This window comes from Talpa occidentalis, unplaced genomic scaffold (assembly GCF_014898055.3).
Source record: "Talpa occidentalis isolate TD23 unplaced genomic scaffold, MPIMG_talOcc4v2.1 talOcc4.2, whole genome shotgun sequence".
NCBI lineage: Eukaryota > Metazoa > Chordata > Mammalia > Eulipotyphla > Talpidae > Talpa > Talpa occidentalis.
Window position 1 is genome coordinate 63,280,782 of NW_023602073.1, and position 121,896 is coordinate 63,402,677.

A 121,896-nucleotide genomic window follows, 5' to 3' on the forward strand; every position below is an offset into this window, starting at 1 on the left:
TGCTGTCCCTCTTTCCTGTTTTATTTTTCTCCATAACAATTATCATCTTCCTTCATGCTTTTCTTGACGCATTTTAATTATTTGTATCCTGATTGCCTTTCTCCCTCCACCAGAATGTGAGGTCCATGATGCTGGGTTATCTATTACTGTATCCCCAGTGATCAGTTACTAGTACAGAGAAGGCAATCTAATATCTGCTGAATGGAGAAATGTGGGTAGAAAATGTAGAAAGTTCTAAAGTTCTGAATTAGAATATTAGAGTTAGGACTCCACAGAATATCTTTAAATCCTATTACAGAAGTTCAGTGGGTGATAGAATCCCAGCTGAAAGAAGGAACCGGGGGTTATGTTCCATCTTACTGTCCCTCTTTTTCCTCATTTACTAGGCCACTTCCTGGGACAGGTGGGTCAAGTAAATCTCAGAAATGCACACATTAAGTGTTCTGCCCTGGGGAGCCTCCCTGATGGCACAAGGGGTTAAGAAGACCAATAGAAAAAATGGACAAATGGGGGGCCTCACTGGTGGTGCAGGGGTTAAAGACAGTGCTATCAAGCTATCGCCAGCCACTGCAGCACAAGTTCAATCCCTGGCTGGCCAGGGAGCAACCCACATGGCGCAGCAGACCTCTCCTGCCTCACCCACTGCTCCCCTCAGCAGTGTATTTCCACAGATCTGCCTGTTCTGCCCCCATTCTCTGGTGAATCCTCTCACACCCCCACCTCTGCTTACACCCCAGTTCTTGTATGCAAAAATAAATAAATATTTTTTAAAAATGGACAAATGGCTTGACTAAGCATTTCATGAGTGCCCAAATAGCTAATAAATATAATAAAAGGGGATTTAATATTATCGATTATCAGAGAAATGGGAAAAAACTCCATAATACAATACCATGCATCCTGCAAAGTGGTTGAAATAAAAAAGAGAATACCAAGTGTTGATGAAGATGAAGAGCAACTGGAACTCTGATGCTGGTGGGACTATACATTAGTTCAACAATTACTGAGAACCTGTTGGCATTATTTAATAAAACTGAACATGTGCATGCTCTATGACCCAGCAATTCTACTCATCAGTAAATGTTCATGACACTGTTATTTTTAATAGCAAAATTCTGTACAAATAACTCAGCAGTAGAATGCAGAAATAAATGGAGTTATAGTCATTACTATACCTTACTTACTCATTATTACAAAGTAATGAGTAAGAATGTTGTTACAGGCAACAATGTAAACAAACCTTACAAGCATACTATTAAGTGAAAGGAGCCAAACACAAAAAGCTTACGTACTGGAAGAGTCCATTTACATGAAGTTCAAAAGCAGGTAAAACAAATCTACAGTATTAGAAGCTAGTACAGTGATCGCTTTTTTTTGTGGGGGGAGGGCGTGGGCAGTAACTGGCAAAGGGCACCATGCAATATTTCAAGGTGCTAGCTAGGGAATGCCTTGTTTCTTCATCTGAGTGTTGGTTACACAGCTGTATTCAGTTTGCAAAAATTCATCAAGCTGTACACTTATGATTTACATACTTGTCTATGTGCATATTACACATCAATAAGAATATTATTTTAATAGAAGTGTTGGCCTGGGGAAACCTGGAGCGAGGAAGGCATGCAACCAAGAAGGGGAGGATGACTCAGGTAGAGGGATGAGATGGGATGGAGTTCTGAACTTGCCTCTTCTATAAAACCTGGTCTTTTGTCCTCTGGCACTGAGGTTCCTGAGGGTCCTACATCTGAGACACCGTGCGTGTGCCATGTCCCAGCGCTGCCGTTACTGCAATGCACATCACCTCTCCCAGCCTCCTGCCATTACTACAATACACATCACCTCTCCCAGCCTCCTTAAGACAACGGAAAGGCTGTGCTGGCTGTTAGCAAGGAGCACTCCCACCACACAGGGAATGACCCAGACCACCAAAGAGGCTGCACCAGGTGGAATGGCAGACAAGTGACAGCACAGGAGCATTTACTCAAAAATATCCAAACAGCAAGAAAAAGAGAAAGACACAATTTAGGCCTGGTGGTGAGCGTGCGCCCCAAGTGAGCTAGGATGAAGGACATCATCTGATGTCCACCTGCCCTTCCTTCCTGTCAGCCCAAAAAATCTCTCAGGGCTGAGCATCCTCACAGTATCATTGGGGACTCTCATGTTTGAAAGAGACGTTATTTCAATAATTGAGACCCCTAAAGGGAAGCCAGCTGCTTCTTCTGGCCTTAATGGCAGGTGTGGCCATCTATTCTGGGATGGAGCAGCAGAGAGAGTTTTCTAGCAGCTCTAGAAAACCTCAGAGTGCATGCAGCTTGTCCTCCCACAGTTGTGACTTCAACACCTTCCCAGCCTCCTTGTGCCCCTCAGCCCCACCAGCTTCACCCTATGTGCACAACCCAGCTGCGCCCCTGCCCTTCAGCTGGAATGTTCTCCTTCACCTCTTTCTGGTATTCTGGTAAGCCTGAGCACCAGGTTCTTCTCAGACTCATTCCCCTCCATCTGCAGTTGGGAATCCCCTCTGCAGGCATTGACCACTGTCCTGGCCCTTCTCACTGCAGGGATCTCACTCCTCTCCAGAAGTGAGACTCTTAGAGCAGGTTCTGCTTCTTATTCACCTTAGTGTCTTTGGCACCAGCACAGAGAGGTGCTGAGCAAATGTTTCCTGAAGAAGGTAAGGGAGGAACTGGCCCACAATCAAATGGTGAGGGCTCAGCTAGCTTATTCGCATGGAGAAGAGAAGCTATTGAAGTCCAGGGATGGTTAAATGGAGAAAAATATCTCCGCCAAGGGATTGATAGTGGCATTGGTCATAGGCTGATGAGGGGAAGTATATTTTAGCCAGCATCTCTCATAGTGATGCTCAGATGTCACTGGATGGGGAACAGTCTCTGTGGGAGGCCGGTCTACACATTCATCATCGGATCATCACCACCCTTGTTACACCAGACTCAGGGCCAGGCAATGACCCCAGGAGGTGACTACTGTCCCCAGTCCCATTTTACAGATAAGGAAGCAGAAGCACAAAAAGATTAAGCAGTTTGTGCAGAGACACAGAAGTGCTAAGTAACAGAGTGAGGACTTGAATCAAGCCTGGCCTACTGGCGAGCCAAGTGCTAATCACCCAGCTCAGTGCCTTTCCGGGACCCATCAGAAATCCTCCTTGTAGGGGCCTCTGGCACTGGGGCTCGTTGAGGGTCCTACATCTGAGACACCATGCGTGTGCCATGTCCCCGGTGCCACAGGGGTTAAAGACACAGCACTATCAAGCTATAACCAGCCACTGCAGCAGGAGTTCGATCCCCAGACAGGGAGGTGACTCATATGGTACAGCAGACCTCTCCTGTCTTGCCTGCTGCTCCCCTCAGCAGTGTATTTCAGTAGTTCTGCCTGTTCTGCTCCACTCTCTGTCTCTGGTGAATCCTCTCACCACCTCTAGTCTATACCCCAGTTCTTGTATGCATAAATAAATAAATCTTTTTTAAAAAAAGAAAAAATATCCTCCTCATAGACGGCCTCGGCAGGGTCACTTAGGTGATCAGGGTCCCCAGCCTCTTGGAGTCTTAGAATTCAAGTTGAACTCACTAATTTAAGGGTAACGCATACATGAAGTTTGATGAAGGTGGGAGAGGGCGGGCAGCAGCTGTGAGTTTGTGTGTGGGTGTATTTTTGAGTGTGTGCGTGTGTATTTATCCCTGAGTGTTTGTCTGTGTGTGTATTTTTGAGTGTGTGAGTGTGTGTGCATTTGTCCCTGTGCTCACATTTGCGCGCAAGTGCATGTGCGTGAGAGTTTATATGAGCATATGTGCTTCTGTGCCCGCCTCACATTTATTGCAAGCATGTGCTCATGGGTGCGTGCATGTATGTGTGGATTTGTGTGTGGGTGCTTGTGTGCTTCCAAGCCAAGGGAAGGGATTCCCAATTAGGAGAAAGTAATGGATTGAAGTTTCCTCACATGGTCAGCACATAGTAAATATTTGCAGAATTGAATTGAAATGCTAAAGAGGGTGCTCTACAAATGTGAAGTGTTATCATTACTATTATCTCCAAATTGCAGGTCTTAGTAAAAGAAGCAGGTAGAGAGCCCGTGAAGGGCTAGTTACCCCCTTTCACCTCCTGACCACACTGCAGTGACTTGCTCATGTGTCCTCATTCTGTGAGGTTTCCCTCCCAAGCTGGTTGAAGCCGGGACCTTGCCACCTGTCAGGGTGACAGTGACAATGACAGTGGTAACTAACATGCGGGAGCCCTCTGCTAAGGACTGACCCTGGGCTAAGAGCTCTGCTCTCCATCACTCCTCCTAAAGCAGCCAATGAGCTAGGGCCCACTTTATCATTAGTGTTCCTGTGTGCAGAAGAGAAAACTGAGGCTCAGAGGTGTTGATCAAGAGAATGGGGGTGGAGGTGGTGAGGGGTGCTTATTGAGAACAATTATGGACCTAAGGCTGAACTTGTTCTGCCATTTCTCTCTCTCGAGTTCTCCTGCAGGATGTCAGCACATAACCTGTTAACAGGAGGTCATGGCCACACAGCGGACAGCCTCTGTCTGTGGCAGGCTCTAGAACCCATCAGCCCTGACCTAGGCACTACACCTCCCACTGGCAAAGGGTATGTGTAAAGGCCTAGTCCACAGCAAGCACTCAAATATGCTAGTTATTATTATCACTGTGCTGAGTTTTCACTTTTATCCAATATTCACTCCCCCTCTCACAAATTAGACTCAGAGAACTGGCATAAGTTTAGAAATTAACAAGTCCAGCCCTCTCAGGTAATGGGTAAGAAAAGTGAGGCCTCAAGAATAGGTCAAGGGGGCCTCCCTGGTGGTGCAAGGGATTAAGCACAGCACTATGAAGCTATCTGTAGCCACTGCAGCGTGAGTTCGATCCCTGGCCAGGGAGACACCCACATGGCGCAGTAGACCTCTCCTGTCACACCCACTGCTCCCCTCAACAGTGCATCAGTCTGTCTGCCTGTTCTGTTCCCCACTCTGTCTCTGGTGAGTCTTCTCACCTCCCCCCACCCCACACACACACCTCTGGCCTATCCCCAGTTCTTGCATGCATAAATAAATAAATCTTCAAAAATAAAATTAAAAAAAGAATAGGACAAGGTCACTCAGGTGGTAGGTACAGGGTCTGGATCCAAACATGGACTTTCTGCTCTGGCTGCTCTCAGGAGATGACCTGAGGATGCATCGGGGTCCAGAAGAGATAGGGAGGGTGCCAAGGCCCCAGTTTCTAGGAGAGAGAACAAAGCCTGGGGGGACATTGCTGCCACATAGAAGATGCCTGGCAAGGAGGCTAGAGAGGGGGCCATCCTGAGGGACCACAAGTTCGCCCAACAGCTTATGGGAGATGGCATGTCATTCACTAAGGCCCCAAGCTCCTTGGCTCTTCTAGACTTATGGAAACAGCCCCTTTCTCCTCCCTGCTCAGCCAATCTCACTAGTCTGTGGTCTTCAATAGTCTGAAAGCCACTGATCAGCACTGGGAGAAAGAGATCTTGGGCCCTGGGCTGGCCCCCAACCCTCTCCCATGCCTCTGACCAGCACTTCCTAAGGCCTTCGCCCTCATCATCAGCCTAGTCAATCTCCCTCCTAACTGCCACATAAACCCAGAGCCCACAAAACACTTGTGTCAACGTGCCTCCTCCCCGGAGGTCCAAGGCCTTAAAACTTAATAGTCTCTCAAATGCTGTAACGCTAGAGGGGGCTTTTATGGACTCAACAGGGATAATATTATGAAGGGGCCTTAGCCGGCTGAAGTAGGCTGTTCACAGTGGGCCACCCGCCCTGAGCCCCTCACACACACTTCAGGGGCCTCCTAGGGCCCCCCATCCATGAGAGAGCCACTAGCTCCCCACACCAAGATCCCTGGCCAGCCGGCTCCTCTGTGTTCTCACAAGGTTGTTACAGAACAGTTCGTGGCAAACAGGGACCTAGTGGGAGGTTGGGACCCTGCGGCCCTGGCTCGATTGAAGCTAGACAAGTGGGGGGGTTGGTCCAGGGGAAATATCTTGGTGACTAATGAGCAGGCAATTGAAAGCTCCATCGTGTCAATGGGGAGCAGATGGGGAAGGAGGGGAATTCCTGAGGCCTGGCCTCAGAGGTGTGGGTGGCTGGGAGGAAGGGAGGATAGGGGGAGCCTTGTGGATCAGCAGGTGGGGGAGGGGAGGGGCAGAGGAGAAGAGGCCAGCAGGAGGCCTGGCCACTGCTGTCACCCACAAAGGAACACACTCTGAGGCCCAGATCCAGGTCACAGCAAGAGCAGGGAGCACGCACGCTGTGGGCTAGGGCCAAGGCCACCATGTTTCCAGGACCACTTGGCTTTTTTTCGTCTCCTCTTTCAAGAGCTGTGTTTTTCTCCTTTTCCTCTCTTGCTCTGTCATTCCCTTTCTTGCCCATTTGGTACCTCCTTGCCCATCCTAGTCCTGTCCCTTCTCCCCTCTACCTCCCTGCACCCCCTTCCCAGCGACCTTTTCCCTTTATTCCTCAAAGAGTGTAGACCTGGGAGACCAGACAGGGGGATCCTGCTCAGTGGTCAGTAGGAGAGGGCAACCCCCCAAATAAATAAGATACTAACACTAAAAATGTCCCAGCCGACTTGCCAGAGCGCGTACGCGCACGCGCGCGCACACACACACACACACACACACACACACACTTATCCCAGACACACATGTGCACACACACACACAGGCACACGCACACATATTTTCTTCATTACCTCCTCTAATACTGTCTTTCTTCCATCTTGAGTTCAATGTTGTTTTTTGTCTTTTTGAGACCCTCCCCCTCCACTTCCCCTCAATTTATTCCAGCTGTGAAAACCTTTTTCCCATCTCCTCTGTCACCCCGGCAGATAGGTGAGTGGCAGGCAGAGGAGTCCACTCCGCAGCCACCGTTGGTAATGGATGCCAGATGTCGAGCTGGCCCCCAGCCCAGCCCCAGGCAGGCTCCCCCGGCTCCTGCAGCTGGGTGTGAAAGGGGAGCTGCGGCCCAGGCCCGGGTCTGGGTGGGATCAGAAGCCCAGACTCAGGGGATGTTGTGGGGAGGGCTGGGTCCTGGGCTGCAGGAGGGAGAGGTGGGAGAGGACTAAGGCAGTGAGGGCACAGGGAGTCAGGGTGTAGGATTTCCTCAGAGGAAGGTGGTTGCCCAACAGGTTGGCTGGGATGAGAGAAGCCAGGTCAGCCCAGAGGCAAGACTAAGAGCAGGGCCTTCCCTTGGCCTCCTGTCAGCTATTTTATTTCCTGGGGGTAAAAGGTTTACCACTGCTATTGTTTATAAATACATGGGTTTGGTAAAATACAAAAAGTCAATTAAAACACTGGCATTCTCATAACTACTCTACTGCTGATGAAATCAGCAAACATGCCTGACTTTCTGAATCACTGTACATGAATTAACCCATTCTCTCTTTTAATTTTCTTTTTTTTTTTTGAAGATTTATTTTATTTATGCATGAGAGAACTGGGTTACAGGCCAAAGGTGTGGGAAGTGAGAGGATTCACCAGAGACAGAGTGGGGAACAGAACAGGCAGACTGACTGAAATACACTGCTGAGCGGAGCAGCAGGCAAGACAGGTCTGCTGCGCCATGTGGGTCACCTCCCTGGGTGGGGATCAAACAGCTGCAGAGGCTGCAGATAGCTTTTTAGTGCTGAGACTTAACCTCTTGTGCCACCAGGGAGGCCCTCTTCTAATTTTTATAACACTCCTATGAGGTAGGGACCATGATGTCCCCATTTTACAGATGTTCCAAAAGAGGCCTTGCACCTAGCACATCTAATTGGCTCATCTAGAAGGTGTGGTACAGACTTGAACCCAGTCAGATTCCAGAGACCATGCTAGGGTCTCCGTAAAGACTTTACCACCTCCAAAGATCAGAGTTAGAAGGAGCCTAGTGTAAACCTTTTTCTAAAGGAGCAGAAGTGCAGAGAGAAGTGGCATGAACCAGCACACACAGTGAGCGGGACTCAGCAGGGCCTGGGCCTGCTCAGAACCTTCCTACAGCACCACAGTTCTCACCCTGGTACACACACCCTTGGCCAGGTGCCAGGCTTCCTGGAAGAGGTGTCTTTTGTAGACCTGACAATAAGATGAGGATCATGGACTGGCAGAAGGCAGAGGGAAGCTCTTTCAATGGAGAGCCTGCTGTTCAAAGCCCCATGTGTGTGGAGGGTCCCACCAGGGTGGGGCTCACTGATAGTACTGACTGGGTCTCTACTGCCTGGCACTGGGGTCACAAAGGAGCCACTGTTCCAGAGAACAAACAGAAAAATGGGGCAGGCGGGATAGGGCACGCCATGGGGGACAAGGTATGTGTTTCAGGTACAGAGGCAAGGTGAAGTTTGAGCCAACCCCAAAAGAGATGAGGACAGCTGGTGCAAGAATGTTGCAGGCATTGGGAGCAGCCAGTGCAAAGGTCCTGAGGCAGAAGCATGATTAGCCTGTGAAAGTATCCAGAGTACAGGGAGCAAGGGAGAAAATAATAGGAAGCCATTCAGAGAACTGGAGGGCAGCTAACACAGGTCTCAAGGCTACTCTAAGTGCCTGGCTCTTACTCCCAGTGCAATAGGCACCACGGGGGATTCTGAGCAGAGAGAGGACATGGGTCCAGAAAGGCAGTCCCGGCAGGGAACAGGGAGAAGTGGTCAGATGTTGGATGTATGGAATTAGTACCAATCCGGTTTTCTAGAATTTGGTATAGGGTATGAGAGAAAGAGAATAACCAAGTGTGAATCCATTTTTTTGGACTAAGCAAAGGGAAAGATGGAGTTTCATTTCCTAGGATGGGGAGACTGCAGAAGACGCAGGTTAGGGGGCAGATCAGGAATTCACTTTGGAACCCACTGAATTTGAGGTGGTCCTTTTGGAGACTGAGGCACCCCAAGCCATGAGTAAGACTGATCCTATCTTCATTTAAAGTTGTGTATTTTTTGGCCAATATGTTTATTTTTTAAAATATGATTTATTTTGATTACTGAGATTTGGAGGGCCCTGCTTAAATTGTGTATCCTAGCCTCAGCCCTGCCTGTTCCAGATATCCACAAAGAACGTGGGACCTGGGCTGGCCTCTTGATTCCCACACATTTTGCCCACAATAAGCCAGTGGCTTCCAAGTAGGATCCGTGGCAGGAACATGACATCCAGGGTAGCCACATGCAGCCAGGAGGTGGTCCTGGAAACTATGGCCAGAGTGGGCACAGAGCGGGCTGTTCAGCCATGTGGCTGACTGACCTAGAAGCAGCCAGAAGGGTGTGAGTCCATCAGCCCATCAGCTCGCTGGCCCCACCCGGGGCCTTGATGGATGGCATCTGTCTTCTGCTTTATTAAACTCACGCCTGCTCAGTTCAGCCCTGGATTTGCAAACGGCTTAATAAGCATTTGGAAGGGATCCGGGGAGGGAGGCCGGGATTTCAGGGGGTTACCAAGACCCAGACAGGAAACGGCTTGCGCGCCCTGAGTGGGCCCCAGGGGGGAGTCAGGTGTCCGGGTGGGCGATTGGGGGAGTATTTGGTTTCAGAAAAGGCACTTGGGGGCCCCAGAGGAATGGGGGCACAGCCTTTGGAGTCTCTCCACCACCAGCAGTACTGCAGTGATCACACAGTAGGAGTTCATAGCACTTAGAAGGAAGTTCTGGGCACTTGGTAGGGTAAGGGGGTGCAGGGACTGACCAAGGACAGGGATGGCGAAGAGGCAGTTCCTGTCCTCTGGGGGTTCCCAGCTGCAGAAGACCAGAGGGATACACAAAACAGATGCCACCCCCACTCCCTTCCCACTTGTGAACTGTGCAAATTCCACAGCATGTGCCACTGGTTTGGACCTTTCTGTGCAGCACCTGGCACTGGTGCTGAGTGTAGGGGCCAGGTATCCCTGCTCTCCTGAGTGAGGCTGGAAGATCCCGGGGAGGCGGGGGGGGAATGGGGCCCACTGAGGTCATCTCTGCACAGTTAACTAAGGCCAGACATGCTCCATGACGTATGGGAGCCGTTTCACATGGACTTGCCAGTCCTGCCCCGTGGGAGCTTGGCATCACCACACTGGGAGTATTTACACCATGGAAATGGGCCAATGCTTGTTTTCTCCTAGAGAGCCAGCTGCTGACCATTCCCCAGCAGACCTCTGCCTCACTGCTCCTCCCCTGCTAGACCACAAGCTCCTTCGGATATATAAAAGTTAGTGTTTCCTCCTGAAAAAGCTGTGGGGCCAGTCAGGATGGGACCATGTGTCTCACTAATAAGAGCACCCAGTGCGAAAGGCAGTGATGATTCCATCTCAACTGTCCAGGCTCAAAGCACTGCCCTCGCTGAACCAACTGTGAATTACAGTGTTCTCCAATTAGATCTTGGGGAGGTTGTTCTAGGATTTAAGTGAGGTGATATTTGAAAGAGGTGTTGGAGCAAGACCTGTAAACAGTAAGCGGCCAATAGATGTTGGTCTTTACAACGCAGCTCTGGGGATGGATGCTAAAATGCCTTGTCCTAATTTGAGCCTCACACCACCCTGGAAGGATGGTGTGTTGCTTTTCCCATCCTGTAGACGGGGAAAGTGAGGCCACGATGTATGCATCCTTTGCCTGAAGTCAGGTGGTGCCAGAGCAGGGATTTGAACTCTGGACTGTAGTGGCCTAAATTGGGACTCTGACCCCAGAGTGGGGCTGGGATCTGAATAATGGTTGAAATGGGCTTGGGTTTTCCATCTTGGCACATGCAGAAGTATTGGATCCTCTTCCCATATGACCCCCCAAAATAAGTCAGAGCCCTGGCCCTCTGCCCATCAACTCCATATCTGCTCAGCTGGGCCACACTGTCCCTCCAGTGGCCGAGAACTAGCTTGTCAAGGAAATGCACGTTTTGCTCTGGCGCTGTCTGTCCACCTTTTCTGCACCTCCCCTACTGGTGTCTCTGCACTGGTGTCCCAGTCTGTTTCTCTTTCCCTCTTTCCCTCCTGCCTCCCCACCCCCACCGGCCTCCATCTCCACCCCTAGTCCTCCAAGCTGGGAGAACACCAGCTCCAGAGCTGCCTGACTCCCAGCAGGCCCACGCCAGGGTCAGCGGATGCCAGCCCCAGAAGGTCACGAGCCCAGCAGCCTTCCTGCAGTTTTCCTTCTTTTTTTTCTGTCTCTTGCCAATTTCACCTTCTCATATCCCTTTTTCTCCCTCTATCTCCTCTCCCTCCTTATTTGTCTCTTTGGAGTCTTGCCTTTATGCCTTCTGTCCTCCCCACCCCCCAATCTCTCTTTCGCTTTTGTCTCCCTGGGTCAGTCTGTCTGGTGATGTGTGTGTTTCTGTTTCTTTGTTCTTTGTGGATGTCTGTGTGTCTGTCTGTCTCTCCCTTTTCCCCCACATCCTGGTGTGTGCTTGTGTGTGTGTGCGTGTGTGTGCGTGTGTGTGCGTGTGTGTGTGTGTGTGTGCGTGTGTGTCTGAGTGTCTGTGTCTCAGTCTGTCTCTACCTCAATACCTTTCCTGCCCTGTGTCTGTGTGCCTGTGTGCATGTCTGTCTGTCTGCCGCTGACTCCTTGTGTCTGTCTTCCGAGCTGTCTCTCAGGGGGGGTCTCTCTCTAGCAGTATTGGTTAGGGCTGCACTTTGGAGGCTCCCGGAGGAGACCCCCACTCACCCCTCCCAAAGTTCACTGCCTTGTCAAACGGAGCTAATCTCTTGCTGGAGGAAAAAGCCTCATTCAAACTGAGGGGGGGTGGGGTGGGGGGAGTGGAGGCAGAGGGGGAAGGGGAGGTCTCCTTGGCTGCAGCCTGAAAACACCCCGGCCCATAATACCCCTTTTGTTCTAGACTGGTGGGAGGGGGTGGGCGGTGGAATGAAAGAGGGGGGATATTAAAGGAGCAGGTGAAAGACATGTGTCTTCAGCAGCCAGAGATAAGCGCTTACCCCCTTCTAATCTGACTGAGGCCTATTATCTTCCCGCCACAGTCATTACTATTAATATTAAACACCCCCCAATCCAGCTAGAAAACAACCTGCAGGGCTGACTCTCAGCCCCAGCCAGTTTCAAGGGGGAGACCCTGCCCTGACACCTCCTCCTACAGGACTTGACCACCCCCTCCACCTCCCCACACCTCAAATCCCCTTGAATTTCCCCCACGACCTCCAGCTCCCAGGCAGCCCCCCGCCCCTCCCCCTCCCACCGCCCCACCCAGCATCCTCTCTGATCACCAACCTTTCTCTCACTAATGGACCCCCATTTTCAGCTTGATTTGTAGGAGTTTCTCTTCGCCACAGCCCTATTCTCCGCATACCTGAGTGTAACCCGGGGTGGAAAACAGAAGCAGTACTTAGAGGTTTAGTCCCAACTTTGACATCTGACAGAATTGGATTTACATTCCAGAGCCACCATGGACAGACGGGGTGACGCGGGCAAGTTCCTTAACCTTCCGAACTTCCATTTCTCATCTCTAAAATGGAGGCATATTATAGTCCCTATGACATAAGGTTGTTTTAAGGATTATATTAAAGAACGAATGAGATTCACCTGATATATTTTAATGGCTCAATCGGCAGGGTGGGAACTGTTGTTACTTGAACAAAAAACAGCCCAAGGTAGCAGTTCTATCCATTCATTAAGCCCTTGAGCCATCACCCAGCCCCCCACTCCATGCCAAAGCTCGTGGTAAGATAGAGGACGGAGAAAACAACCCCTGCCTCTAAGAGTTCACAAGCTGATGGCAGCCAGAGACACGTAAGCAGTCGATGCGTCCCAGCAGCCCTGGTAACATGAGTCATAAGAGAAGTTAGTACAAAGGGCTTTGGGAAAATGGGACAATCCATTCCCCGTCGGTGGGTGATACTGTGTCTACACTAGCAAAGGATTAATTGTCTCTTCAGTATCTACAAGGTGGCAAAGCCACTTATCACCAAGCTCATGTCTATGGTTATAGCTCCCGAGAGGGGAGTGTCTTAAGGTGTCAGCCAGGAGCAGCAGCGGTTCAGCTGGTGGCGGCCCCTCTTCCTGCTCCCAGGCCCTGGACGGCCAGGGCTGAGGAGTTTGCAGGCACAGGAGGGAGGGACATGACGGTGACATATATCATATGTTCTTCCTTCCATTTAGGCACTGACTGGATGTTTCAGGATTGAGTCTCTCCTCATCACCACCCCTCACCCAGGCAGATACCATTTGTACCCATTTCACAGGGCAGCAAACAGGTTCAGAGAGAGCAGGTGCTCTCCTGAGAGCACACTGCTAGACAACAGCAGAATAAGACTTGAAGCCACATATCTCTGGCTTCCAAATCCATGTTATTCCCAGTGCCTCTTAAACTTCCCAACCCCACCTCCATTCCTGCCTAAGTATACTTAAGATCATAGGAGCCTGAAGCATAATGATTCAAGGGACAGGGAGGGTTTTGGATAAGGAAACAACTGGCTACAAACCCCAAAATTTTCATCTTAAAAGTCTATAAGAACTGTGAATTTTATTCCATAATATAGTGGTGGTATTATAAATAAAAATAAGGGGCCTCCCTGGTAGCGCAAGGGGTTAAGACACAACCTATAAGGCTGTCCACAGCCACTGCAGCATCCCTGACCAGGGAGCTACCCACATGGCGCAACAGACCTCTCCTGTCTCGCCCGCTGCTCCCCTCAGCAGTGTATTTCCGTTGATCTGCCTGTTTTGTTCCCCACTCTGTCTCTGGTGAACCCTCTCACCCACCTCTGGTCTGTACCCCACTTCTTGCATGTATGCATAAATAAATAAATCTTAATAAAAAATTAAAAATCATAAAATTATATTAAAAATAATAAACAAACAAACAAATAAATAAATAAATGTTTTCAAATGGCATTAAAAACTTCCCCCAAAAAATCTTGTACTAAAATTTGAAGCTCCACGTTTATTCTGTTGCTTCCTCTCTCCCCTGGGAGTGGGTGGGAATATTTGTTGTTCGAGTGTGGCAGGCAGCCTTGTCCACTTTGGGTGACTGCCCCCCTTTTCCCTCACTGCTGCTCCTCCATTCCATCCCACTGTGTGGAGCTACCAATGAGAATTCCCTGATCCTCTGGCCTCAGGGCAGGCCCACAGGCCAGCCCTAGCCAATTGCCATTGCACTCCATGCTCCCAGCCACCTAGCAAGTGACCCAAGCTAGGCCAATAGGAATCCTCCTGTGGGGTTTTATAGACAGAAGGTGTTGGAAGTGGCAGAGGCTCTCTTTCCTCTTCTACATCAACACAAAACTGCTGCCATGCTGTTCCACCGACCTCTTCATGCCCTCTCAGGAGGGGAGCCCTGTCCTCTCTCCCTTCCCGTATCCCACTGCAGTTGAGAAGATTCTCCCCCGGCAGTTGGGGGAAAATTATATGAGGCTGTCACCCACCCAAAAAACATAGCCCAGAAATGGATGACCCCAAGAAAGGATACAAGAAAGTGGATGCTGCCTTCTTTTGAATCAAGGCACTCTCATTTGAATCCCCATTCTCATCCCCCACCCTAACACCTCCCTGTTATTTTAGTCAATAACTCACCTTCCAGGGGGCTCCCTGATTGTGCAAGGGGTTAAGTCTCAGCACTATGATGCTCCAGCAGCCACTGCAGCAAGAGTTCTATCCCCAGCTAGTGAGCTACCCACGTGGTGCAGCAGATTCTCCTCTGTCTTGCCCGCTGCTCTCCTCAGCAGTGTACTTCAATAGTTCCACCTGTTCTACTCCCCACTCTGTCTCTGGTGAACCTTCTCATCCCCCACACCTCTGGCTTATACCCCAGTTCATGTATGCATAAATAAATCTTTTTGAAAAAATAACTCAACTTCCTTTGGGGTAAACTACTCAGAGGTGGGTTTCTATCACCTGACCCCTGGCAATACCTCCTGGAACATTCAGTCCTATTCATTCCTTCCAATTCACCTGCAAGCAAGAGAAGGAGTAAGGGCCCAAGAGCTTTGCAGTTGGGGAAGTTCCATTTAAATGTGGCATAAGTGTGGCAATGTGGCAACAACTTCCTGAGGATCCTCCACAGAATTTCAAGCTAGAAAGGACCCCAGGCACAGGGGTGACAGGGAATCTATTGCAATTGAAGAGCTCTGCTGTCTTCAAGGAAGACTGACTCAGCCTCCTGCTGTGGAAACACAATCCAGAATCCTCTCAGAGACACTGTAAGTCTTTCCAGCTGCAACTCAAGCCCATTTCACCTTGTCCTGCACCAGTAGAAGCTGGACAAAAACAAACCCTTATCTGCTTTTCTCTTTTCTCAGATACTCAACCCAATCTTCTCTTCACTATTTTCTGCTCTTGTTGATATAGGTTCACATATGTTGCACATACTATGCACTGGGTAAGAACTCAAGCTCTAAACAAACTGTCCAGATCAAATCCTGGCTCTGTTACTTACTAGCTGTGTGACTCTGGGCAAGTTGCTTACCTTCTCTGGCTTTTGTTTCCTTATCTTCAAGGTGGGAATGACTATATGAACAAATAACGTGCTTAAACAATTCTTGGCACATAGTAAATGCTCAATAAATAGTAACTATTATATAAGCTAGTTGTTATTATAGCTAATTATAATGTTAATTATATGCCAATTGTGTGTGCAGCACTCCCCTGAGGGCAGTCAACACACCTTGAAATGGACACATCTTTGAAGGCCTATGGATTCAAAGTGCTTGGCATAAAGAGGAAATGTAAAAATAGTTCAAATGAGTGGTGAATAAATGCAGGTTTATTGGCTGAATGGTCTTGAGAATTTTAATCCTGGCTCCTGTCCTTTCTCTCTCAATAGAGTACTCACCAATTTTGCCTACTCCTGCCCTCAAGAAGGGGGTTTTGCCTGGCAGAAAGGGTCTTACACAGAGTTACAACAGAAGCAGGACCAACCCATTCGGCCTGTATACAGCCCTTGACCCTGTCCGAGGCTCCATTATAGCAAGGGTCAGCCGTAGCCCACTTGGCAGTTGAGTAAACTGAGGGTTATGTGACTTTCCAAAAGATGGGCACAGTTAGCTAGTAGCCCACTTGAGGCCAGACTTAGATCTCTGTCAGTCACATCCCAGTGACCATCACATCCCTCCATGTTTTCTGCTGCCTGGGGAATTAATATAAGGCCTGGACCAAGCAGTGCCTGCCATACTGTCTTGGTCTTACTTGGTCATACTGTCTTGTTCTAGCCATGAGTACAGGGGCCCAAAGCAGATGTCAATGGCTGCATCTTCCATGTATCATGGTATTCGCGCAGCCCAGCATGAGGGTGATGGTGCTGCTAGGGAAGCCCAGAGTCCAGACGTGACAGTGACTCCAACACACACAATGGCCCATTGTGCCCCTTCCATGCGCCCCCCTCCCCCTCCACCACACCCTGCACACAGCATCCTGTTTACCGGCCTCTGGGACCTGGCTCCATCTCAGGTGCCACTCCAGCTGGGCCCATGCGCTGGCACTGCCTAGCCCTCTGCCCATGAGCCGGGGCTTGGTGGTGTCACACTTCCCTGGGGACTCTCCCCCAGCCTTTGTCCTATCCCTTTCCTCTGCCCCAGCATAGAAACCTCCTCTTGGCTCCTAGCACAGTCTCTGGCACACAGTGGGCTCTCTGGAAATGGTCTCTGACAATAAGTGGTTCCTTGGTGACAATAATAACCTCCAGGCACATGAGCCTCTGAGAAGGAAGGGCTTCTCCAGCTTCAGCGGTGAGAGGCAGCATTGTGAAGGAGGTGGGCAGGGGGCTGTGTGTCAGCTTGACTTAGAAAAAACTTCCTTTCCTGCCCCTTCCCTGGGCCTGGGATTGTGAGCAAGAGGGGAGGGCAGCGTGGGAATTCAGAGACCGCCAGTCCCTGGGGACAGAAGACCCATATTAGGCGCTCTCTTGGTCCGGTTGGGATGCCATTCTCCCACTGTCTCAGAAGTCAGAGGTCAAGGGCCAGGGCACCACCAACGCCTTCAGGGACAGACTCCCAGCCAAAAGGACAGATGGAGAAGTCTGGGTCCTCAGGCCCAAGTTCTGTTTGGAGTTCAAGAAGTCTGGTGGGGGGGGGAGTGGGCAGCTGCCTAGGAAAGGAGTCAAGCAGCAGTCCATCCCCACACCTGGGGGCAGTGACAGAGAAGGGGAGAGTACGGGGAGCAAGAAGGGAGGAAGAGGGGGAGACCACAGAGAAAAGCCAAGAGGCAGGTAAGAAATGAGAAAGCAGACAACCGCACCCCAAGATGAGCAGGCTCCAGAAAGGAAGATGAGGCTCCCCCAGCTCATGAGAGAAACAGACAAAAACCACAAAGGCTGCGACAGAACTTGGAGACCATCAAGTCCAACCTACTCATTTGCTCTGTGAGGAACCCAAAGCCCAGAAAGGGGGCATGTCTTGCCCCATGACACACAGCAAATCAAAACTCAGTCCAAATGAGAGGCACAGAATAGTGGCCACTGGCCAGCAAAACCTTTCTTGACTTTCTGTTAAGCCAGGAAAGAGGACTTCAGTGAGTCCTGCTCTGCTTGACTTCTGGAAATGTGAGGGCAAAAAGAACAGCCACCCTGGCTCACCTGCAGCCAGGTGTCAGAGGGAGCAGAAGCACACTCAGGCCCCCACCCACCATGCACAGCAGTGTCTGTGTCACTAGGCAGGAGTTTGACAGGTTTCCTCTACTTGCCCCACCCCCATGTATTCCACCACTTGCTCTATGTGCCCAGCACTGAGCCAGATCCTCCTGTGAGGTGTTCTGTCCATATCATTTGGAAGACAATGAAGGTGGGCATTGATTCAAAACATGCCATCTGCCAGCTGCTTGCCCTGTGTATCATCCCATGGGTCCTCACAAAGCAGTTACAAGTTCAGTCCTGCCTTTCAGATAAGGAAACTGAGGCTCAAAGAGGCTCAGAAGCCCTGGCCCCGAGGGCTGATGTGGCACACCATCTCACTCCAGAGCCCTTGCTCTTAACCACTAGGTATGTTATCCCCCGGTTGGACTACAAGAGCTGGAACATTGAGCGGCCTCCATCACCCTCGCATCCATTGCACCCCTTCTTCTATCCCAGCCAGTGTGAGTTAGCCCCTCCTGAAGTTTTTGTTTGTTTGTTTGTTTGTTTGTTTTTGGTTTTGTGTGGGGGTGGGGGTGGGGGGGGCCCTCGCCGGTGGCCAGGGATCGAACCAGCGCTGCAGAGGCTGCGGGCAGCCTCGCAACCCAACGCTCAACCACTGTGCCACCAGGGAGGCCCCCTCCTGAAGTTTTTATACAGATCTCACTTGGGCCTGTATTTTCTGTTTTGTCTTAGAATCAATTGTTGCCATGTCTATTTTCCTGGCAAATTGAAGGACAGAAATGCCCTTTCATCATCACTGAACTCCCTGGTGCCTAAAACAGTGCCTAGTCCTCAATAATGGGTTTTAAAGAAGTGCAGCTGGGTAATAGGACACCTCTATAGGGACAGACAGGCCCAGCAGAGGCTTAAGGCCCCAAGTCAGGGAGTGCCATTATCTCCATATCATGAGTCTAGCACACTGCCTGATGCTCATAAATGGCTGTGGAAGGAGAAAGTCCTTATGGAGGATGCTCCAGACTTGAAGCTTCCGGGGTCCCTGGAGAGCGGGGTTGCTTGGTTTGGGACTGGACCCAAATTGGTACCTGAACTCAGGTTCTTTCCCTAAAGCACAGTGAGGCCACCAGGAAAGCCTGCAGAAGACTTCAAGGTGCTAGGGGCTTCTTCTAGGAGGATGTGTTATTCCTGAGGACTCCGCCAGGATTCAGAGCTAAGGACCTGGAGCAAGAAGGAAATCAGTGAAGCTGGGTGGACAGGCTGGAGCTGAGGCACCCGTGTCTCTAGCTCCTTCTGTTTGCAGGTGTCTGTGAAGAGTACCCTGAGCCTGCAGCCTTCACTGCACACTTGTACAATTGTCCCCGGCCACAGGAGGGGAACGATGAAAGGCTGTTCTGTGAGCTCTGAAGTCTAGGTAAGGAGCCACAGACTAAAAGAGTGACAGAGAGGTGAAGAGAGAGAGCCCTGTGAGCCTCTGGGGAGGGGAAAGGAAGAGAAGTTTACTGAGGAAGTCTGCTCTCCCGGCCAGCCAGGCCTCTGGCACCAGCCCCACTGGGCCAGGGTCCCAGGGATTTATTGACTAATCCTCAAATGATACACTCCTCCTGATTTATTCTCTCTCGGGCTTGCGCCCTCACAAGATCCCATTGTCTCCAGACACTGCTGGCCCAGGGCCTCCACCTCAGGCCTTCTGCCTTCCATTCACTTGTATGTGTGTGTGTGGGGGGGGGGGGGTTGGAGGGGGGGCAGGAATGATGGCCCTCTGCTGCATTCTCCCTGCCTGAGGGTGAAGCTACTAAGCCGCCAGGCAGTGCCAAGCACGAGGCTGGCAGCACCTAGTCAACCTGAGGAGCAGCGGCTGAGCCCCGTGTCGCCTGTAGCTGCTGGCATTTGTGAGGGCTGATACCATTGCTAGGGCGTCTGAGGGGAGACTGGGAAAGGGTGGCCAGTCACCAAGAAAGTGGGTGTCAGGGTGCTGGGTGAGGGACAGAGGAAGGTCAGAGTGGAGGTTTTCACTGACCAGAGTGGGCAGGGGAGAGGGAATTCATAAAAAGTTTCTTTCTTCTTTAATGGTCTTTTTTCCCTATTGGAGGGCCCTGGCTAGGAGCTAAGTGGGGCGGGGGCAGGGCCAGCCCTCCACAAGTGACACTTAATTCCCGGTCTGGACTGGGCCGGCGCTTGAAAGCAGCTAAATTAGCAAAACAGAAGTCAACTGTCGATTGCTTCATTGGAGGATTAAGTGTGATAAATGGGGGGTTTGTTCGCTCCCAGGTCCAGATGTTGTGTCTAAGTGAGGGTTTTTTTTTTTTTTTTCAAGATTCTTTTTTTTTTACATTCTTGGCCCTGGGCCCATATATATTTTGGATACTGCTGGGAGTATATAATATCATTGGAAAATGATGCGGTCTGCTAACCTTTTAAATAACATTTCCTCCCTCCTCTATTTTCTAATAGTTTGTTTTTCTTTCCATGTTTGCCTTTTATTGGGGGAAATTTTTTTTGGAAATTAATGAGGCTCAAGTTTGGAGACCAAAATAAAAAAAGAGAGGGAAGTGTGAGAGGTGGAGGGGTGTGGAATGAGGCTGCGATGGTGGTGAGGGCTGCTCTTTGTGTCTTTTAAAACTTTCGTGGTTTGATTTTTTTTTTTTTTTTCCCCTCAGCGGAGCTCGCCGGTAGCCCTGCGGCGGGGCTGCGCGGTGGTGCGCGCGGGCAGGGAGCCCGGGACTCTCCGCCGCGCCCAGCGCCCGCCTGCCCAGCCTGGGGCCGCGGGGCTGTGCGCGCCCAGGCCTCCGGGAACAACCTGCCATTCCCCCTGCAGCCGGGCCCGACGTGAGAGGGGGTGGGGTGGGGGTGCCTCCTTCCTGAGTGAAACCTACGGAATCCGGCAGGAATTCGGGCCTCCCAGATTTAAGAAAACAAACAAAGGAAAGATTGTCAGAGAGGGGCCGCCAAGAGCCGCCGGGCCGCCGCGCTGCCCTCGGAGATCACCCCCGGGGCGCCCGGGCCTCCCGGCGGGGGCGGAACCAGAGGCTGGGGGAGCTCCTCCGGGTGGTCCCCGGTGGGCTCCCCTGCACTGGACCTAGATCCCCCATCCGTGGGATGGAGGAGGCCGCGGCCGCGGAGCGCAAGGGAAAGGAAGGTGCAGCTCGAGGGGCTCCCTGGTGGAGGAGGGGCTCTGCTGGAGTCTCGGGGGGCGGGGGGGGGGCTTCCCCGGCCTCTCCACAGCCCCTCTGACCCCCAGTCCGCACCCATCCGTAGCGTGCAAATCTCCAAGCCAGGTTTGACGGTGAGCTCTCGAGGGCTCGGCTTCCTTTGGGGGAAAGCGCTGGTCCTCACCGAGGCTTCTCACCCCAGGATGGGGTCGCCTTGTGGGCTTTATAAATTATTAAAGTGAGAATTATAAAAAGTGAGAATGTGAGAAAAGAGTTTCCGAAAAATTAGAGGGGTGGACCCTGCAACCCAGTAGTGACCGGTCCGTCAACGTGTGGTCCCGCGGGCCGGCGGCCGCCCGGGCGCGCTGGGCTGCTCTGCGCCTGGGCTCGGCGCTTCTCGGCTCTCCTCCCGGGTGGGTCAGCCTGCCTCGCCTTCTCTTTCCCTCCTCCTTGTTTTCTGGCTCTCTTTACATATCTGAATACAACTCAGTTTTTCTGATTCTCCCTTTGTCTCTGCAGCTCGGTCTCTATTTCAGGTGGTCTCTGTCCCTTCGTCAGCCTCTCTAGGTCTCTCCTCGCTCGCCCGCCCGCTTTCCCCTCCTCCCCCCCCCCTCCGTCTCCCCACCTCGCCCCCGCCTTAGGTGGTTCAGCGGACGGGCGCTGGGCCAAGGCCGCCCGAGGCAGGGCCCTGCCGGTGCTGACAGAGCCTCGCGCCCGCGGCCCAATTAGCGCGCGGCGCGAGGGACGCGGCATCTGGAATTGCGCTACGCTCACGGCCAAGGCCGATTGTTTAGTCTGCGCGGCGGGGCGGGCGGCCCGCGCGGTGGCCCCACATCTGGAGCCGCGGCCAGACGGCCCTGCTGGCGGCTGGCCGGGGTGCGTGTGCATTTTTAACTCTGGGATTTGCTGACAAGTTAAGAAGTCAGAAAGTCAGTGGCGGCGGGAACTGGCGAGGCGCACCAGGGAGGGAGGGGCAGACCCAAAGCCTGGGCGTCCTCGCCACGGAGGATACCGGCTCCCGGGGCGCGCACAGGAACTAGGCGCTTTGGCCCAGAGAGTGACTTTCCCCAAAGCTGTCAGTTGCCTCTGCTTCTAGCTGACTTTTCTTCCAGAATTGCTTCCCTCCCTTCCCCCCTCCACACCCTCTCCACTTCTCCTTCCTCTTCATTAATTAAGTGGTTGAATGACCCCACACTCCCCTCCCTGTCAGAGCTCCTTGGAGGCCAGCCTCTGAGGAGAAAGCTTTGGTAACTCAGGGCTCCCAGATTTGGAGAAAGCACGCAGAGACCCAGAGAGGGACAGCAACTTGATGGAGGTGGCTCAGCAGTTAGGCGGTGGAACTAGGAGCAGAGATCAACTCTCTTGACCCCTGATCGGGCTTTTGGCACAACTACAGGTCCCTGCTGGGGCTGGTCCAGACTGAGTGCTCTCACACTGTCAGAGCTCCCTCCCTCCCTTCCTTTAAACTGAGCCTAGCTGTTGCACACTGTGTACCAGATTTGGGAAATACAGCTCGAAACAAGACTGGTAAGTCCTTAGAAAGCAGAGGTTACATTTGCCTGGAGAAGGCAGAGATGTGGGGGTGACAGAATTCATAGCAGATAAAATTTATCCATAGTTACCCACTGTCAAGCAACAGCAAGAAAACTAGCTAATGTTTATTGAGTGCTTATTAGGTGCTAGTCTCTGGTTCAGGGCTTTTATTTCCATGAAATGAAAACACATCAAATCCTCATAATGTACCCATTAGGTAGGTGTGGCCTCCACTATACAGATAGACAGTCAGACCCAGAGAGGTTAAGTGATTTGTCCAAGGTCACACACATTCACAGGTAGTGGAACTGAGGCCAAATTCAGACTTGACTATAAAGCCAGGCCTCTTCACTCTGACAACGGGATGCAAGCACCCGCAGGAGAATTTCATGGTCGTCCAGAATTGGGAAATTGGCATCAGGTGGTACATACTTTCCTACCAGCAGCAAAACAAGCCTTCGTCAGGCCTCTGTAATAATCAGTACTAACATTTGTGTACTGCTTTCCTTTCATAAGCCATTTCCACTCACTTGGTCTCCTTTAATATTTTTTTTAAGATTTATTTATTTATGCATACAAGAGCTAGGGTGTAGGCCAGAAGTGTGGGGAATGAGAAGATTCACCAGAGACAGAGTGGGGAGCAGAATAGGCAGATCTACTGAAATACACTGCTGAGGGGAGCAGCGGGCGAGGCAGGAGAGGTCTGCTGTGCCATGTGGGTCAGCTCCCTGTGGGTCAGCTCCTTGTCTGGTGAGTATGGCTTGATAGGGCTGACTAACCCCTGCACTACCTGGGAGGCCCAGTCTCCTTTAATCCTGACCACAACTTAGGGATGTAAACATTTTCATCATTTCCACCTCCACATCTGGAAACTGAGACCCACTAATAGACCCAAACTTCCCCAAAACAGGGACAGTCTTCAGTTCCAGCTCTGCTATTCTCCTGTTCTTTTTCCCATGGAAACAGACCGCCGCACCCACCTTGGTCCCCAGGGAATAGTGACTCCTTCATGCCTTGAAAGTGTTCTCTGCCAGCAAGAAGAGGTGCTCTGCACTGGAGCGCACACCCCCCCAGGGCTGCCAAGCCTGCTTTACTGGTTGTGCAGACCCAACTGACCACGTAACCAACTAACCATGCAGGGTTGCAGGTTAGGGCCTTAGGTTTCATCTAGCTCCTAAGATTTGCCCCAGTAGTTCACATCTCCTCTCTTGGCCTCAGTATTTCCCCTTTGAGTTGGGAAATTTGGGGTAGAGCAAATCAATTGGGGGTGGGGGGCGCCTGGTTACAGACCCTTTTGAGAATTTACTGGAAGCTCCTGGTCACAAACTTAGAGCAGTTCACATACATACACCTTGCATATACTACACACTCAGTTTTGCATTTATATTCAAGATATAGAGACTCCCAAAGCTCATGTATGGGCATCCTAGGGAACCCAAAATCCCCAAGTTAAGAATTTCTGCACTAACCATTTCTACAATCACCCATCATTGCAAACTCCACTGCTGACCTAGAAAGAAAGAATCCTTTTTTGGAATCCTTTGATTCCCTCTAGGATTCTTTCTACTAAAGTGTCCGCAATACAAATGCATTTGGCCTTTTCTTTCTTGATCAGACCTCTGAAGTTGTCACATGATAGGAAAAGGCAGGAGGCATCCCAGCGGGGCCTGGAGAACACGCCTTTGTGCTTTGACCACAAAGCATGTATGAATCATGTGTCACTGGCACCTCAAGCTTGGATATACCTGGATAGGGAACCACCCCGCCCCCCCCCCACCCTACCCCGCCACCTGGGGCCCAACATCATTTCAAGCCGTATCTTCCATGTTCTGAGCACCCCATCCCCAAAGACCATTCCAACTTATGATAGGACGATGGGATAAGCAGAGAAGGTGCAATGTCCTGATTTTCCAACAGCAGATAAAGCCCAGAGTGGCTCTATGTCTTGCTCCGCATCACAATAAATTAAACTGAGCAGTGGAAGAAGCTAGTTTCTCCCAGCAATTAACCCAAATCTCTTCTTGGTTAACAATTAATTATGATATGCCTACTGTGTGCATGATTCTGTGCTGGAAACTGTAGGGATAGAAAATGAAGGATTCTGGGCCTCCCTGGTGGCGCAAGGGGTTAAACGTCAGCACTATGTTTTGTTTTGTTTTGTTTTTAAATAAATTTTATTTTTATATTCCCCATACAATTGCAACCCCCTTATTTTGACCCCAGTACCTCCCCTCCCCGACCCTACCCCCCATAGAGTGTCTCTGGTTCATAGTTGTTTATTGATTTTGATTTTCACTTTCTTATAGTTATTCATTTTCCTGGTCCCTTATTTATTTAGGTTTTCTAGATTCCTGCTATGAGTGAGACCATCCGGTATTTTTCTTTTTCTTTCTGGCTTATTTCGCTGAGCATGATCCCTTCCAGCGCCATCCATGTTGCTGCAAATTGCATGTGTTTGTCTTTTTTGAATGCTGAGTAATATTCCATGGTGTATATGTACCACATCTTCTTGATCCAGTCATCTATTTTTGGGCATTTGGGTACTATGAAGCTGTCCGCAACTACTGCAGCATGAGTTCAATCCCAGCAGGCCAGCCATGGAGCTGACCCACATGGCGCAGCAGACCTCTCCTGACTCTCCCACTGCTCCCCTCAGCAGTGTGTTTCAGTCACTCCACCTGTTCTGTTCCCCACTCTGTCCCTGGTGAATCCTCTCACCCTACCTGCACCTCTAGCCTGTACCCCAGCTCTTGTATTCATAAATGAATAAATCTAAAAAAAAATAAAATTAAGGATTCCATAGAGGATGCTATTGATGCCTCACCCCAAAGCCCCAGGCCTCCCTCTTAGTTCATGTGCAGGTGTTATGGCAAGGGGGCAAGGGGTTGGGAATGGGAATTGTCCACTCCACATGACATTTCTACTTCTCAACCTGCAGTTTCTTCAGTGCTAGGCCCATGGGAGCTTGACCCAGTCCACAGGGCAGCTGGGAAGTGCCAGGGACAGATGGCCCCAGGGGCACACCTCAACTAATGAGGGACAGGAGTGGGTGCATTAATACCCTGGCTGTCTGTATTTCCTGGGGCAACTCTCTGATGTGTTCTTACAGTGCTTCTGCCAACCCCCACTGCCCACAGTTTAACTCTGTCACCCCTCCTAGGCTTTCCTCCCTTCCTATCCTGTCATCCTTTCTCCAAACCCTCCCTCCACTTCCAGGACCATCTCCCAAATGAACTTCTTGCACCAAAGTTCTTTTCTTAGAGTCTGTTTTCAGGGGAACCCAAACATGCATGATGCACACACAGATATGCACGCCCACCAGGGGTTTCATTTAGGGCCCAGGGAAGCAGGCTGCCCAGTCACGACTAATAGGAAGTGCAGACATGGATGGAGCTCTTAGACTCTGCCTTCATTTTACTCAATGCATTCTACACTTGTCACTTAACTCTTCCCAACTGCCCCATGAGGCAGGTACCGCAACTATGCCCATTTTACAGAGGAGAAAGCAGGTGGACAGATGCACCTGCCCTAGGTCCCTCAGCTTAGTGATAAAGCCCAGCTGTGCACCCAGACGTGTCCCCTCCACCCCCCACCCCAAGCCCAGGAGCACATTGGGCTCCCCAGTGGCTGTGAGGTAGGAATGGAGCCCAGAGAGGTTATGAGGACTCTGGTTGAGGAGACTTTCTGGAGGAGGTGGGGTTTCATTTAGGCTTAAAGGACTAGGTAGGCTTCCACTGGCCTAGGTAGAAAAGAAGGAAAGTTCTGGAGTGGGGGTGAGGAACCCTGGGAATGGGAGCAGGTTGAAAACCAGCTATCAAGGTCTGAATATCAGAGAGGAAAGTGGCCTCTTCCTGTCCTCTCCCCCCTCCTGACCTGTCTCATCCTGAGCTGTGTTCCCCCAAGAGCAGGAACAGAGGAGACTTCTCCCCACCTGGCCTACCTCCTGTTTCATGGCCAAGCACCCCTGGACTCAGCCATCCCCATTTCCAAGTAGGTGCATAAAGCAGCCATTTCCATTTAAAGCTCTTCAGCCCATAGGGAGGAGGGCCTGCAGGCCATCTGGGCCCTTGTTTGGCAATGTTTGTGCTCACAACAAACCTGATAGACAGAGATTTATCACCGTTTTCATTAGCTGGGGTTGGTTTGGTTTGCTGCTTTTCCACCACAGCCCCCTCCCCCTAACATACACACTCCAGAGTTACAGATTTATGGTGAGTGGGAGGTCCAGGGGCTCAGGGAGAGGGGAAAGGGGAGGCTGAGAGCAAGGTGTGGGTTTGGGGCAGGAGGGGGAAGGAAATGGGGGGGTCGACTCTGGAGAGTGAGGATGGTCAGGAGTGCACCAGCACCAGAGAAAGGGAGGGCCGTGTGTGTGTGTGTATATGTGTGTGTATTTGTGTGTGTGTGTGTGTGTGTGTGTGTAGGCAGCAGCACACAAGTCGCTATCACCATAATTGTTGAGCATAGAAGCAGTGAAATGGCAAGCCATTGCTACCATGCAAGGCCAAAGGCCAGGAAGGGCCCAGAGCTTTGGCCACCCTAGGGTCTACTCTGGCCTGAACATTCTTCACAAAGGCTTACACAGCATTCCTCATGTGCCAGACATGGTTCTGAGGCTGTAGCTCTGTTCACTGAACAACCCCTGAGAGTGGGTGCTGTTGCTGTTACTCTTTCCTCGATGCTGGTTCTTTCCCTCTCCCAACAGCAGGGTCTAACCCACCCTTCTTCTGTAAGACAGGACAGTGGCGGGCTCCTAGGAGTAGCAAGAATCATCTTTGCACCTTGCTGCTGCCATGAAGTTTCTGTAGAAATCCCCTGGGTACCCTTTTCTTGGGTTCTTTCCACATTGTCTCCTACAAGACTCCTCCATCTCAGCTGTGCCAGCTCTGTGCCTGCATGGACCTCAACCACTCCTGTGTCTGCATCTCTTCTCACTATCCCCAACCTGCCTGATGGACTCTCTCCACACCTGCACACGTCAAAATCCTCTGAGCTTTCAAGTCCATCCTGACTTCCTCCAGGAGGCCATTCTGAGCTTTCTTGATGTGGTTCAGGCCTTACAATGAGACTTATTTTTAGATGTATTTATTTATGCATACAAGAACTGGGGTATAACCCAGAGGTCCAGGGGTGGGGGTTAGTGAGAGGATTCACCAGAGACAGAGTGTGGAGCAGAACAGGCAGATTGACTGAAATATACCGCTGAGGGGAACAGCAGGCGAGACAGGAGAGGTCTGCTTTGCCATGTGGGTTGCTCCCTGGCCATCTGGGGATCCAACTTGTGTTGCAGTGGCTGGCAATAGCTTGATAGCGCTGTCTTTAACCCCGTGCCACCAGGGAGGCCAATGAGACTCATTTAGAGCTGCCCTTAGAAATTATCTATGGGATCCCCCACCCCCCGAAGCAGAGTGGCTCTATTTTTTGTGGCAGAGTCCTTGTTGGGTTTCCTTAGAATGGCAGGTCCCATTGTTAAGAGGAAAAACAAGATTTAACTCAGTGATCAATCCTAACTTCATTTTATGGATGAGAAGCCAGTATCAGAGAGGGCACACAGCTTGCCCCAGGTCACACAGGGCGTCAGGTCTGGGTCAGAGGGTAGGCCAGGAAGAACACCACCCCCTCTGAAGCCTGCTATGTGCTTTGCATGTGCTCTTTCCACACGAGGCTCTCCCACGGTGCGTGTTCATCTTCCTGTGAGAATGTAAGCTCCCGAGGGCGAGAACCACAGGGGCAAGAACCACAGGTTTCTGTCTTCACTCAGAAAACCAGCATTAGCTGAACGTCATTTCACAAGACTTTGCTCCCCAGGACAGGCAACCTTCCAAGGAGCCTGTGTCACCCACTTGCCGCCATGGCCCCCCTAGAGACATGCTGTGGGGCCCAGGTATGTGTCTGGGAACTGGAGCAGGTTGAGAACATGCTATGAAGGCCTGAATATCAGTCCAAGGGGCAACATCTTGCTGTCCCCTCCCCTAGGTGAGAGCAGCCTCTTGTGCCTCAGAATCCCCTGCCCTGAGTGAAAACTTCAGCAGCACAAATATGAATATTGGAAAGAGACAAAGATTAACATGGCCCCAACACAAGAAAGACACACAACATCGCAAAGAATTCCATACTTCTGTACCATTGCAATTTCCTGTAAATTTGATATCATTCAAAATAAAGGTTTTGAGCTGGACAACAACCAAAGAATCCCCTGCTCTGAAACCTCCACTGCCAGAGAGGATTCTCTCAGAATTTCCAACACACAAAGCACCTTCCTTTCCAGTTCCACCCATAGCCCCTGTCCCTTGAAAAGAGGTTGGGCCTCCCTGGTGGCGCAGGGGTTAAAGACAGTGCTATCAAGCTATCTGCAGCCACTGCAGCATGAGTTTGATCCCTGGCCAGGGAGCTACCCACATGGTGTAGCAGATCTCTCCTGTCTCACCTGCTGCTCCCCTCAGCAGTGTATTTCAGTAGATCTGCCTGTTCAATAGATCTGTCTACTCTGTCTCTGGTGAATTCTCTCACCACCCAAACCTCTGACCTGTGCCCTAATTCTTGTATGCATAAATAAATAAAATAAATTTAAAAAAAAAAAAAAGAAAGAAAGAAAGAAAAGGGAAGGTTGTCTTCTTTGTTGGTTTATTTGTTGCCTGGAGGTCTTCAGCTATAATCTGAAGGAAACCAAAAGAACTTCCTCTTGCTGACAAACAGGAATATCACCCACCATCAGTCTGCTAAATGCCTGCCACCCCCACCCAGGCACCTTTGCTACAGGTCTTGTCTCCTGCAGGTCTAAAGGGTGAGGCAGAAGTGTCACACATGGGACTGAACCAGGCTGAATTCCTCAGGGCAGGTGGAGCACAGCCCTGCAGCTGCAAGCTGCTCCAGTCCTGGATCTAAAACTTACCTGCTGGGCAAATCACTTAACCTGTCTCTGCTCTCCTCTCCCCATGCACAAACAAGGATGACAGCATCTGGAATGGTGCTCAGAGGACCATTAAAAGGCCTGGATGGGAAGGATGTATAAGGCACTCAGCACAGGGCTCCCCACTATCTCCAGCAAGTTCTCCCCACTCCTATCTCCTGGTGAAAAGGGACCTCAGGAATGTGCAAGTGGGTGCATCCCAAGGCTTCCAGGGAATGAGAGGATGTCAGCCAGGTTGCTCCAAGAGACAGGAAACAGGGGAGTGCCCCAAACAACAGACAGCCCTGGGTGAAGAGGGCCCCTGGAGGGGATCAGGAGGAGGGACAGCCTGATCCCTGAGTAACCTCCACCTCCCCACAGAGAACCCTGAAAGCAGGAGGAGAAAGATCTAGTATCAAAACCAACTTCAACTCCTTCCTTGATTTGCCAGGAGCTGCCCCTTAGCTTGGTTTAAAAGTTGCCTCAAAGGGGTCATTTTATGTGATCGTAATAACAAATGTTTTATAGCCCCTAACTAAATGCCAGACACTCTGCATCCTCCCCCTATACCCTAGGAGTGGGGGGTAATTAGGCACTGTGACCAAAGCACTGAGGGACTAAGCCACCTGGCAGGCCATGCCATCTTAAAGACAGAGCTGACTTTGAACATTGCATTCTCTGCTTGGGGTCTCTGCTTCTAACCCCTGGATCCTGGGCCTGCTTTTTCTGTTGCCCCTGCCAGGTCACTTTATCCGAAAGCCTCTGCAGTCCAGCAGCCTTGTAACAGGGTGGTCCCCAGGGGAGGGGAGGTTCCAGGTTCCCTGCCCCACCCAAGGGAGGGTGGAGCTGAGCAGGGAGAAGAAGAAGCTGGAGAGGGGACTTAGAGAAAGGAGGGAGAAGGATGGGGAGCCACAGGAGAGCTGGAGGAGCACATGGAGCAGAGAGACACGTGAAGAAGCTGCACTTGCTTTTTGGTCTTGGACTGATTGAAACAGATGTGGGTGAGAAGCCCGTGGGGAGGTTAACAGTGGCAGCTTTCATCTTGATTTTGATTTTGCTCTTTTGTTTTTTTAAAGATGTATTTATTTATGCATATAAGAACTGGGGTCCAGGCCAGAGGTGGGGCTTGGGGTGAAAGGATTCACCAGAGAGAGTGGGGAACTGAACAGGCAGACTGACTGAAATACACTGCTGAGGGGAGCAGCGGGAGAGTCAGGAGAGGTCTGCTGCACCACGTGGGTTAGCTCTCTGGCCAGCTAGGGATCAAATGCATGCTGCAGTGGCTGGCCCACAGTATGATAGCTCTGTCTTTAATCCCTGTACCACCAAAGGAGGCCCCAATTTTGCTCTTTTATTTGCAGACATGCTGGTCCCCTTTTGCCCCTTTCCTATGGGTCCCCACTAGAAGGAGCTTTAGACTTATGGCAGGCTTTCGGGCCTTGCTTTGGGCCAACCTATTTGGCTAGGTATTTACCCACGAGGGTATGGGTAACTTCAGGTGCTTGATTTGGAAACTTTATTCTTCCCCATTCTCCCCCTTTTTCTGTATTGCACACTATTTGTATTAAAGTTCCTTTCCATTGAAGGTCTTATGCACTAGAGTAATTTGTCTTAATGCAGCAGATGGCAGAACCTATTTAGAGTGGGCCAATTTGGGAGTCCTGGGGTGCCCCTCTCTCTGCCCTGTAGCATTCTAGCCAAGCTGTCCCCCTGGGTCCACATCAAGTGCACATTTCCCACTCTCAGGCTGGGATCGGATTCTTTTTCCAGGGATGGAAATTACCAAGGCCCAGAGATTCAGGGTGGGGAGCCAGGGCACGGGTGGGGGTGGGAGGTGAACTAGCAAAGAAGACATGACATGACCCTGGAGAGTTTTGGGTCTGGCAAAAGTACAAATGGAGGCCCACATACCATATGTCTAAATATTTAAAAGTTATAAATCAAGCTAACAAACTGTTAAATAAAAAATGCTCTATTCTCCTATGCTGACACATATACCTTCTAAAGATTGGGAAGACCAGGTTCAACTTCAGAGTTCTCGGGCTTCTTGGAGTTTTGCACAGGGCAGTGCAGGGAAAAGCTGCCTCTGTGCTTCCCCGAGCTCAGCTTCCAGCCTGCTTCCCTCTCCCTCCAAACCCTAACTTCACTTTCATTGTGAGGGGTCAAGATCAGCTGTCAAATAACATCCCAATCTATAGGCCACATATTGCTTATGTGCCCTTGCACTCAGCTTGAAGCACAGAAAGGCTTCACCCTGGAGCCTGAAGCCAGCACCAGGCAGCAGGCAGGTTGTAGGTTCTTACAGCAAAAATTTCAGGGCTCTGGGTGTCTGCACAGTAATCTGGAAGAACAGCACCTCGGGGTGAGCTATGCAAGCTCCTTATCCTATGAGGAAGCCCTGACCTGCCCTTGTCCTCAGGCTAAGGGCACTGGAGCGGAACAGGTCAGTCTTTATTCCTGTTTTCTAATCTCTCTTCTCCAACTACCAACTATACATCCCAGTGACTTTCCTTCTTTTTTTTTTTTTTTAAAGATTTATTTATTTATGCATATAAGAACTGGGGTACAAACCAGAGGTGTGGTGTGTAAGAGGATTCACCAGAGACAGAGTGGGGAGCAGAACAGGCAGACTGACTGAAATACACTGCTGAGGGGAGCAGTGGGCAAGTCAGGAGAGGTCTGCTGCACCTGTGGTTCACCTCTCTGGCTGGGGATCAAGCTCATGCTGCAGTGGCTGCGGATAGCTTCATAGTGCGGATGCTTAACCCTTTGCGCCACCAGGGAGGGCCCCCCAAGTGACTTTCCTTTCTTTTTTTTTTTTTTTTAAATTTTATTTCCATTTAATTACTTTCTGCTTTATCTTTTTTTTTTTTTTAAGATTTATTTATTTATTTATACAATCACTGGGTACAGTCAGAAGCGTAGGAGGGTGAGAGAATTCACCAGAGCCAGAGCAGGGGGCAGAGCAGGCAGAAGGACCGAAGTACACTGCTGAGGGGAGCAGCGGGCGGCAGGAGAGGTCTGCGCGCCATGTGGGACCCTCCTCTGGTGGCCGGGGAGCAGCCGGGGATCGAACCAGCGCTGCCAAGGCTGCGGGCAGCTTCACAACCCAGCGCTCAACCGCTGCACCACCGGGGAGGCCCTGACTTTCCTTTCTAAACAGTTTTTCAAGCCCTATCACAGCTCCTGTGGCCCAGGCCATGCTCCTCTGTCCTCCTCCTTCCCCCTTCACCACCCCCCACTTCATGCTGCTTCCCCTTTTCTATAGCCAGAGTGCTGTATCTCCAGCACGAATTGAATTGAATCTCCATCAGACCTGCAGCCCTCTGCCCACAGAACAAAACCCAAACCCTTCAACTTCATAGCTTCCCACCGTTGGCATCAGCCCCGACATCCTTTCCAGTCCCAAATCTACACTACCCCTGCCACCAGGTGATGCGCTGGCTTGGCTACACTGCTCCCAGCCCCGTGACCTGTGAAGTATGCACCTCAGGCTTGCCATCCTCTCCCATCTCCCATTTCCCATCTGGACCAATTCCCCCTCTTAAGATTCAGCTCTGTCATCAAACCTCCAGCAACCCTTTCCTGCCAACAGTCCAGCTCCGTCAGGGGGTCCCTGACTTGTGCTCTCATAATAAAGTATCTAAACTCTATTAAAAGTATCTCTAATCTGACCCCTTCCCAAAATCCCAGCCACGACCTACGAGATCTCACCATCTCTCTTTTAGTGAGTGTTGTCTCCTAATTAGGCTTCCTGCTTCCACTCTTTCCCCCACTCCAGGCTACCCTCCTCCAGTAGCCAGAGTAAGCCTTTCAAAGCATATATTTGCTCGTGTCAATCTTTGCTCCATATCTATGTGGTTTCCATCTCACTCCAGAATCCAAAGACCTAGCCAACTCTACAGCCCATCATGATCTGGCTGCTTGTCCCCTCTGACAGCTCATCTCTTCCCTCATTCGTTCTGCTTTAGTCAAGTCACACGGACCTCTTGCTCCTCCCTGAACACACAGGTATCCCTGCCCCCAGGACCTTTGCACAAACTGCACAGAGACTCAGGTCTCCGTTCAAACATCTTCACCTCCAAGATCCTTCTCGCCCCACTCCCCTTCACTAACCTCCACCTGGCAAATTATGTATTTCTTTACTTACGTGTTGCCAGCAGTTTCTCCTTCCACCATACAAGTTCCATGAGTATGGACTTCACCCGTCTGCTTACCTCAATGTTCCTAGGGCCTAGAACAGTGTTGAGCATGTAGCAGGTGCTCAAGAAATATTTGGCAAAGAAATTAATCTGTTTATATTTCTGCGTTCCACCTAGAACATGTCACTGTGAAAGCAGGACCCATGGCCTTTTCTTCCCAGTGTCCCCACTGCTTAGCCTGCTAGTGCATATGTGGCTGCCTTTGTTCAGATGGCGGAGGATAGAGGCAGGAGCACAGCATACAGACAGGCACGGAGGTGGGCTGGAGGTGGGGGTGAGGCAAATCATGGAAGAGTTCAAAGGCTATGGGGAAGACTTGACCTTGTCTGATATGGAGACTTGCAAAGTCTTGGGCCAGAGGAAAAAAAAAATTATATAGAAACCAGAACTCAGAGAGAAGAAGAATCAGGAGAGGGAGGGGAACTGGCTTCCAGATTGCTGAAACTCCTCGTGCCCCACTGCAGAAGCTAGTGGTGGAACAGATGCCCCAAGGCTTGCCTTCTGACACTTCTGGACCTGTGGGTTGACCTGCCCCTCCCACTCCCCCACCCCACCAGGATGCTGGGATTTGCATGAGAAGGTGTGTGAGACAAGGGTTAGACAGGAGAGCTCCCTAGGGGCAAAGGCTGGGGAAGGCATGGGGAGATTATGGTGGCTCTGCCAACTGGGGACAATCAAAGGCTCCTTTTTGGCATCACCTCTGGCCCAGGCCTTGGTCACCAAAAAAGGCCTGAGAAACTAGGCGACAGACTGTCTCGGGTCTCCCCTCCCTCCCCACCCCCCAGGCTTTACTCTGGGTCAGTTGGAGCCTGAAGTGGCTTTTAAGCAATTAGACTGAGCACTGGGCACTTGCAAATCTAATTGTTTCAAAAGCCCTTGAAGGATTTGAGTCTGAGCTCTTAAAATGCCAGAGAAGAGGGAAATCAGTGATGGTGGGAGGTATAGAGGCGTTGGCTACTCTTTCTCTACCTCACTCTCTGCTTCATCTTAGGGTTGGGGGAGGGGCTGGTTGAGGACTGAAAGGTCCCTCCCCCCAGGCACTAAAGGCTGTGTCCCCTCCCCTACTTCAGGTCTCCAAGTAACTGTCCAATCAAACCCAGTGCCTTCCCCAGCTGATTTGATGAGAACTAAGGTTGTCCCATAGGTAGACCCCCCCCCGCCCCGCCCCCTTGGGCAAAACATCTCATCTTCATCTTGGGAAGCCTGTCACTTGCTTCACTGTGACCACAACTACTCCTGGGCTGGACACTTGAGATGAAAAGGGTCCAGTGAGGGAGAAAAGACCTGCTCGGGGTGAGCAGAAATGCAAGTGAAGTTGAATCTAGTAGAGGGGCAAAGGCAACAAGCCTTGGGAACCCTGAAGGGAATGGACATGGGCCAGAACCAGATGAGGGAACTGGGGGATGCCCCAGAGGACTGGCATGTGAGATGAGCCTGAAGGCTGGAGAGATTTTGCAGGTCAAGCTGGAAAGGAAGACACATCACGAGTCCAAGGATGAATATGAACCCAAAGCAAACTACAGGTGGGCAGGAGGTCCTGAGGACCACCATCCTCCCCAGCATGTTCTGACTCAGTTTCCTTGTCTGTAAAATGAATCATTGAACTAGCTCAGTGGATTCTACTATGGCCTTAGAGCTTTGGCATCCCCAAGGGGAGATGTAGACCATTTCAGAGGTAAATAAGTTTAATATAAATTAAGTTTATTAAAAGATTGTACTACTTTTAGCCATTCTACCCTGTCAACTACTGGACTCGATGATTGCTTGTGTCCCTTCCAACTCTGAACTAAGTCTTCTCCTACTAGCACACAATCAGCTTCTCTTTACAGAGAAGGACGCAAAGAAAAACAACAAACCCAGAACCCAATGGCCAGTGGTCCCCTTTGGAAATTCCACCCAAGGTCTGATGTTCTGGATTTCCTCTTGCCCATTGACCCTGAGTAGCTAAGCCCGTGGCCTACTAAAAGAAGCTGATCAATTGATACCTGAAAAACCACTATTAGACCACAACCCTTCCTTTTCATTTGGCAAAGCCCCCCAAACTTTTTTGCCATGAAGATGAATTACCTTTCCTTCCACTAAACTGTGGGGAAAAAAAGAAAGCCAGTTTATGGGCCTCCCTGGTGGTGCAAGGGATTAAGATGTAACCTATGAAGCTATCCACAGCCACTGCAGCACAATTTCAATCCCAGGGCAGTCAGGGAGCTACCCACATGGCGCAGCAGACCTCTTCTGACTCAACTGCTGCTCCCCTAAGCAATGTATTTCAGTAGATCTGCCTGTTCTGCTCCCCACTCTGTCTCTGGTGAATCTTCTCACCGCCCCCACCCCCCCAACACCTCTGGCCTATACCCTAGTTCTTGTATGCATAGATAAATAAATCTTTAAAAAAAAAAAAAAAAGCAGCTTGGAGTGCTGCCAAGATACCTAATGTTGTGCAAGAGGGTGGGGGTGTCATCACCAGCAAAGTCCAAAGTTGGAGAGCAGCCCACCAAACAGCTTAAAGATGTCCTAGGTAAGGCTTTCAGATGGCACAGAGGGCCTCCAGGAAAGCCAAAGGAAACTGTTGAGTAAATCAAAGAATGAATGGACAATGAGGTCACTGCCAAAATGCACTCCTCTCTTGAAAGGGTCACTTTAGAAATTGTTATCAGTCATGTTTACTTTGGTGTGAATGAAGTATCTAGGAGCAAGAGCTGCTAGGGGTGAGGAAAGGTTTTGGAAACTGGGTGTAACTTTGTAAAAAAAAGTAAAAGAAAAGTGATTAGCACAAGTCAATTATGTAATTGCCCCAGACTGGACTAAAGCTCCCTCCTTGCTTCACCCTCCACCCCCAAACTCCTCCTCACACTCTCCCCCTTTCTTCCCTGGAAGCCCCGCCCAGCTCTGGGTCCAGGTGCTGAAAGGTGCTTTCAGGGTGAGGGGAGGGGTATTTGGCCTGGAGCTGGGGGACTAGGGAGGGCTTGTCAGTCTGTGCCACCGTGAGGGGTGCGGCTGGCTGACTGAGTGTAAACACTGAGGAGGGGCAGTGGCTTCCGGCCTGAGCTGTGGGCAGGAAGGAGCAGGAATTCCTACCTGCCTCCACTCCCTTTCCCACCTGCCGCCACAGCCCCTTCACAAACAAAGCACAGAAGGAAGTCAGTGGCATCTTCCTGATGATCTGTCCCTGCCCAGTCCACGGGAGGTTCCCCCCCACCCCCCCATATTCCCCCCCCTTCTCCCTCCACTGGCCTTGGCTCCAATCTTCAGCTGGGGGTGGGGACATTGGGGCGGGGCCAGGACAGCCCCCAACTCTCCAAGGCTTCTGCCCTGGCCTACTTCCCAGGCCCCATCTCTCCTTAGCAGCATCCAGCTACAAAACCCCAGGTGGGTGTGAAATAAACAAAAACACTAAAACCACCCACAGGTCTCCTCCATTCGCGGGTTGAATTGTCAGGTGTGTAACTTAGAACAGGTCACTGAAACTTTCTGGACTTCAGTGTTTTCCTCAAAGGACAAAATCAGTGTGAAGACAACTTGGAATGACAAAGCACCCTTCAAGGGTTGGGAATAAATATTAGGCCATTTGATCGTGGGTTCAAACCCCACTTCCACCTCCCACTAGCTAGGTGGGCTTGGGCAAGTTACTAAATTCTTGGTCCTTCAATTTTCTCATCAGAGGTGCCACATGACATGACCTACCTCAGTGCTGCAGGAGGTTAGTTTTCTATTATCTATTTCCTGGAATTCAGAATCATAAGACGCACCATTATTTTATGTTTCTCTAAGAAAGAAGCACCACTGTGAGCTAGATCTTGGGTTTCACAGAGGTGTGCACCTTGGAACTGATGAAATATGGTGTTATTGGGAGGATGTGAGGGCTGGAAAGGACACAAGAACATTAATCTCTACAGCAATAATTCTCTACTTGAGAAGCTTTTTAGAATATGAGGCAGACCGCACCCCAGTTCAACCAGATCTCTGGGGTGTGGTATGGTAATCTCTCTGGGCCATGGTTTCCTCATCTGCAAACTGGGATAATTATAGAATCTACTTCTGGGACTGTTGTATTAAATGAATTAATTTATGTAAAGTGATAGAACAGGGCCTGGACCCACAGGAATGCTAAAGTAAATGTTAAGGATTACTCAACTCTGTACTCCAGGTCCTGGCACACACTAAATGCTTCCTAAATGTTGGTCGAATAAATAAAGGAATAAATATTGTCATATGACACTGTCCTGCCCCACCACCCCCACCCCATCTTCTAGGAGAGACCTGCTTTGGACTCTTTCTGGGGGTAGGAGCTCAAGAAGAGGCTCACCTGTCTAAGGGCTTTCTGTCCAAAGTTCAAGGGAACCCCACCCTTCCCAGGTGCTGCACCTGCCCCTTTGGGCTGCCATGTGGTGGGTCTTGTCATACCTGGGCCTGCCAGGGTTCCAAGGAATCATGAAAAAGCCAAACCTCTCCCCCAGCCTCCCCTCCTCCCTTTCCTGCCATTCTTATTTTCTTTTCCATAGAGATTAGTCCAAGTTGCTTTTCTATCAAGGCCTGAAGGATAAACATGTGGTCCGAAGGCAGAGAAACCCCAGGCTTGAAGGCCCCACTGCCCCCACTCCGCCAGCATAAACCCAGGGCTTTTAAGCAAGGAATGGTTTTCAGTAAATCTCTCCTATCAGCAGAAACCTTTGAAAGAGTTTGTTTAAAGGCCAGGGAGATAAACAGCAAGGAGAAGTGTTTGTTTAAGATGTATGTTCTGTGTGGCCACTCTGGGGCCCGGATTTACATCTAAGGGGAGAGGAGCCACTCAGAGCCCAAGGTGGGGGCCTCCCAGGGGCACCAGGCCCTTTGGGTGTGGACTCCAGTGCAGGGGAGGGAGGTGAGCTGGACTGTACCTATGGGCCCCTCCCAAGCTGGGAACAGGAAGGGGGGCTGAAAGGAGGTGCATGAAGGCAAGGAACTCTCCTTGCCCTCTTATGGGGGGGAGGGGTGTCCAGATAACCTGCTGGTTGGCTTATAGGCAGAAATCCCCCAGGGAGCCCCACTGTACCCCCCAAAACCAAGTTCAGAACAGGCCCAGCTCAGGGTCCACCCGCATGGCCTTCATATTCAGCGGCCCCAAATAAATGAAGGCTTGAGTCCAGGTATTGCCAGCTCTGTGGCCTTGGCCATCATTCCTATCCCTTCACTACAGCCCTAGTTCCTCTCTGCTGTGAAAAGAACACGCCTGCTTTAAGGGGTTTTAAGAACTCTTCTTTCCATTTGACAAATACGCATTGAGCACCTGCTGTATACAAGTCACTGTTCAACATGTTTGGGAGACAGCAGTAAATAAAATAAAGTCTGCCCTTGTGGAGCCTAAAGTAGAGAGAAATAGACAATAAGCATAAAGAGCAAATTTGTGCAGCTGCTTTTGAATAACATGGATTTGAACTCTGTGTGTCCACTTTTATGCATTGCAAAAAATATGTTGGCCCTCCGAGTGCATGGGCTTCCATCCACAGTTTCAGCCGACCCTGGATGTGGAGCCCGAGAATACAGAGGCTGGGCTGAGTGCCAGCATGGGACTTGAGCACCTTCAGATCTGAGTATCCACAGATGGGGATTGGGGGGCAACCAGAAGAGACCTGAAATTAGTCTCCCTCAGATACCAAAGGACAACTATAGTTAAGTTTCGGGGGAGTCAAAAGCGAAACAGGGATTTTCAGCAGCACAGGGCCAGGGCCTCGCCCCCCGCTCCCCACCTTGTTCAAGTGTCAACTGCACTGTGCTGGTAGGTGAGCAGAGATGCAGGAACAATCAGAGCAGGTACAAGGACTAGGTCAAGGTGGTTAGGTTTGACCTCACTGAGAAGGGGACTTTGAAGCAAATACACATCTCTGAGGAGTAAGGGGTCCAGATAGAACCCTCCAGCAGGGCAAATGCCTAGAGAAGGGCATGGAATTTGGTAGGTCCTGAGGCCAGTAAAGAAGAGCTGATGTTGGGCCTCCCCTGTGGCGCAGCAGTTGAGCGCTGGGTTGCGAGGCTACGCACAGCCGCTGCAGCGCTGGTTAGATTCCTGGCTGCCCTGGCAAGGGTCCCGCATGGCGCTCAGACCTCTCCTGCCGCCCGCTGCTCCCCTCAGCAGTGTACTTCGTCAGTCTGCCTGTTCTGCTCTCCCCTCTGGCTCTGGTGAATTCTCTCGCCCTCCCACACTTCTGACTGTGCCCAGTGCTTGTATAAATAAATAAATCTTAAAAAAAAAAAAAAAGTAAAAAAAAAAAAAATATTAAAAAAAAATTGGGGGAAAAAAAAAAAGAAGAGCTGATGTTGGGGCTGCCCTGGTGGCACAGGGGTTAAAGACACAGCGTTATCAATCTATCCCCAGCCACTGCAGCAGGAGTTTGATTCCCAGCCAGGGAGCTGACCCACATGGCACAGCAGACTTCTCCTCTCTGGCCTGATGCTCCCCTCAGTAGTATACTTCAGTCAGTCCACCTGTTCTGTTCCCCACTCTGTCTCTGGTGAATGTTCTCGCCCCTCTCCCCCCACCTTTGTGTCCTACACCCCAGTTCTTGTATGCATAGATAAATAAAAATAAAATCTTAAAAAAAAAAAAAGAATCGCTGATGTTGTCTTCATAGAGTCACAGAGGGCAGAAGCTCCTTGGGAGAGGAACCAGGACTTGAGCTGGGTTTCCCCTGGAATTCCTTCTGCCCGACAAGTGGAGAGGAGAGAAGGCATCCAGGAGGTGAGACTCTGGCAGGCCAATGACAGGGGTCGTTAAGCCTGATGGTTCCTGAGAAGTCTGAGGGCAAAGGCAGCTGGGACTCAATAGACTCCGATCCCAGCTCTCGCCCTCACCCGCTGGGGCAGCTGAAACAAGTGACTAACAGTTCCTGGTTCTTTCTTTCCTCTACAGTAAAATGGGACTAAGAAGGCCTCCCCTCACTGGACGGTCAGAAAGGAAGTATGGGGTGTTTGTGTGTGGAACGTAGTAGATGCTCAGTAAATGCAGATTGTGTTTCAGGCACTTCCTTTTCAGCTCTTCCACAGGAGGGTGAGCTGGACAGTGAGGGCCCATCAGGTCCCAGAACTGGAGACATTAGACCCAGGACCGTTGTGTTTGTGGATAGCTGGAATGCCATCCCATTGGAAAACATTTAGATTTTGCCTTCAAAGCAGAAGGTGAAATTTCAGGGAAACAGATTTTCACTCCAGCTCAGGAAGCATTTTCCAGTGGTCAGTGCTGTTAGCAGCAGGGTGGGTATCTTTACAGGCAGCGTGGTCCTGCTGGTGGGAATTATATGAGCAGAGGTTGGGATGGAGGTTGAGTAGGGGGAACCCCTGAGGAACCCCTGCTCTGGGAAGAGTCTGGACCTGCTGGCTTGGGGTCCCTCCCAGCTGCAAGATTTGGGGATTTACTTCTCAGCTGCCGGAGTCCATCCAGATCTGCCCCCACACCAGACTTTCTTGATTATCTTGTGAAAACTTGCCTGACCTGTGTCCTTAGGGCTCTGCCATGTGACAGACCAGCACGTCTAACAGATAAGACCTTGCTAAACTTGGAGTGGTCACAGATTATGTGAGTGCTGCCAGGTAACCCAGGTATAGTTTAACAGGGTCTAGAATGTGCTAAAACAGAGATATGAGGAATGGTGGAATCTCAGGCACTGTGGGAGAAACCAAGGAGGCAGACAGGTTGGGGGTAATGTGCCTGAGTATTTATCCAATAGTTCCTAGTGCCCTCCAAAGCCTGCTACAACGAGATTAACTTTAGCTAAGATCCCATACTGGATTCAGAGGTTTAAAGGGCCAGAGGACCTGCCCTTGCCCTGGACCCTTCTCAGGAATCAGCCAAAGTACCAGGGTGGCATCTCTGGGCACCGTCTCCCTGTCCCACAGACGTCTTGCCAAGGGGAGCCTGCTCGCCTGGCAGCTGGAAGCCAGCACTTTTCTTTTCAAAGCCTCTGCATCTCCTTCCCCTCCTCCTCCTTCCTTCCCGCCTCCCCCCCCCCCCAAAAGGAGGATGCCCCTTCTGTTGAGTACACAGCCTGTAATTTTGCTGTCAGATCTCAGCCAGGAGGTCAGTGTTGTGACTGACTGTGTAAGGATCGCTCCCTTAAGGGTAATTACACTAAATTCCCCTCTGAAGGACAGCTCTCTCTGGATAGAATACAAGAAAACCCCACATCCCCCATTCACTGAAATTCATGATTTCTGTGCCTGTCACTGGCACCCGGGCAGCTAGACACTTCGAGGCGGCGCTCCTACTACCAGGCAGGAGGTGAGTCTGCAGGGTGGCAGGTCCCAGACGGGGGAGGGGTGTGGTGGACGGCCAAGCCACAAGGAGAGGGGGAGCCAGAGGGTTCACTCTGGGGGCTGGGGGCCCAGTGGCCTGGCGGGAACTGGGGAACTGGTGAGACAAGAGTATCTCCATGCAAATCCAGGCGCTCCCTGAATGGGGAAAGCCAGAGGGTCCTCCATGGATATCCACCCCAGGAGAGGAAAGGAGACCCCTCAACATCCACTCATTCCTTTGTTTAGCAGGTTGGCTTTGAGTGCCCATCACCTGCTCTGCGCTGTACCAGGCACAGAAGAGGACCCCAGGTGAGCAGCAGCTGCATCTGGAAAGAGCTGGAGGCTTCTTGGGCAAAACAAAAGCCCTCACAAGGGAAAGGTAAATTCACATCCAACCCCCAACACCACAACCCCACACCCCTTCAGAGGGGCAACACCTTGACCCTTGTCCCCATCGGCCCTCAGGGAAGATGGCAGAAATGGGGAAGACCTTCCAGATCCAGCTTCCCAACTTGAGCAGCCCCTGCACTCACTCCTCTCCCCACCCCAGGGAGAACCCTCGAGAGTGGAGTCGGGAGTCACTCACCCACGACAAACAGTTAAAAGGAAGAAAGCAGGTCTGGCGATATCAATGCACTTTGATAACAATAAACTCTGCTTTTAATTTATGCTAATGTGTAGGGCTGTGGTGACAGTAAGAACTAAATTACAGAGTGGCTTTCGAGCTGGTAATTATCCCTCCATTTTTCGCTGCTCTGGAAGATGGACACACAATTATGCTCTCTTGCTGTATATTAATACAGATTCTTGACATCTTCAGCAGACCTGGAGCTGTCATCGAGCTTTTTGTCTCCTTTAATTGAAAATTAATGGTTACTGGGTTGCCACGGAAACAGAGGCCACGGACGCCAATGGCGCTCATGTCTCACCGAGGGACTGGCGGCATCAGGAGTCCGGAATGACCTTGAAAGTTAAAAGAAAAAAAAAAACTTAAAAAAGAAGGGGAGAGGAGGGGAACTAAGGACAGGAGGGCGGGAGAGTGTGTCGGAGCTGAGAGAAGAGAGAAGGAGAAAGAGAAAGGAGAGAAGGAGAGGAGAGAAAGGCGAGAAGAAGCAAAGGAGAGGGGAAAAAAAAAAGAGAAAAATTAAAAAGAGAAAATGGCAGAAGATCGGAGTATGGATGCTTGAGAGGGGACTTTAACTTAGTAAGTTTTACATATCAGTTTTTGTCTCTTACCTCTTACTGTTTTAAAAGACCCACTGAGAAATTAGAAGCTACATCTCAGCTCAGAAATCCTTGATTCTACAAATCTGGGTTAGAAGGAATGACAGTATCTGCATAGGGGGAGGGACTGCAGAGACAAAGGCTCCTTGGTGCTACAGGAGGTGGCAGGTTGAGGTGTGCAGTGTGGGGACACCCCCGGGGGCAGGCGTCCATGCTGTCAGAACTGGGAGCCTCAGTGGGGACTGCTTCCAAGGGAGCCCAGAGCTGCCACAACATTGCTCAGAGGTAACCTGCAGGTGAAAGGGCTCTATGGGCTGAGACTTCAGCTTGAGACACAACCAAAGAGCTCCATGAGTCAGAGGTGGGGGGGTGGGGAGGGTGCCCAAGGACAGGGCCTGGCAGGGGGAGGCAATGTTTGCTTTGCCCAGGAAGGTAAGAGATAAAGGGAGGCAGTGCAAGGAGACTTCAGGACCGGTCAGTGGCTCTAGGCTTGGGAATGTTCTTTTCCTGAAGAATCTGCAGCCCAACATACACGTACCAGGAACTCCTGAGTGTTCTAGCAGGGAAGGTGGCTCCTTCCTGACCAGCCGACCATTCTGTTCCTCAGTCAAGAGCACAGACTGATGTCACAGGGTACCAGGAGCCAAGGTTGTCCTGCCAGACATAGAAACAAACAACTGCAAAGTTAGTTGCCCATTTCTGTACAAAGATGTTCATCCTGGTATTATTTATAATAGCAAAAATCTAGAAACAATTTGGATGACCAACCATTGAGGGCTGATAGTATGTGCTTTGTGATATACCCCAAAGATGGAAACTTACAGTCATTTTAAATTATGTTGAAGATGAATATTTAATGACCTGGGGGGGAAGGTTCTCCATATGTTGTTTAATGAAAAAGTGTAATGTGTTTATGATGCTATGACCCTGTTTCTAAATTTTTTGAGATAGAGGTACATTAAGTATGTCATTCGGTAATAAAGTTATACGTGTGTGTGTGTAAGAGAGAGAGAGAGAGAGAGAGAGAGAGAGTTGTACTTTAAAAAGAACTAGAAGATACAGTAAAACTTTAGCATGAATTATCTCTGAGAAGTGGCATTATAATTGAACTTTTATTTCCTTTTTTTGTGTTTTTCTGTTTTCCATATTTTTTTTTCTTTGTATTTTTTTTAGCAGAAGCAAAAGCAAAGTTCATGTAGAGATAGAATAAAATTTTGAACACCCAGGGAGAGGTCCCAGGGTGGTCGGTGTCCTTTGGAAGAGCAAGTGCGAAGGAAGACAAAAACTTTTATTGACAGGTTTTTAAAGGGTGCTTTTGCTGTTAGCTTCTCCAGAAACCAGCCCCTACAGATAAAATCCATAGCCATGGAATCCCCATACACATCGCTTTTGCCCACAAATCAGACTCAGCTGACTTTTCCCCATCCCAGACTCTCACTCCCACCCAGACCTTATCCACTCTCAGCCAGGGTGACCAGTGTTGGGAGGAGGAGCTCAGTAACCCCAAGAGGGTCTGTTGAGTGGGCCAGTTTGGACAGATCCCGAATTATGTAGCCCTGGAGACCAAGAAACCCCCTCACTGGTTCCTGTTTGACTCTTGATCCCATTTCACAGACCAGGCAACTAACGCCCAGAGAGAATAATTGATTTGTACCAAGTCACACATCTGGTAGGTCCCCAAACCAAGGGACCATTTGTCTCCAGGTTTATAGCCTCTGCACCCTTTTCTACTGCCTCGTCCTTCACCAGGACCAGAAAACCCAGTTGCAACTGGAATCCTGTCTGAATCACTTGAGTTTCTGGAGTAGAGCAGCATTGTCCTTGGTCTTTGGTCTTTGGCTTGCCCTTCACAGGACTTGGAGATAGTAGTCATGTTACCCCTAGTTAGAAAGACAGATTAAGAGTGGGGTGCCCAGGAAATGAATCCTTTCCACCTCTCACCAGACACATCTTTACATACCTGCCCCTCTCACACCCCACACTCACCCAGCAATGGGAGCCCTGTCCCTCATTCCCAGTTCATTTCTTTTTTAAAAAATATTTATTTTATTTATTTATGCATACAAGAACTGGGGTCCAGGCCAAAGCTGCAGGGTGGTGGGGTGTGGTGGTGGTAAGAGGATTCACCAGAGAAACAGTTTTTGGAGACAGAGTGAGGAGCAGAACAGATGGATCTACTGAAATACACTGCTGAGGGGAGTAGCAGGCGAGACAGGAGAGGTCTCCTGTGCCATGTGGGTAGCTCCCTGGCCAGGGATAGAATTCACACCACAGAGGCTGCAAATAGCTTCATAGTGCTGATGCTTAAGCCCTTGTGCCACCAGGGAGGCCTTCACTCGACTTTTAAACCAGAAAACATATTTCTCCCTGGCCAGAGATCGAACTCCTTCCCCCAAGCATAAATAAAACTACCCTCATGGTTCACATCCTGTGCTAGCAGGCCCCACTCCCAGCACCTTTCATGTGTTCACATCCTTCATCTTTTCAACAACCTTTTAAGGCTATTTTATCCCATTAGGCACAGAGAAGTTAGCCAGCTAGCCCAAAATCACACAGCACATCCGTGGCATGGCAAGAATTCCAACTCACAAAGTCTTAGATCAGAAACCACGCTCTTAACCACCCTATCAGTGACAGTGTAAGGGTTTGGGGTTTCACTAGACTTTCCTTGCACTGGATGACCTGGAACTCAATGACCCATTTGGCTGGGCTCTTGTGACATTTCAGTGCCGAGGCAGGTTGGGGTCATGGCCTTTCCCCAGAACAGGGATCTTGCATTTGTCGACAGGTGGAAACAGGTTCATCTCCCTCATCCCCTTTTTGGCGGGTGCGTGGCGTCTGCCACGTTGGCCTGCAAGCCTCTATCTCAAGGTGAGGTCAAGTTTGTACTCAGTGCTTCTGCCACCAACACTCAGGACAGAAAACACACGGGGGAGGACTCAAGGGGGTGGGGAGGTAGGGCTGGCTGGCTGGCCTCTGGCTGAGGGGAGATAATCGTTCTCACTAAGCCCTGAGAACCAGAGTCCTGGCATCCCCTCCTCTCCTCCTCTCCATGGCCCTCTACCCCAGCCTGCCCTTCTCTACCTCTCCCTGTCTCTCCGCCCCCACCACCACCTCCCAGACTCTCTCCTGCCAATTTCACTCCCCACCCACTTTCCCAGAGCGAGAACAAACAAGAAGACAAACCCAGCAGTGGCGGCAGCAGGCAGCAGTGGCAGCGCGGGGAGCAGGGAACTTGCCTTCATTTCCCCGGCTTCCCTGATCCCGACCTTAATCCCCGCTCAGCATCCTGTCAGCCCGGTTGTTCTCAAGCTGACATTGCTGCAGGCGCCTTCTCGGCAGCCTTTCCTCAGATCTGCCTCCTCCGGGGACTTCTAAAGAGGAGCCAGAGGTTTCTCTGTTACAGCCGGCTTCACTTGCTGCCCTCAAGCAAAGCCTGGGCTCCCCAGGGGGCCTCTGGGAGAGGGGGCTGTAAGGGGGGGGGCAGTGCCAAGCCTGACGTTTCAGAGGAAGAGGAGAGAATGGAGGTGGCTGGACCCCAGAGGCTTCCAGAGTGAGGGTCAGACCTGGGGCAGGGGCCTAGCCAGTGCTGCCAGGCTCCTCAAAACGGGCAGTCTCGCTCAGGTGTGTGGCCTGAACCTCGGGGGATACTGAGGCCAGAGTCCAGGGGATTGAGGCTGGACTCGTGCTGGCTGTGGAGGAAGCAGAGTTGTCTGCAATTTCTTCATCTTCTGGGAGATCACAACTCAGGGTGATCTGGGAAAAGAGGCACCTGGGGCCAGGGCTGGGTTTATATAAAAGAAAATCCACATGTGCACATTAGTCAATTGACTCCTGAACACCTACTGGGTACTGGGAGAGAAACAGGGAATGTGGTCAGGTGAAAGGATGAAGTATGAGGGTGACAGGGACAGGTCCAGATTCCGACCCAGCTCTGCCTCTGGTAGTTCTGTGCCTTCACTCCAGTCACTTGGCTATTTTGAGCCCCACTTTTCTCATCTACATGGCAGTGGGAGTGTTCCAAGAAAAGCTTCCTTGCAGGACCAATGGGACATTTAGAGACAAGTGACAGAGCACCTAAGGTTTGGGTGATTTTCACTTTTCATGTCCCTGTCCATGGGGATATTATTGTCCAGAATTATGTCTGTGTCTTCATGAAAGGGGCTCTGCACCTGGGGAGTTCTGTGTGAGCATGTGTGTGCACAGGTGAGTGTCCATGGGGGTTCTGGCAGTGCCCTGCGAAGGGGCTGAGTCCCTAAGTTTGAAATTAAGCTCAGTCTGCAACCTGAACAAATGTCCAGGGCAGTGGCTCTAGCCAGCCCTCCCCCCAACACGTGCCCATCCTCCACCTTGTGACATGCCCATCCTGCCAAGGGGACAGGGATGCAGAGGGCTCTTGGAGACTCAGGAAGGGGTGTTCCTTGAACCCCTATGACATGGTTTCCCTCTCACCCCTTCAGAGTCACACATGTTCTGGGGACTAAATTAGAAGGTAGGACCAAATTCCCTAGGTGATTGGCTTCCTGACTTGGGCATTTGCTGTCAGGCCAAGAGCTCTGAGATCAGAATGCAAGCAGGGTGGGCCTTATGAGGTCCATGGGGTCCCAATAGTAAGGGGCTCAGTGAGTGGCAGAGAAGCTACCCCCCCCCCGCAATTCCACAAGTGGGAGGCAGCGTGTCTGGAGAGAGGGCTGCAAGTCAGGTCTGGATCTATTTCTTCTCTCCCCGATATGGTTCCTCCCTGGATTGGAAGGAGGGAGGAGCACTGGCTCTTCCCGTTACCAGGATTTACATAGCTGAGTGGTCTAAGACAAGTTATTAAACCTCTCTGAGCCTCAGTGTCCCCATCAGTAAAATGGGAATCTTACAGCATGTCGATGTTGTGGTGTGGTCAGAATTAATACATATTCCGTCTAAAGCGCTTATACCAGCACCTGGCACACAGTAAGTGCTCCAAGGTGTGCAAATGCTCCAGCTGACACAAAGAGCTATGACTCAGGGTGAGGTGGACATGATGGACATCAAAATGTTATTAAACTAGGGCCTCCCCGGTGGTGCAGCGGTTGAGCGCTGGGTTGCGAAGCTGCCTGCGGCCTCTGCGGCGCCGGTTCGATCCCCGGCTGCTCCCGGAGGAGGATCCCACATGGCGCGCAGACCTCTCCTGCCGCCCGCTGCTCCCCTCAGCAGTGTACTTCGGTCCTTCTGCCTGCTCTGCTCCCTGCTCTGGCTCTGGTGAATTCTCTCACCCTCCCGCGCTTCTGACTGTACCCAGTGCATGTATAAACAAAACAAACAAATATAATAAATAAATAAATAAATAAATAAATAAATAAATAAATAAATAAATAAATAAAAACATGCCTCTATAAAAAAAAATGTTATTAAACTATGCTGGGCACCTAATGGGTGTTGGCAAATTCTCTTTTCTTTCCCTCCTTCCTCCCTCTTTCCTTCCTTCCAACAAAACAATTCTTTTTTTTTTTTTTGACTGGTTCATTTCTGCTCTTTGGGGAGAGTCTAATGCCCTCCTGATCTAACTGTAATGCTTCTGTCTCATCTTTGGGGGAATGGGGTATCTCCAGGGCCCACTTAGGACACTACTATTTCCAAGTCCTTGGGAAGCCACCAGTCTCAGCTCTGGAATCGTGAGCTATGCCCATTCCTGGACACTCTTCACCTGCTGAACTAGCACCCAGGGGGCTAAGCTGGGATCAGCATTTAGTAAGTTCTGTCACCTCTACATTTGAAAAGCACCTCCGTGGCACGCCTTCTTTTGCACCGGATCCAGTGCGTTCTTACGCTTGACAGACACGTCTAAAGCCCTTATTGTGGGTCCCTTCTCCCAGCACTCAGGAGATCTGCATGGACAGTCCCCGTGAGAGCCCCTGAAACCACTGGGCAGGCTGATCCACGGTCCCTGTGCTGCCTGACTGTACCTGCCCACAACCTGCGGGATTGTGGGCTTCCAGGCCCCTCCTCCACAGTGGGCTCTGCATTCCAGTGGGTTCCTCCAGCAGGTGGCCTGGAACCCCACTGGAGCTCCGTGTCAAAGGAAGTCACAGGCTTCCTGCCCGAGGTTCAAGAAGACAGGATCAGTGTGGGGGTTGTCTCAAATGACCCAAGAACCTCCCTGCACTGGGTGTGAGCAGGGCAGCTTTCTACTGGGTTTTCCTACCCTCACACGCCCACCAAAGGAAACCTATCTTAGTGTCTAGGGAAGGGCAGGGAGGACAGGGCCTGACTGCTCATTCCCCCACATTCCAGCCCCCACCTGCTCTCCTGTACCTTGAGTTGACCAGAGCTCCGCCAAGGCAGGTGTCCCTGGGAGAAAGAGGCAGTGGCTGTGTGACTTTGAAGTCCTGGCTCATCACAGCCAGTTGAGCAACCCTTGTGGCAGGTCCCTCCCGGTCCCTGCTCCTTAATGGCCCCAACTGGGAGGCAGCAGCTAAAGGCTGGGAGGCCTCAGGGAGACCATGGACATAAACGTGTCAGGTGAACACAAAGTATGGATCTTTTTATTCATATTTCATAGAATGAATCCTTTTGTGCCCTCCCCCCTAACAGGTGCAGGCTACCTAGGAAGCCCCTTGTCCAACTGCCTCCTCTTAGGGAGTCCTAGCCTCAAGCTGTCTGGCTCTTAAAACAAGCCCATCTGTTTGGGGGGTTTCAGAGGCAGCTGGGAGGGGCCCCCAACTCCTTCCAAATTGCCGGAGTGGGAGAGCCCCTTTCAAAAGCAGCCTTGAGCCATGATGTCTGCCCCCGGGTGGGGAGGGAGGCAGGGAGGAGTGGCACTGGGGGAGGAGGACTCTGGGAGGCAAATCCCGAAACTCCCATGGGCGTGAGACCAGAAACCCGAACCCTGGCCCCCCACCCCACCCCACCTCCCCAAGCCACCGTCCGGAAAAAATAAACTATTTCCTGCAACCAGCTCCGAAACAAAGTCTGTGAGTGAGCTGTGACACATGTTACATAAATAGAAGCCGCAGAGGGGAAAAGCCTGTTTTCTCTTTCATTATTTATCACTCTCTAACCATCTCCAGCTGGGTGAGTAAACAGGCGCATTGGCCCATAATGAGGAACAGACTGCTGCCGTGGGGCTGCCGGAGGGGCGCGGTGTGAGTGTGAGAGCCTGTGCGTGTGTCTGTCGGTCTGTCTGCTCCTGAGTGGGAAGACTGGGAGCTGAGGAGGAGATGGCTCGTGGACGGCACCGCCTTCCAGGCAGTCTCCAGGGGCTCTCCACCTGGTGCCCACCCCAAGGGGTGGTTGGGGATGGGGTGCTGGATGGAGAAGTCAGAAGGGGAGAGACTGTGTGGGTGGGAGAGGATGTGAGAGGTGGGAGGCTGTGTGAGCTGTCAAGGCGCCAGGTCTGGAGCATGACACCCCTGGGTGGCCGTGGGAGTGGGTCGGGGACACTAGGGCTTGTGAAGGTGTTTGTCGCTATGTGTAGGGCAGTGAGTACCGTGAGGAGGGAGAGTGTTAGATGGGCAGTTTTGTGACTATGGGGATGTGTGGCTGTGTGGTGTGTGTCTGTGGGACTTGACCGTGTGGTGTGTGTCTGTGCAACTTCAGCAGCATACACACCACTAGACGAGGATGGTAGGTGTGTGGGAAATTTTATGGCCATCAGATGTTGAACTGTGCTCCTGCTCCCAGAAATGTTGAAGTCCTAGCCCTCAGCACCTCGGAATAGGCTCATATTTGGAACCAGGGTGGTTCCAGATGTCATGAGTTAAGATGGGGTTGTACTGGAGTAGGGTGGCCCCCCTAACCCATGTGACGGTGTCCTAATAAAAAGATGTCCATGTGAAGATGGAGGCAGGGATGGGAGAGAGGCACCCATATGCCAGCCACCCCTGGGGCTTGCAGGAACAAGTGCACAAGAAGCCAGCAGGAGGCAAGGCAGGATCCTCCCCCACGGGTCTCAGAAAGAAGCTTGAATTTGGACTTTGAGCCTTCAAAACTGTGAAACAATAAAATTCTGTTGTTTTCAGCCACCTGGCGTGTGTGACTTTGTTACAGCAGCCCTAGGAAACTAACACTGGTGTGGATGCATGTGTCATGTGAGCTTGGGAGCGATGAGTGTGATAAACCATGGACGCTGCACACAAGTGTGAGACCTGGCATTGGGATGAATGTGACTGTCTAGAGAGTGTGTAAATATATGTGTGAGGCTAGGGAACATGTGATTGCCATACCAGCACACACACTCAGGATGGACACACATCCCGTCATCCTGGAAAGAAACCCAGCTGCCATCCTTCACCTCCAGCTGCCTCTACATGCCTCAAAACCCTGCCCGGACCTTGGGCGCCCCTGCCTGCAGCCAGGTCAGCCCTGGACAAGAGCTGAGACAGTTCGGCTGAGGGTTGCTCACAGCCAGCCCCAGCCCTGGGTCATCCCAGCATCAAGATTTAAACTCTACCCTGTCCTGCAACACCCAGTGTTCATCAGAGACCCAGATGAGGCCAGGCCCTGAGGCGGGAGGCATAAGGTGAGGGGTCATGCTGCTTGTTTGTGGTCCTGTGCACTCACTCTTGCCCCAGGTCTGATTTCTCTCTAGCTGAGGGCTACTGAACCGGTACCACCTGTCCCACCTGGGAAGTCACAGGGGAGAGAGACCTAGCCCCAGAGATTTGAAGCAGAACTGGGACCCTGAGCAGCTGTGTTGACCGGGCTCATTCCCATCAACCATTGGATGTCACAGGCCTGGCTTCCAGGGCCACATCCAGAGCAGCCTATCTTCTGTCTGACTTAGCCTCTGCTGCTTCTCAGGGGACACCACAACTGTTCAACTACTCAACACAACACACATCTTAGAATCCTTCAAAGAGTCCCCACTGTGAAACCTCAGGTAAATCACATCTCTCTAAGCCTCAGTTTCCCTGCTGTGAAAAAGGCACAAACACTCTTGCCCTGGCTGCTTTAGCACAAATTAGGATTAAGGGGTCTAGTGGACATGAACTTGACCAGCTCTGTGAATGACACATCATAGAGGTAGCCCCACATACAAAGACTATTGTATTGATATCTCTGCCCCCAGAGTAGTTTGCTATCTCTGTTTTCAGCTTCCCACACTTTCTTCTCTTAGCTCTATAATGGCTTGATTTAATTCCTGGGTGCATAAACTGTGGCCCCAAAATCCTGCCTGTTTTTATGCAGCCTATGAGCTAAGAATGATATGTATAATGAATATTTGCCATCGAGTTTATGATAGGGAGCATTCGCTTTGAACCCCAATTGAGCAAAATGTTTCCTCCTCCACCCCCCCAACCCCATTCTTCTCATTAGTGGACCTATGGTACAAAAAAACTGCACCATACTTATTATTGTCATAGTAATTCTGCCAATAATTATTTATGGAAATTGGTTTTTCTCTGGTAAATAGGCACCTACTCATTTCGCTTTATCCTTGATTTTGTCTCTTGGCCACAAAGCCAAAAATATTTACTCTCTGTCCCTTCACAGTAAAAGTTTGCTGGTCTCTTCCTCCACTATTAAATTCTGCCATTACGGAAACAGGTGGGCCATAAGTGGTCAAGCCCTGAAGTAGAATATGCTGACCATTTTGATTGTTTTGGAGATGGGCAAGTCAGTCTGTAGTCCATTCCCAACAAGCCAGTGTTTGCCTGAATAGTTCACTCTACTGAATCAGCAAATGTGAGTCTGAAGCCGATGGGACTCCAAGGACTCTGGGAATAAAGCCCACCCAGGAAAAGGCAGAGCTAAGCAATGTAAAGAACCCACCTGTATGGGTTTTTTTTTTTTGGGGGGGGTAGAAGAACTGGGGTGTAGATCAGAGGTGTAAGAAGCTTCACCAGAGAGTGGGGAGCAGAACAGGCAGATCTACTGAAATACATTGCTGAGGGGAGCAGCGGGAGAGACAGGAGAGGTCTGCTGCGCCATGTGGGTTGCTCCCTGGCCAGGGATCAAACTCAGGCTATAGTGGTGATGGCGCTAAAATTTAACCCCTAGGCCACCAGGGAGGCCCCCCAACTGTATGGTCTTAAGTCCCCAGATCACACTTCAACTGCAGCAAGACGAATTCCTTGACTTTTCAGCTATAGGAGCCAATCAATTTCCATTATTATTTAAACCCGTTTGAAGTGAGTTCTCTGACACCTGCACAGATACAAGAAGTATCTAGTGAAGTATCAAATGCAGAGTATTTAATCTAGCTTAGGTCATTTAAGAAAAACTTCCAAGAGGAGGTGTCATCATAGCTGGGTCTCAGAGTCAGCCCTGAAAGCGAGAGGAAGAAATAGCACTCCAAGCAGAGGGAACAGCCTCGGAAGAAAGAGCACAGCACACACCATGAGTCCCAAGGGGCAAGCTGGGCGTGGCCAGGGAAGGTGTCAGAGGCTCAAGAAAGGACACCTGCACCCTGGTGCACCAGGCCACAGATCTCGAGGAAGGCATGTGACAAGTTTGGGTTAGCATTTTAGATAGAACTTTTTGACCATATAGAGGATGGACCGGAACAAGATGCAGGGAGAGGGTATGATTGGAAGCTACCAGAATACCCCACAGAGGAGGATGAAGGCCTTAACAGCAGTGGGAGACAAAGTGGAGGGAATGACTGAGAAATATTTGGAAGCCACATCCACAGGAGTTGGTGACTGATTGGGCGTGAAAAGAAAGAGGTCAGGAGAATCACGGACTGATTCCTAGTTCCTAGAATGCGGGTGGATCACGAGGCCACCATGGGGGAGAAAATGCAGGGAGAGGGAATGTTTGGGGATGCAGGTGATAATACGGATCTGGGAAAGGTTGACTACACCGTCACTGAGGCTCCCAGACATGGCAGTGGGAGAGGGCCAAGATCATCACAGTACTGGGAGCCACCAACGCAGAGGTGGATAAACCAGGAGCATAGGTGGGATTATCCAAGAGGACATGTGGCTTAAGGGGACAAGGGATCACAGTTGAAGCCTTGAGAACACCCAGCATTCAAGAGGGGACACTGGGAGAGAAACATGAACATGGAAAGGAAATGTCAAGGAGAAGACTAGGAGGGCAGAGTGTGGCAGGCACTGGCGCCCTGCCCATATCTCTTGGCACTTACCTCAAAATGGAGAAGGCTGCTTACTGCCAACACCTGCTCTTCGCCTGAGGGCTTTTTCCTGGCCATGGAAACACCCTTGGCTCCAGTTCAGGGCAAGCCGGAAGTCCTGGGGAGTGAATGGGCCAGCCTTCAACCAATGGCAAAGAAGGAAGGGGTGGATAAATACCCCAGCTTTCTTGCCCAGTGGAATGGACAGCTAGAGGCCTGTCTCACACCTTTTCTGGAGTTCCCCAGCAGGACTGTACTGCTCTTGCTCATAGGAGTAGCATGACTTACTTGATAACACCCCCCCTGTATTGGCTTCCCATCCCCAAGCCTGTCTCAATTTTCTACTCCCTTTCTGGTATTTCCTGGGATCACTTCTCCAAAAACTACTTGTGCTTGAGTCATTTTCTCAGAGTCTTCTTGTGGGAAAACCTAAACTAAGACAATGGTGTCATGAAACCAGACAAGTGAAAACTTGCAAGATGTTCTCTCTAGGTAACTTTCATTTTGGGGGAATCAGGTCTTGCCTGCTCCGTGTATGGTGTCCACATGCATAAAAAAGGCAGGCCAATTTCTCCCCTGGTCCTGAGCTGCTCTGCAGGGGACTTTCCACATTCACAGGCTGAGCAAACTTCACTATCAAGAAATCCTTTCCTGTCTCTCACCTCGGTTCCCCTGCTTTTATGGGGGTTACTAAGTCCAAAGAAGTCTGGTAACAGCTCTTTATATAATGCAAAAGCTTAGAGGGATTCCTAAGCCCCCAAATCCACCCTCTCCTTGTACCCCTCACTCAGTGCTCTCATTTCTATCACTCTGAGTGGATTTCACCTTTTCCGTTTGTCCTATGCCCTATAGCCGTTCATCACTTCTCTTTTTGTCTGAGATCCAGAGACTGGTTCCCATAGCCAGTGGCCTTCAGGGAAGCAGGGAGGGCTTCATGGCCTGGAAACACCTCCCACTTCTAGCCAATGACCCCTGATCAGCCCTGCTCCTCACCTCTTATTTCTCAAGGCAAGAAACCAAGGAGAATAACTTGGAATCAGATCTCTGGGATGGCAGCGGGCAGGGAAAGTCTTCAGATGCCACAGAGTAGAGCAATGAAGTGAACACTGATGTGCAACAAGCAGGAGTGTGAACAGAAGCACTTTGCTGATATAAGAATGGAAGCTTGCACAAGTTTCAGCCTCTCTGAGCTTCAATGTTGCCATTTACAAAATGAGGATAGCAGGTAGGGGACCCCTAATTCGGGTCCCCCCAGGGGCAGGTCCTGAGACAAAGATTCTAGCACACATGGTTGTTTAGGGGGTAAAGGAAGAATCTGTAGAGAGGCGGGGAAGTAAGTCAAGGGAAGGAAGAGGCAATGAAGGGTGGGACCAAGCTGATACCAGTGTGGGTTCATGCCAGCTGGGAAACCAGGATGTACACTGAAGCACCATTATCCCCCTAGAGTGGCAGGGGTGGGGGCATTTATACACTGACCCCCATCTCATGGGTGGAGGGCTCTCCTAGCAGGGGCCTGTTCCCAGGCACTTCTGGCCTCTCGCACAGTGCCAGCATGGTTCCCACACCCAGAGGCGGGACTCAGGAAGGACAGGCAGGCGCTGGTGATTGGAAACCTTAGGGATATAAGTGGTCAGCGTGAGGGCAAGCAGACGGGGCACCAACAGCATCTGTTAATCCCACTTCAGTGGGCTGTTGGGAGGGGAAATGCGGAATCATAGTTTGCATGGAAACACAGCCTGATCCACAGTTGCTTCTTCTCTAGTCAAGATCCAACTTCCAGCCTTTAGAAGCCTGGCTTCAGGGACTTCTTACTGTACAACAACTGTGAGGGGCCAGAGGGCCGAGGGTCAAGAGCACAAAGGACTGAAGGGCACAAAGAAAAAGGGGGTGCAGGAGAAATGGAGGTGGACCCTGGCATTTGAGCCAGGATGAAATGGGACTCAGACCATGGTGTGGAAGTCGCAGAAAAACACATGCTCCCCACTCCATGGGGCCAGCCGATGACACAGGTAATGGGGACTCACATAGACTCTCCTCTGTCTTTATAGCCGTTCCCATACATCGCCTCTGCCATTTAGAGCTCTGCCTTCTCTAATAAAAACAAAACAAAATATTAGGACCATGTGGGTATCAGAGAGAGATATGAAAAGTGCCTAGCAGACAGTAGACACTTACTAGGTGGCAGATATTTTAGTTGTGAGGCTACCTTGTCTTTGATTTTCCTCTTTCACATCCACCTTACCCTCCAGTGCAAGTGACTGAGACCCCAACCCCCAGGACTTCCAGGTTCCACAGAGGAAAGAATTCGCCCTGCTAAGCACAGAGTTCCAAAGGCACCCCTAGCAAACAAGCAGAAAGGGAGCAGGGAGGAATGATAGGAACAGTGCAGAGCACAGCCTACTGGAGGACACCACGGCCAGCTGCCGCTTTGTCTCACTTTCTGTCTAAGACCTCCCTTGATCCCCAACTCTTTCCCTCTAATCACTGAAGACACAAGTTACTGCATATGTTCTCCAGCCCCAGCTGATATCTGCAGGGGACCCTGGGGGCTGGTGACTGACTATCAAACCATAATCAAATTGAACCAAGGCACATTTATCGTGCATCTACTGTACAAAGCACATTAAGCTGGGTGCACCGGGAAATCACAAAATGAATGAAATCATGGCGCCTGACCTTAGGAATTCACCATCTAGTTGGAGGAGAGAGGAGGCATAAATGGCTAGACTGTTCACAAACAAGATACTGTGTTTAAAGTTACTGGGCGCTTATTAAGTAAGTTGCCACCAATACACTGTAACATCAACATGAGCCTAAAGAAGAGAAAGGTGGAAGTGGGCGGGGCTTGTCAAGAGTGATGATAGTCACCCCAATCTACGCAGGGCTGCACTGGGAACACCACCACGGCACCACTCCTCACCATCTCTCTGCCAGACCCTCATCTTTCTCCCCATTCTGCAGCCCAAGCAACAGAGATTAAGTCCCTTGTTTTAGGAGTTCAGGCTAAAAAGTCACGGAGAATTAGGATTTAAATCCCAGTGTCTTTATAAGGGAGGACGGTATGGGAGTAGCCCTTGAAGGGAGAGAAAATTAAAGGAAAGGAGAGGGTTCTTTTCTCTGACCATTGCTGGGCCTTTCCTTGGTCCTTTGCCCACCCCAGGGGGAATGGCTGGATGCAAAGCATAAGAGAGGGCTCTGGGTCTGCTCTCCTGGCCCATGCCTGTGTGTCCTGCTCTCTCCCTGCATGCAAACCCCACCACAGAGGGGGTTTTGAGCCCAAAGACACTTATTCTAATTGATGGAAAATTGTCCACTGCTTGTCAGGTTATTTTTCACTTCCTGATCCTTAATGACTGATTTTCCACCAATCAGCCTGGAGTCCCGGGCCCACCAGCCCGTGAACAAGGCCTGGGTCTCCAAAAGTGCCTGCAGAGGGCTCTGCAAACTTCTCCCAGGGTTCAGGCACCCAGCCAGCCTGGCACCAAGAGGGCAGCCTTGCCCCACCCTCAGTCCTGGGTGCCCTTCCCTTCACAGCACCCAGGACAGCTTCCCACATGGCATGGTCGTCTACTCAGGACAATATGGTAAGCTGATAAGCCTCCCCAGGGTTAGGAGCCCCCCTTAAAAAGGAGGGTGTCTGGAGAGTGCCTTGAAGGTTCCTGGCACAGTTCATTAAGATATCAACCCTTAATGAAATATTTCTTTGTTTAAGTCGTCATTTATCTTGGGGAACAGGGGCCTTCATGGCAAAGGAAAAGGCCCCCTTCCAGCTCTCCTCTACTTCCACCCCACACAGCCCCTGGGTCTTTCTGAGTTAGAAAGATCCGGATGCAGGGTGGGGAGAAACAGTTGTGATATGGGGGATGGGGGGACAGATTCCAGAATGGAAGATCCACAGGGGGAAAGAGCTACAACTTGACTGAGCAGGAGGCAAAGTAGGAGAGAGAAAGAGAAGGCCCAAGGTGGGGGGGGGGGGTAGAAGGGCAGGCAGGGACGGGAGCCCACCACAGCGTGAGCACAATGGCCCACTGCAGCCAGAAGTGACCTGATTGTCCATGGAGGGGAGGCTGTGACCAGATACCCAGTACACTGACCATAGGATGCTGGATCTCAGGTGGCCTTTTCATTTAATGACCAGGAGAGATACATGGAGCAAATCCAAAGTAACCTCAGCAACCTGAAGTTGAGTAAAAAACACCACCAACAAAAAGTAAAAGCAAGTAGCAGGATGCCTTTTATTTAAAATTTCAGGATATTGAGCAATCCCAACTGATTAAGAGTATAAAATTTACTTGGGAAGGGCCTCCCTGGTGGCACAAGGGGTTAAGATGCAACCTATGAAGCTATCTGCAGCCACTGCAATACAAGTTCAATCCCTGGCCAGGGAGATACCCACATGGCACAGCAGACTTCTCCTGCCTCGCCCGCTGCTCCCCTCAGCAGTGTGTTTCAGTCCATCTGCCTGTTCTGTTCCCCACTCTGTCTCTGGTGAATCCTCTCACCCCCCTCCCCCACACCTCTGGCCTATACACCAGTTCTTGTATGCATAAATAAATCTTTAAAAAAAAAACTTACTTGGGGAAGGCCTCCCTGGTGGCGCAGGTGTTAAAGACACAGTGCTATCAAGCTATCACCAGTCATTGCAGCATGAATTTAATCCCAGCCAGGAGGGTGACCCACATGGCAAAGCAGGACCTTTCCTCTCTCAGGGCTGCTCCCCTCAGCAGTGTATTTCAGTAGATCCGCCTGTTCTGTTCCCCACTCTGTCTCTGGTGAATCCTCTCACCCCCCACACCTCTGGCCTACACCCCAGTTCTTGTATGTAAAATAAATAAATCTTAAAAAAAAAAAAAAACTTACTTGGGGAGGCTGTTTCCTAACACAGGATGCGGGTCACCTCTGACAAGGCAGGGATGGAGAAAGGGAAAGATACAGAAAGACCTCAGTATCAGCAACTATTTTTCAGCATAAAGAAAGATGCACTAATCATTAGTGTACTTCACTGCAATAAATTTTCTCCAAGAGAACACACCCATACAACCAAATTCCAAAACATTCCCAGACCCCCCAGGAACTCCTAGTTCCCCTCCCAGTCATGCCCCCACCCAAAGGAGCCTCTCCTCTGAGCTCTAAGACCAACAATTAGTTGAAGCAATTTTTGAGTTTCAGATAAATGGAACCATACTGTGTGCTTTCTTTTGTGCCAGACTTTCAGGTTCATCACCCTGTCTGTGAGATTTCCCCCTGTTGCTATGTACCCCGATGGTTTGTTCACCACCATTGCCCAGAACTAGACCATATATGAGAACACCAGAATTTATTCCACAGTTAATAGCTCTTATGAATAGTGCTGCGAAGAACATTCTAGTGTATGCCTTTCCTGAACACATATATGTAAGCAGTTTTGTTGGTATATATTAAGCAGTATTATGCTGGTAAAACATTTTTTAAAGGAGTTTCTTTAGGTGGGGGGAGTGAGGTTCAAGGCGATGAATGGAAACGTAAAACATGTGGGCCTACTTGTGTTGGGATCATGCAAGCAAGGAGATGAATATTTCTGGAATCAGAACCCCCCTCTCCAAGTGTCAGACCAGTAGTAGGAATAAGTCCACCCACTAGTCCTTGCTGCATCTCCTACCAGCTGTGTGACCTGGCACCAGTTGCCTACCCTCTCTGAGACTTGAGCTCCTCATCTCTAAAATGCCAAGAGCCACCTGCCTGGGGTAATGAAGTTGAAGAGCATGAGTCAAGTCCTGGCACACAGCAGGCATTTGATAAGCATCAACTACAGAGGAGGAAACTGCAGTTTTGTGAGGTTGGTATGCCTCATACTTGGTGAGGAAACTGGGGTTCACAAAAGAGGAAAGCAGCATTTATGGAAAGCATTCAATGTTTAGGTCATCAAGCTAAGTAATTTTCCCATGCTTTTTCATGCTATCCCCCCAACTTCCCCAGGAAGTATTCTCCCAATTTTGTAGATAATGAAACTGAGGTTCAAACCTCATGTAACGTGTCCAGTTCATATTGGTGGTAAGTGACAGAGATTGAAGTTCAATCCAAGGCTGCCTCCCTCCTGCCCTGGGCTTGTAACTGTGGTCTCCCTAGTAGTGGCAGCCCCTGGGCCATGATTCCTGCCACAGCCAGACTCACTAGTCTAGCCCCTGTGAAGGAACAAGGACAGATGAAGGACTCCCCTGCCCATTTTCAGTCACTCTGCCTTGAGAGCCAATGGCAACTCTTGGAACCTTCTCACAGAGCTCTTACACCAGAAGGAAGTGTAGCTTTGATTTGGGGATATCTGCTCTTTATCTTTCTTTGGGGAGGTCTTGTTTTCTGCACTAAAATACCCTTCAGGTGAGGACAAGACATGATCTACAAGGATGCTGGGAACTGAGTTGGCTTTGAAATGAAGGGTAGCCCTTTGGGCAAGGGAGGCCAGGAGAGAGAGGTCTGGAGGGCTGCAGCAGGAAGGTGACTGGGAAGGGATTCATTGGGTAGGAGAGGCAGCCATAAAAGACTGGAACAGCCCAGGGGAACCCATTCCACCTCCCTCTTGCAGAAATCCCTTCTTCCGGTTCAAAAATCCTTAGATCTTACCCCACCCTGAGCCTCCATTAGAAGGGTAGGAAGGGGACCTATGGGCCATGGGCATGGCTAAGCAGGACCTGCCAACTGCAGACCTGGCCTACACCAGTCCAAACACCCTGACCCCTGCCATGGCTAGCTCTCCATAGGAGAAAATAAAATCCCACCAGCATGGGCATCCTTTCTCTCAAAATGGACTCTAGGAGCTTCTTTCCTGTTCTCACTGAAGTGGTTCAGGTTGGAGTCATGCTTTGTCACTTACCAGCCTGAGCAGGAGACTTCATCTTTCTGTGCCTCAGTTTCCTCTTCTGTGAAATGGAGATAAGAGTATGCTCTGCCTCATTGGGTTATTGCAAAGATGAAATGAGTCCTATGCCCAGCACACTGGATGACTCAAATGTCAGCTATTGTTTTATTCTTAGTGCCACTGCTATGGCTATACCAGAAAGGACACTGTGGTATCCAAACAAATGGCACTGTGTCCCCCTAAGCCCCCATAATCACATACCAAGATATGGGACAGGCTTCAGCAGGACCTAGTAGGCCTGTCACACTTGCCCAGTAGGGCACACACAGGATCTGGGCCTGGACAGGCATCACTAACATTCCAGTGACTTCTGGCTATCTGCACCCTCAGGAAGGGAAATGAATAAGTGATGCGCAGTCCAAGAGGGTTCTCCTCGCCAGAAAACCTTTCTTCCAAGCAATCCTCTCTCCCAGGTGACTACATGGACTCACCCTAAGCACCAATTCCTGAAGGACACCCACCTCACATTATACATTAGGAGTCTGCCAGTCTCCACCTGTCTCAGGTGAGTTGGGCCAGGAGAGACTTCAAGAGCAACCGCCTTCCCGCCCTCATCCGGAACAGCAGGGCCTTCCGAGGGTCATGGCCACTCCTTGAGGATCCTTGAGGGCACCACAACACAGAAGCACAGGTGGGAGACAGTTCGGGTGGACGGTCTCGGAGGGTTTATTCAGATTTCCAGAGATCTCTCAGTGGAGCGTCTGCCTACCCAGACATAGCCCTCCCGACGGAACCTGGGCCTTTCCTCTTCTGGACTTCCCCTCCCAACCCAAACACACACCGCAGCTGCCACCACAGTCCTCCAGTCCCCGCCCCCCTACCCCAACCGCGCGCAAAAGACATCGAGTTTTGTTTACAATGGAATCTATCCGCATAATAGTCTCGACTTTGCATTTCGCTTTGCCCGCGTGGATCCGGTTCTGGGCCCTTCTTCACTGGTTCGCAAAGCACTTTAAGGGAAATTCCCCTTCCGGAGAGGAAGGCAGCGCGCGCCCCAGGGACAGTTCACAAAGCCCCAGAGGAGCCTTCCCACCTCCCCCACCTCGCTTCAGCATGCCCACCCCCACTCCCACGCAGTGGGGAGCTGCAGAGGCGCGAGGACGGCCCCGGGCGGGACACCGGCTCTGGGCTCTGGGCCCCCGGCCACTCCCCGAGCCGAGCGCAGCCCGCCGGGAACCAATGAACCGTGTGGGAGCAGGGCTTGGCCGTACCTCCAGACTCCAGGGAAAAGCTGGGGTTTGCAACGCGCGCCGTAGGATTCCCGAGGTGGGGTGAATCCCGGGGGGTCCCTCCACCTCCCTCCCCCCTTTTCAGGTCGGCAGCCCCAAGCCCCCACTTTTCTCCCCCCTAAAGTTTGGTCCACGTGGTCTTCTCTCGCTCAAGCCGGCGCCTCGCGCGGCGAAAGCGGCTGCACCTGCTTTAGGCGAATTATGGTAGCGCTAGAAGTTGGGCGCCCTCCCTCCGCCGCCCGCTCGCCCGCTCGCTCCCTCCTCCCGCGTCCCCGGCGCTCCCTCCTTCCCGCCCCCTCCCCCGCCCGCGCGCCCCGCCCGCGCGCCGCCCGCGCGCAGCCACTCGCAGCCCGGCTCAGTCGCAGCCCCTCGGAGTCCGGAGCCGGCCGCCCCTGCGGGCCGGACTGCGCGGCCGGCGGCCGGGACGGAGCCCCCAGCCCGCCGGGAGGGCGCGGCGCAGGCGGCGGCGGCGCGGCGGGGAGGAGCCCGGGCCGGAACCAGGGCTGGGCCGGGGGCGGGGACGCCGGGGTCCCGGAGCCCCGGAGCCGGAGCGAGCGAGCGAGCGTCGCGGGAGGACGGGGACGCCGGAGCGCGGCGGGAGCGAGTCGGGCGCCCACAAAGTGCGATGCCCCGCCGGGGCTAGGGCGAGCGGCGGCCGGCGCGGCGCGGCGCGCGGGGAGCACGCCCGGGAGTGCGCGGCGCCGGGCGGCGCGGAGGGGCAGCCCCACGGGCGGCGGCGGGCCGGGCTGCGCCCCGAAGGAGCCTCATGCCCCGCGCGGGCTGACGGGCCGGAGCCCGCGCGGAGCGGCCGGGCCGGACAGGTAGGTGGCGGGCCGAGCCCGGGGACGCGGGTGGGGGCTGGGCCGGCGGCCAGACCAACTCCCTCGCTCGCGCACTCGCGCCCTGCGCCCTGGCTCACTTTGTGTTTGCAAACTGCCCGCCGGAGACGCGCCGGGCGCCGGGAGGAGCCGGGCCCAGGCCGGCGCACTTTGTTCCAGCAGGGCCGGCCGCGGCGCCCTGACCCCGCGCGGCCGCGCCACCCCGCCCCGGCCCGGGCCCCCGCGGCCGGCGCGGCCTGGGGAACAGGTGGGGGCTCCGGCGCGGCGCGGGGGTGGGGGGGCGGCGGTCCGCCGGGGTGGGGGGGCTGGAAAGGCTTTGGAGGCCCGCCCTTCCCCAAGAATCCGAGCCCCGCCCCCTCCCGGCCTGGCCGCTGGGAATGGGGTGCAAGGGGGCGCGACACCCCCCACGGCGCCCCGAGTCAGACAAAGAATACTTCTCGGCGCGGAGTTTTCTGAACTGGGGAGGGAAGTGATGAAGTTGGCTCCCCCAGCCCCCGTCTGTCCAGGATCCCCCAAGACGCGCTGGGGACAGATGGGGGCACCGCGGTCCCACCCGGCGCGGCGCGTCCCCCCGGGTGTGCGGGGGACTCGTTTTGTTGGGGTCGCACCTCGGCGGCTCCGAGGCCAGTCAGCCGTATCCCCCGTCCTTGGTCAGCTTGGAGAGAGCGAGCGGAAAACTTCTTGGGGACTTAAGAGCGTCTGAAACCTGCGCCTGTGGGTTTTTTTTTTGTTTTTTTTTTTTTTTGTGGGGTTTTTTGTTGTTGGTGTGTGTGTTTTGTTTGTGTGTCTGGTTGGTTGGTTGGTTTTTTGTTTTTGTTTTTGTTTTTGTTTTTTGCGCCGTTGCTGGAGGTTGGGGGGGGACTGATCTGGCCGATACCTTTATTCATCCCCTTTGGGTAAAGTCCCTGCCCTGTGAGGGGAAAAGGGAGGGCGGCAGCAGGGCGCGGATGCCACCTGGGAAGAGCGCCCTGGAGTGACGAAGCAGGACACCCCCGCCTCAGATTGAGGATTCTAGTGTCTCCTCTAGACAGACCCCCAAAGACACTTGGAGCCGTGACCACCCCGGCGACGCGCCCCATCAACGCCGAACAAACTAACTTGAGCTGCCGGTGGCGATAGGATTCCGGATGCCCTGAGCGAAGTGGGGTTCAGGCTACCCCGCCAAAAGACGGTGTGATTTCGCCGGACGCGGATTCTGAAGCAGAGGCCCTTAGGGCCGCGGAATCCATCTCTCCTCCAACCCGGGCGACCTAGTGCACCCAGCCGCACCGCGCCAGGACTCTCTAGGCTGCGGGAAGAGAGTATGGGAAGGCGAAGACCTGGAGCCCCTAGAACACCCGCTCGCCTCTTTGCACCCCGGGCCTTTCTTGCCTGTTTCATAGCGCCTTTTCGTAGCACTTTCGGCGCCTGGGGTTAAGGTCTCCGGAGAGTCCCGCTTGTCTGCACCTCAGCGCCGAATTCTCTCTACAGGTTGACCACCCGGCCTGAAGCGGGAGTGGAGGAGGGGGGCCTGGCCTGTAGGAGCAAACCCAAATCCGACGCGGTCATCCCAGCGGTTCTGAGAAAGCCCAGGAACATTTTGGCCAATGCGGGTTTTTACTTGAACTTCTGCGTCTTCGTGCCCTGTTTAAAAGCACCCGCCTGGATTGTCCCACAAGTACTGTGTTGGCTCTGGGATTGCGTGCAACTCGAGAAGGGGCAGTTAGGGTGGAACAAGAGACTGACCCTAGTTCCCAGTTTTCCACTAGAAAAAGCAGCACGGTGGTCTACACTGCCCGACCTCCAGCTGCGGGAGGGTCTGCCAGCAGGAGCACAGCGGGTGATGAGACCCGCACCCAGAGAATTTGAACCCAGAAACCCATTTTCTGCGGAGAATGGCCCTGTTGGTGCCGGGCGTTTCAATTCCAGAGGCTGCTGTTGAGGCAGCGGGTCGGTGCAGTGGCAGGCCTGGCCGGCCATCCCTAGCTGCCCAAAGGGGAGCGGCTGGCCTTGGAGGGCTGCAGCCCCAGACAGCCCTACCTAACACAGCAGAAAACCCGCTTCAGAGAAGGGGAAGTCTGCGGGCGGCTTGGGTCTTTTTTTTTTTTTTTTTTTTTTGAGAAACTTATTCTTGCCAGGCAGGCTGTTGGGAGGGTCTTAGAACATGCCGCCGGCACCTGGACAGCTTGCTTGTTCATTTCAGGGCTCTTAGATCTGAGCTTCTCAAAAGCAGGGCTGTGCCTTGGAGGGCTCCCCATCTTGTGTTATCCCACTCTTGTCACTGGAGCAAGGTGGAATGCAGTGAAGGGTCCCTCTGGGCCCCCTTTCTCCCCCCCCCCACACCCAAGACCCCAGTAAGATCTGAATCTCTCCACCTTGGCTCTCTGACCACTATCTTGCCCTGGCCCAGCCTTGGCACCAAGTTGAAGGAGACTCTGGGAGTCTGGGTGGGGTTTTCTGTCCTCTTTCCAATCCTATGCAGCTTTCCCAGGAATTAGAGTTGGGGAGACCCTAAGTCCTGAGGAGAGAAAGTGCTGACATCAATGCTGGGGAGAGGGGGGTCAGGCAGGGCAGGTGGGCCCAACTTGCAAAAGGATTTGCCTCTCTTTTTGCCCTAGACACCCCTACCCTACATCCTTTCCTTAACTTTGGCCAGAAGTTTCCTTTCTAACTCTCTGGAAGGTAGATCCCTTCTTGCCAGGAATGTGCATATCCTGCCTGGGGGGGGTTGGGGGGCCTCTACTCTAAACACACCTCTTCCTTAAATAGGTGAAAGCAGGGGGACTATGGGGGGCAGGGGGGTTTCTTTTGATCGATTAACTCTCCAAATGTTTGCTGAACCCTTATTCTGAGCAGGTCCCAGACTGAGTACCCATGCAATGAAAGTTGGGGTCTTCTCTAGACCCCACATTGCCAGGATAGGAGAGACATATGAGGGAGTGGAGGGTGGGAGCTGCATGTCCAATTAAGAGGACAGATGTGAGGTACAAGGAAGGGCAGGGTAATCTCCAGAAGAAGCCTTCCTGTCTCCATCACCCCTGGCCTAGCTGTACCCTCCTACCCCATACTCTAAATCCCCGCCACCCCACTGCCTTGGTGGTTTTCTGTTCCTCCATCTGAAATGCAAGCTTCTCCACAATCATCCCAGTGAATCATAGTATCTATACTTTTCTAATAGCCCAAACTCTGCAAAAATAGTTTCTTCCATTCAAAGAATTCCGCACAGTTTCTCTTCACAAACTTAGAACTGTCCTGGCTTCCCCAGACCAAGGCAGAGCAGGTACTATTTTTGACAAAATTCTGAGGTTCCACCAGCTGAAATGGCTTTCTCGAACTTAGTTCCAGAACTGTGGAACCCAGGACAAGGGAACCTGATCCTCCCAGGGGCAGAACATGGGTCAGAGCAGAAAAGGCTTTGGAGCTTGCCAGTAGTGATGGAACTCTGGGAAACTTAATTTAGCTCTTGGAGCCTCAGTTTTCTTATGTGTCAAGTAGGTCAGTAATACCCATCTTAGAGAGGCGGTTTGGGAGTTGAATGGCAGAGCAGGACCCAGTACAGTGCCTGGCACATGCAGTGCTGACCAAGAGGTGGCTTTTACCATTAGAGTCCCAGCACTGACAGGCCACATGTTGGACTTGTTACTAGAAATGCTGTGCTATTAACCTCCATTTTATGAGCTGAGAAGGTGAAGACCAGAGAGAAGCAACTTGTCTGAGGTTACCCAGCTAGTTAGTGGTAGAGCTGGGACTAAAATGCGGGCCTCCTAACTCCCAGTGTAACCAGCAGGGCATGAGCCTTTGCTGTGGGGGAGGGGGAAAGGAGCGGGGGAGGGAGGACCCACCAGCCTCCCCCTCCTTACTTCTTAGACTCTGATATGGACCACCCCTCTGCCTTCCAGTGACAAGGCTGTGTCTTCTCTTCCTGTCTTCCCTGTAACACTGGGTTCCAAACCCGGTGTTTTTCGCCTTCACAGGACCGTGGAATGTCCGATCCACCCCCAACCCTTCAAAGGTGCTCATGGAAACAACTATAAATGGGAGGGGTAATTCCCCAGAATGAGAGAGGGAAAATGGTTGGCACCATGTCTCTCCAAAAAGGGAGATTTCTAGGGTTTGGAACCTGAGTCTACACAGCCTTACAGAAGACAAGTTCGGCTGCCAGTCTCAGCTCAATTTGGGACCTCTCCCTGGATGGATCATCTCAAAGAAGCAAAAAGGAAATTTCCCTTGAGCGTGAAGTTGCTGGCTCTTTCAACATCGCCTTCCCAGATCCTCAATGGAAATGCATACCTTTGCCCACTACCAATTCTGCCAGGCCGGAACCCACTTTACTCCAAACCTTATGGCTGCAGTGGTCTTGTGAGATGGTGCTCAGTGAGCTCTGAGTGGAGCCTTGTCCGAGGCACGCCTGCCTGAGCTAGGAATTGAGAGTTCCCAGAACAAAGGTGCACGTTTGAACAGGGCCACAGGGCACTGGGCCTCCAGGGAGCCAGCCAGGCCCTTGACTGCTGTCTCAGGATTCCGCCTCCTCCTGGGGTCTTTGCAGGGCTTTGCCTTGTTTGTGTGCAGCCCTGCACCTTTCCTGGCCAACCCTGGCCATAGACACGTGACCTATGACCCGAATCCCAGAAGCTGTGCCCACCTCCAGGCCCCTTACTCTGCTCAGCTGGAACCTGCGGGTGAGTGGGGTCGTTGGTGGTGCAGGACGTTGTCTTTCCACTTTTGGGTTTGGTTCTGATGGTACCTGACCCAGGCTGCCATGCCATTGGGGGAGGGGACAAGATGGAGTGATTTTTTCCACCCGGTAACAAAGTGTGGTATACAAAATAGTGATGCGATGCTCTGGCATTTGTCCAGAGTGGGAGGGAGGCCCCGAGAGTTAGCCATGATTCCCGCCAGGGAAGAAGGGACAAATGCTGGCTACCTAGGGCAGGGTGGCTCAGAAAATGGAGACCTGGACCCTTCCTCGTCTCAGTTCCACAAGCATCATGGAGTGTTTGCCGTGTGCAGTGGGCCTGTGAGGGTCAAGGTGAAGAGGTTTTAAGAGGCGGCTTGCTTGCAACTTGGAAAATCAGAAGTGGAGCAAGTGCCTGAGCTCTTTGGGATAGAAACTAGTGACTAAAGGTGCCCTCTAGCCCTTAGGCTCCCCAGCCAGTTCAGGATGCCCCAGAGAGCCCTTGGGGAGATGTGCTGTGAGAAAGGGAAGTGGGGGATGGGCAGATAAGTCCCACTCTGTGGGCTTCCTTGGATTTGGTGTCCCAGTTCTACAGCTCATACTTTGAGGAGATCCAGGTGGAAAGAAGTTGGTCCAAAAGAGGATATAGCCCTGTATGTCTTCCTTGAGGGGTTCCCTGGGCAGATGTGCATCTGTACCCTGGAAGAAAAGGGTGTGGCTGGGGGAGAATTTTGGGGTGGATTTGTAGGAGACCCAGGGAATAGCACCTGCTGTAAGCGCTTGGGGAGCGAAGCTCGGTGCTTGGAGAAGCGCCCTAGCTTCTGCAGCCCTGAGTGTATGCTGTGTAAGCAGAGGTGCTTTCAAAGGAAGGGTCAGTTCAGGGAAAGTCGGATGGGATCCTGTGTGCTGAGGGTGTCCTTGGGAGAACCTCCCCTTTAGGAAGCCTCCAGGATTTCCCTAGAGATGCTGGGCTAGCTGTTTTCCCACCCCATTCTGAGTAGCCACCCCTGCCAGCGTCTGTCCAAGCCTCCAGGAGTGCATCAGTGCAATTTGCTGGAAGTTCCTTGGTCTCTGAGACCTGCGCGCAGCTCAGGGGTTGCAGCTTTGGGTGTTTGTGGCCCTACCCCAGAGAGTGGCGAAAGTGAAGGGGGTGGGGGGCAGCGGATGCTGGGCTTGCCGGTCTCAGTCAGCCCTCTGCCTGGGGGTCCAGAGAATGCTGGAAGAAGGGGCTGCTTGGCTTGGGCAGTGCAGCCTCTGTCTTTTAGCCACAGGGAGGGCCACCCACACCCCTGGCTGCACTGCTCACGCTTGGGTCTGATGCTGCAGGTGTCGGTCGCAAACAAGGGCCAGACTGTGAGGGGGCCCCAATATACCGTTACTAGTCCTAGATTCCTTCTATGACTTAGGTATAACTGACTTCACTCTGGACCTCGGTCTTCTCAACTCACTATCCTGGTTTCCTCTTCTTGTCGCTGCCTGTCAGCACAAAGTCTGAGCACTTGCCCCTTTGTTCCGCTGCGTAGGAAGTCTGCTGACTCCACTGGGCCTTCCCTAAAGGGGCGCTCTGGAGCACCGGGCAGGCTACCCTGCTACCTAGCAAGTCTTCTTCCCAATTAGGCCGCTGAGCCTGATTAAAAGGGGGCGCTGCCTGCCCCCTCCGCAGATCCCCATCGAGGAGATTTCCCTTCATCAGAATCTCACATCCTCAAGAAATTAATTTGATGCCTCTTGTTATCAATTAATTGAATCTTGTTGGGAGAGAGAGCTCAGCCAGGCAGACTGCGCTTGGCCCTTGTGCACTGCTGTTCCACCCTCCCCCTCACACTAGGATAGCCTCACCCCCTTCCCCATTTCTTTCTCTGCCTTGCTTTTTATTTCATACATTTTCCAAAGTAGAACCACTGCTGTGGGCCCTTGGATGGATACCTGTAGGCTGGCTGGGCACTGCCTGGGATTCACCCTTTCTGAGCCGGGGTGGGGGTGGAGGCTTCCTCTCCCCTGGACCCATTTGACCCCTCCTTAAATCAACAAAACCTTATCCCTTGGGAATTTGGTCCTGACCCTGACCTGTGTGCTCTAGGGGCTGCTGGTTAGAAACTTGGAGAGGACAACTGGGGGAGGGAAGGCTAGGGACAGGCTTCTAGGAACCTCCCCCATGCTACACACACACACACACACACACACACACACACACACACGTTGGGGGAGGGAGACCCTGAAAGACCAGGCTAGGGACCTCCCAGCCATCAGGTTTTTTTCCTTATGAAAGCACATCTTTTAGCCCCTGACAGGACTGATCCATGAAGTGTAGGGGCAGAGATGTGTGGTTAGCTGCCCAACAGTCAGAGAGGTCAGGCATATGCAGAAACAAGTCCTCAGTATTTCCAAGTACACTTGGAAGCCCATACTCTATCTCCTGTGTGGAGAAGGAATGTTCTAGAAGATATGCCCTATCTGGGAGAGGATTGTGGCAGGTACAAGGCAGGACAGGTGGTCAACAGACCCTAAGTAGCGAACTGTGCTTTGCTATTTCACACACCACCTTATTCTAATCCTCACGGCAACCCTGAGAGATTCTTCAGGTAGTGATAATTGTTACTCTCAATTGACAGGTGAGGGACGCAGGCCCAGAGAGATGAGATAACTTGCCCAGCATCACACAGCTCACTGCAGCCTGCCTCTCTGGAAAGCTGCACATCAGGGCTGAGGTCACAACTTGATTAACTTCATCCTTTATGAGTTTCGTTGACACGCTAAGTTTGTTACAATGGTAGATTTCACATAAATATTATTCTCATCTCGACTTTTGAGAAACCCAAACCCTGCATTTCTGGGTGGTAAGGACAGACTGGGATTGGATGGCCTCCACGTCTCACCTGGCCTCCTAGGGGACCAGCCCGGCCCCTGCTGGCATTTTGGTTAGCAGCACCATCAGGGAGATTTCCCCTGTGCTCAGTATTCTTCAAGAGAGAGCTGGAATTTGGGGAACCTGGGATCTGGGAGACTGCAGAGAAGACCTTTACGTGCACCCTGACTCAAGTCTAATTACACACAGCTACTTTAGAACTGATGATGGGAGCTAGTTTTCCTTCTACAGTGGGGAGACTTACAGGGTTTTGTGCCTCTGGGAACCTGGATGGTCCCTCCCTGCTCAGGTGAGCCTTTCAATGAAAGACATCACCCTTTTCCTGTCCCCCAAATCTATGTACTTTTTTGTTGTAAGAGACTTTCTTCCAAGAAGAGAATCGCAGGTGGGGAGAAGAGAACTGGACAGAAGTCACTTTTCTGGAACTTAATGTTTTTACAGGGAGAGGAATGCTGAATATTGAATATTTAGATATGCTTGTGTTTTGGGATGCCCTTAAGTTGGTGCTGGAGGTCCCTGGGAAAACCATACCTGGATATCATCGGGAGACCGGGAGGGAACAGGGCAGACTGGGTAGAGACAGGGCCCCAAGGAGGGCCAGATCCAGTGGCCTTGCTGGCTGGAGCCCCTCCTGGGCCCGCAGGAGCCCCCTGGCGCCATGTGCACTACCAGAACCAGACTCCAGATGGCCACTCAGGCCCTGGGTGGGTCGCCCCCACCCCTTAACCAGCAGGCCCCCCACGTAAGATGTCGCTATTTAATTAGCCATCTCTGATTAACCAAACTTGGCATTCGGCTCCTCTTGCCCTCATCTTTCCCAGCTCCGAATCAATGGCTTTGATATGCTAATTAGGGAGTAATTTAATTTCAAAAGGCCGCAATTAACAAGGGTGTTGTGGACATGCTGTAGTTAAGCGGAGTAATCTAATTTGCATTAGTAACAAGCAGGGACTAATTAGAAGCTTAATTAGACACTTAGATGGCTCTTATGTTTACTTTCTTAATGAGATGGAGTGGGATCTTTGGTTCTCTTTTTCCTTTTCCTTTTTTTTTTCTTATTGTTGATTCTTCCTTTTGGTCTATGAAGGGGGTGTGAGGGAGGCCACCTTGCTAGGGCCTAGTGGGAGCATTATGGGATCTGGGCCAATGAAAAGTGAACTGGGGGTGGTGGCCTTGGTGAGGAAAGGTTCGGAACCCAGGGAAATTCCAGAGAGCACACCCTCGGGGCCTTGCCACCTCTTTGGTGGAAGTGCGGGGGAGAGCACAGTTTTGGGATTCAGAAGAACCATCCGGTTTCAGTTTGGCTCAGCCTCTTAGCAGCCAGCTGACCTTGTCAAGTCACTAGGCATCTTGGAAATGTGGTGCCTTCATCTGTCAGTCAGTGCCAGGTTGTGTGGAAAAGAGGAGAGGGGGACAGGTTATGGGAAAGGACTTTCAAGAACTCTCTGAGTGGAATGGTTGTAATTAAGAATAAAATAATTCACACACGTTGTGCCCAGGCTTCCCTTCCTTATTACTCTGCTCAGAAGTCACTTCCTACAGGAAGCCTTCCCACAGTACCCCCACTCTCTAATGCCTGCCTTCCCCGTCTACTTAACGTATATTTGAAAAGTTGTATATGTCCAAGTTTAGAATACTTGGAAGACTTTTTAAATTATCCATGTCTGGGTTCCACTCCTCAGAGAGTCCAATTTAATTGTTTTAGGGCAGGACTAGGCTTGAGTATTTTTTCAGATGTTTGTGTTTGCCTGTGTATCTTTCTTCTCTGAGTTGTAAGCTGCCCTCCCTGAGCAAGACTATGTTCCGTTCACCTCAGGAGCCAAGACCCCAGTACAGCCCCCACCTCCCCACCCCCACACCCGTGTTCAGTAGTAGTTAGTTCAGATTTGACAGGGTCTGAACTGTTGAATTTTGAATGCCTTATGTGGGATCTGAGAATCTTCTGGAGAAGGAGCTGAGAAGGTAGTGGGAAAATCACTAAAAAGGTAGAGGACTTGTGAGTCTTCTGGGATGTGAGCCACATTGCTGAAGGAAAGGCAAATTTGGTACAAGTTTTATGGACGTCAGTTAGGTAGGGATAAATGTATCTGAGCCTTAAAAATAGCAATTCCATCTTCTAAACATGCATCCTAAGAATATAGAAATGTTGAGTATTCTGTTCACATAAGGGTGTTTATTGCAGAGTCATAGTAAAAAATAGGTAATAGTCTGGATGTCCAACTCTAGGGGATTGGCTAAATCAGTTCTGGAGCATGCAACCCATTCAAGGAACTATTGACCACTAAAGACTGTTGCTTAAAATATTTGATGTCATATGGAAATGGTTATGATAGTAAGTGGTGGATGGAAAAATAGGAAAATTCAAACCATGTTCAAATTATGACCCCAGTTTCACTTTTTAAATGTTTATATGCCAAGAGAGTGAAAATGGACTGACTGGAAGAGGGCTATCCCAAAAGGCCAGCTCTCCGGGTGATAGGTTTATAGGATCTGTTTTTTGCCTTTGTACTTCTTTTTCTTCAAAATGTACCAAGAGGAGAGGTCTGCTACTTTTATGATTATTTGAAACTTACGAAAGAACCTGGACAGACAGCCCTAGATGGTGGCTCACCTTCCAAATGCCAGGCTTGCGGCAACCTCAGGAGTGCGTGTCCTCACCCTGCCTCTTGCACTGACCTCCCGGGCCCTGCTTTTTTGTGCTAAGGAAGGCTTTGAGTGATCCCTAAAGGTGTGATGGGACAGATGGCTTCAGGATGTCATTTGAGGGGGATCTCTGGCCGAGGGAGGAGTGGGCAGGAGTGGGAGTAGGAAAGAAACCTAGAGCACCATCCTCTGAGGCACCATAGGGAGAGTCCCAGGTACAGGGAGGGTGGAGAGAAGTGAAGCTTTTTTTCTGAAACTCCTAGAGCCCCTATCTACTTGGGGGTAAGAGACTGCTGGCCCACTAGAGAGCCAGGTACTCATGTGACTCAAATCACCCTACTCTGGTTTGGGAACTCTTTTTTGGAGGGGTGACCCTTTGGGAGCAATAAAACATTCTAACCCCCAAGTGCTAATCTGAGGGATGGATAAAGGGGTGGGATCAATTTTATAGACCGCTCAGAGTGGGGTTGTAGCAGGACTTTCTGGACTTTGATAATTAAGCTAACTACCCTTTTCTGAACAGCTTCTCTGTGCAATACATCTTATTTGATAAGGCCACCCAGAAAGGAAGTTCTGTTGTACTAACCCCATATGACAGATAAGGAAACCGAGGCTCAGACTGCTAACCTCACTGCCTAGCGTTACAAAAGTATGAAGAGACCGGAGAAGGGTCTTCGGGTAGGATGGCAAAGGAGTGACCAGCTAAGGAAGGCTGCCCAGATCCCTTCTCACATCTGGCAACCTGAAGCCAGCAGCCCTCTGGGGCCTGAGCTGAATGGGAAGGAAGGTCCCTGGGCCTCTGGATGACAGATAGGAAACCATCCCACAGTATTTGTAGTGCCAGTGCTGATTGCTATGGAAAGCCCTCTGCTTTATGTCCCTGGCAAATAAGACATAAGAGCAGGATAGCTTAGAAGAAAGATCTATCGGGCTTCCTTAGGCTCTGTTCTATGTGGTACTCACATGTGTTTTTTTTTTAATATACCCTAGAAAAGTATCCATTTCAAGGACTTAGGGACCTCTGCTTAAAAAAAAAAAAAGAGAAAAGGTGCTGTGAATTGGGGGATTTGCATGTTTCTCCTATATTTAATGTATACTTTGGCCAGTCCCCCCATTTGATAAGTTTAGTTTATTTATGCTTATTTATTTGTGTCCTTCTTTATTGCCTGCCTCCCCTCATGAGAATATAAGCTCCAGGGAACAGGGCCTGTGCCAGTTTTGTTCAGGTCTGCGTACACGGAGCTTGGTACACAGTAGGTGCTTAAATATTTGTTGAACCAATGGATGGATGAAGGGTCATTTGTAGTAAAATATGCTTCTGCCCAGCCATTCATGGAGGAAGATGACTGACTTTGTTCTTGGCCAAAGTTCTCCTGGCTAAACTGTCAACATAAATAAGTAAACAAATGCCATATTTACTCAGAAAAAGGGAGAGAGGAGTAGACTCTCCTTATTGCCAGTTGTCCTCAGAGCCTTGACACTATGGCACTGTTGTGTTCACTACGCCCGCTGACCACATTTCAGTGTCATTTAGATAGACTCAGTGCTTGGCTTCACCGGCCACTGAATCAAAACTGAATGGCCTTGGAGAAGGATCGGGTAGTTTTTGGCACCAGGAACCTAATAACTACTGTCTGTGCTCATTATGGGATCCCCATTGCCTTGGACAAGTAGCACCCCCTGTGAATTTTTTAGAAATGAAGATTCTTAGGCCCATTCCAGACCTACTGAATCAGAAACTCTGGGCCTAGGGCACAGCAATGTTTTAATAAGCTCTCTAAGGTGATTGTCATGCACTCAAGTTTGAGTTCCCCGGCTTAAGGTTTGGGTCCATTTAGTCTCCCTGCCCCATGATGATATTATATTTATATTTATATTTTTTAATTTCACTCCGCTTCCTTATCTTTCTTGGAAGTTGATAGGGGTATACATTATAAATGGACAGCTACATCTAGTCCAGCCCCCACCCCCACCCCACCCCCGCCCCGCCCCGCCCTCGTTATACAGAGGAGAAAGGCAAGGCGGGGAGGGGTTAACTTGTCCCAGGTCACCCAGTAAGTTGGTGAAAGGTCTGGAGCTGCGCGCCAGGTTTCCCAAGAGCCGCATGGATGTCTTCTTACTTCCACACGAACCACCACCATTGCTTTTGGGTATGGCTGACGACCCGCAGTCTTGGTACTCTCTTAAGGCCATGGGGGGGTGGCGGGGGTGGCGGGGGTGGGGGGTCCCCTCTTCGTTGTGCGCATGCACCGTGCGCCCCGCGCTCCAGGACTGCAGGACCCGCGGGCCGCTTGCCTTGAGAGCGCTGGGGGCTGCTCCGCCCCTTCCCTCCCTTTCTCCCTCGCGGGTAAACTCCGGGCATCCATCAGTCTGTTAATTGCACTAATTAGAGATCGTGGAGGTGTTAATTGGAAAACCCTGGTATTGTGCCTGTTTGGGGAAGAAAACGTCAATAAAAATTAATTGATGAGTTGGCAGGGCGAGCGGCGCGGGTTCGCGGCGAGGCGCAGAGTGTCGTGGCAAATGTTACGGCTCAGATTAAGTGATTGTTAATTAAAAAGCTACGGTAATTAATACTCCCTACACCATATGGGTTCGTGAAAAGGCACAAAAGGTTTCTCAGCGTGTGGGGCTCCCAGTCTCTTCCCTCCCCACAAGCACCCCAGCCTACCGGGTCCTCCCTTTAGCAGGGAGGTGAATTCTTCACTCTCCGGAGGGGGCAGAGCAGACTCAGAGTTCTTAGGCATCCGTCATGGCTCCCCGGCCAGGGTTCTTCTAAGGGCCAGGAGCCTCGAGGGATGTGGGAGCCTCAAGTGGCCCATAGACGCCCCCAGAGTGGAAGAGGCAGCTGTGGCTTTGATCCAGTGCCCACTCGCCCTTCCTTCCTTCAGATGGTGGTCTCTGCCTGGAGCTAGAGGACCTGCTCAAAGGTGCCCTGGCTCCCCAAGGGGAACCCTTAGAAATGCGAGCCTTGGTCCTGCCTAAGGGCAGGACTGGGGCTCTAGACAGAAATCCTAGATGGTCTAAAATATGTCTTCAGGGGTGTTCTCCCTGGCTCCCCACTGTTAGCAGGCAGATCCAGGGGTACCCCAGGACCCCTAAACTTGCACTCTCTAAAGGGATTCTGCCATCCGCTGCACAAAGACAAAGCATACTCTTAGTGTGCATGGAGAGGGAAGAAGAGAAAGGATAGAGTTTCCCAATGAAACACCCAAAGTTACCCATTCCCTGTTGGGTAAATGCCCAGCCAGACAAACAGGGGTGGCTCAAAGTGGGGCCACTGAGGCCTGAAAGGTTGCCAAGAGTCTAACACACCTTCGGGCAGGAGAGGGGTAAGGGGGGGAACATAAGAAAAGGGGCAAAAGGGGCCAGGCAAGTCTGGGATGAAAGGAGCAAGATCAAAGTACAAATCAAGGTAACTGCTGCCATGTCAGCCTCCCCACGGGTCTCTCACTGACCTCTCTTCCAAGTGTCTCTGCATGCCCTGACTGTCTCCTTCCATGTCCCCCAAGTCCCTGGTGCAAGTCCAAAGCTGAGAAGCAAGGGTGCCCTCTTACACGCTCCTTCACATGTCTCTCAGCTCCTAGCTGGTGCCCCTCCTGTGCCCCTCCTGTGGCCCCCCACGTGTTCTAGATCTTCACCTGGCCACTCAGCTCTGCCCCTTGGATGGGGCAGAGAACCTGGACTTCCCCTTTTATGGAGATTCCTCTGTGATACCAACACATGGTAGGAGATGGCCTGGGCCAGCAGGGGTAGATGATGAGAACCTTAATTTTACCAAATTCTAGAAAGACCTTCTCATTTCGCCTTCCTTCCTTGTGTGGAGGAAGAAAGCAGTCCAGTGACGTGGGCAAGGGGCAGTGATTTGCTCAGGATCACACAGCTGGTCTCAGAGCTGCTCCCCCTCTCTTCCACAGGCGTGTCTCTGCTCTTTGCTAAGGAAGTGGGTGCCTGGGGAGTGTGTGGAAGAGACCTAAGGGTGGGAATGAAGGGAGGAGAGGATTCTTGCAGGGTGCACCCCCAGTACTAGAGCAGGCAGCAGGTCTACACTGGGAGAGTCCTTTGGGAAAGGGACCACAGCTGTGACTCAAATGGACTCTCAGCGGATCCCATCAGCCACTGTGGCTACATGTCCACGCACTAGACTTGGGAATTTTATCCCTGGACCTTCCAAGTCACAAGAGACTTTCAAGACAACTGCTCCTTGTAGAGATGGAGAAAATGAAGTCCAGAAATGGAGGAAGGTGAAGGATTCACAACTGGTTTGTGACTGAGCCCAGGCCATCTGCCCTCTGCCCTAGGCAGAAGTGCCAGTTCCCATGAACACCCCACACCCCACCCCTTGTAGATACAGGACCTTTATATGGAGGCCTGCCTCCAGCACCCCACCCCATCCTGGCCAGTCCCTATCCAGCTAGCCCCAGGTACCCAAAGCCTGCTTCCCCACAGTGCAGGGAGCTCCCCAGTGCCCTTGAAACACCTAGCAGTGAGGCGGGAAGTTGCTGGTGTGCTTATCCTTGAAGGGCAGGTGTCCCAGGGCAGAGGAGAGGGTACAGAGATCTCCTGGGAGCACTGCCATGCAGGTTTGGGTGGGTGTTGGTGAGTGGATGGAAGCATGGAAAGAGGTGAAAGTCCCGGGAAGGGGCAGAGCATGCCACATGGGAATTAATGTCATTCATGCACCCTGCGGAAATGAAAATGCATATAATCTCAAGCATGCAAATGAGAGGCTTGCTTCACCCTGTTTAATATGAATGATCAGTCCTTGAATAGCTATTACACACCACATTGCGGCAATTATGTTGTTCTGTACCCCCCCTCAATAAAGACAGAAAAGGACACCTCTGTTTGCATCTTCCTTCCTTTTTTCTTCCTTTTCCCAAACTTGTCTGATCTGCAACTTTATGGGTTTGTGTGTATGTGTGTGTGAGACAGAGAGAAGGGGGAGCTCTCCCTTACCCTGAGGAAGTAACTGCTGAATTCCCTTTCCTTTCTCTGGTGCACACACAACCCCCCCTGAGGCTCTGGTCTTTGTCCCCTGGGGCCCAGGAGTTCTCAGATCTCAGAGAAGCTAGACTTGGAATCAAGGCAGCTGCTCTCCACCCCCAGCAGGGCCAGGGTTGGGGAGAGGGAGAGGAGAGTGGGCCCCTGATATCTTCCCCTCCCCCTCAAATAGCAGTGGCCAGACCTGAGTGGAAGAAGCAGAGGGATCTGGGTGGGTGGTTGGGGTGGGCGGGCGGTGCGGTACCCTGTGCTCTGGTGGGTGGAGGATGGTGCCCACCCCATCCATCATTTGGCAGCCACTGGCCCTCGGGCTGACACGGCCATTAAGGCCCAAGACCGAGTGCTCAATCTCTTCCAAACCGTCGCCCCCAGCTTCACCCTTACCCCTGGCCTAACTCCTCTCCCAGAACCCAGGAGTGAGAGAGGCAGCTGGGGGAGTTAAGGGGAGCCCTTGGGAACATACAGAAAAATGCACAAGCGTGGACGCTCTAGCAGTCAGGGTCCCCACACAGAGGCCACACAGAGCCACTGGGTCAGAGACAGAGTGAGAGGGGCCACATGTGGCTCCCCAGGACCCCCAGCCCTCTATCCTCGCACTCCTTCCTTCTCTACTAATAGTAGGGACAAAACCAGCAGTGATCTAGTAGAGTAAGCCATAAAGAGTGCTTCCAGAGAGAGAGAATTTGGGAAAGGGAAAGAGATGTTCTTGGGAGCTGCTGCTATGGGGAAGGAACTAGGGAGATCTTCCAGTTTCCAGGAGTTTCTCTAATATGCTACCTATGAGGCCCTTATCTGCCACTGGGACGAGGTGACCATGGGGTTGTGGGCCTGCCTCGGCCAAAAGGGGACTGAGACAGAAGAAGGAACACTCAGCTTTGGCCCAGTGACCTCTGTGTTATGTGGGCTGAGACTGGCCTCTCTGCACCTCAGGGCTTCACCCTCACCTGTAGGCCAGGCGGAGGAGGTGCTGACTATCGCTCTGCCTGGTGGGTGGTTTGTATGTGTTGTTTATTTACTCACAGGACTATTAGGAGACTGGGGTTAATGCTACAGACAAGGAAACTGAGGCTCAGGGAGTTGACTGTGTGTCAAGTGTCAGTGGTGAACACGGTCCTTGTCCTGTTTGAAATTCATGTTCCTCTCAGGAGGCTGTGGCTTAAGAGGATAGTTTGGGGTCACCCCTGACTTTGAGAACCACAACTGCTCAGTGCCCCCATCTGCATCACAGTCTGTGTCCACCCCCCTGAGATACTGCCACGACTCTGGGAGGATCAGACCGCTTCCTTCTTACCATCCTGCACCATCCAGGATGTACCTTCTCTCTCTCTCTCTCTCTCTCTCTCTCTCTCTCTCTCTCTCTCTCTCTCTCTCTCTCTCTCTCTCGGGATGTTTCCATGAGAGCCATGGGGATGGGGAGGACATGAGGGGCACAGGATTTCTGGCCTTGACTCTGCTTTGGGTTTGGGTTAAAGCCCCTAATTCTGAATCCTCAGTTTTCCCATCTGTAAAGTGAGCGTAACAGTAACCATCTCACAGTTTTTAAAACTGAAGTAACACTGATTTATAACGTCACAAGGTATACGTGTTACAACCCATACGTGTTACGTGATGACTGCCCCGGAAGTCCAGCTCAGTCCTCCATCGTACAATGGAACCCTTTTAACTGATTCTCTCATCTACCCGCTTCCTTTCTGGTAACCACTGTTCTTAAAGTCTGAGAGTTTATATTTTGTTTTATTCCTTTAAAAATTTTTTTAATTGAAGTGACATTGCATTACAACATGAGTGTGTGTGTGGGGGTGTCATTATAAATCAATGTACATACCATGTGGAGGTCCAGTTCTGCATTCACACAGTTAACCCCTTATATTTGCCTCACTGCTCTCTTAACCCCTTCCCTTCTGGTACTGATGGAGGATAAGGATAGAAAAACTAGAAAGGAGGTGCCACAGGATCAGAAACCTGGCTCACAATGCCAAGAGCTGGAGGTGGGGTAGAAGGAATTAACACAGCCATTAACCCAGCGATAGGAACTGAGATCCTTCTGTGCAAAGGCCTAGATCACAAAGCACAAGACCCCTGCAGGTATCAGACTGCTGTAGGGGGTGACAGGAGTGCAGACCTGAAGGTGAAGGGCCATTGTAGAAATCTGGCCCCTTTCAAATTCTACATAGTTTGTTCAAAGTCAAGAACAAGCCACTCCTAGAAGGAGTGAGTCCCTCCCAAAGAGAGGAAGACTGTCCTTGCAATCTCGGCACTGGCAGGGGGCAACAGCCCTTCTGCCCACCTGTGCCAATGCAGGTGCTCCTTTTTGCCACTCTCTCCCCCTCCACAGGGCAGCGGCCTTCTTTCCTGCCTGTGACCTGTACCAAGCCAGGACTTCTCACTGACCTCCCTCAGCGGAGGCAGCTCTCCTCAAGGCCGCCCACCTGCAACCATGCAGGCCTTCTCAGCAAGCCTGTCCCTTTGGGGCAGCCCTTCCTGCCCCCTTTTTAATAAACCTGCCCTTTTGGATATAACTAACGTCTCTGTGTTGTGGAGAAACTCACTGGTGCTGGTGAAAGGGGAGCTCTGGCGAAACCTTATCCAGAATGAACCCAGCAACTCCAAAAACATCAGTACCACTAATTCCCACATACGAGTAAAACTGTGGTGTTTGTCTTTCTCAGTCTGACTTCGTATCACTTAACATAATGTCCTCGAGGTCTGTCCATGTTGTCTCGAGTGCCAGGACTTCATGTTATTTTACTCTAGCTGGGTAGTAGTCCATTGTGTCTATACCACATGTCCTTTATCCACTCACCCCACATTGGCTTTGGGCATTTACATTTTTCTCTCTCAAAGCTCTTGTGAGATGAAATCACAGTGCCTGAAAAGACAGTAAACATCAAGTGTCTACTTTTGACCAGGGACTGGGCTGAGGGTTTTAAGAGGAAGGTCAGAGTAGGGGGGGGCGTAGCTGCCTGCATGCACAGGACCTTGCCCAGCTGAGTGTCTTGCTCCCAGCATGTGCTGGGCAAATGGCAGCCATTTTTGCTGTGGAAAAAAAGCATTGATTGGAGCCTTTCCGTGTCCTGAGGAGGGAGACCCTTTAAGAACGGCCTGCCTTGGGGGACACCAGAGTCAACATGAAGTTCATTACAGGTGTTTAGGGGAGTACTAGTGAGGTCCCAATGAATAGCTTACCTGTTTTCAAGTCCTTTCAATATCCCTCCTCTCCTCTTCCCAAAGCCCTGGCCTAGAAGAGGCCAGAACCAGAACAGGCTTCGGATGCAGAGGGCAGGCTGAAGGCACCTGCTCCTCCCCTGGAGGAAGTGTGGGAGGGGGGCAATTGTGTGCCCTTGGCTTCAGTTTGCAACAGCCCCTTACCCCCTGGCCTAGGAAAGGGTTCATTAGGAAAGAGGTCCCCGAAACTGCGTAAAAGAAGTTGAGGAAAAGGTGCCCAGGACGGAGGGTTGGGGGGGGTGTGCCTTGAGGGGCATCAGTTGCTGCCCCTCCTGGAGCCCTTCCTGCCCTTCCAGCCTTGTGCCTCAGCCCCTCCCCTGTGTCTCTCCTCCCCTTCCAGGTCCCGCTAGAGCGACATGATGGTGGAATCTGCCTCGGAGACAATCAGGTCGGCTCCATCTGGTCAGAACGGAGTGGGCAGCCTCTCGGGACAGGCTGATGGCGGCGGTGGGGCTGGAGCTACCGGCACAGCTGGAGGCAGTGCTGGCAGAGACGCGGCTGCAGGCGCAGACAGCAACGGCGAGATGAGCCCTGCGGAGCTGCTGCACTTCCAGCAGCAACAGGTAGGAACTGGCGCCCCTCCCTGGCCAGCAGGTTTCCCACTCCATCCTGATGCGCTGGTCCCACCGTGCATCCTCACTTGAACATTCTTGAATGTCCAGCCTATAGGGATTTCATCTGTGCCCTCCCAATCTAGTGGCCACCCTAAAACTGGGGGAGAGCCCTGCTTTCAAGAAAGAGAACTAGAACTGAGTGGGTGAAGGAGAGCTGAGATCATGGAGTTTAGGACAGTCCCAGAAATGCCCTGGGCAGCAGGCTTGAAGGTGTGTGTCTTGGGTGGGTGGTTGCTTGTATTCTCTTGCACGCCAGCCAGGTTAACAGGATTGGGAGAGGGAGGCCTGCTTGCACACAGGAGTAGCTTTACTTTGTATTGTAAACCTTTTCCCACCTCTGTCTGGGCCCCTGACCCAAGCTGCGAATAGATGAAACTTTCAGGTACTAGTGGCCAACGCAGTTGGGAAAAGGAAGCCCTTTGTTTTTAGGGCTCAGACTGGGAATCCCCGTCTATATTCCCTCTCCTTCTCCCTCCTCATCTCCATGATTCTCCTTCTGAACTGCAGAGTTTGGGAGTTCAGGAAAGACCAGCTTCTCTGTAAGGATTGAGAAGCCCGAGGGCGGGGAGCCTGATTGGGTGATGACAGGGGCCCAGGTCTTGGCCCCACCCAGAGAAAAGGGAGAATCTGTGCTTGACAAGTTCAAAAAACCGGCCCATCCAGCCCTGGCCTTCGGATTCTTCTCTTATTTGACTCTGTTTCTCACATCACTGACAGTGGCTGGGTTCTGCTGAAGAGAGGGAAAATGTAGGGTCCTGCACAGTCCTCCCTATCCCTGCCTCATGCTCACAGAGGCATTTCCCACATTGCCCTCATAGCTCTGGTCTCCCAACTTCACTCTGGGCTCCTCCCTCCATAGCCCCAAAGGGGACGTTTCCCACCACAGTCCTTGGAGCTAGAGGTCAGACTAGAAGCAGGACTGTCAGAAGCCCAGCACTCTGCACTGCATTGGTCAGCCTTCATTAACAGGAATTGAACCTAATTCCAGGAGTCCCTAGAGGCTGGTTAAGTCTCAGCCAGCTGCTTGCCAATGGTGTGACCTTGGCCAAGTCATAGGTCTCACTGAGCTTTGCCTTCTTGGTGCTAAAAGTACAGGGTTGTGGGGCCTCCCTGGTGGTGCAGGGGTTGAAAACACAGCGCTATCAAGCTATCAGCAGCCACTGCATCATGAGTCCGATCTCTAGCCAGGGAGCTAACCCACATGGCGCAGCAGACCTCTCCTTTCTCTTCCGCTGCTCCCCTTAGCAGTGTATTTCAGTAGAAATGCCTGTTTTGATCCCACCTCTGTCTCTGGTGAATCCTTTTACCCCCCCCCCGCACTTCTGGCCTGTACCCCAGTTCTTATATGCATAAATAAATAAAAATTTTAAAAAATAAATGAAAGTACAGGGTTGTTAGGATCAGGTGCAATTTGGGTCTGGAATCTCTGTATATACTGACTGGTTGATGTAGACATGAACAGAACTTCCAACTTTAAAATTCACCTTGTCTTGCAAACGGTGGAGACTGAAACAGGAAGGGCTTGAGTCCTGTCCTCAGGGAGATGGTCTTTGGGAATTTGCTGGCATCTCCCAAGCTTTTCTAAGCATTGCCGTCTCTGGAGAAGAGACCTTCGGAGTCTATACAGACTGTCTACCGAGGACAGAAGGTCAAAAGGCAAAAATCCTACCTTTTCTCAAAATAATAACAAAACACACCCCACCAGAAATCTCCAAGGCCACCCATTTTGTATGGCCTACGCTTCCCCAGCCACACCTCTGTGTAGACAGAGCTATGAAAAATTTTGAAATGGGTGTAGGGGGTTGCATGGAGGGAAATAAAAAGAGAAGAGTGATACAGATGTCTGGTTAACTGGGGAGATGTGTGGGGCAGAGAGAGACAGAACTGTCTGCGCTGATCAGGTTTCTCCGCCCTGCGTGCACACAGCGTGTTTTACCGTCTATATTCCACATTCCAGTTATTCCTGTTTGTTTTGGGGAATATCCCAAAGTCCTGGAAAATCCTATATCTGTTTCACAAATAAACTGGGGTGGAGAGTTGGAGGCCTGCAGAGGACTGTTTTATCCATTTGGGCTCACTATGGGCGTAGTGCCCAGGGCCAAGGAAAATATTTGAGACTTAAGAAAGGTTTTGTTGGCGCCAAACTCTGAAAAGAACCCTGCAAAATTAAAATTACAAAATTGTCAATTAAAATGAAATAGTCTGTGGACCATCCTTCCACCCCCAATATATGAATGAAGCTGTGGGGTCACACTTCATGGTATCCCCATCAAGAAATGTTCCTGACCATTTGTAGGGTAGGGCAAGTATAGGCCAGAGAGCCTGGTCCAACGGGTTCCTCCTCCCTCTCAACCCCAACCAGGAAGTCCTTCGAGGACAAACAAATACCTTGCATCTGTTCGGTGCTTTGGTTTGTTCACATATGCTGTGTCATTTAATCTCCTCCCCATCCCTGGGAGGTAGACATTTCTATTTTGCAGGTGAGGGGCCAGCCAGAGGGACCAGTGACTTGTCCAGGTGACGTGGAAAGGCTGCAGCTGGACCTCCAGTCTCCTAGTTTCTAGGTCAGGGCTCAACGCAGCCTCCTTTTGCTCTAATCACATTCACACAGTCCCCTATGGGAAATGGACAGAGCAAGGCCTAGGACATAGTAGGTGCTAAATAAACATCTGTTGGTGAGTGAATGAGAACACTCCATTCTCAACCTAAAGGGGCTCTTAAAACAGACAAAAGCTACACTGCCTGCTGGCCCTAAGCAGCCACTCTGGAGAAAGGAGATGGGGGTGGGTCTGCTAGCTGTGAACTCCTCCTCCTCCTCCTCATGCCTTCTTGGGTTACTCAGGCCCCTCTCCCTTTGTCTGTCTGTCTGTCTGCCTGTCCGCCCTGTCCCTCTGCTCTGGGTAAACAACCCTAGAAATGCAATCTTGGCCTTTGGGAGTAATGAGTTGACAGAGGGGAGCAAGAGATAAACAGGGCGAGTCAGAAGTCAGGCCGGTGACAGGACTTTCGGCTGAAACAAACAGTGCTGAAGAGGGCAGCCACGTCACTTTGGAACAAGAGCAGGCGCCCGTTTCCATGCAACAGCAGGCCCTGAGCTTGTTTAAACAGAGGTGGGGGTGGGGGTGACATGGCTGACTAGAGAGAGAGGGTCCTTGGCCAGCTGCCCCATTTCACCATTCAGCACCCCAGCTTCTGGCTCCCTCCTCCCAACCCCCTCATTGTGAGGGAGGGAGGTATACCACCTCCACGCTGTCCTTGGGGCTTTCACTGGGGCTTTCTCACTACCCTGAGGAAAGGCTCTGGAGAGTAGTAGGCCTTGGAGCATGCTGCACTCAGCAGACATGTATTGAGCCTTATTTTGCACAGGGTATCCTGCTGGCCAGCTGGAGTTGTGGTCCCCAGCTGCTGGTAAGGAATACCCTGGGCCCAGTAGACATGCCAGCTGCCCCCCAGGCCCATCCTTCACCACGGCAAGGTCTACTTCCTTATTGCCCCCTCCCACTCATTTCCCCTCTGTGATGGCCATTTTCCCTCCGAAAGTTGCCTTGCATTTTATCCTAGCCTGAGTTCCCAGTGTGTGGACTTCCCCCAGGGACTCCATGGATATCCCACGGGCTTTCAGTGCCGGGCAATGAGGGCTGGGAGAAGCGTGTGCCAGCTTTGGGAGGTAGAGGACATGGCAAGACCTTGGGGCCAGGCATGGGGGCAGGGCAGGCAGAACTGCTGGCAGCATTAAGAGGCATCCAGGGCCTCTGGAGCGCGCATTCCCATTGTCCTTTGGTTTCAGGGGTGACAGGTCAGTGAGGGTCACAGGAGGGTTGCCTAGCGGCTGGGAACTCCCACTGCAGTTGCCATGGCAATGGGGCCAAATCCCACCCTGTTCACATCCTGTGAGGAGATTCAAAAGGGTGGGGGGGGGCTCTGCACATTAATGGATTTTTACCTCACCCCCCTCCAAAGAAATGGGGGGGGGAGTCCGGGAGTCTGGTGGAGGGGGAGAAGAAGAATGGAAGAGATTTCTGTTTTCCTCCCCCATCTGGCTCTCCTCTGCCCAAGCTACTTGGTGATGGGGGGCGGTGGGGGGGGGAGTGGAAAGGGGAGGTTTCAGAGGTAAAATGGTCCATGCACCCCTTTTACATGCTGTCAACAGTTGTCTGTTATCTCTGGTCCCACACCTTCTGGATTCTTCTGTCGAAGAGCCCCTTTCTAGGAGGTGCTGGGGGCCTAGAGAGAGAGTTGGGTCTTCCTACTTCCATCAGTGAAGTCCCTGACTTCAGCCACTGCAGGGTAGTATTTAGAAAGTGCTCCTCCCTCCTCTGGGAGCCAATTGGGTGGGTGAGCCCTGGGGCAGGGGAGCAAGGTGACCCAGGTGGGGTTGAGGGATCAGGTTGTGTTGGGAGAGGACCTTAACCCCCCATTTTTGTACCTCTCCTGGGCCACTAAGCCAAAGACTGTTTGCCTCCTAGTCCAACAAAAAAGAAAGTTCCCCTGGAGGGGGAGCTGTGCCAAGGGAGAGCGGGCAGAAGGTAGAGGAGAGGGCCAGCGGCATGAAAGGGACCCCAGACTTGTTTTCTTGGTACTTGGAAGGAGCTAACCGTTTACTGACTTCTCTGGCAAGGAATTCTGAGGCCAGCCCTTTTCCTTCCCCCTCACAACCCATTTTATGCCCACTTTCTTGTCCTTACTGATTAGGATTTGGGGGGACAAGAGGAGAGGAGGGAGGCAAGGGTGTTTTTCTTCTGCGGATAAAGGATTTAGCACAAAGGATTAACGTAAGAAGGTGGCATCCGAGGGCCACCCCATCAGGGCAGAACTCAGCCTGGAACCTCAGTGGCTGATCTACTTTTTCTCCTTCATTGTGAGAAATCCCAGTGGGAGTCCTTCGAAGGGAATTTCATGCCCACCAATTGCATCCCACACTCAAGATCACCTGCAGAAGTGGCTAGTGGGAGGGGGGGGCTAGGAAGCTCTGACCCTGACCCTGGAGTAGACCTACTTCCACTTCTGATGTCTACAGGCCCAGTAGAGAGCAGGGAAGCACCCCTGGGGGACCTACAGTGGACCCCCACCACCACTTGCAATCCCACCCTGCTCTATTTTAGCTCCCTCCCAACCATCCTGCCTTCCAGGTTCTCTGAACTCCTAGGCATTACCTCTCCCAGCCCCCTCCACGGAGCTGATTTGGGCCTAGAGAGGCCAGAGGGGCTAGGGCTACACCCTAATATTAGCGAGGTGCTGCTACTGGGGGCACAGGGAACAGAGAAAACGAAGAAGCAGCAGCTCTCCCTTTTCAGCTCTGCCAGGTCATTTGTTAACTCCTCTTCCGTGGGCGAGAGGTGGGTTCCTTGTAGAACGGAGGCATTTTTTGACACTTGGTGGGGAACAGGTCCCAAACAGAGCCGTGCACCCTGTATGTGAGTCTCCCACCCACGTGGGCCTGTCTGTATCTGTGCATTGCTGGTTTTCATTTTAATGGTTCTAATTTGAGAATGCGCCGATGTCATTTTTACGAGGTTGGTGTAAAAAAAATTTACAGCCTTTTCCAAAAAGCTTTTTTTTTTTTTTCCCGAGGAAAAAAGGTGTAGAATCACTTCGGGGTTTTTATGGTCTGCTCTCACCCACCCTCCTTACCCCCCTTCTCTGTGTAATTTCATTTTTATGTCTCTTTGCTGGAGGACAAAGCCTGGCTGGTGGAGAACCTGATGTCCCTGGGTCAGTACCCTCAGTGGTTGGAGCCGCTGACCTCACCCTTCTCTCTTCACCCCTTCCCTCCAATCTCTGCTCGGAGCCAGGAGTATATGGAGAAAATTTGCCTGTTGAATTCAAATCAATAAGTACTTCCTGGGTACCTATGTTTACTAACTGTGAGTTAGGTGTCTATTCTCAGAGATTATGCCACTGCTGCAGATCGCTCAAAGATTTGTCTTCAAGGGTAGAATAAAGTAAAAAAAATTCATTGTTCCTTGGTTAGCTGGCTTCCCATACCCTGGGACTTCTCTCAAGCCTCACACTGGCCTTTTCTTTTTTTTCTTTTCTTTTTAAAGATTTATTTATTTATTTATACAAGCACTGGGAACAGTCAGAAGTGCGGGAGGGTGAGAGAATTCACCAGAGACAGAGCGGGGAGTAGAACAGGCAGACTGACGAAATACACTGCTGACGGGAGCAGCAGGAGTGGCAGGACAGGTCTGCCGCGCCATGTGGGACCCTCACCGGCAGCCGAGGATCGAACCGGCGCTGCAGAGGCTGCGGGCAGTTTCGCAGCCCAGCGCTCAACCGCCTGCGCTTCCAGGGAGGCCCTCACACTGGCCTTTTCTGTTGGATCTTGTCCTCTCATCCTAAATGTCTCCCCAGGAGGTCTCCCTTGGCCACACAGCCTAAGTAGCCAGTGGCCTCCCACCCATGGTCTCTGCAGAGCCCCCCATCCTCTCAGAGCTGGCCCCTCTCTGTGTCACAGAGCTGTCTCTCCCATTACTGGGGGGCCCTCTTAAAGCAGATCCACAGGTCCCCCATATCTAGTGCAAGTGTCCTTCGGGGCTTCTGAAATACTTCACAGATTACTGAGACGTGAGCAGTCATGCCTTGTATGATCCTGGGGTACAGGTGATGGTACTTTTTTGGGGGTGCTTTTCAGGTTGGGATGGGCCAGCATCCCCCACTTACCTTCCTTACCCTGAATCTAGCCAACACCCAATTAAAATCAGTCAGCAAGACAATTTAGACCCAGTTTTGTCAGAATTAGCTAGATGCTGACAAAATTTGGTGGTTGCTTGTTTTGGCTGTCCCTCACTACAACCAAATTAAACCCTAATGTACTCAGGGTCCTCCCTCCTGCCTGGGCAGCTCCTGGCTCCTGGTCCCTCTGCAGAGCCCCACATTGGCCCAAGGGGGTCCACTTCTGATTCTGCCACTTGTATGATTGGAGGCAAGCATCTCTACAACCTCCATTTCTCCATTGATGAAGCAAATCAATCTTTGCTGGAGATTTAGAGTAAGAAATACATCTGACTTGGAACCCCGGCACAGTTTCATGAAAAGATGCTGACACTTACCCAGGAATGCCTATGTTTTTTAGGTGTGTTTATTTATGGCTACTTTTTGACCCAATAAGTTGATATTATGATCCACCATTAGGTCATTATAAGAATTTGAAAATTAGAAACACTAACACTGCTGCTCACCAGGTCTGTGCTCTGGGGGACTCCACTGCTCCATCCTCTCAAGTTCAGCCCTTCAAGCTTGTCTCCCTGATCACCCCATCATACACCCTCCCAGACACACAAGTAAGACTGGGACCTGGAGAAAGGACCTGCGCCTGGCCTCTGCGCAGAGGTGCCTTCCCCCTGAATTGTCAAGACACGCATGAGGGGTGGGGATGAGAGACCCTACCATCATAAGATGTGTTTTTCTTTTTTTCCTTTTGCCCAGCAGCTCCCTGTTGCCCTCAGAACTCTGGCTTCATTCCCTCCATCCCAGCTGCCCTCCCTGGATGCCATCCGTTATAAGCCATTTGTTCCTAATTGTGGAGATCCCGCTAATGACTTTTGAATGGGCGATGGGGGGAGGAGAGCTCAGCTTCATTAGCAAGACTCAGTTCTTAGGCTTGAGGGGGAGTGGGGAGGAGTGGGCTGGAAGAGAGTTTGGCTAGTACTGGCTGGTACTGGACAGATGACCAGGAGCTGTCTGGGAATGTGAAAGATTAATAATAGTAACAATAGCTAATGTCCATTAGGACCCCCTGGGTGCCAGTCACTGCTGGGTACTCCATGTGCACTGTCCATGTACCCTTCACAGTAGCTCTGCCAGCTAAGTACAGGCTCCTGTTTTGCAGAGGGAGAAAGGCTCCAAGAGGTAAAGTGACCCACCTAAGGTCATTTGGTATGTGGAGGGCAAAATTAGGGCTCTTACAGGGACCCTAAACCTTATCCCCCAAATCCCTGAGCTGGGCATTTGGTTTTCGGTCCAAGTGGTAGGAGGAGGAGGAAAACGAGGTTTATGAGGCCAAGTGGCTCCCAGTTTCTGTTCTTCCCTGAGTTCCTTCTCTGTCTGTCCCTCCCCTCAGTTTTCTGTGATGACTTTTCCCTGGTAAGGGAAAAATACCTAAATACCTTTTCCCACCCAAGGCTACATTTGGGTACCTCCGGGAAAGGAAACCGAGCCCATCATTCTCCTAATGATGCTTTTTTTGGTCTTGTTTCCCCCTCTCAACCAGCTTCATCTCCCTTTGCACTCAGATGGCTGAAAGCACACAGGCCCTGGGGGGAGGTGGATTCACTTGCTTTACTTGCCCATGCGTGAGGTCCTCACAGCCCCTCAGTGGGGTGCAGGGAGACTGGGCAGACCCAGGTGTCTGGACTCCACCCCCAGCTGTGGACCTTGAGCCTCAGTTTTCTTGTCTGTAAGACGGAGACTGTGACACCTGCCCTGCCTAGCCCAAGATTATAAAGCTTCAATTAGACGTGTGTAGATGTGTTTTGAAAACTACAAGGCACTGTACACATGTTAACTCCCCAGCTCCCTCAGCCTGTGCCTGCCTCCCACACTCGGCCTAGATAACACGAATTTCACCACATATCTGCTCTATGCTAGTGGCCGGGGCGTGGCCCAAAGATGGATACACCGCAATGATGTTTCAAGGAGGTTACCACCTGGTGGCCATCATCACTGAAAGAGGGGCTGGATCTGTCAGAGGTGAGGGCTGTCATTTTCCCATGCCTCTCGGTGGGCAGTCCAGTGACGTATCAGGACCTAGAGCCAGCAGGCAGTGTAGCCTTTGACACCTGGTGTGTCAGAGTGGTGGGACTCTGGAAAGTCTCAGATCTTTTAGGGCATCCTGGGTGAAAGGGCTTCCATCATGCCCTTACCCAGGTGAAAGTGGTGGTAGGGAGTGGAGGGCAGAGCAGTGACAGGTCCAGGGCATCTGGAAGGGGGAGCTTGGACCAGACCCCAGGGTCTGACCATTACTCCCACCCCTGGGCAACAAATAAATTACACGAACTGACTGTGTTGTCCACTGTGGCCTGCCAATCTCCAGGCACAGGGTCAGTGCACAGCAGGTGGCCCAGAATGAGTGAAGGAGGGAAAGAATGAATGAGGGAGGGCCCTGAGGAGCTTGGATCAGACCTTCATCACCTGCGGGCTTCTCCAGTCTCCCTTGCTAATACCCCCAATACAACGAGATTTTCTACCCCTGGGAATGGTTTTGAGGTCCCTGGTCCCACTGGGTCATACATTTCACAGAAATGTAACTATACGTGTGACATACATCAAGACGTAGAATCTGTTTAGTGGTTAGTTTTGAAAGGGGGCCCATAGCAGTAATCAAAATATATATGACCAGCATGTATGCTCTGTGGTGTAGGAGTCTCTACCAGGGACACCATCATCATCCTTGTCAACCCAGTGAACTCCAGTCAGTGCCACCTCCTCTGGGAGGCCTTCCCAGACTTCCGCGATGAGGCCGCCCTTCTGTGAGCTCTAGAGCCTGGTGCCCACCTCTTTGTCAGAATAGCATCCAAGCCGTGAGCTCCAGGGAAGCACCATGTTCTGTTTCTTTGTGCATCCCCAGCATGGACCCTGTGCACAGTAGGCACTCAGCAAATGTGAATCAGGAAGGAGTGAGTGGGGGACAGGGAGAAGCCAGAGCAGGGGACATCCTTAGCCAGGCCTTGGGACCTACCTAGCTCCCTGTCATCTGGCCTGAAGGGGTAGCCCTGGATCAGGCCAGGAGGAAAGGCCAGAGTGAGGGGAGAGGTAGGCAGGGAGGCAAAGGGCCTGTCATAGGAGGTCTCCCAGGAATGAGAATGCAAGGCCGTGTCATTTTTTTTCCTGTAAATCTTATAATTTCATGCTCCAGGGGACCACAAAGTAAGAATGTCTGTAGGGAGTGAATTCAACTCCTGGGCCACTCCCCCCACCATGAGACTGGGGGGCTCTTCCCCTTGCTGCTTCCCTCCCCACACCAGCGATCTGGGGTTCATCTCTCCACTCTGGGTCTCCGGAGCGGACCAGCTGCTCCTAGCCATCCTCTTACCACCTGACCTCTGACCTCTCTCTGCCTCACCCTGCCTCTACCTTTGGAAGACAGAGTATTTGCCTGGAGGGGGTCACTACACATAGGACAGATAGAAGCATGGATCCCTTCCTGGTGACCACTTCCCCACCTCCCTCTCCTCACCCCACCCCCCTGGCCACAGCCTCTCAGAGTCTCTTGTCTCAGAAAGGTCAGATTTCTACTTTCTGAAGTGAATCTCACAGAGAAGAAATCCCAGGCCATTGTCCAGCTGTGAGGTCCAGGAGAAGGGGGGCTGGGGGGAGCAGGCTAATCTGAAGTCCAGGTTTGCTGTGGGACACGTTCCCATAGATACACCAGTGTGTATTTGGTTACCCTCCTAAGGTAAACCCGCTTTCAGCCTCAAGGGAGGCTTAGCTGGTCAACGAGGGCGATGAGAGGGCTGCGGAGGGGGCATGAGTGTGTGCTCGGTACACAGCAGACACTCCGCAAGTGTTTGCTGAGTGGCGAGCATGTGCGAGTGCACGAGGGCCGAGGTTCTGCCTTGGCAGTGCTTGGGGCGGGGAGGAGGGAGTCCACTCAAGGACACGGTGTGTGGACAGATGTGAGGGGCCAGAGCAGACACAGGTCCCCACATAAGTGCATCGGGCATGGGGCCGTTTTGGGGAGAGGATGAAGGAGGCGAAGGAGAGAACCATCCAGCTCAAGAGAAGGGAAAGAATAGGCCTTAGGGAAAGTCTGCTAAATGCCAGGCATTGGTCTTGACCCCCAGGTGTTTCCGAGATGGGCCATGGCCCAGTGTTGTAGATCAGGAGATGGGACCACAGACAGAATATGGAATACTGTGCCAAGGTCACCATGCTGATAGGTGGCACTACTGGCCTATAAAGCTAGGTCTACCTGATACCAGAGCCCTTTGGGACAGGCTGCCTCCTGCTCTTGCTCCCCAGGAGGCCTTTGGGGAGCCTGGAGGCAGATGGTTTTTGTGTGCACATCCCTTGAATTTGAGCCCCAGATGGCCCTGAGTAGGGGGGCAGAGGTCTTGACTGACCTATGGAGAGCTTCCTGGAGAGCTTCCTCACTCTACTAACTAACCCAATTCTCACTGCCCACTCATCCACATCCCAGGACCACTCACACGCCAGAACGGCTCCTTCTGTAAACTCTACACACTTTCCACTTCTACAGTGCCAGCTCAGATTCCAGACCAAATCATTATGGCCTCCAAGCCCAAACACACTCCTCAGGACTTGATGAAACTCCCCAAGCACCTTAAGACCCTGCATGTGACCCCCTGGGTTCAGAAACCACACCATGCTCAGACCCTGAGGCTGTACCCTTATCCCCAGCTCTGTGTTCTGACTTCAGGGAATGGCACGCCCTCAGCCCCATACTGGCCACCTAGTAGGGCAGGTGGCCTTGGAGTCAGACTTGCTGACCTCAAATCCTGGCTGATGGCTCCTAGCAAGTTATTTAACTTCCTGGAGACTGGGTTGACAATCCTTACCTCACAGCCTCACCAGGAAGGTTTCAATAAGATCTCGCCTGTGAAGTACAACCCTTAGCAGTAGTACCTATTGATAATACCGAGTCCACCAACTGCACTGCTTTCCTTTTTGGCCATTGGCTCTTCCATATGCTATGGGGCTGCCAGCAACCAGAGTGAGTTCCTATAGGCTCTGGTCCACAAACCCTGGTTGCTCCTCTCAGTGACACCCTCCTGCCACCTTTATCCTTGCCCCAAGCCAGGTGGACCTTGTCACCTTATAACTCACCCCCCAAGACCTTCCAGCTTTCCCTGACCACCTACCCTTCACAGCCATCAAAATCTTTCTGAACCCTGGATCCTGCTGACTCCTGACCTCCCACCCAGGCCTAGGTACCGCTGACTCAGCCCCTATCTTACAGGCTCTCCAGGTGGCCCGGCAGTTCCTGCTGCAGCAGGCCTCAGGCCTGAGCTCCCCTGGGAACAATGAGAGCAAGCAGTCGGCCTCTGCCGTGCAGGTGAGGAGGAGGGCCCTTGGCTGGCATTGGGCTGGGTCCAGGCCCCAGGTCGGAAGGGTGGGCTTGGCACAGAGGGAGGAAACAACCCAGTTGCTCTTGCCAGTCCCCACTGCCAGAAAGTGGGCATTTTTCCAGAAGGAAATGCAGTTGGTACAGGCAGAGAGCAAAGGAGCTTCCACTTTCTGTCTTCATTTGATCCCCTAGGCCTTCCTCAGCTTGGTCTTTGTCTCCGCCTGCCTGGGCTCTCAGTCTCTACCTGTGCCTGCAGCCTCTTCCCTGGCTCTCCCCTCAGGGTCTCTACCCTCAAGCTCTCTCCAGGGTTTGCATTTCTCCACCTCTGTGGGTCACAGTGCCTGTCCCTCTGTTCCCCTTCCAGACCCTCTGCTCTCTGCTCTCGGTTGCTGAGGTCACTGCACCCCCCCCCCCACCTTACCTTTCCCCCACCAACTCTCCAGGCTCCCCGAGCTTCCTGTCTCTTGCTGTCTCTCTGTCTCTTTTGTTTTCCTTTGGACAATCTGCCCTTTTTCCCCCCTCTCCCTTCCCCCAGCTTGCCGGCCCATCTGGCTGTCTGGGGGAGGGGAGATCTGTGGGGGGTGGGCGGGGGGGTAAGCCGGACCTTCTGTTTACCTTTTGTGTCACAAAGAACTTGGGAGAATTGCAGTCTGATTCCGGGTTGGGTCACAACTGGGGCAGCCTGCTCCCCTCCCCCTCATCAGCCAAGCTTCCTCACTACCCCCACACCTCCCCGCAGCAGCCTGGGAGGCTCAGAATTGGGGAGAGGATTAAGCTAGGCTTTGAAAGGAAGTTTATCTAAGGGAGGAAGGGTGGGCTAGATCCTGGGCCAGAAGCTGGGGGGGTTGAGGGGGCAGGTGCTGAGGAAAGGAGGGAAGTGAAGTGGAGGGTAGGAATGAGGTGCCTGGTGCTGGGAGAAGGACCCAGAGCTGCACTTTGTCCTGAGGTGGGGGCGTGGGGGGATGGGAGGCGGTGACCCCAGTGCTCTGACTTTGCAGAGTATCTGGGTTTTACGTAAAACAGGCCCATCTTCTGAAAGAGCCTTGAAGAAGTTCAAGGTGCCCTAGCCCCTTGAACCTAAGTCTCAAGTACCTTAAGTCTTGAACCTAATGATACACAGTCCTTCACAGTTCGACCCGGGTGGCAGAGAGAGGGACAAAATCTGGAAAGTGAATAATGGGAAGAAGGAAAGTTCTCATGCTAGAATGTTGTACAAGTTTCTCATGTTGTATCATGTCCAGACTGGGTCTCTTCGATTACGGACCCGCATGTGTACTCCCTGGGTCTGAAGTGGCCATTGGGCTACTCTTTTGAGTTCTTTGACCCCAGCTTTCTAAGAACAGGGAGGGACAGACTGGGAAACAGAAATGCTCCCCCAAACCTGAAAGGGCTTGCTGACCCAAGGCAAAAAGGAAGAAGCTTATTGGTGGCTGGAGAGCTCAGGTCAGGGACCAAGGATTTTGCAGTTGGGTACGAGGCCTAGGAGATGTGAAATTGAGAAAGGCAAGGAGGCTGCGGATCCTCTCCCTCCAAACCAAAGAGGTCTCTGGATGGCTTCAACCTGAAAGTTTTGGTCCAAGGGACAGATGAAATGACCCTTTTCTCAGGCCTTCTCTCTCCTCACTTCTTCACTTCCCAATAAATTCATACTTTGATTCATTCAGCAAATACTTATCAGTACTTCCCATGCAACCAAATTCTCAGAGTGTTTGTTTACCGTGGGGCATACATGAAGTGCTTTGCAAGTATCATCTCATTTCATCCTCACAATCCTATAGGGTAGATGCTGTTATTAGTACCGTCTTGCAGATGAGCAAATTGAGGCCGAGAGAAGTAAACTTGTGTGCAAATTCACACAGCTAATAAGGAGGAGAGCCAGGCTTTGGAATCAAACAGCTAGCTCCAGAAGACACACCGGCTACCCTGTGACATTGCCCACGTGTTTAGCACAGTAATGAACACCAGCAGCCCCTGGGTTCAGAGCCCTGACTGGAGGTTCTCTGCCCTCAGGGAGATGGGATTCTCTGGTCTATGTCTAAACTCCCCCTGGAGCCCCAACTGTTGATCTTCATCTCCCAACCTTAGATACCTTCCTTGCCTCTCATCCCAGCCTCATCATTCAAGTTTAAAATCTCCAGGAAGGTGAGACTTCTGTCCCCAAGTGGGGTCCAAGGTCTAGAAATACCTTTTCTATAAACTGTAGGCTGACAGGGATGGAGAGTAAGGGCTGGGTTTCTCCCTTGCCCTGTAGAAACATGTTCTTTGTGGACTTGGGGCTTGAGTACAAAGGGTAGGAAGCAAGATGAATGGAAGCCCCTTCCCCATGGCACCCCAGGGTTCTGGCCTGCTCCCTAAACTTGAGGCAAAATTGCCTCCCCACCCACCTCCCCGCTATGCTCACCATCCTGGTCCTAGAGCCAACATCAGAGGAGTTTGTAAAACCATATTAGACCTCCAGCTGCAGCCTAGAGGTTGCTTGGTTTGTGCTCAGGCTGGACAAGGGCGATCCTAGAAGGCAGTGCAGGTGGCTGGCAGTGTGGGCAGGGGGAACTGGGATGTGGCTTTTTAGTTCTGTCCAGCCTTTGTCTCACTTCAGCTCCCTTCAGGCCTACCCTTCTAGTATTTCTAGAAGATCTTCTTGGTATCTTACCACTATGTTCTTGCTGCAACTCCAGCCCAGAGCTAGTCTGAGGACTTTCTTCTGTTCATTTGCAAAGGAGTTTAACCTTCACCAAGCTTTAGCCAGGCTCCCCACTCACCCAGGGACCGCAAGCTCCATAACAAAGAGGTTGAGTTTGGGTCCTTGATTCTGACACCCAATTGTATGCATCACAACCCTAAGCCCTGTAATAAACTTCCTCCCTGACAGCCCAGCACACTGTATTAATGGGTGGGGGAGGATGGGGTCCTGAGGGAGGGGCTGGAGGCAGCTGTCGGCATCCAGCCCTGGGCTCATACTGCCAGGGCTTTAGTAAGCATTTAGCTGCCCTGGCCGCTCTCCAGACAGTGACTCACTCACGGGCCTTGCTGAGCCAACTTGCCAACAGTACCCATCCTAACATATCGTAGCCTGGTGAGGGGTGAACTGGGACACCGGGGGGACTCCAACTCCATTCTCAAGAACTTCAAAGGGTGGGGTGGGGAGTGGATGGGGTCCACCAGCTCAAGAGGTCAGCATGTTGCAGCCACCTCACTGACCTTTCTTGACACCATTGGGCCACCTCAGAGACAAGTACAGCCAGGCTAATCCATCCACATCTCCAAAGTTGCCTCTCCAGCAACTCCTCCGCCAGCTGGCAGAAACCTGCAGGGGCCAGGAGGCCTTCCAGGGCCATCTCTGCCATTCCCCTGCCTCTGAGTAGGAAAGCCCCAAGGAAGGAAAAGCCACATCCTCTCTTGCATGTCTCTCACAGTGACTCACTGCTGGTGCCTGGAAAGTTCTCCCGGGTGTCTAGTCTCAGTCTCCCAGCCGTGGACCTGGCGTGTTTCTAGTTCAGCTCCCTCCATGAAGTGAGGAGAAGTGGTCTGCTGCCGTGGGCCAAGTGGCCTGGCCACCATTGCCCTCTGAGGCCGCGGTGCAGTGTAGGCACAAGAGTGGAGAGGGGAGAGGAAAGGAGAATAGAAAAGAGGGGGAAAGAAAATCCAGAATGTTTTAAAATGTGATTTTCTCTACATCTGTATAGAATTTCAAGGCATAAAAATCACTTTCACGTATCCCTTCTTCCACTGTGTCTTGGAGGGCAAGACTGAGGTCTAACTTCCTTAGACCTCAGTTTTCTCTTCTGTGAAACGATGCCCTCCTCCCAGGCCTGTGGGGAAGATTCAGTGAGAATACCCATAAAGCTGTGTCTAGCATCTGAATAGCAATCACCAGTATCCTCTTGTGTAGTCCTGTAAAGCAGGGAGGGCAGGTATTCTGAACCCCCGTTAGCAGATGGGGAAAGTTGAGGTTGCTGATTTCAAATAAAAGTCAATGTCAGAGGCAAGAATCTAGGTCACCTGACTCAGAAATACAGGGCTCTGAGCTCAGCCCCACCATGCTGGGTACCCTGCAAGAAGAGGAGAGAAGGGAGAGTTGATCAGCCACCCACCTGCCTCTGGGGCCTCCAACAGTGGGCACGGGGACAGCTCTGCAAGGGGGGCAGTTGGTGCCATTTTCTGCCCCCAACCCAGGCCTCTCCCAGAGTGAGGACCTGGCTTTCCAGAATCTTCCTTAGGTGTAGTTGTAAAGAGAGCAGTTGGCCTTTGGGGATGCTGGTCTCATCCACCTTCAACCTCCTGGATGATTTGGTTTCCACACACTCTCCTGGTTCCTTCTCAAGACCTGCTTTTGAGATGAGGGAGGCCATATAGGGCGCAGAAGCATGTCCCTGAAACCTGTAGTCAACACAGGCCTGGGTTTCAATCCCAGCTGTGCCACTTAGAGCTCCTCTTTAGAGGCCCCTTCATTCACCTGGCTTTGCCGTGTCTAAAAAGCTGGGTCAGGCTCCTCCTGGGAGATTTGCACAGAGACGGCTAGGATACAGCAGGAAAGCCGGCCGAGGACTGGGCTCAATATTCATTCTGTTCATCTGGAGAAGGTTGGGGGTGTGGGGCTTCCCCATGGCCCTGAACCCACTGCACTTCCTTGGTTGCTCTGCTGTGGGGTAATTCCCTAACTGGTACCTTAAGACAGTCCTGCCCCTGCCAGGGATCCGGAAGGCAACCATTCCTCCCCTGCACCACTGGTGGACCTAACCGGTCACATCCTGCCCAGGACAAGTCCCTGCAGGACTCACCTCCCTCCCTGGCCCAGGGCTGGCAGAGGGGCCTCTGATCTGCTGGGGAAGGCATTTCCTGGCTCAGGGGAGTGAAGGACATGTAGTAAGTGCCTGCTGTGTGCTGGGCACTAGCTCGGGCTTGGGGGTAAGAGGGGAGATTAGAGAAGACTACATGTGATTTCGGTGGCAGATGTCCCCATTGGGGCCTGTCGTGCTCACACAGGCCCCTGGTCCTCCTTGCCTATGACTGCACAGGCCCGGGGGATTCAGGGAAGGTGGGGCTGGGAAAAGAACAGTATTACTGCTTTCCCCTGAACCTTTTACCTGTAGCTAGATTTCACTGGCCTCCTACAGAGGTCTAACCCAGGACAGAAAGCTGCTCTACTCTGAGAATTCTGCAGGTTGCATCTGAAAGGAGTCATCTGTTATAATTCAATCAGTCCCCACTTTATAGTCAAGGAAACTGACACCCAGAGAGGGCAAGTGACTTGCTAGAGTACACACACACACACACCCCCTCTCTCACATGGCACCAACAGCATCCCCTGGGCTTCAGCCATCTAACAGGTATGTTGTGTGTGCCATTAACAGGTATGTAGATGTGACATGGACATGAGCAGAGACAAAGTGCAGGCCCACTCCCACCACGGGGCCACTGTTGAATTCTTCCCTAGGTACAGGCTCCCCTCCCGGCCAGGCCACCTTGTAGATGGTGTTTGCAGAACAGACTAAGCAAGAGCTGGGTCTGGCCCCTGCCAGCCCTCTGCATCCCTGGGGGCCTCCTCCACAGCACTGACTTCTGAGCAGCATCACTAGGGTCCGATCTGTGTGCCCTGCGGAGATGGCACATCCGCAATAATGCCAGGTTCTGAGCACTTATTGTATGGCAGGCTGTATTCTGAGTGTGAACTCTGAGAACCTTGAGAGGCAGGCACCATTGCTACTTCTGTTTCAGAGACCAGAATACAGAACAGGCAGGAGAGTCACTTGTCTGAAACTAATGGGTGATAGAATCAGAACTTGAACCCAGGCAGTCGCACTCCTGAGCCTCTCCCCCATGTTGTGGGTGGGGCCTAGGTTGCGGCCCTCCCTGAGGTGAGCAGGCTAACGCCCAATCCTACAGGTGCCAGTGTCGGTGGCCATGATGTCCCCGCAGATGCTTACTCCCCAGCAAATGCAGCAGATCCTGTCGCCCCCCCAGCTGCAGGCCTTGCTTCAGCAGCAACAGGCACTCATGCTCCAGCAGGTGAGTCTGGCCCCAGGGTAGCTGGGAAGTGAGGGAAAAGGGGGGCAGGTAGGAACTGGCCTCCCTCCTCCCACCCTGTTTACTACCAACATCACCGAGGGCCAAAGCAGTGGCAGCAACCAGAGGTGCTGTCTTGGCCGGCCTGATCTGCATTCCTCCAGGGCAGCTGGGGACGGATCAGAGGCCCAGGCCTTTCCCACAGCAGCGCCCCCTACTTCCTCCTTGTGTGCTGACCCCACCACTATCTCCAGAACCCCAAGGAAATTCATAGGACTATAACATCCTGGCACCTTGTCCTGAATGGGGACCCCCCCAAGAGACCCCAGGGATTCAGAACTATAGGAGGAAATCTCTACTCCCTCCCCAGCCAGGCCCTGCTGGGACCCCCTTTTAGAGTAGATATCTCCCTGCCAGCCCACTCTTACCTCCAGGAGCCCAGTCATGACTGGGGAGGGTGGGGGTGGTGGTAGTGGTGGTGGTGGTGGTGGTTCTGGGGCCAGTAGTGTCCTGGATGGGCAATCCACTCCTACCCCTGCTGTCCCCACTCCCTTCAGCTGCAGGAATATTACAAGAAGCAGCAAGAGCAGCTCCACTTACAACTCCTCACCCAACAGCAGGCTGGGAAGCAGCCACCCAAAGAGGTAAGGGTCTGGCAGGTCTGGGTGTTCCCCCACAGAGGACCCCTGCCCCACTGCCTACAGCGTAGCCTCCCCTGGCCAGGAGTTCCACAGTGGCCAGAGAGAAATGCCTGTGGGGAGAGTAGAAAAATGAGGACAAGGAGAGGGAGGGGATCTGGCAGTGTGGGGAGACGGGGAGTGGGCTCACGTCTCTCTTGCCTCATCCCATCCGCTATTCTTCTTGCCTCAAGTTGTTGGACTACCGCCCTGGGAGGCTGAGCCTTGCATGCACATGTGCATAGTGCTATGTGGGTGCCAGAGGGCAGCCTTGTCCTCAGCCCTCTCCTGCCCCCTGTCTTGGTAACCCAGCCCCTCAGCCTTCCACTCTGGTCCTGAGAATCTTTCAGTCCCTCAGCAAACCACACACACCCTCCAGCCCCACCCCAGCTTCTGCCCTTTCCTGTAACATCCTGCCCAGCCCCTCCAGCTATCCCACAGTGTGCTCAGAGCTCCCCAGCCTACGCGCCCTGCCCCATGGGCCACAGAGCCTCCTGAGCTTCATATCAACCCTTCAGCCCCACGCCACATCCCAGACATGCACCTCCTTCCTGCTAGCCCAGCCACAGCCAAGTTCCAAGTTACATCTTTCCCAGAAGGCTGCCCTGCTGACCCAGTCTCCCCCTCAGTGGCCTTGTAATCAATGCATTATCTCTAGGGGGGGGGTATATTGCATTGCCACCCCCCCTTGCCCCCACCCCCCCTCCAGGCAGGCAGGCAGAGGCATCTCTGCCTCCCAAGCACCCAGGACGTGCTTGACTCCCAGAGCTCAGAAAAGACTTGCTGACAGCCTGACTTGTCAGTGCCTGTGTGAAGAACTCAGTCTGGGAGAGAGTGACCCAGTGCAGGAGTGAGCAAGTGCAGCCCCGGCAGCGGCCTGCCTGGCTAGTCCCTGAGCTTGGTCCCCATCACCAGCCGATGCTGATCTTTCAAAGTCCATGGGACTCCTTATTCTCTGTATCTAAGCGGCAGAAGAGGAGAGGAGCTTGGGGGGGGTGGGGGGTGGGTAGGCGGCCCCACCTCAGCAGAAGGGGGGCACCCCGGGCATGTGGGAAGGGTGCCTGCCAGGCGGGAGTGGCCCCCAGAGGCTGACAGGCTCATCGATCATCCTGATGAGCGCCCCCCCAGGCGTGCGCACAGCTGCGGTGCGGGAGCTGAGGAGCGGAAGGAGGGAGGCGGGAGCAGGCTGGCGTCGTGCTGCGTGTCTGGGGCTGGCTGTGTGTGTGTGTGTGCGCGCGCGTGCGTGCGTGCATGCGTGTGTTTACTGCGAGGAGGCATGCAGCCCTATGGAAGCTGGGCCGGGAGCAGAGAAGCCGCAGCTGCGGACGCAGCAACGACAGCTCCAGGGACTGACAGGCCGTGGGAGGGGGTGGCCGCAGGGTGGGGGCCAGATGGCACGCCTGAGGCCAACGGCACCCCTCTCTGCCCGCCCCCTCGGGCCTCCCACCAGGCACTGGGGAACAAGCAGCTGGCCTTCCAGCAGCAGCTCCTGCAAATGCAACAGTTGCAGCAGCAGCACCTGCTCAACCTGCAGAGACAAGGGCTGGTCAGCCTGCAGCCCAACCAAGCCTCTGGGCCTCTCCAGACCCTCCCGCAAGGTGAGTGGCCCTCCTCTCCTCCTGGGGGTGAGATGGGGAGGCCCCATGTGTCCTTCGGGCCCTGCCAGCCCCCTCTCTCCCTTTCCCACAGCAGCCGTGTGCCCGACTGACCTGCCCCAGCTGTGGAAGGGCGAGGGTGCCCCCGGGCAGCCCGCCGAGGACAGCGTCAAGCAGGAGGGGCTGGACCTCACTGGCACGGCCACCACCGCTACCTCGTTTGCCGCCCCCCCCAAAGTCTCACCTCCCCTCTCCCACCACACCCTGCCCAACGGACAGCCCACTGTGCTCACACCTCGGAGAGACAGGTATAAGCCCAGGTTGGGAAGGGGCGCTGCAGAATGGCCAAGGGCAGACCTGGACCCCAAGGGACAACAATGTGGTGGGGGCCAAATGGGAGGGTGGTGCTCAGGAACCCAGTTTATCTCTCTGGGAGCACCCAGAATTGTGTTTGGCCTTCAGGAAAACCTTATTAGGGACAACAACAAAAAAACATTATCAGCAGAGGAGCTGAGGCTGAGCTGGACTCAGGGTCACTGGGGTCTTCAGGGGCTCTGACCACCACCCTCCTCCTGCCCTCTTAGTTCTTCCCATGAGGAGGCGCCTGGCTCCCACCCCCTTTACGGACACGGAGAGTGCAAGTGGCCAGGCTGTGAGACCCTGTGTGAAGACTTGGGCCAGTTCATCAAGTAGGTGTCACTCGCTCTCCTTTCCCTTAGCCCTGCTCCCGCTGCGGCAGCCTTTCCCCACAGGGCCCCTCACCCCTCTAGCTTGCCATCCAGTCTGCCCCTTCTTGGACCTTCAGCCACCAGCTTTCCTGTCATTCTCACCCCAGGAGGGCCTATTCCTTTCTTGCCTCCCCCCTATCAACTCCCTGAGCATTCCGATCCCCCCCCATCCCCTCCCCCAGTCTGTTCTAGGCCCAAGCCTCCCTTCCCCCTTCCCAGCCTGCTAGAGCTCAGCAAGGTGGGGGTACGAGGAGACGCCGCCGAGGACTCCCCCACAGCCTTCCCCGCTCCAGCTTCCCAGCTCAGCCCCTGAGAGTGATGGCCTAGAGCCAGGGCTGCTGGACAGGCAGGGCGGGAGGTGGACAGGCGGCTGGCAGCAGGCAGCCAGCTGCCACAGCCATGCCAGGCTCTGTCACTGACTGATTAACTCTGCTGTCTCCCAGACCCTTGCAGCATCAGGGTCAAACAAATTGTTTTCACGCTTCGTCAGAGGTTTACTTAATTAGTTCATTTGCAATTAGATCTCTCTGTAGCTGGGATTTTAGCAAAGACATCAAAGAAGGCTGACGAGAAGGCGGTTTCCTCCGTTGCCCCATCTTTTTCCCACCTCTTCCCCTTCTTTGTATCCTTGGTCTGTATGCTTTCCAGGCTGTGGGCGGGATTAGAGGAGGGGGTGGAGGGTGGTGACAGCAGGGAAACCAACTTTCTCTTCCCCTTCCGTCCCCTGGAAGACACCTCAACACAGAGCACGCCCTGGACGACCGGAGCACAGCCCAGTGCCGGGTGCAGATGCAGGTGGTGCAACAGCTGGAGATCCAGGTGTGGCCCCCGGATGTGGGGGAGGCACGTAGGGGTCCAGACCCCTCCACAAAACTGTCTTTCTGGTTGGGACTTAGGGGGTCACGTGGAAGGATCACCTTAGGTGTTCTAGGTCCTAGTTACCATGGTCGTGAGGCAAGGACAGCTGGATCCTGAGGAATGACCAAGGTTGGGGGCCATCTCTGCTGGGAGGTCCAGGAGAGACTCTTGCTAATAACAACAAAAGTATTAACAGCTATGTAGTGAGCATTTTATGCTGTACTCAATACTTTATATAACACGGAATCTCTAAACAACCTCATATGGCGGGTACTGTTATTATCCCCACTTTACAGGTATGGAAAACAGAGGCACAGAGGGGTGAAGTGACTTGCCTCCAGTCATACAGCTAGTGGGTGGCAGAGCTGGGATTAGCCTCTAGGCAGTCTGGCTCCCGAACTTAAGCTGGATAATGCAGAGTACTCGAGAGGCTCCGGGACAGTCCATCAAGCAGTCAATCAATATTTACCCATTTCGCTGTGGCACCTAGCAGCATGCCCTGCCTGCAAGGGTAGTTGTGAATGATCTATTGAATTTATGAATGGGGTTGAATGAATCATTCATCCACCTCTGAGTCTCCATTCAGTATGAAGACCCCTTCACACACACACACAAATGCTACTGAACTCTGGTATTGTTCAGATACAGCCTCTGCCCTCTATGGGGAGAAAAGATCCCCAAATTATAGTATCTGTGATGAGCTGGAGGCTGGGACAGTCTGGAGGAGAATCACAGAGAACTTCAGTAAACCAGGGACCCCTGGTCCTGACCTGGAGGGTCTGAGGGGTCTGAGAGGCACAAAGAGCCAAGGCCTTCCCAGAACATGGACAGAGGGAGCCAGGATGAGAGTGGTGATGGGGATTCCAGTGGGGGTGTGTGTGTGTGGAGGAGGCAGAAGACCCATTGCTCAATCCTGGCTCTCCACAGCTTGCGAAGGAGAGTGAGAGGCTGCAGGCCATGATGGCCCATCTGCACATGCGGCCCTCTGAGCCCAAGCCCTTCAGCCAGCCGGTGAGTGACTCAGCCCTGCCAGCCTCCCACAGCTCCTCCACGTTTCCCTGGACCCGAGGGACCCCCACGCTTCGGGGCTGGTCTCAGTACCCACCCCATTGCTCACAGCTGAACCCGATCCCTGGCTCCTCCCCATTCTCCAAGGTGACCATCTCTGCAGCAGACTCATTCCCGGATGGCCTGGTGCACCCCCCCACCTCAGCTGCTGCCCCTGTCACCCCCCTCCGGCCCCCTGGCCTTGGCTCTGCCTCCCTGCACAGTGGGGGCCCTGCCCGCAGGAGGAGCAGTGACAAATTCTGCTCCCCCATCTCCTCAGGTAAGGGCTGCAGGGGAGGGGCATTTTTTCCCTAAGGTACCGCCGCCAATCTGGCTATCTCATCCTCTGCTGTCTCCCTTAGAGCTGGCCCAGAATCATGAGTTCTACAAGAACGCTGATGTCAGGCCCCCCTTCACCTACGCCTCCCTCATCCGCCAGGTGAGCACAGGTGGTGGGGGGAGGGGCTGGGGAATGGCACAGGCTGCATCACCCAGCCTGCAGGGCCTGGGCCAGAGATGTGACTTCCCCCTCACACCTGTCTTCTCCGCGCCCAAGTGTGCTTCCTTCTCAGCGATAGGGCCTCTCCTGCAGGCTCCAGCTCAGTCAGCCTGCTGGTCACTCGGACGTGTCTCTGGGGACACACACTATTTTTTGCTATTCACACCCACTATGACATTCATTTTCTCATCCCTGTTACCCACACTCCCATGAAACTATTTTCTGATAGACTGTGGCCACCCTTAGTCTCCTCCTTCTTCTCCCTCCCTCCCAACAGCCCCCTCTGTTCCTGCCCGTGTGTCTGTAATCCTCTTGTCCTTAATGCCCGGGTCACATTCACATGAACATGCATTTACACATGTCCTCTCTGATGGTCCCACACACACATACACACGCTCACACATATTCTTGTACACATACTCCCCATTTCATGCTTAGGCCCTTTGCCAAAATCAGGATAAATTCCAACACCCTGGACATCTCTCTCCCCAAAAATACTGCTTTCCTTCCTTCTACAGGCCAGGGGCACTGAAGCTGTCTTCTCTCCAGAAGACACCGTGTGCTGCCTGATCACATGCTTAACCTTTGAGGCTTGGGTGTCATCTGTCTTCAGGGGAGTTAGGGACCAGGCAGAAGAAAGAGATCCTGGCAGAGAGAGCACAGGCCTGTGAACCTTCAAGGCCCATACTGAGGGACTCTGCTTCTTCCCTGCCCACAGGCCATTCTGGAAACCCCTGACAGGCAGCTGACCCTGAATGAGATCTATAACTGGTTCACCAGGATGTTTGCTTATTTCCGGAGAAACACTGCCACCTGGAAGGTGAGGCATGCCCCTGCCAGCTGGCCCAGGGCCCCAGTCACCCTTGGAGACCAAACCTGCCTCACCCTTGGGGAGGCAGCTATATAGAAGTGGCCCCACCAGGACTCCAGCTGGGTCATGGGCCCCTCCACCCCCTGCCTTCTGCCCCTCCTGTCATCTCGGCACCACTATTTCACAGGGGCTGTGGAATGTCTGCTAACCATCTCTCAGTGACCCCCTTCCTTCCAGCCTTGTGCTGCCCTCTTTCTGGAAAGAAACCCTACTCTTCTTAGGGGTGCTCCCCCACGGGCCCCAAAGGCTCCAGCCTCCAGCATTCGGTGTGTGGGAGCCAAGAGGGAGGGAGGCTGGGTCATATTCACAGGAGACTCTAAGGGTCCAGATACCTGAGCTAAAAGCCCGTGTTCTGAAGATGGGGGTAGATATGTGCATGGACCGAGAGACCATGGACTAAACACAGGCACAAACAGGCACTCACTCTCCCCAGCTCTGCCATCAGCAACAGGCAGGTAATTGTCTCCATCCAATTAGTCATTTTCAACATCTTCAGCCACAAGAGTTTTCCTAGGGGACCAGAGGCAGGCAAGGGAGGGACACTAGGAAAATGGAACACGGAAATGTGGGCTGGGACACTAGACCATTTTTTTTTAATTATAGCTAAGATAGTATGTGAAAGAGATTGGTGAAAATATTAGGGTGTGTGCAGCAGGGTAGGAAGCGATATCTATATTGGGAGGGGTAGAAGGAAGTTGGGAGTGTTGGCAGCCCAGGGGAGGTTACACACCGCAGGAGGCCCTAGCGCAGACCTTCATTAGATCCCTGGCTCTTGAGTCCCCCTGCTGGTTCAGTGAAGAATTTGCAGCTAAATAAACTATCCCCAGCCCTGGCTGCCGCCACCACCACCAAATCCCACCAGGTTTCAACAAGTGTCGCTAAGGTCCTCTCCCCACCTGTGCCTGGTACTGGGTGGGGTCTGCACAGGGCCCAGTCTTTTCTCTCCCAGGAGTATGCTTAGTGCAGTAGGAGGGAGTACTCCATGACCTTCCCTATCCCCGAACCCAATTCCCAAAGCTTGGGAGAGGCGGCCAGCCTGGGACACCAGCTCTCATTGGCTGTGAGTGATGTCATTTCTTGCCAATCACAGTCCTGCACACTCTGAGACAAGACCACCTGGTCCAGTCTCCAACCTCTCGGCCAGTTCAGTTCCCAGGTTTTATAAATGGTGAGAGTCCTGCACAAACATTAGGTATCATTATATTTATCATGCAGTGCTTCACTTGAATGTTGCATATAACACCTTATTTTTAGGGGTAACCATGCAGGGCTTCCGTCTGATCACTTGTACCCCTTGGGGGCAGAGTCCCACTCCACCTTCCCTTCCTGCTCTCCAAACTGTCTTAGCCCACTGTAACTTTTGCTTCTCTCTGTTCTTGAGATCAGGAAGAACTGGTTTAGGTGATGTCCTTCAGTCCCTTGACTATCACCACACCACTCCCTACCCCCTCAGCCTCTGGACCGCCTATGGCTGCCCAGCCTCGGTCATCTCAGTGGCAAGCCCCCCACCCCCGCCCAGGTCTCCACCTCCGTCCCCCTTCACTTAACAAGAAGCCGCTGTGAAAGATCGCATGGGTGGCCTTCCTAGTTAGCGGTGCTTCTGCTGCTGTTTCTGCCACTTAAGGTGGCCTCCGTGGGCACAGCAGAATCCATCTCCGCTCCAGATCAACTTTGGCCTTTAGCATTTTTACAGTCAAGCTTCATACGTGTTACTCGGGAAACATACCCCGTCTACACCCTGTCTACATGCCTTCTGCCCCTCCTGTCATCTCGGCACCACTCTTTCAGCTTCCTTCACGCCCTCCTTCACCCTCTGTGGCCCCCATCCTGAGCTGCAGTCCACTTCAGCCCAGGGCAGGAGGGTTGGGAGCCAGCATGGGGCAGGCCAGCTGCTGTTCACCCTGGGACAGAGCTGCCATCTGCCAAGCTGATGGTCCTCGCCAGCCCTCCCCTGTGCCCGTCCTCTCCCAGGGCCCATGTTGTGGGCCAGTCCTTTTGTTTACGCAGCCCCCTCCAGACCCCTTAAATTGCCGTTAATGTTTCAGCGTAACGAATTAGTCTCTCATCACGAATCAGGCTTCGAAATGAGGGAAAAAAGCCCCGGTGAGGCCATCCTCGGAAATTGGGGTCATTCTCATTTGCAAAGCGGAGGATCGGAGCCCCGTAATGCGGGCAAATTTATTCCGAGGCAGGAGCCCCGGCGTGATTAGGCCCTTTGTAATTATCGCTCCAAGAGATTCCACTCCAGCCGCCCGCCTCCCTCGTGGATTAGCAAGCGAGTCGGAAAAATACACAGGATTTAATTAGAGGCAAATTAAAATTGGTAATGAAATCGGGCCAGTTGCAAGTGGCAAGAGTTGGAAGGGAGAGAGGGAGAGGGGATCTCCAGGGGCACGGGCTGCCCGCCCTGCCTGCTTTCTTCCCCGTTTAGAAATGTAAAGAGGAGACAAGGATGGGGACAAGGGGGGGAGGCTGAGGGAGGACAGGTAACAGGGACGGGGACAGCTAGGGGCTGGGAAAAGGGGAGGGAAGCTGAGAGGAGAGTACAGGGACAGGACTGAGGGGCATGGGGGGAGGTGGATGAGAGCCCCAGCCCAGGCTCCCAGGAGGGGAACTGGGCCAAGCACCCCCACCCTCACCCAAGTGTCCTATAAACCACATGACCTCAATTCCTGAAGTTATCCTGCGGGAGGGGGTGGGAGTGACAAGGTGACATTTCTTCTCCTCCTCTTGCCTTGCAGCTGCTAAGCCCACACTCTTCTGGTTTCTTTCTTTCAGCAAGTACATATTAGGCCTCTACTGTATACTCTCAGTGAGCTCTCTGTTCTAAGCCACGGCTTCCACACTCCCAGGGGTGTTGGCAGGTGCAATGAGGGTTTATGTGCTCTTTCTAAAACTTTTGAAAGCTTCATGGAAAACTGCATGCACCTGAGATGGGGCGTGTTGGGCTCACCGAAGCGCCAGGGCTTGCCCGTGGTGCCTTTGATTCATGGTGATGGAAAAACATTACTACTAACTAGGTATCTGTTAGTTGATAGACAGTATTGTCCGACTGTGGCAGGAGAAGGGGGTTAGATAGTGGGTGACCTTGGGTGGTAGAAGGCGCTGGCAGCCCCCGGCCCCGAAGTCAGGAGAGGGCCTTCCTCCTCAGGGTGGCTTGCCGGCCTGCCCTGGGCCAGGGCCGGTAGGACATGGACTTTCCCTTTGTACTACCTCTGAGCATCTGCTCTCACCCCTGTACCCCCAGAACGCCGTGCGGCACAACCTCAGCCTGCACAAATGCTTTGTGCGCGTGGAAAATGTCAAGGGCGCCGTGTGGACAGTGGACGAACGGGAGTATCAGAAGCGGAGACCGCCAAAGATGACGGGGTATGTGGGCCCAGATCTGGCAGGGTGCACCCCCTGGTGTGGGCTGGGTGGGGCGCACTCTGTAGGCACTCCAGGGAGCCCTATGCACCAGATCCTCTCACTTTGGGGGTTGAGTAGAGAGAACAGCGCAGGAGACCGGGGCGGGGGATGGGGGGACTGGAATCTGGAAGTGACATATGATCGGTAGGTGGACATTTTTGTCTCGATCTGCCCTTACCTCTGACTGAGGGAAGTGAGGGTGGGACCTGGTAACAGAGAGACAGACGCCCGAAGCAGCGTGGCCGGACCTGGCACATGACTGCTGAGGGGGTGCTGGTGAGGGGACTGCCCTCCCCAAAGCCACCTCCTCCTCCTCACAGAAAGAGCAGGCCTCAATCTGGGCCCCATCTCCTGGTTTTACAGGCAGATGAGGCCCAGAGAAGGCAGGGTCTGAAGGGGTCGCATGGCAGTGGCCGCAGAGCTGGGGCTTTGACTCCTGTCTTTGGTGTTCTCTCAGCCATGCAGCACTTTCAGTGTAAACTGAGGAAGCCAAGAGAGGGTTAAAACCTCTTCTTCTGTTTCCCCTTCTGGCAACAGTGGCCTTATCCCCACACCAAACACCCCCTTGCCACCATTCTTGCCTGTGCCTTCTGGGTCAGAGGCTCTTGGGGAGGGCAAGACAGATCTCTGGGAGTGTCTGTCCTTCTAAGACTTCTTCCAAAACAAGCGTCTGTCCTTCCCCAGAGAGTTGTGGGGTTGGAATAGGATTGGGCCCTGGAAAAAAGAAGGCAGGCCATCCCAGCGCCCCACGTGCCAGACACAGTGCTCGGTGTCTTCAGCCTCATTACCAACTTGGGACAGATGACCTCTCCGCCATAGCTGTGTGACGTTGGGCCAGGTCCTCAGCCTCTATACACTGGGGGTAATCACTGGGGAAGAGGCACAGCTTGAGCCATTGCCTTTTCTCAGCCAGCTCCAACTTTCTGTGTAGAAAAGTCTTTTGGATGGAGCATGTGGGCACAGGCTGGCACAGGGCTTATGAGATACCCCCAAAGTCAGGATGAAGAAAGTGTGACACGTAAGATCTGGGACTGTCAAGGCTCAGACCCTGCCAAACACTAGAAGACCTAGACCAGAGAGAAGTGGGGTTGGTGTGACATGGAGACACTGGGGGTTCCCAGCTCCCTCTCTCAAACTCTCACACTAGACACAGTGCAGCACCTCTGCCAGCCTCAGTGCCTCCCCTGTGAAAGGGCCCGGTCATCGTGAGCATGGAGCACGCACCAGGGCACAGGACTCAGCAAGCAGTGGACAGTCCTTCTCTGGCCTCCCCAGAAAATGAAGGGACAGTCCCTGACACAGAGCAGGTCCTCAGGGGAGGGAGTGAGTGACGAGTGTGTATGAATGGACCAAACACTCCTTCTCTCTCCCCAGGAGCCCCACCCTGGTGAAGAACATGATCTCGGGACTCAGTTACGGAGCACTTAATGCCAGCTACCAGGTGACGGGCCCACACACTGACCTGTAGAAGAGACCTTCCCCACCTGCCCCTGCAGAGGACCCATCTATGGGAGGAGGGGAATGGGAAACAGGGTGTAGACCACTCTGGGTGCCGGAACCCCAGCCCTCGGTCCCAGTCACTCGGGGCCCAGCCCCACTTCTGGCTTCAAGGCTGGGTTCTGGTGGGGCAGGACAGAGGGCAAGGAGGTTGGCATAACTGATGGCGCCCCCTTGCCTGGGGGTCCTCTGTCTCCTGGGGAGAGGGATAAGTGAGGCCCAGGTTCCCAGGAAAGCTGCGAGGCCAGAGGTCAGAGTCAGCTCTGGCCTTGGGAAGGGTGCTGTGTTCAAGGCCGAGTCTGCACACGGTGGCCAAGATCAATGTGTCTCCGGGGCCCGCACATACACTGGAGACCCACTAGGGTTGGAGAAAGGCCCAGACCTGCCTGGGGAGCCCACTGACAGGGCCTAACACTGTGCCTGCAGGCCGCCCTGGCCGAGAGCAGCTTCCCCCTCCTCAACAGCCCTGGCATGCTGAACCCCGGCTCCGCCAGCAGCCTCCTGCCCCTCAGCCATGACGACGTGGGTGCCCCCGTGGAGCCACTGCCCAGCAATGGCAGCAGCAGCCCCCCTCGCCTCTCCCCACCCCAGTACAGGTGAGCTCGCAGCATGACCTGCCCCAGTGCCCTGAGGGAGGAGCAATCTCCCGTTGCAGGTGGGATCCCCATCTTGTCACCGCTCCACGGCCCACTCCCCAGCACCTGGTCCTCGCGTCCTCCGTGTGCTCTCCCCCTCTCTGCACGCCTCTCCTGTCTTCACCTTCCCTCACCTCCCCCTCCCTTCCTATGCTCCTCTCTCCCCCTTCTTTTTATTTTCCCCCATTCTCCTTCCTCTCCCCTTTTTTCCCCACTTACTCTCCCTCCTTTCCCACCCGAGGCCACCTCTACCCATCCCAAAGCCCCCTTCCCTTTGAAGAAAACCCTGGGGGAGATCAGACCCAAGACTTGCAAGCCCCAGTGGCTCTGGGATGATGGCTCCTAGAAAGGAGAGCTATGGATACCCTACTGTGCCCCCAAAATTCTAGATGAGAGTTTTGGAGGGACAGGGGTAAGCTCCCAGGGTGCCCACACCACTCCTTCTGTCGCAGCCACCAGGTACAGGTGAAAGAGGAGCCGGCTGAGGCGGAGGAAGACAGGCGGCCAGGCCCCTCCCTGGGCCCCCCCAACCCTAGCACCACGGGGCCTCCAGAAGACAGGGAGCTGGAGGAGGAGCTGCCTGGAGAGGAACTGTCCTAAGGGCCTCCGGGGGCTGGCAGGGCTGGGGTGAGACCCCGCCTTCAGGAACCCAGGCCCCACCTACCCCCACTCCACAGTCCTGTCCAAACCTCAAGGCACTTCTAGGACTCTGATAGGGGGCTGGGCCAGCGACTCCTAACGTGACCTGACTGACAGGCCTGGGGAGGGGGCTTGGGGAGGGTCCCACCCCCAAGGGGACACTGAATGCCTGGTCTGGGACCATATGAGGACTTGGAGGGGCCCAGACCCCTCCTGAGAACCTCCCCTACATCTGAATTCCGCCTTCCCCCAACCACCAGCAGCAGCAGCAGGGCCCTCCTCCCCTACCAGCTCTCCCCGGCAGGGCCCCTCAGCACCATGGAGACCCGCAGGCGGGGCTAAGCCACCCCTCTCAAACCCAGGGCCCCTCGCACCTGGCCCTGGCTGTGTTTTCTGGCCAGAGGCCCCCACTTCCCTAATTTGTGCTCCCTTCTACCTTCTTTTCCGTACTGTGAAGAAATAACTCCATCCCCAACTCCTGCCCCTGCCTTGGCCTCGGTGGGGGAACTGAGGTTTCAGACCATCCCCTGAAGAAAACAGGTCTGAGGGCTGCACCCACCCAAACTCATAGCTGGGGTGGGACGAATGGCATGTCCTGGGGGGCCATGGGAGTAGGACCAGGCCTCAGCCCCTCCCCACCTGAGCCAGGGCTGTACCCACCCAAACTCATCGCTGGGGTAGGACAAATGGCATGCCCTGGGGGCCCATGGGAGTAAGACCAGGCCTCAGCCCCTCCCCACCTGAGCCAGGACCTTGGCTACACTAGGCCTCCCTCCATCCCCATTTGCTGGGGGCTCCTCCTGCGGCCCCCACACCAAGGAGCACAGGAAGAGTCTGGCACACCCTCCTCCACAGAGAGGCCCGTGCCAGGTAGACTTTAGAGGTGGAGCCGCTGAAGGGGCCCAGCTACCCTGGAGGCTGGAATTGGGGCCAGAAGTGGTTCCAGGAGGAAGCAGCTGCCTCGGTTGCCCAGAAAGGCCAGGCTGACTCTGGGCTTGAGGGTCAGGGGGGATTAATATGGTGGCTACTGTCACCCTACAGGCCACCCCTGCCCCCAACCTACAGGTCCCCCATCTCCCTCCCTCAGCACCCCTTCCCTGTCACCCCAGTTAAACGGATGACCAAAGACCTTTCTTATGCCGGAAGCAAAAACCAAAACTTTTTGTTGGCTTTTTCCTTTGTCGCCTCCCTCACCCCCTGCTCTTCCTGTCCCCCACCCCGTCCCCAGGCTGGAAGCCCTCCCTCCACTTAAGTTATTGTTTTAAACCAAAGTTTACAGTGTCTGTTGGTGGCCAAGACCCTCTCTCCACCCCTCCTCCACCCCACCCTGAGGACCCTGGGACTCAGTAGAGACTGGGGGCCCTGCTCCTCTCCCCTTCAGCTCTTGCCTAGCCAGGGGGAAGGAAGGAGGGCAGAGGGAAGGAGGGGACAGCTGTCAGCACCCCACGGCAGTGGGCACATGAGCCCTAGAGCCCACCCTGGGCTGCTTCCTGGGGGCTCTCCAGACCCCTCTCTAGGACCAAGTCCCCCCATCATGCTGGGAGTTGGATTCCGGCGAAGAAGCTGGAAGAAAATGAGACTCCACAGACCCCCTATGGGGGACCCCAATTTGAGGGCAAGGATTGGGTGTGTTGGTTACTCGGGACACCCAGACCAGGTCCCTTTGCTGAGAAGACTCCTTGGACTCTTTCCCAAGAAACCCCCACATACACCTCTTCACAAGCCACCCCTCCCAGAGGCAGGGGGCCCCTGCCCCCTCCCCATGTACTCCCCACCTGTGTTCCGTCTGACCAGCACAGAAATATTAAACGTCCTCTATTCACTGGGCCCTGCGTGTGTCACCAAGTGGTGGAGGGCGGGGTGGGGGGGGGGTGAGTGGAAAGGTTGTTCTGGGGAGCTGGGGCCAGGAGGCAGCAGCTGGACATGGGAGGGGGTGGGGGTGCTCCCTAGGGTGCTTTTCTTGTAGTGTATGGGTGGCTGGCTTCGACACCTGAGGGCTTGTGCTGGAGAGCCTGCACCTCCACGTCTCTGGCCTGGTCCTCCCAATGGTTCCTTTCTGCTCCTCCCTTCCCCCTCCACCCCTCATATTGGTATTCTCTGGTATGTTTCTTCAAACTGGGTCTCTCCATTCTCTCTTCTCCCAAAGTCACCACTCCTTGCCCCAGTTCCTTTTGGCTTTGGAATCCAGGTTCCTGCCAGTGTTTTCAGCAGAGTGGATTTCCTCCAGCGATGGAGAAGATTGCTGCTGCCAGGCCCTTTTACCTGGGCCTCCGTCTGTGCAGACACCCCTCAGCCCCAGGGCCTTCTGGGCCAACATTCCGTGTCCTCGTGGGGTCTACCTAGTTAGGCCTGTGTGTGTGCATGTAGTGGGGGGAGTATGAGGAAAAGAGGAAGGTGTTGAGAAAACGGCAGAACTAGAATAAGTCACCCCCAAATCACCTTTCCTATACTCCACAGACTTTTCCTATAACCAAGTTCGGGGGCAAGTGGGATTGGAAGGGGTTAAGATTTAGAGATTGAGGCTTTCTTCACTGGCTTCTCCATCTCAGGCCTGTCTGGTTATTTTCTACTCCTTTTGACCATCTGTTTTCTCTCACTCTCCCTCTTATCCACTCCACCTCCTCCCCCTGCCTTAATCCTTTGGACACACGGGAGCCTGGGGTGAATTCCCTGTATACCTGGAGGGGCCCAGCCAGGTCAGGCCAGGAGTGCTCGGTCTGGAGTCTCAAAGCACCCACATCAAGCCCGCAGGCTCACCCACCAGACACTATAAAGAATTAGCACTGCTGTGTATTATAATCTGCCCCTCCCATCCCCTGTGGAGGCTGCCAGGCCCTGTACATAGAACTAGCTGCATGTAATCTGTGTGGACGGCATTCTCTACAATGCAATAAAACAATTATCCACAAATCCACTGTGGCCTCTTCCCCTGCCCCTTCTTACCCTCTGGGACCCGCCAGCTCCTAGAAAGCCTCGCAGAATCCAGAGGTGTTGGCTGCCCAGCTCCCAGCCCCTTATCCCATCCCTTGAAGAGGGTCTGTTGTGTAAGCTGGGCCCAGTGGCATCCTTCCCACACTAGGGACTCCAGGGACAAGACACACCCAGCCTCACTCCAGGACAGTCCTCGCAACCTAACTTCAGTATCCCCTGTTTCCAGTAGAGTCCTTTAAAATTTCTCCCACGGGGATATGGTAACTGTCAGGCCGGTGAGTTTGGACATGGGTCAGGCATTGGCAGATGAGAGTTCTCACAACATGAGAAACGGGACACTGCTGTGGACCACCATCTTCTGAGTACCTTGGTCTTACGGAATTAGTAATTCCCTACCGGTCTGGCAGATCTCATGGGTCGGGGTGGGGGGTGGTGGGTGGGTGGTGGTGGTGGGGTCTTCCCTCTGTTATTACCTTTCAAGTATGAACCAACTCCCCACCCCCATCACACGTTGCTGTCGAGAAGTTCTACACACTGTCTGGTCTCGCCTTCCTGTCATCTGCAGCTGTTAGGAGGGGCAACTTGTTCTCGGCCTAGCATTTCTGCCCTGATAGGGAGAAAGAAGCTATCTTTGGAACCTATTCTCAGGCTAGCAAAAAAGGGGATACTACAACTGGGCCATTTGGAAGATGGGAAGTTAGCACTCCCAGCTCTGCCCTGGGCAAAAGAACCCCCTATCCTGATATTCAGAAAGCTCTTCCGTCACCTTACCATGAAGGGGTCACCCTTGTCCAAGGACTTGCCAACGGCCAGTAGAGGGCGCTTTAGACAGAGTGGTCCTTCAGCGGGGCATGCTGAGTGGGGTGTGGGCCGCAGGGACTCAGCTTCCTGTGGGAACAACAACCAACCACCCCCCAACCCCCCTCTACCCCCCCCCCCCCAGAGATCAGTCTCTAGAGCAGGACAGGAAAGGATCCACTCTGCTTTTCTGGGAGCTTCCCAGACCCCTGACCTCTCACCTGAGAAACATCCTGGGCAAAAACAGCAGGCAGGACAGACGAGAAGAAAGAGACCCAGACAGAAGACCTCTGGGGCCTAGTACATCGGGGACAAGGAATTTTTATCGGTGGTGATGATGAACGTAATGAACTCTCCCGTGTACCAGACACTGCTGCGGAAGCGTTACATCCATGTAATCCTCACAACAACTCTGAGTTAGAAATGATTCTTACCCCATTTTATAGATGGGGAGACAGACACAGGGGAGGACAGCAGTAAGCAGAGGAAGCATTAAGAATGAGCAGCCTGGCTTACGCAGGACGGCAGGAGACTCGCTGGCTTAGTGGCTTCCTAGGAAAACTACTATGACTCCCCCATCCTTCCTAGAGACACCCCAGGGGGAAACTGAGGTACACAGTGCCTCAAAGCCAGGAATTAGGCGCTGACTGCAGAATTCCCCAGCAGCCAGCTGTTCATTTCTAGGCAAAATGAAGTAAGCTGGGAATAGTTACTGAGAAGCAGAAGAAATGAGAAAGAAGGCTGAAACACCCTGTAAAAATAATCAAATGGGAGCCTTTTCACAGAACAGGGAGTCAGCGAGGAGACAAAGAGGGCTTTGTCTGGGTGGGGAATTCACAGTGACCGCACACACCACGCGCGGGGGCGCGCAGACAGACCCCCACTCCCACCCCCGCGGCACACACCTGATACGTGCAGCGACTCAGGTGGTTTACACCAGAGGTCCCGTCCATCTTAAAAGCCGCCAATTAGCCTGTGGACACCGGGCAAGGGACACTTGCCAAATGGCTATCACGTGGCTTCCCGTCACACAGGCTAGGGACCCCACGCCTGCCGTCTGCCTCCACCCCAGGATCAAAAGTTTAGAAAAACAGCCCCTCCTGAGAAGGTGGTCACGGTAGCAGCCAAGGCTGAAAGGCCCTCTGTCCTAGCCAGCAGGGATCGGGGTGGGGTGGGGTAGGGAGCGGGGTGGGGGCGGTGGAGGGCCTCCCTGTTTCAAAGACGGGCTGAACTGATGGGGCTGGTGGAGTCGGCTGGGCACGAGGGTGCTGGAAGCTTCCAGCCCAGACTGGCCTTTTAGGGGCCAGTGCCACAACACTCTCAGACCTGGGACTCTGCAGCAGCCCCACCAGGAAACAGATGGTGATTGGCTGCCGGGGAGTAAACAGCCCAGTGAGGGCTGAAATCCTGCGCCTGCTAAAGGCCAGCTCTATGGCCTTGGGAAAGCTTCTCAACCTCTCTGGACTTCCTTTTCCTCATCTGTACATTAGGGTGAGGTGATCATCATTGACTGAGAGGATTAGTGACCTAAAAAGGTGTCTGTACATAATAGACTAAGCACATTATAGCAGTTAATAAAATGCAGTCTTGGATGCTGATTACCATCGAGGTCTGGGGGTCAGAGTGCTCTGGAGGGCTTCCTGGAAGAGAGGTTGAAGCTGGGGAGGGGAAATGGGTAGGAAGAGGGGAGAAGAGAGAAGAGACCTGCAGAGGGGCTGAGGTGAAGCTTGGGGAAGGTTATTGTGGATGAAAACAGAACCTAAGGGAGGCAGGAGGGCCCCCCGTCATTGCCAACCCACGTTTACACCCTCAGCACTGGCCTGGGCCTTGGCAACTGGCTTTCAGTGCACTTGCCTACTTTTTTTTTTTTCCCCCAAAGATAGATTTATTTATTTATTTATTTATTTATTTATTTATTTATTTATTTATTTATACAGGCACTGGGTACAGTCAGAAGCGCAGGAGGGTGAGAGAATTCACCAGAGCCAGAGCGGAGCAGAGCAGGCAGAAGGACCGAAGTACACTGCTGAGGGGAGCAGCGGGCGGCAGGAGAGGTCTGTGCGCCATGTGGGACCCTCCTCCGGTGGCCGGGGAGCAGCCAGGGATCGAATTGGCGCTGCAGAGGCTGCGGGCAGCTTCGCAACCCGGCGCTCAACCGCTGCGCCACCGGGGAGGCCAGCACTTGCCTACTTTTAAGGGGTGCTAAGGACTATAAGAAGATGAAGGGGCGCTTTGACAGGAACCACGCATGCCAAGCCCACATTTGATACCCAGGAAGCGCAGGCGCTGCTGACACGGGGTGTGGACAGTGTCATTGAGGAGTTTACGCCCAGAGGGGGCAGTCTTGTACTTAAATAAACAGCGAGCAGGCTTAGCGGGCTATATATCATGTGGGAGGTTCCAAGGGCACCAGCTATGACCTTCAGTGGTGTTCCAAGCAGGCTTCTGGGAGAAGATAAGGCTTGGGAGGAGCCTGGGAGGAAAGAGAAGACAGGAATGAGTGGCAGTGAGGGAGAAGGCAGGGCACAACTGGTGGGACTTTGGGGGAGAGCTAGGAGGACCAGAGAGGGTGCAGGTGCGGGGTGGAGGGTGCTGCAGAAGTGAGAACCAGACTCTGGAGGGGATGCAAAGGGCATGCTAGGGATGCAAACTGGGGGCTGGGGTCCAAGGGCCAGGGGAGGATTTGGAGGTATCAGGTGTGGATGTCAGAATCGGGGAGAAAGGAGCCATGAGAATAGGCTCAGTGCAACATTGGGGCTGTGGGGGCCAGTTAGGCGGCTACTGAGGTCGTGTGAAGGGTGACGGGAAGAAGTTCCAAACAGGAAGGTTGCCTTGGAGAATTAGGACCGAGACGAGTGGCAGATGGGCCTGAGCGGCTGCATGAGAGGAAAGGGCCAGAACGCCTCAGCTGGGTGGCCCCCGCATCTACAGGAGACGAAAAGCAGCTATGGCACATTTGAACATTATGCAGCAGAGAAAAGGAGTGGACAAGTGCTACTTGTATGGGCAGGGGAAATTTGCCCCCCCCCCCACAAAAAAAAAGCAAGTGGGGGCCTCCCCGGTGGCGCAGCAGTTGAGCACTGGGTTGCAAAGCTGCCCGCAGCCTCTGCAGTGCCGGTTCGATCCCCGGCTGCTCCCCGGCCACCGGAGGAGGGTCCCGCATGGTGCGCAGACCTCTCCTGCCGCCCGCTGCTCCCCTCAGCAGTGTACCTCGGTCCTTCTGCCTGCTCTGCTCCCCGCTCTGGCTCTGGTGAATTCCCTCACCCTCCCGCGCTTCTGGCTGTACCCAGTGCTTGTATAAATAAATAAATAAAAATAAATCTTTAAAAAAAAAAAAAAAGCAAGTGGGAGAAAAATAAACAGCATTGGCATTCATATAATGCTTGAAGCACCCATCACAGTGCTGTCTATGTCACTTACCAAACATTGGAAGAATTCGTAGGGGTGTAAATAGGAAGTTTGGGGTCTCAGTCATCATTGCGGGAGGGATAGTCAAGAAACTTCAAGACTGTGGATGCCACTACATGTGACTCTGGAAGCACTGCAGTCCATCCTACTGTCCCCTCCACCTTTGGTGTGGCTGGAATATTTCATTTCAAAACAAAAGAGGAATCATTCCAAGGTGGGGTGTGTCTCACAGGGCGAATTCTCATCCTTCCACCCTCTCCATCTCAGGGCAGAGCCAAGGTCAAATGTCAGACTGGGCTTGCCGGGGAGCAGGGCATCGAGTTGTCCGGGCACAGGGGCTGGAGAGATGGGCCTCAGGGAAGCACATCTGGTCTTGGAGCAAGAGGCGTGGCTGGGAAGTTAGTGGGCGATGGCAGAGGGTCTGCAGCGCTGGGGCAGTCAGGCTCAGGGCCTGCAGGTTCTGGGAGCTGCTGCCGCCACCCCCACCACGTGGTCTCTGGCACCCTGGGCAGAACAGATCCCAAGGAGCCAGTGCGTGGAGTGGAAATGGGGGCATAGATGTGATCTCCTGAGATGAGTTTAGCAGCAAAGAAAGAGAAGACGAGAGAGAGACAGCCATGGAATGTCAAGAAAAGGTTTTATTATTTTTTTCAGCTGTAATGTTTTTGTGTATTTTTGTATTGTGGGGGCATAAGAGGTTCAGGTTGTTTCTCCTACGAGTGTGTGTGGTGTGCGCGCCCGCCTCCATCAGACTGGGCATTCTCGTATCTCCTTCCTCACGCTCTCCCCCAGACTAACTGAGCTGCTCAGGAAGAGGGGTGAGGCCCTCTTCTGAGAGGGGAGTCTGGAAACAGTCTTGGAAACTTGTGCCTGGAGGGCAGGGAATCCCACCCAGGAGCTGAGGCCCAGGTCTGTCTGGGCCTTATGATGCTCAGAGGAGAGCAGGCTGACTCGCAAGACAGACAGACTCACCCTGACAGAAGCACTGCAGGAAGGAGCTCCAGAAGCCAGGGACGAGGCAAGGAGAGCAGGACTGGTCAGCTCCGACAGTGAAGAAGTGTCTCTGGGCCTTCACCCTGGAGACCTACCCACCTACCTTCCTGTCCGCCATTACTTGCCACCCCACACCCCACCAAGCCACCCCTCCCACCACACAGCTTCTCTTTTCCCACCTTCTTACTCCTTCTTCTTCCTCCTCTTGCTCCAGCTTCCCAAAGAAGATTTGGCCCCATCAACTGTTCCCAGAAGCCCTGTCACACCCACACACCTCGCTGTCTGCTAGGCCTGCCCCTGGCCCAGCAAGGGCTTCCTATGTTCTGCACCAGAGTCACCCCAGCCTGGCCCTGTGATCTTCCCCTACCCCGGAACAGTCAGTTGAGAAGTCTTCACCGAGCACCTACTGTGTGCCCAAGCTGATGGGGACTGAGGAATGTGGCAAGTCACAGAGGGCACCAGTCCTGCCCTTAGGGGGCTGGCAGAGCAGTTGGGGAAGGAACACTGATAAGTAAAGGAAGTAAAATAATAAGTCAAGATTAGGCAACCGCAGAAGAATGTACTCTCGCCTTTCTCTGTAATTAATCCTTGATACAAAGAATATCCTTCTAATGACAGCCAAGGGGTTTAATTATTAAAAAAAATTATTCTTATAAAATTGTTGCTAATATGGTGGCAATGAAGACAGCAGTATAGAAAAGGGTCATCATAGAGAAATAATGACGTAAAACTATAAAGTCATCCATACATTCAACACAGAATACAACTTACTGCGGGCCTCCCTAGTGGCGCAGCAGTTGAGCGCTAGGTTGCAAAGTTGCCCGCAGCCTCTGCAGCGCCGGTTCGATCCCTGGCCACCAAGGAGGGTCCAGGGTCCCACATGGCACGCAGACCTCTCCTGCCATGCCTGCTGCTCCCCTCAGCAGTGTATTTCGTCAGTCTGTCTGTTCTGCTCCCTGCTCTGGCTCTGGTGAATTCTCTCACCCTCCTGCACTTCTGACTGTACCCAGTGCTTGTATAAATAAATAATCTTTAAAAAAAAAACTTACTGGGCCTCCCCAGGTGGCGCAGAGGTTGAGCACTGGGCTGTGAGGCTGCTCGCAGCCTCTGCAGCGCCAGTTCGATCCCCGGCCACCAGCGAGGGTCCCACAAAAAAAAAAAAAAAAATTACTGCGTAGGAGGCCCATGTGAGCCCTAAGAGTAGAGGATAAAAAGAATAGTTCTTCCCTCCCCTCAAAGAACCCCAAGGAGAAACAGATGCAAACACAGAAAAATGGCCATACAACAGCCACCTGAGCCTGGCACGCAGGAGAGGGTATGAGAAGCTCCCTGGGTAACTTGGGGAGCCTCTAGTCAGGGACAGCTTTTGAGCTGACGTGATGGAGGGGACAGGGTGAGAGAGGGTCTGGTTGGCGTTGAGGTTCCCGACAGCAATGGCAGGAGAATCAGGCCTTCCAAGCAGAGTGGAGTCATATTACAGAAACTTGCCTGCCCAACTCTGAAATTAGGACTTTTTACTCTAGAGAAAATATTTTTGAGCAATGAATGACATGACCA

General features: G+C 52.6%; 1 protein-coding gene and 1 non-coding gene across 4 annotated transcripts; both read left to right on the forward strand.

The window, feature by feature from the left end:
- The first annotated feature begins 28,150 nt into the window (after nt 1-28,150).
- LOC119253613 (U6 spliceosomal RNA) lies at nt 28,151-28,254 on the forward strand. The gene has a single exon (XR_005127145.1). It is a non-coding gene; the product is annotated as a U6 spliceosomal RNA (small nuclear RNA).
- Nucleotides 28,255-62,660: 34,406 nt separating this feature from the next.
- On the forward strand, nt 62,661-114,046 carry FOXP4 (forkhead box P4). Of its 3 annotated transcripts, none has more exons than XM_037519680.2 (17): nt 62,661-62,700; nt 81,451-81,673; nt 93,645-93,740; nt 99,636-99,758; nt 100,313-100,399; nt 101,883-102,030; nt 102,122-102,335; nt 102,612-102,716; nt 103,487-103,574; nt 104,541-104,624; nt 104,769-104,940; nt 105,023-105,099; nt 105,878-105,979; nt 109,278-109,399; nt 110,813-110,879; nt 111,362-111,531; nt 112,023-114,046. In XM_037519680.2, exons 2-17 carry the CDS (start codon nt 81,467-81,469, stop codon nt 112,168-112,170), a joined length of 2,010 nt encoding a protein of 669 aa, XP_037375577.1. In that variant the 5' UTR covers nt 62,661-62,700; nt 81,451-81,466; the 3' UTR covers nt 112,171-114,046. The 3 variants fall into 3 exon arrangements, with proteins under 3 accessions (XP_037375577.1, XP_037375579.1, XP_037375578.1); XM_037519682.2 differs by having other exon boundaries at nt 102,125-102,335; XM_037519681.2 differs by lacking the exon at nt 62,661-62,700 and adding an exon at nt 65,492-67,376.
- The last annotated feature ends 7,850 nt before the right edge of the window (nt 114,047-121,896 follow it).

Bases quoted from the DNA above. Each gene is read 5' to 3' on its own strand.
- FOXP4 (XM_037519680.2), top strand. From the start codon at position 81,467: ATGATGGTGGAATCTGCCTCGGAGACAATCAGGTCGGCTCCATCTGGT. The intron at 99,759-100,312 runs GTGAGTCTGGCC...CACTCCCTTCAG, and splicing joins AGGCACTCATGCTCCAGCAG to CTGCAGGAATATTACAAGAA. The intron at 102,031-102,121 runs GTGAGTGGCCCT...CCTTTCCCACAG, and splicing joins TCTCCAGACCCTCCCGCAAG to CAGCCGTGTGCCCGACTGAC.